A 144,179-nucleotide genomic window follows, 5' to 3' on the forward strand; every position below is an offset into this window, starting at 1 on the left:
CAACCAACAGGCAAGCTGCCAGAACATGTTGAGACCTGCCTCTCAACCGCCCATCAGAAGGTCATCGCACCCTGCTTTGCATTAAACATTTTGTTGAGTTAGTTCCTGGAAGCATTCTTATAAACATTTATAAACTGCTTTGACAAAGAGTCATCCTGACTCGAAACATTACCTCCCTTCTCTCTCCACGGATCCTGTCAAACCTACTGAGATTGTGCAGTATTTTCTGTTTTTGTTTCAGATTCCAGCATCTGCAGTAATTTGTTTTTACCCTGCTCTCGTCCCTCATTTAGAGCAGGTGAACTGCTTTTCAGTGTGAATGATTTGAAGTGTCACCATTTCTAATTTAATTTTAAATCTGTTCTTGAAATAGGAACATTGACAAGCTCTTCAGATCCATCCCATACTCCCCATGTTGATACAATTTCTCCCTGCTGTGCGTGATCGTGTACCTCTCCAGGTTGGATGTTTAGTTGAGGTTGACACAAATGACAAGTACCACTTCCCCACTGAGAATGGTGCGGATTTTTGTTTCAATCTGTGTAACTTGTTAAAGCGGTTTCCACAGCAAGTTCACTGGAACACTCTCAGCTGGCTTTGTGTCTTTTTGGTGCTTTCCAACATCTGGATTATTTAAATATATGAATTGAGTTCCGAGGAACAAAGTGGTCTTGCGTGTTTGGCCATGGATCTCTAAAGCAGAAGGGAAGGTTAATAGGGTGGTGGAAACGGCATATGGAACACTAGCCTTTATCAATCGAGGCATATGGGCAACACGGTGGTGCAGTGGTTAGCACTGCTGCCTACGGCGCTGAGTACCAGGGTTCGATCCCAGCCCCGGATCACTGTCTGTGTGGAGTTTGCACATTCTCCCATGTCTGTGTGGGTTTCCCCACCACAACTCAAAGATGTGCAGGTTAGGTGAATTGGCCGCACTAAAATTACATTTTAATTGGAAATAAAAATTGGGTACTCAAAATTTTGTTTTTTAAATCAATCGAGGCATCATAAAAACAAAGAGGTTATGTTGGAGTTGTATAAAACTTTGGTGAGGCCACAGCTGGAGTACTGCGTGCAATTCTGGTCACCACACAATAATAATTTTCATTAGTGTCAGAAGTAGGCTCACATTAACACAAAAAAAAGAACAAAGAACAAAGAAAAGTACAGCAGAGGAAAGGCCCTTCGGCCCTCCAAGCCTGTGCCGACCATGCTGCCCGTCTGAACTAAAATTTTCTACACTTCCTGGGTCCGTATCCCTCTATTCCCATCCTATTCATGTATTTGTCAAGATGCCCCTTAAATGTCACTTTCGTCCCTGCTTCCATCACCTCCTCCAGCAGCGAATTCCAGGCACCCACTACACTCTGTGTAAAAAACATGCCTTGTACATCTCCTCTAAACCTTGCCCCTCGCACCTTAAACCTATGCCCCCTAGTAATTGACTCCTCTACCCTGGGAAAAAGCCTCTGTCTATCCAATATGTCTATGCCCCTCATAATTTTGTAGATTTCTATCAGGTCGCCCCTCAACAAACCAAATTTATTCAACCGCTCCTCATAGCTAATGCCCTCCATACCAGGCAACATTCTGGTAAATCTCTTCTGCACCCGCTCTAAAGCCTCCACATCCTTCTGATAGTGTGGTGACCAGAATTGAACGATATACTCCAAGTGTGGCCAAATTAAGGTTCTATGCAGCTGCAACATGACTTGCCAATTCTTATGCTCAATGCCCCGGCCAATGAAGGCAAGCATGCCGTATGCCTTCTTGACTACCTTCTCCACCTGTGTTGCCCCTTTCAGTGACCTGTGGTCCTGTACGCCTAAATATTTCCGACTTTCAATACTCTTGAGGGTTCTACCATTCACTGTATATTCCCTACCTGCATTAGACCTTCCAAAATGCATTACTTCACACTGCAATGAAATTACTCTGAAAGTCACCTCGTCGCTACACTCCGGCGCCTGTCCCGGTACACTGAGGGAGAATTCAAAATATCCAACTCACCTAACAAGCACATCTTTTGGGACTTGTGAGAGGAAACCAGAGCACCCGGAGGAAACACACGCAGATACAGGGAGAATGCACAGACTCCACAGAGACAGTGATCAAAGCCTGGAATCGAACCAGGGTCCCTGGTGCTGTGAAGCAACCATGTCGTCCCTGTGCTACCGTGATAGGAAGGATGTGATTGTACTGGAGGGGGTGCAGAGGTGAATCACCAGGATGCAGCCTGGAATGGAACATTTAAGTTATGAAGACAGGTTGGATAGGCTTGGGTTGTTTTCGCTGGAGCAGGGAAGACTGAGGGGTGACCTGATTGAGTTGCACAAGATTATCAGGAGCAACTTCCATTGGCGGCCATGGTATGAGTGGTCACACATTTGATGGCTCCTGCTCGTGGTGGAATTTCCGGACCTTTTCCCCAGCTAACGGGTGGATTTTGTAATTGCAAAGGGATGGTAGGAGAGTGTGACCTATCGGCGGATGGATTTGTGGACCAGAAGTAGTCAAAAATAGAAGGGAACAGTCTGTGAAAGTTGGAGGGGTGCCTGCGACACAGGTGAAAATGGTGGAGGGTCAGGGATCGATCCTACCTGCTCAGTGGTCCATGGGGCAGCTGGTGGGCTTCCTGAATGCAAAGTTCACCCAGCAGAGGAAGGAGCATTTGGAGGACCTGGCAGGGTGGTGGACCCAATAAAGCCAGGGATCGACACTGCAGAGAAAGAGGTGTTCTGCCCTTACTGTTCGGCTGTGACCCATCTTTTCTATGGAATCTGCTACTTTTACTGCCTTTCTTCATCTTCCTTGCAAACTGGGAATGAAAGAAGGAACAAAGTGAGGGGTTTTGTAGATCCCAGGATGAAAGAGACCCCAGGATCACTTCATTGTGGCAGTTCACACGGGAACAAGATTTCCTGGTGAAGATGAGCAACATTCCCTGATGAGGGACAAGCATGGGTGGGATAGAATCTCCTGTTCAGAAGGCAGCCATTCGGCCCATCGGGTCTGCACTGGCCCACCCTACCTACAGTCCGTCCCTATCCCTGTAACCCAAGTAGCCCCACCTAACATTTTGGATACTGAGGGGCAATTTGGCATAGCCAATCCATCTAACTTGCACATCTTTGAAACGTGAGAGGAAAATAAACGCAGACATGGGGAGAAAGTGCAAACTCCACACAGGCAGTCACCCAAGGCCAATATTGAACCCGGGTCCCTGGCGCTGTGAGGAAGTACCTTAAAAAAGGGGTACTTGTTATGAATTGTAATTTTTGAGTCCAGAAGGTTTTAAGTACCTGATCAAAAGGTGAGGTTCTCCTCTCTCAGCTTCCAGTGAGCTGCATATGAAACAAACAATTGAATGCTCAGGATTATGTTTCCAGACTGAATGGTGATGTTTCTCCAAAGAGTCACTCAATCTGGCTTTAGTCTCAGTGCAGAGGTGATCACACTGTGAAAATAGAAAACTAAATTGCAAGAAGTATAATTAAATTGCTGTATAACCTGGAAATTGCATTTGGGGCCTTAGGATGTGGACAAGGAGGAGGCTGGTGAATCACCTCTGCACCCTTTGTAGTGCAATCACATCCTTCTTATAGTGTGGTGACCAGAACTGAATATAGTACTCCTTGTCCATAGGTGCATCACAATGTACTGGAATAATGCCAGAATTGGAAAGATAAATCACATTGAATTAAACCGGGTCTTTCTCTGGGAAAGAGTGAGAGGCCTTTCAGGTTCTGAAAGATTTTGACAGGGTAGATAAGTGGACAAAGTTTCCACTTGTGGAGAGATGGAAATAACAATCATAGAATATCTACAGTGCAGAAGGAGACCCATCGACTCTGCACTAACCCTCTGAAAGAGTATTACAACCCAGGCCCATTCCTGTAACCCCACAAAACCTTTGAACACTAAGGGGCAACTAAGCATAGCCAATCCACCTAAGCTGCACTATGCGAGAAAACCAAAGAACCCGCCAAACAGACACAGGGAGAATGTGCAAACTCTATACAGGCATAAGGTTGGAATCGAACCTGGGTCCTTGGAGTTGTGAGGCAACAGAGCCACCATACCAGCCCAATAATTCCAGTGAGATAAAATGTGCAAAGGCTTTAAATACATTGAATATTTGGAAGCATCTGAGGACTGAGAAACAGAGTTTAGTGAGCAGCGATATAGATCGTAAAATCATACAGTACAGAAGAGGCGCTTCAGCTCATCAAGCCTGCACCGACAAAGGAACTGTGCTAAGGTACAGTAATCCCACTTCCCAGCTTCGCCAATTTCCTTGAAAGTTATGACATTTCAAATGCTTTTTTAAAGATTGTGAGGCTTCCTGCCTCAACTATCTCACAGACAGTCCAGATTCCCACCACCCTCTGGTGATTTTTCTTCCTCAAATCCACACTGAACCACCTGTCTTTCACCTTAAAATTATGCCCACTTGTTATTGACCTTCAACTATAGGGAACAGCTGATTTCAATCCATCCTGGCCATGCCCCTCATAATCTTATGCACCTCAATCTGGTCACAACCTCCTGACTGTCGCGCCCTCTGCAACAGCACCAAACCTGGCCACATTCTCCCGCCCCCATACAAGCAAGATGACAATTTTTTCAACTTCCTTAAAAAATGCCTTTGGCAGAAAGATCGGCAGGCACTGAAAATAAACAAAACCTCGGCAACACATTCACCTTATTTGCCTCAACCCGACCTGCCAGCGACAGAGGAAGATCATCCCACCTTGCCAAATTAGCTTTCACCCTCCCCACCAAACTAGTTATATTATACCTCTGGAGCCTCCCCCACAAACCTGGGCCACCTGCACCCTCAGATACTTAAAGTGGAATGGTAACCCCCACCCCCTGCCACGACACTACAAAATATTCACTTTTGTCTGAACTTAGCTTATAGATGGTTCAGGAGGGATAGAGAGGGAGGTAGAAGGGGTGGAGGAGTTGCATTGCTCATCAGAGATGATATCACAGCTGTGATTAAGGAGGGTACGATGGACGATTGGAGCACTGAGGCAATATGGGTGGAGCTGAGAAATAGGAAGGGTGCAGTAACATTGTTGGGACTTAATTACAGGCCTCCCAAAAGCGAGCATGAAGTAGAGGTACAAATATGCAGACAGATTATAGAAAAATGTAGGAGCAATAGGGTGGTTGTGATGGGAGATTTTAACTTCCCCAACATTGAATGGCATTCGTGTAGTGTTGGAGGCGTAGATGGAGCAGAGTTTGTGAGGAGCATCCAGGAGAGTTTTTTAGAGCAGTATGTAAATAGTCCAACTCGGGAAGCAGCCATACTGGACCAGGTATTAAAAGAACAAAGAACAAAGAAAATTACAGCACAGGAACAGTCCCTTCGGCCCTCCCAGCCTGCGCCGATCCAGATCCTTTATCTAAACCTGTCTCCGATTTTCCAAGGTCTACTTCCCTCTGTTGCCGCCCATTCACATACCTGTCTAGATGCCTCTTAAATGATGCTATCGTGCCCGCCTCTACCACCTCCGCTGGTAAAGCGTTCCAGGGACCCACCACCCTCTGCGTAAAAAACTTTCCACGCATATCTCCCTTAAACTTTCCCCCTCTCACCTTGAAATCGGGGTATTGGGGAATGATCCCGGACAGGTGGTTGATGTTTCATAGAACATAGAACAGTACAGCACAGAACAGGCCCTTCGGCCCTCGATGTTGTGCCGAGCAATGATCACCCTACTCAAACCCACGTATCCACCCTATACCCGTAACCCAACAACCCCCCCTTTAACCTTACTTTTTAGGACACTACAGGCAATTTAGCACGGCCAATCCACCAAACCCGCACATCTTTGGACTGTGGGAAGAAACCGGAGCACCCGGAGGAAACCCACGCACACACGGGGAGGACGTGCAGACTCCGCACAGACAGTGACTCAGCCGGGAATCGAACCTGGGACCCTGGAGCTGTGAAGCATTTATGCTAACCACCATGCTATCGTGCTGCCCCACATCAGTCGGTCAACAAAATAAGACGGTGATTATTTTGGGAATAGCGATCACAATTCCGTAAGTTTTAGAATACTCATGGACAAGGACAAGAGTGGTCCGAAAGGAAAAGTACTAAATTGGGGAAAGGCAGAGTATAACAAAATTCGGCAGGAGCTAGGGAATGTGGATTGGGAGCAGCTGTTTAAGGGTAAATCCACATTTGAAATGTGGGAGTCTCTTAAGGAAAGGTTGATTCGAGTGCAGGACAGTTCCTGTGAAAATGAAAGATAGAAATGGCAAGATTAGGGAACCAAGGATGACGGGTGAAATTGTGAGACTAGCTAAGATGAAAAAGGAAGCATACATAGGATCGAGGCAACTCAAAACTGATGAAGCTTTGGAGGAATATTGGGAAAGTAGGATGAATCTCAAACGTGCAATAGAGAGGGCTAAAAGGGGTCATGAAATATCTTTGGCTAACAGGGTTAAGGAAAATCCCAAAGCCTTTTATTCGTATGTAAGGAGCAAGAGGGTAACTAGAGAAAGGATTGGCCCACTCAAAGACAAAAGAGGGAATTTATGCGTGGAGTCAGAGGAAATGGGTGAGATTCTTAATGAGTACTTTGCATTGGTATTCATAAAGGAGAGGGACAAGACGGATGTTGAGGCTAGGGATGGGTGTTTAAATACTCTAGGTCAAGTTGTCATACGGAAGGGGGAAGTTTTGGGTATTCTAAAAGACATTAAGGTGGACAAGTCCCCAGGACCGGATGGGATCTATCCCAGGTTCATGAGGGAAGCGAGGGTCGAAATAGCTCGGGCTTTAACAGATATCTTTGCAACATCCTTGAGCACGAGTGAGGTCCCGGAGGACTGGAGAATTGCTAATGTTGGCCCTTTGTTTAAGAAGGGTAGCAGGGATAATCCAGGGAATTATAGACCTTTGAGTTTGACGTCAGTGGTAGGCAAACTGTTGGAGAAGATACTGAGGGATAGGATCTATTCGCATCTGGAAGAAAATAGACTTATCAGTGATAGGCAGCACGGTTTTGTGCAGGGAAGGTCATGTCTTACAAACCTAATAGAATTCTTTGAGGAGGGCAGCACGGTGGCCTAGTGGTTAGCACAACCGCCTCACGGCGCTGAGGTCCCAGGTTCGATCCCGGCTCTGGGTCACTGTCCGTGTGGAGTTTGCACGTTCTCCCCATGTCTGCGTGGGTTTCGCCCCCACAACCCAAAAATGTGCAGAGTAGGTGGATTGGCCACGCTAAATTGCCCCTTAATTGGAAAAAATAATTGGCTAATCTAAGTTTAAAAAAAAAAAGAATTCTTTGAGGAAGTGACAAAGTTAATCGATGAGGGAAGGGCTGTAGATGTCGTATACATGGACTTTAGTAAGGCGTTTGATAAGGTTTCCCATGGCAGGTTGATGGAAAAATTGAAGCCGTATGGGGTTCAGGGTGTACTAGCTAGATGGATAAAGAACTGGCTGGGCAACAGGAGACAGAGTAGTTGTGGAAGGGAGTGTCTCAAAATGGAGAAGGGTGACTAGTGGTGTTCCACAGGGATCCGTGCTCGGATCACTGCTGTTTGTGATCTACATAAATGACCTGGAGGAAGGTATAGGTGGTCTGATTACCAAGTTTGCAGATGATACTAAGGTTGGTGGAGTTGCAGATAGTGAGGCGGACTGTCAGAGAATACAACAAAATATAGATAGATTGGAGAGTTGGGCAGAGAAATGGCAGATGGAGTTCAATCCAGGCAAATGCGAGGTGATGCATTTTGGAAGATCAAATTCAAGAGCGGAATATATGGTCAATAGAAGGGTCTTGGGAAAATTGATGTACAGAGAGATCTGGGAGTTCAGGTCCATTGTACCCTGAAGGTGGCAACGCAGGTGGTTAGAGTGGTCAAGAAGGCATACAGCATGCTTGCCTTCATCGGAAGGGGTATTGAGTACAAGAGTTGGCAAGTCATGTTACAGTTGTATAGGACTTTGGTTCGGCCACATTTGGAATATGTTCTACTCGCCACATTACCAGAAGGATGTGGATGCTTTAGAGAGGGTGCAGAGGAGGTTCACCAGGATGTTGCCTGGTATGGAGGGTGCTAGCTATGAAGAAAGGTTGAGTAGATTAGGATTGTTTTTGTTGGAAAGACGGAGGTTGAGGGGGGACCTGATTGAGGTCTACAAAATTATGAGAGGTATGGACAGGGTGGATAGCAACAAGCTTTTCCCAAGAGTGGGGGTGTCAGTTACAAGGGGTCACGATTTCAAGGTGAGAGGGGGAAAGTTTAAGGGGGATGTGCGTGGAAAGTTTTTTACGCAGAGGGTGGTGGGTGCCTGGAATGCTTTACCAGCGGAGGTGGTAGAGGCGGGCACGATAGCATAATTTAAGATGCATCTGGACAGGTTTATGAACGGGCGGGAACAGAGGGAAGTAGACCTTGGAAAATAGGAGACAGGTTTAGATAAAGGATCTGGATCGGCGCAGGCTTGGAGGGCCGAAGCACCTGTTCCTGTGCTGTAATTTTCTTTGTTCTTTGTATACTCCGAAAAGACCCAAACACCAGAAGCAGCTCCAATATCACACCCATCGACTCGCTCAGTTCTGATACATACAATAGCAAGTCGTCCGCATACAAAGAGACCCCATGCTGCAACCACCCCCCCACCCCCCCGCACTGTCCCTCTCCACACCTCTGACTAGAAATCATGACCCAATCCCAAACCGCTCCAGCACTGCCATCAACTATCCCCATTCTACCCAGTCAAACGTCTTCTCGCCGTTCAACGCCATTACCATCTCAGTTTACCCCCCTCCCCTCCACCGGTGCCATAATTATGTTCAATACCCTCCTAATATTCGAAAAGACCTGCCTACCCTTCACAAACCCCGCCTGATCTTCCCCTATGACCTTCAGGAGGCACTCCTCCAACGTACCCGCCAATACCTTTGCCAACACCTTTGCATCTACATTCAAGAGTGATATGGGCCTATGTGGTAAACCACTGTTACACCTATATTAGCTGATGTAAGTTAGGACCTGTACTACAGGCTCGCCAGTAGACCCTGCCTGCTGGCTCCGCCCAGTAGGAGGAGCGTGTCCTCCATTCAGCAGCCATTTCGCCAGCTGCTGTGGGAGGCCACACACCTTACTGCAATAAAGCCACAGTTGTATCCAACCTTAGTCTTTGTACAATTGATCGTGCATCAGCCTATACGACCCATGCCCTTATCCTTCTTGCGCAACAGGGAGATCGATGCCTGCCCCCAAAGTCGGTGGCAACACCCCCTTCCCTATCGCCTCCTCAAACATCCCCACCATCAGCAGAGCAAACGTATTTCTAAATTTCTTGTAGTACTCTATTGGAAACCCATCTGTCCCTGCCACCTTCCCCGACTGCATCCTCCCAATCGCATCCTTTATGTCCTGCTCCACTATCGCCCCCTCCAATGTGGCCCTATCCTCCTCCCCGAACCTTGGGTATTCTAGCAATTCCTGCATCTCTCGATTCTCCCCCGGTGGCTCCGACCTAGTCTTCTCATAAAACTCCTCAACCACCCTATTAATCTGGTCCGGAGTCACCACCAACTTACATGCCATATCCCGCACCTGAACAATTTCCCTTGCCGCAGCCTCCCTCTGAAGCTGGCCTGCCAACAAGCACCCTACCTTCTCTCCATATTTCTAATCCCCTCCCCTTGCCCACCTCAGTTGGCACACAGCCTTCCTTGTGGACATTCGATCGAAGCTCACTTGCAACTCCTTCCTCTTTTCCATCAGTGCTGGATCCCCATCTTCTGCATACCTTCCCGTACCAGCCTCCCGGGACAGGCGCCGGAATGTGGCGACTAGGGGCTTTTCACAGTAACTTCATCGAAGCCTACTCGTGACAATAAGCGATTTTCATTTTTCATTTCACCTCCTGTCTACCTTCAACATATCATCTATTATCCATTACCGCTCCACCCTCTCCTCCTTATCCACCTTTGCCTTAAGCGGGATTACCTTCCCCCTCATCACCACCTTCAGAGCTTCCCATATCACTGCCTGCAAAAGCCCACGTACTCCTCAATTATTTTCCCAATCTTATCACAAAACCCTCAGTCCCCCAACAGCCCCACATCTAATCTCCACCCTGGCCTCTGCATTGCCCCTTTTCCAACACCATATCCACCCAATGTGGCGCATTGCCGAATATTCTGACCCCTTGACACCGGCCAACAGTGCCTTCCCTACCACAAAAAAGTCAATCCGCGAATAGACTTTATGATCCGAAGAGAAAAATGAATACTCCCGCTCTCCCGGGTGCAAAAATCTCCAGGGGTCCACCATCAGACCCCCCTGATGGGACAAGCGAATGGGGCCATGACCTGCCCAATCTTGGCTCCTGCACCAAGTTCCAGTCTCCACCCACTATCAAATTCATGTGAATCCAAGTCAGGGATGGCGCCACACACCTTTTTCACAAACCCTACATCACCCCAGTTTGGACCATGGATGCTTACCAAAGAACAAGAACAAAGAACCAGTGCCACCAGCCTTCCCTCCAATGCCCCTGCCTCCCTGGTCCACAACCACTTTCTCCATCTGGAACTGTACTCTTTTACTAACCAAGACCCGTGCCCTTCCATCAAATCCTGAGTGAAATACTTGACTAACCCAGCCCTTCCTAAGCCTCACCTGATCCTTCACTCTCAAGTGAGTCTCCTGCAGCCTTCAAGATGCGCAAGCACCCTCGATCTCTTGACTGGGCCCCCCAACCCCCTCATATTCCACATAACTATCCTAACTAAGGGTCTCGCCCCCCCCCTTCCTATCCACTATCACCGTAACTCCGTACCCTGCCCCATGAGCCTGACCCGCCCCTATCCATTGTTAACATTGAACCCCCTCCCCCCTCCCAGAATCCCACCTGCACTTCCTCTTGAATAAGCCTCACCCAGTATCGATCCCCTTCCCCAACTTTTCACACATTCTGGGCCCGTGGAAACCTGCTTGCCAGGCTCCAATGTCCGCAGCCCCTCCCCCCACCATGCCTCCATTCACTAGTCGACTTGTCAGCTAGTGAGGGCGCTCCCGCCCAGGTCTCCCTCCTGCTCAGACCCAGGAAAAACAATCAAACACAAACATCTCAGCAAAATAAAAGCTGGCGCGATAAATAACAATAAAAAACTTAACCTCTATAAAAGCGTAAAGTAAAAAACAATATAGATCAAAATTACGTTTATACACGTTCCCAAGTCCCCTTTCACAGTCCATAACCCTTCTTCAGTCCCATTCTTCACTTCTGCCACAAGCCTTCTGCCTTCACAAACGCCTCCACCGTCTTGAAATAGAAATCTCTGGCGTTGTACGTCCCCTCAACTTCGCTGGGTACATCACTCCAAATCCCACAATGCCCTCGTCACTCGGCCAAAAGCCATTCGCCTCTGTGCCAGCTTCCCCGTTAAGTCCTGGTAAATGCAAACACCAGCACCAGCCCACTGCACCTCCCGCTTTTGCTTTGCCCAGTTCAAAACCTTCTTTTTCGTGTGGTACCTGTGGAAGCAGATAATCACTGCCTTTGGTGGCTTATTCAACCTTGGCTTCAGCCTCAGCGACCGATGGTCTCAGTCCAGTTCACGAGAGGGTTCCTCTCCCTGCCCCATCAGTTCTGCCAACATCTTGATGAAGTACTCCGTCAGCCTCGAGCCCTCCACCCGCTCAGGCAGGCCCACAATCCTCAAATTTTGCCACCTCGCGTAGTTCACCCAGTCCTCCAGCTTTGCTCACAGCCCCTTATTGGCCTCAAACACCCTCCGCAGATCAGCCCCCATCGAGATAAGCTGATTGATGTGCTGTGACATGCCTCCTCCACTCCCATCATCTTCTCGCCCTGCTCTCTCACCTCGGCTGGTGTCTGCGCCCACAGCCACCCTCACCGGGGCAATTGCCTCCTCCACCAATGTCTTCAAAGCCACCGCCATCTCCTTTCTCAACCTCCATATGTTATGTGAACTGCTTCTCCAACTCCAAGGATATCACCTCAGTCATCTTCTGTGCCGTAAACAGTGCAGGCTCACCCAGCAGCCCAGCCTCCGCCACCTTGCTAGCTCCCTGGCTGGCCCTCTCACTCAACAGCAAAACGTCACTCCCTCCCTTCTTCATGGCTGTTTTCCTGCTTTATATCTTCACAAACCCAATCATTCACAAATTGCCCCCAGGACCGGACATTAAAACTCTGAAAACAACACCTCAAGCAGGAGCCACCCAACCTGTGACTTCCCCTCTACATGCTGCCACCGGAAGCTCTTATTGCCATGTCAATGTAACCCACTTGTGACAATAATAATGAAATGAAAATCGCTTATTGTCACGAGTAGGCTTCAATGAAGTTACTGTGAAAAGCCCCTAGTCGCCACATTCTGGCGCCTGTCCGGGTAGGCTGGTACGGGAATAGCAATTACTATTAAGATTATTATATCATTGGATTTTGAACATGGAAGGAAAAAGCAACGCTCATAGTGGGGAGAAACCATACTCGTGTTCTTGCTGTGGATGAGGATTCAGCCAATTATCAGATCTGACAAAACGCAAATACTGCGACATTGAGCAGAAACCGTGGCAGTGTAGGCATTGTGAGAAAGAATTAATTACCCATCCGCATTGGAACGTCATTGGCATAGTCACACAGGGAAGAGACCTTTCACCTGATCCCAGAATGGGAAGGGATTCACTCAGTTATCCACACTTCTGACACACCAGTGAGTTCACACAGAGACATTTCAATTGTCTGGACTGTGGGAAGTGCATTCAAAGTTCTGGGGAGCTGATGTAACATCGAAGTGTTCACACTGACGCGTGACCGTTCAGGTGCTGAGGTACTGTCCCTCCTTGAAATCTGCCAACATCATCCCTTCTTCAATAAATCAAACCTTGAGCCCATTTTCCTTGTAAATCCCCCAAGCCATCTCCAACGTTATTCTTCACTCGTGCCCTGGTAACCTCCAAAGTCCATGACGATCTTTCTTGCAATTTAATACTTGAATTCTCCAACAAGATTTCTGACCCTGCTTCAATATGGAAACAGCCATTATCAAAGTCATGGATTACATCCTTTGTGAATGTGACAAAAGTAAACTCTCCTTCATTGTTCTCGGTCTCTCTACAGTCTTTGACACTGTTGGTCAAACCATCCTGCTCGAGTGCCTCTCCAGTGTTGTCCAGCTGTGTGGGATTGCACACTCCTGATTCCTGGGACGCGATTCTCAGATGTCACGCCGCATCGGGAAAGCCGTCGTGAACTCGGTCGAGTTCAACGACAGCGGGAAACAGACCCGATCGCGGTGGATTCTGGCCCCGGGAATGGCCTAGCATTGGGGCCGCGAGGAACACGGGGGGAGTGATGTCGAAAGCGCGTCGTCAGCGCGCGACGCCCGAATGATACAGCTCCGCGTCGTAAAAGGGCGCGATCCACGCACGGAAAAGAGGGAGGGAAATGTCGGAGCCACAGAGGGCTGCCCCGAGGTTCCTTGATACGGACCTGGAGACCCTCCTCGATGAGGTGGAGCAGCGCGGGGGCATCCTCTGCCAAAGACTAGGGCATCGCCACCCTTCCAGCACCGTGTGGCAGGCCTGGCGTGAGGTGGGTATGGCAGTCAGTGCTGTAGGGCAGACCCCTCGGTCCGGGGAGCATTACCGCATGAAGCTTCACGACCTCACCAGGGCTGCCAGGGTAAGTGCCACAAGGGTGCCCCCGGGTCACAACCATCCGCCCCCATGTCCCTCATCACCCCCCCCCCCCACCCCCCAGGCACGAGGGGGAGGAGGGGGGGAGAGTGAGTGGAGGGTGGTTCACAAAGTTGTCACAGACCCACATGAGCGGTGCAACCCCCTGGAGAGATGCCATGGTGTGGCTGCAACTTTCCCCCCACCCTGTGCCAACATCTGAACGCCCTGATGATACCTGCCTAATTGTGATGCTCTATCTATGCCCTCCCCCAACAGGACAAGACTGCTCACAACAGCCGGGAGCGCAACAGAACCGGACGGGGTTCACACATTATGCACCCCCTGACAGTGTTCGAGCAGAGGGCACTGGACCTTGCTGGGGGATCTGCCACCCGGGCGGTCGCGCAATGCGAGGTTGGAGGTGCAGAACCAAGTGAGACAACCCTGCATGACAACCCCCCCCCCCCCCCCCCCAGCCCATCCTCTCTCCCCTAACACTCTGCCCACTGGACCCCCCATCCTCAGTCCCCTCACACTCTGCCCACTGGACGCCTCGATCCTCTGTCCCCTCACACTCTGCCCACTGGATCATCCCAAGCCCGGCCGAGCGTGTCTAACTAACCCCGTATCATTCTGTTCCCCAGGGCCAGCTGAAGAACATCCAGGGCCGTCTGGTGCCACACACAGGCGACCATCCGCGACGACCACCGCACCCAGGGTCGCATGCCAGAGGGTGGCAGGAGGTCGGCCAGGAGTGCCATCTTCCACATCCGGGACTCTCGAGCGGGACGTACAGAGGACAGACAGTGACGACTTTCATGGCTGTGCGTTGCCAGAAGGTCGGGCCGTGAGACCGGACAGGACGGGGTCAGTGAACCCAGATGCACAGAGGACGGCGACGCAGTCAACGGATTCACCTGACGCTGAACTGTACATGGCCACGCTGGGACATGGCTGGGTCCTGGACACTCCTGAATTTCTGACGGATGAGGACCTAGAGCTTGAGGCACTGCTGTCTCCCACACCATCCACCATCCCAGAGACACTCACCTCGGTTGGGCAATTAAGTGATGAGGCTCCTGGGTCACAGTCTGGTGTGCACCACACAGCTGAGCCGGTACAGCAGGTGGAGATCGGAGCAGCCGAGGGGCTGGACGGTTGGAGGGCAGCCCAGGCCCAGCATCCAGCTGGCGGCCAGACGTTTCCCGGGTTCCTCGATTTACTCGACCCACCTGGACAGCGGATGCATTTTGATACCCAGGGACACAATGACGGGATGAGGGCCGTCTTCCAGCAGCTGCAGACGCAGTTAGAGGAGTCAAACCACGTCCAGGAGCAGGGAGTGGTGCCGCTCATGGCAGCCACCCAGGCCGACACTGCACGGGTGGCGTCCGCGGTCGAGGCAATGGGTGAAACGGTATCGGCCATGGGTCAGGTTCTGCAAGGCCTTGGGCTTCATGTGCACGCGTCATCCATGGCCCAGCAGAGGGCTGCCCTCTCATAGGCCGCAATGCGCCAGAGCGAACATGACATTGCCGGCGCGCTACGGACCCTGGCTGAGTCTCACCAGGTGATGGCCCAGTCCCAGCACGCCATGGCACAGTCCCAGCACACCATGGCACAGTCTCAGCAGGCCATGGCACAGTCCCAGCAGTCAGTCGCGGAGAGCATCGACCGCCTGACGCACGTGCTGTATGGCGTCGCGCACTCACAGGTTGAGGTCGGACAGACCCTGGCGGGAATGTCTCACTCCCTGGACTCCGTCTCAGCGAACGTTCGGACCCTGGTCGATACCGTTGCAGGCCTCCAAGACTGGCAGCGCCAGGTGTCGGTGTGACGACTGGGCACCTCCCTGCTCGCACCTCTGTCGCAAAGTGAGGCCCGGGGGCCAATGGGCTCCCCGAGGGAGGAGGTGGTTCTGGGGCCCGTCCCATTAACTCCATCACGGGACGTCCCTGAACGCTCGGCCTACCCCCATCCCATCCCTGGTGCATCGGGTGGGAAGCAGGCAGAGCAGGGTGACACCACGTCATCTGAAACACCCGCGGAGCAGGCTGGCCCATCAAGGCCGGGTCGCCCCAGGAAACGAGTGCCGAAGGGGAGACATGTCGCGGGGCGTGTTTCTCAGCAGTCCGCCTCCACTCCTGCTGTACCATCTGGGGATTCACTTAGACGTAGTGGTAGGACCCGTAAGGCAATGAAGAGGGACACAGAGTAAGTTGGCACGGGTGAAGGGCACAGTTTAGTTGTAGGGGCTAGGGCATCTGTACATAATATTGCCATTAAACTCACTGTTGCACCTAACTTGTAAGACTGTGATTTTTCCGTTGCCATGGGGATCGTGATGGTGACCAAAGTGTCGCTGGGGTTGACAAGTGGTGAAACTACGGTGCCGGGTGTGCAGTCTCTTCTTCCCCCCCCTCCCCCACAGTCGGACACCGTAGTCCTCGGCACTCCGATGCCAGCTACCCCACGTGGGCACGTGATGGAGTGTCCCTGACGAACTCAGCGACCACCGAGATGGATGGTTCAGCTATTGCCATGAGTCAGACTTTGTCTAACAATTCTGAGCTCACAGCCCGTCGCAGATCGGGCTGTCATCATTTACAACATGGCACTGATCACACCTGCTGACACAGCCATCAAAGTCGTGCCATAACATTGTGCCACAGTGGTAAGGGTGATTTCGAAGTGGAGCAGTGTACACGGAGCGGGGGTGCGGGGGGGGTGAGAGTTGTGTGCTGTCCGTCTGCACGACTGGCGATGCAGGTGGTAGTGGTAGTGTTCAGCGATGCCATCGCACGCGACGCATGAATCTTCCAGCCACCAACGTGTCGCGTGCCTGCTGTCCTCGCCGGTGCTGTCGTGCAGCCTCCTGGACATTACCAGCACCCAGGTCGTGTCTGTGTGCTGTGCCCGACGCACCACCAACCTCCTCCTCCTCAGCGTTGGCACCACTGCCAGTGGCTTCTCCCTCTGACTCCTCCACCAGGGCATCTCCCCTCTGCATTGCGATGTTGTGCAGCGCACAGCATACCACAACAATGCGAGCGACCCTGTCGGGCTGGTACTGCAGGCCCCTCTGGAGCGGTCCAGGCATCTGAATCTCATTTTTAGCAGACCAAAGCAGCGCTCCACCACACTCCTGGTTGCTGCATGGACCTCATTGTACAGGGTGTCCGCGTTGGTCTGAGGCCTCTGTATGGGCGTCATCAGCCAAGACCTCAGTGGATAACCCATGTTGCCCAGCAACCAGCCCCTCAGCCGGGGGGGGGCCGTCCCTCAAACATAGCAGGGATGAGCGACTGCACAAGAATGTACGCATCATGCACACTCCCAGGGAACCTTGCGCACACATGCATGATCCTCATGTTGGGGGTCGCATACCACCTGGATGTTCATGGAGCATGTCCCCTTCCTGTTAGTGAACACTTCCCTGTGGCCTGCAGGCGGGCGCATGGGGACGTGAACACCATCAATCACTCCCTGGACCATCGGTATCCTGGCCACGTTGGCAAATTCACGGGCTCGTGCTTCTTGATTTGCTCGGTCCTCAGGAAAGGTTATGTAGCGGTCCGCGATGGCGAACAGCGCGTCGGTCACGTCCCGGATGCACCTGTGGACCGATGCCTGCGATATCCCGGATAGGTCCCCGCTCGGAGACTGGAAGGAACCGGTAGCATAGAAGTTAAGTGCCACCGTCACCTTGATAGCAACCGGTATTGCGTGTCCTCCTCCTATGTGCGACCGTCTCCCTGCTCCTCCTGCAGGTGATGTCCGGCAGTGCCTCGAAAGAGATCCGGTCACGGAACACCCTAGGCCTCGATTGTCGCCTCTGGCGCCCTGGCTCTACCATCAATGTCTCCTCCTCCTCCTCCTCCCCATGCTGCTCGACATCAGTGCCCGCATCCTGTGCCGTCCTCAGCGTTTGAGGGTCAATGTTCCCCTCGGCATCCCCCTGAACATACGGGCCATTTCTGCCTGCGGCCTGTACAGCGACGACGGGCCACTCCGCGGCCATTCCCTCTGCTGCTGCAGCTGCCCCTGCATCCACTGTGGAATGTCACTGTGGACGCTGCTGGATATCTAACTGCAGTGCAGCTGCCCCAACCACTGAGGTGAACATCGCCGTTCGGTTCGAATACATTATGGTCACCTACAGCAGGTTGGTGGGGGGGGGGGCAGAGAAACAACATGTTAGACGGAGGTTATTCGACACCTCGGCAGCCGCCTGCCACGGGATACCAGTGTGTCCGGTGGCCTGGTCGCACCGCTGACACGTGGCCAGCCTAACCCCTGGTCACTTCCTGCGTCCAACGGTCAGTTAACAACGTCCTCCTCACCGGTGCGTCAGTGGGCTGTGCCCATCAGCCACATGGCAAACAGCGGCCGTGTCTTCGTCACCATCCTACCACGGCAGGGCGGCTGAGATGTTGCATCCGGGGGTAGACAACCCACTCTACTCACTCCCTCTCACTACTCCCTCCCCCCCAATACTCCCTCTCCCCCCCCACTACTCCCTCTCCCCCCCACTACTCCCTCTCCCCCTCCCACTACTCACTGCCTCTCCCCCCCTCCCACTACTCCCTCCCCCCCACTACACCCTCTCCCCCTCACTACTCCCTCTCCCCCCCACTACTCCCTCTCCCCCCCACTACTCCCTCTCCCCCTCCCACTACTCACTGCCTCTCCCCCCTCCCACTACTCACTCCCTCTTCCCCCTCCCACTACTCACTCCCTCTTCCCCCTCCCACTACTCACTGCCTCTCCCCCCTCCCACTACTCCCTCCCCCCCACTACTCCCTCCCCCCACTACTCCCTCTCCTCCCCACTACTCCCTCTCCCCCCACTACTCACTCCTTATCCCCCCCACTACTCCCTCTCCTCCACTACTCCCTCTCCCCCCTCCCACTACTCACTCCCTCTCCCCCCTCCACTACTCACACCCTCTACCCCCTCCCACTACTCACTCCCTCTTCCCCCTCCCACTACTCACTCCCTCCTCCCCCCCTCCCACTACTCACTCCCTCTTCCCCTCCACTACTACTCCCTCCCTCTTCCCCCTCCCACTACTAACTCCCTCTTCCCCCCTCCCACTACTCACTCCCTCTTCCCCTCCCACTACTAACTCCCTCATCCCCCTCCCACTACTACTCCCTCTTCCCCCTCCCACTACTCACTCCTCTCCCCCTCCCACTACTCACTCCCTCTCCCCCTCCCACTACTCACTCCCACTCCCCTTCCCACTACTCACTCCCTCTCCCCCTCCCACTACTCGCTCCCTCTCCCCCCCCCACTACTCACTCCCACTCCCCCCTTCCCACTACTCACTCCCTCACCCCCCCACTACTCCCTCTCCCCCTCCCGCTACTCACTCCCTCCTCCCCCCACTACTCCCTCTCCCCCTCCCACTACTCACAATCCCTCTCCCCTCACCACTACTACCTCCCTCTACTCCTCCCCCCATCCCGCTACTCACGTGTCCCTCTCCCCCTCACTACCTCCCTCTCCCCCCCACTACTAGCCTACTCCCCCTCCCATACTCCCCCTCCCGCACTACTCCCTCACCCTACTGACTCACTCGCCCACTCGCCTCCCCTCCACTACTACATCCCCTACCCCCCCACTACTCACTCCCCTCCCCCCCCTACTCACTCCCTCCCCCCTCACTACTCCTCTCCCCCCCACTACCCCTCTCCCCCCCCACTAAACTTTACGTCCTCTCCCCCCCCCCAGCTACCTTCCCTCCTCACCCCAGCTACTCACTGTCCCCTACTCACTCCTCCTCGTCCTCCCCACTACTGAACTTCCTCGCCCCCTCCCCCACTACTCGCTCCCTCTCCCCCCCTCCTACTACTCCCTCTTCTCCCCCCTCCCACTACATCCTCTTCCCCCCCACTACTCCCTCCCCCCCCCCCCCTCCCCCCCCCCCCCCTCAGTCTGCGGAGACTCCGGGACGGTCCGCTCACCTCCTCACTGCTCGTCAGCCAGCACGACTGGCTGCCGACTATTAAAAGCAGGTGTGGACGGCGACGGCGTGACCCCAGTTCACACCGTCGGGACTTCGGCCCATCCGTGCCGGAGAATAGCGGAGAATTCTGGAGAATCGCCATTTTGGGTGCCTCGGGCGATTATTCGGGTTTTGCCGCGCGGAACACGACGGAAGCGATTTGGCCGTTTGGGAGAATCGCGGGAACGTGTCGGACCGGCGTCGCGTGAAAAACTGGTGCTGCCCGCTATTCTCCCAACCAGGGTGACATCGGAGAATCGCGCCCCTGATGTCTATCTCATTGTCACCATTGTCATCATTTGCAGTAGCTGTGATTACACGAGTTACATTTTCATTGTCTGACTCACCCGGTAAGGGATCGAATGTCACTGACCCTTGATTTACAAAGTATCATTATCACTCTCTCAGTGACTGCATTTTACTAACCAAGTACTTCTTCCCACACCAGCTGAAGGGCAACTAGGGATGGACAATAAATGCTGGCCGAACCAGTGACGCCCACATTCTGTAAATTAATTTTAAAAAAGCTTCTTGATAAGATCAGAGATAGGTGAAAAAACTACAGCACCCACAATCATAATAATAATCTTTATCATTGTCACAAGTAGGCTTACATTAACACCGCAATAAGAACATAAGAACATAAGAACTAGGAGCAGGAGTAGGCCATCTGGCCGCTCGAGCCTGCTCCGCCATTCAATTAGATCATGGCTGATCTTTTGTGGACTCAGCTCCACTTTCCGGCCCGAACACCATAACCCTTAATCCCTTTATTCTTCAAAAAACTATCTATCTTTACCTTAAAAACATGTAATGAAGGAGCCTCAACTGCTTCACTGGGCAAGGAATTCCATAGATTGACAACCCTTCGGGTGAAGAAGTTCCTCCTAAACTCAGTCCTAAATCTACTTCCCCTTATTTTGAGGCTATGTCCCCTAGTTCTGCTGTCACCCGCCAGTGGAAACAACCTGCCCGCATCTATCCTATCTATTCCCTTCATAATTTTAAATGTTTCTATAAGATCCCCCCCTCATCCTTCTAAATTCCAACGAGTACAGTCCCAGTCTACTCAACTTCTCCTCATAATCCAACCCCTTCAGCTCTGGGATTAACCTAGTGAATCTCCTCTGCACACCCTCCAGCGCCAGTACATCCTTTCTCAAGTAAGGAGACCAAAACTGAACACAATACTCCAGGTGTGGCCGCACTAACACCTTATACAATTGCAACATAACCTCCCTAGTCTTAAACTCCATCCCTCTAGCAATGAAGGACAAAATTCCATTTGCCTTCTTAATCACCTGTTGCACTTGTAAACCAACCTTCTGTGACTCATGCACTAGCACACCCAAGTCTCTCTGAACAGCGGCATGCTTTAATATTTTATCGTTTAAATAATAATCCCGTTTGCTGTTATTCCTACCAAAATGGATAACCTCACATTTGTCAACATTGTATTCCATCTGCCAGACCCTAGCCCATTCACTTAACCTATCCAAATCCCTCTGCAGACTTCCAGTATCCTCTGCACTTTTCGCTTTACCACTCATCTTAGTGTCATCCGCAAACTTGGACACATTGCCCTTGGTCCCCAACTCCAAATCATCTATGTAAATTGTGAACAATTGTGGGCCCAACACGGATCCCTGAGGGACACCACTAGCTACTGATTGCCAACCAGAGAAACACCCATTTATCCCAACTCTTTGCTTTCTATTAATTAACCAATGAATATATTGTGAAAAGTCTCGAGTCGCCACATTCCGGCATATGTTCGGGTGCACAGAGGGAGAATTCAGAATGTCCAATTCACCTAATATGCATGTCTTTTGGGTTGTGGGAGGAAACAGGAACACCCAGAGGAAACCCACGCAGGCATAAGGAGAACGTGCAGACTCCGCACAGACCCAAGCGGGAATCGAACCCGGGAGCCTAGCGCTGTGAAGCAACAATGCTAACCACTGTGGCACCGTGCCCTACCAGCCAAGATCACTGTGATAAAACATGAGCTCCTGATACGGAGTTATTGAAAATGTTCACTGTCACTTACTTCTTTCCCACATTGAAGGGCCACAATCTTTTCAAGTGACAGAGATTTACTTCTTCAAATTCTGTATTGTGTATTCAATGTTCACAATGTGGTCGCTCTACACTGAGGATACTAAATCGCAATTGGGTGACTGTTTTGTGGAACATCACCGTTCACCCCGCAAATGTGACTGTCCCAATGAAGCTCAATGGAAACTCGAGAAACAGCAGCTAAGCATTGATGGGACACTTTACACGTTCCAGATTCAACATTAATTTCACCAATTTCAGATCAGAATCACCTATTTTTAAGTCATTAGGTCCTGCTGTGAGCACTTATCCCTCCTCTGCACGTCTCTTGTTTCTTCCAATTATTTGATTTACTTCTCATCAGAAGAATGCAACTGGAATTTTGTCCTTCATTGCTAGAGGGATGGTTTAACGGGCCACGAGGGATGGCCTCACGGTAGCATGGTGGTTAGCATCAATGCTTCACAGCTCCAGGGTCCCAGGTTCGATTCCCGGCTGGGTCACTGTCTGTGTGGAGTCTGCACGTCCTCCCCGTGTGTGTGTGGGTTTCCTCCGGGTGCTCCGGTTTCCTCCCACAGTCCAAAGATGTGCGGGTTAGGTGGATTGGCCATGCTAAATTGCCCGTAGTGTAAGGTTAATGGGGGGATTGTTGGGTTACGGGTATACGGGTTACGTGGGGTTAAGTAGGGTGATCATTGCTCGGCACAACATCGAGGGCCGAAGGGCCTGTTCTGAGCTGTACTGTTCTATGTTCTAAGACTAGGGAGGTTATGTTGCAATTTATAAGGTGTTAGTGAGGCCACACCTGGAGTAATGTGTTCAGTTTTGGTCTCCTTACCTGAGAAAGGACATACTGGCACTGGAGGGTCTGCAGAGATTCACTGGGTTAATTCCAGAGCTGAAGGGTGTAGCCACCTGGGGTGGCCACTGCCCAACACAAAATGGAAGATTGCAAGGAATGCAGGGAAAATGGACATGTTGGAAAGCAAGCAGCTTGCAAGGCGATTGTGTATTGGGACGACTGCAGAAACCGGTTTTGACTGTTGCAGAGACCAGACAGCACTGTGAAAGGAAACCAGTTAACATACTAATGAGGCAATACCGGGCGAGTCCCAGATACAATGGACACAAGTTAAGCACAAATCGATACATTCTATGGAAGGCCAGACCCTGTGGCGCCAGAGAAGCCCAAAACAATAGGTCCCAAGAACCGCCCCAGTGACCGAGGAACTGCCCTATGATTGGGGGGTTCAAACATATCGATTGGGAAGAGACCCAATCGATTCCAAGCAGGTAAGGGAGTCCGCCTAAAGGGGTGCGGACCCCCTGGGACCTATAAAAGAAAGGTCCCACACATGGTTCAGTCTCCTGTCTCCTGGCTCCTGTCTCCTGGGGGGGGGGGGGGGGGGGGTGATCTTATTGAAACGTATAAAATTATGCAGGGAATAGATAGGACAGATGCGGACAGGTTGTTTCCACTGGCGGGTGAAAGCCGAACTAGGGGGCATAGCCTCAAAATAAGGGGAAGTAAATTTAGGGCTGAGCTTAGGAGGAACTTCTTCACCCAAAGGGATGTGAATCTATAGAATTCCTTGCCCAGTGAAGCAGTTGAGGCTCCTTCATTAAATGTTTTTAAGATAAAGATAGATAGTTTTTTGAAGAATAAAGGGATTAAGGGTTATGGTGTTCGGGCCGGGAAAGTGGAGCTGAGTCCAAAAAAGATCAGCCATTGAATGGCGGAGCAGGCTCAAGGGGCCAGATGGCCTACTCCTGCTCCTAGTTCTTATGTTCTTATCACTCACTGTTCCCTTGCACCATCAGGCCCTCTGTCACTTAATCACTCCAGCCTTCCATCTAACACAAGACATTTTGTTCTTTCGTCCCCGACTCTGTACTTGTTTTTTAAACGACTAAATCTCTAATTCGAGTACCAGCCTCCCCGAACAGGCGCCGGAATGTGGTGACTAGGGGCTTTTCACAGTAACTTAATTGAAGCCTATTTGTGACAATAAGCGATTTTCATTTATTTTTCAATCCTTCCAGTTTGGATAAAATGTCAGCAACGTGAAGCATTCACTCCGTTTCCCTCTCAACGAAGCTGTTCCTACATTTTCTGTTAGAACGTAGAACATAGAACATTACAGCGCAGTACAGGCCCTTCGGCCCTCGATGTTGCGCCGTCCTGTGAAACCACTCTAAAGTCCCTCTACACTATTCCCTTATCGTCCATATGCCTATCCAATGACATCTGAATGCGTTTAGTGTTGGCGAGTCCACTACTGTTGCAGGCAGGGCATTCCACGCCCTTACTACTCCCTGAGTAAAGAACGCACCTCTAACATCTGTCCTATATCTATCTCCCCTCAATTTAAAGCTATGTCCCCTTATGCTAGACATCACCATCCGAGGAAAAAGGCTCTCAATGTCCACCCTATCTAATCCTCTGATCATCTTGTATGCCTCAATTAAGTCACCTTCTTCTCTCTAACGAAAACAGCCTCAAGTCTTTCAGCCTTTCCTCATAAGATCTTCCCTCCATACCAGGCAACATCCTTGTTAATCTCCTCTGTACCCTTTCCAATGCTTCCACATCCTTCCTACAATGTGGCGACGCGAACTGCACGCAATACTCCAAATGTGGCCACACCAGAGTTTTGTACAACTGCAACATGACCTCATGGCTCCGAAACTCAATTCCTCTACCAATAAAAGCTAACACACCGTACGCCTTCTTAACACCCTCTCAACCTGGGTGGCAACTTTCAGGGATCTATGAACATGGACACCGAGATCTCTCTGCTCATCCACACTACCAAGAATCTTACCATTAGCCCAGTACTCTGTATTCCTGTTCTTCCTTCCAAAATGAATCACCTCACACTTTTCTGCATTAAACTCCATTTGCCACCTGTCAGCCCAGCTTTGCAGCTTATCTATGTCCCTCTGTAACTTGTAACATCCTTCTGCACTGTCCACAACTCCACCGACTTGAGTGTCATCTGCAAATTTACTCACCCATCCTTCTATGCCCTCCTCCAGGTCATTTTTCAGGTGGAATTTGCAGCATCTGCAGCATGTTTTAAGATCACAGCAGATCAGCTTTCCCCAACTTATCGATCCCTATTTAAAGGTGTAGAAGGAGCTTTGAAAGAATGAGACAATAACTGTCCCCCTGTTCAACATGAAACTAAACTCCCTGTTAATTCCTCCTCAGTAACAATTTGAAACACAAAGTTTTTGCAGGTGGATTGAAGCGGGGACTTCCTCATGTAAAGTAAAGGTCATAATCAGTGTGCAAGAGAAATTAGTGTGAATCCCCCTCCCCAGACAGAGTGCAACTGACCATCCATCTTCAGCTCTAATTCCCAAACAGAAAATGCTGTCAATTTTCAACCGTCACAACGCCAGCTGATTGACGGCAACTCTGGACCAATAGGAAGAAGGGTCAGGACTGGAGGACCGAGCAGGAGAAGATGGTCCTCCAACCAATCAGAGTGAATGAGGGGCGGAGCCGGAGTGAAGGTGGAGCATGCGTAATGGGAATATTGGCCATGAATGGGCACTTCGTTCTCCGAATCGAAATAGGTGAGCGTAAAAAAGACGAGAGAAAAGGTGAGATGAATCCACTGGGTGGACGGAGAAATTTCGTAAACATGTTGTGTAATCTGTAAAAATCCATAACGGATTCCGTTTGCTCCGTTTACAGGGAGCGGAGCGCAGTTTTTTCCCCTCATGAAAAGTGACGCTTTGTCGTCAGCGGGCAAAGTGCGACAAAGCGCATGCGCGACCGTCATGGTTGTGTGGGGCAAAGTTCACGTTTTCAATGGAGGAATGGGAACAACTTATCCATCAAACTTCCTCACACTTTTAGAGTTACAATATCTTATTGCTGAGACAGAACGACGACGTTTGTTCAAATCAGTAACAAAAATTTGTATTTCATAGATATACAAAATCTTTCTCCTTCACGTTCAGCCTCCGAACTCTCAGCACCTCTCAGAGGGCAGAGTCTTCAGTGAACCAGTTATGTTTTTACAACAATCCAACACTTTTCATGATCCCTTTTCCTATTACTGGCCCCACAGATTTCCAGACTAATTCAGCTAAATTTCATATCCTGCTTTTGTCGGTTTTTTGTCGGTTCTCCCTCGCTCACTTATTTCTGTTTTAAATGAATTTCACAGGGGAGAAGGGGAGAATTTGCAGTTGGGAAACAAACGAGTCACCCAATTGATCATAACCTGAAGTTATTTGAATTTTGAACATGGAAGGAAAAAGTACCGTTTGCAGTGGGGAAAAAATGTACACATGTTCTGTATGTGGAAGAAGCTTCAGCCGATCATTTGGCTTGTCAAAACACAAGCGCAGTCATACTGGGGAGAAACCGTGGAAATGTGGGGACTGTGGGAAGGGATTCACATGTCCGTCTGAGCTGGAAATTCATTGGCGTAGTCATACTGGGGAGAGACCGTTCACCTGCTCTGAATGTGGGAAGGGATTCGCTCAGTCATCCCACCTGCTGAAACACCAACTAAGTCACACAAATGAGAGACCTTTTAAATGTCCAAGCTGTGGGAAGTGCTATAAAAGTTCCGGGGAACTCGTATCCCATCAACGTGTTCACACTGAGGAGAGACCATTCAGGTGCTCTCACTGCGGGACTGGCTTCAGACGAACATCTGACCTCACCAAACATCAGCGCAGTCACACTGGAGAGAGACCTTTCACCTGCTCCCAGTGTGGGAAGGAATTTACCCAGTCGTCCAGCCTACTGACACATCAGCGAGTTCACAACGGAGAGAGACCTTTTAAATGCCCAGATTGTGGGAAATGTTACAAAAGTTCTGCGAAGCTGGCTACGCATCAACGTGTTCACACTGATGAGAGGCCATTCATGTGCTCTCACTGTGGGTCTGGGTTCAGGAGATCATCTGAACTCACAGTACATCAGCGAGTTCACACTGGGGAGAGACCGTACACCTGCTCCAAGTGTGGGAAGGGATTCACTCAGTCCTCCAACTTGCTGAGACACCAGCGAGTGCACATATCACTACTGTGATAGGAATTTGCTGTTAATCAGGTCCAGGTCTGAACGATGTGAAATGAAAATGAAATGAAAATCGCTTATTGTCACGAGTAGGCTTCAATGAAGTTACTGTGAAAAGCCCCTAGTCGCCACATTCCGGCGCCTGTCCGGGGAAGCTGGTACGGGAATGTTTATTGCGATCTGTTTTTGCTGATGTTGGTAAACTCTCGCCCACATTTAGTGGATAATGTGCTGGATGGATGTAAAATAAATCAGTTTTGTTTGACGTCCAGTGTGTTGTGTGTTTTTAATGTCTTGAATAGAACTTGTTTTCTTTTCAAGGGCACTTACTTTCCCCGGTCTCGTCCATCCTCACCTCCACCAAGTATAAGGAGCTCATGGAGTTTCTTTCTCACTAAGAGTGAGATAATCTGATCAGCTGCCTCTGCTGCTTCCTCCCACTAGCCCACCAGGACAAAGTGTCTCTAAAGTTTCCCCTTGCCAAGCCTGAACCTGTATTTTTCTTTCATTTATATTGGATCAATTGTATTTATATATTTATATATTTATTGATGCTTTTAACATAATGATGCTTTCCAAGAGTTTCACAATAGATTGCATTTTAACAGATTTGAAATTACCGCAATTTCATTATTACAGCAAAAATATGTTTTTGTTGATGTAAAAAAAAACTGAAAAGAACATCTGGGGAAATACACAGTGGGTCAATAATCAGTACAAAGTGATCAGTTGAGGGCGGCACAGTGGTGCAGTGGTTAGCCAGCACCCAGATTCAACCCAGGCCCTGGGTCACTCTCTGTGTGGAGTTTGCACATTCTCCCCGTGTCTACATGGACCTCACCCCCACAACCCAAAGTTGTTCTGGGTAGGTGGATTTACCATACTAAATTGCCTCTTACTTGGAAAACAAAAATGATAAATTAGTGGTCACTGAGGTGGAACGCCATCAGGTTGAATATTTCCCAATACCAGCACTATCCCCCCCAACCTGTGAGCTGAACAGTCCTCCGAACCACTCATTTACCCAATGGCTCCCAGCCTGGACTGACATTCAAAATGAAGCCAGTGAAAGGGTCAGCTGGCCCAAGGGATGCAGGGATGGTCAATAGTTGCAAGCAATTCTGATTGATACAGTTTGGCTGTTTTGGTTAAAAAAGGAACCTTTCTATTTGTCAAAGCTCCTTGTACAGATACTAGTTGCATTTCAATTTCATCCCAGTCCTTTCCTGTGGCTCGACACAATACTCTTGTGTGGCTGCAGCAGTGGTGGAGATAGGCTGCTCAGGCTGTATGTCACGAGATGGGGTTGGTCTATCAGGAGATAGCGGCAGTGGTCAAGAGATGCGGGGGCAGCAGAGTGTTGGGAGATAGGGTCAGTGTGCCAGAGGTTGGGTGCAGTGTGCCTGGAGATGGGGAAGGTGTGTCAGGAAATGTATGTGTTGTGTCGGGAGATGGGAGTGTTGTGTCAGGAGATGGAGCCAGAGTGTCGGGAGATGGAGCCAGAGTGTCGGGGTATGGAGCCAGAGTGTCGGGGTATGGAGCCAGGGTGTCGGGGTATGGAGCCAGAGTGTCAGGGTATGGAGCCAGAGTGTCAGGGTATGGAGCCAGAGTGTCGGGAGATGGAGCCAGAGTGTCGGGAGATGGAGCCAGAGTGTCGGGAGATGGAGCCAGAGTGTCGGGAGGTGGAGCCAGAGTGTCAGGAGGTGGAGCCAGAGTGTCGGGAGGTGGAGCCAGAGTGTCGGGAGGTGGAGCCAGAGTGTCGGGAGGTGGAGCCAGAGTGTCGAGAGGTGGAGCCAGAGTGTCGGGAGGTGGAGCCAGAGTGTCGGGAGATGGAGCCAGAGTGTCGGGAGATGGAGCCAGAGTGTCGGGAGATGGAGCCAGAGTGTCGGGGGATGGAGCCAGAGTGTCGGGGGATGGAGCCAGAGTGTCAGGGGATGGAGCCAGAGTGTCGGGGGATGGAGCCAGAGTGTCGGGAGATGGAGCCAGAGTGTCGGGGTATGGAGCCAGAGTGTTGGGTGATAGGGGCATTGAGTCGGGTGATGGGGTCAGGTTGTTGGAAAATGGAGCAGGAACTCCGTGTGCATTGTTATTCCATAGCCTCAAAATAAGGGGAAGTAGATTTAGGACTGAGTTTAGGAGAAACTTCTTCACCCAAAGGGTTGTGAATCTATGGAATTCCTTGCCCAGTGAAGCAGTTGAGGCTCCTTCATTACATGTTTTTAAGGTAAAGATAGATAGTTTTTTGAAGAATAAAGGGATTAAGGGTTATGGTGTTCGGGCCGGAAAGTGGAGCTGAGTCCACAAAAGATCAGCCATGATCTAATTGAATGGCGGAGCAGGCGCGAGGGGCCAGATGGCCTACTCCTGCTCCTAGTTCTTATGTTCTTATAAGGGTTAGGAACAGAAGTAGGTCATTCGGCTCATCAGGTTTGCTGTACCATTCAGATTTAGAGAGATCATGACTGGTCGATGCAATAATCCTGAACTCCACTTTCCGTCTAATTCCCATAACCCTTGATTTCTTTTTGAAAATAAATTTAGAGTAACCAATTCTTTTTTTCAATTATGGGGCAATTTTAGCGTGGCCAATCCACCTACCCTGCACATCTTTTTGGGTTGTGGAGGTGAGGCCCATGCAGACATGGGAGGAATATGCAAACACCACACTGAGAGTGACCTGGGGCTAGTATCGAACCTGGATCCAAAATGCCATGAGACAGCAGTGCCTCCGTGCCTCCAACCCTTGGTTCCTCAACTGATTAAAAAACTGCCAATCTCACCCTTGAGCATACTTGATAATCCAGCCTCTATAGCCCTCTGCGATAAAGAATTCCATGGGTTCATTACTCTGAGAGAAGAAATTCCTCCTCATATAATAACAATCTTTATTGTGACAAGTAGGCTTACATTAACACTGCAATGAAGTTACTGTGAAAAGCCCCTAGTCGCCACAATCTGGCGTCTGTTCGGGTACACAGAGGGAGAATTCAGAATGTCCAAATATAAGAACATAAGGACAAGGAGCAGGAGTAGGCCATCTGGCCCTTCGAGCCTGCTCCGCCATTCAATGGCTGATCTTTTTTGGACTCAGCTCCACTTTCCCGGCCCTGAACACCATAACTCTTAATCCCTTTATTCTTCAAAAAACTATCTATCTTTACCTTAAAAACATGTAATGAAGGAGCCTCAACTGCTTCACTGGGCAAGGAATTCCATAGATTCACAACTCTTTGGGTGAAGACGTTCCTCCTAAACTCAGCCTCAAATAAGGGGAAGTACCTTATTTTAGGACTATGTCCCCTAGTTCTGCTTTCACCCGCCAGTGGAAACAACCTGCCCGCATCTATCCTATCTATTCCCTTCATAATTTTAAATGTTTCTATAAGATCCCCCCTCATCCTTCTAAATTCCAACGAGTACAGTCCCAGTCTACTCAACCTCTCCTCATAATCCAACCCCTTCAGCTCTGGGATTAACCTAGTGAATCTCCTCTGCACACCCTCCAGTACCAGTACGTCCTTTCTCAAGTAAGGAGACCAAAACTGAACACAATACTCCAGGTGTGGCCTCACTAACACCTTATATAATTGCAACATAACCTCCCTAGTCTTAATCTCCACCCCTCTAGCAATGAAGGACAAAATTAATCACCTGTTGCACCTGTAAACCAACCTTCTGTGACTCATGCACTAGCACACCCAAGTCTCTCTGCACAGCGGCATGCTTTAATATTTTACCGTTTAAATAATAATCCCGTTTGCTGTTATTCCTACCAAAATGGATAACCTCACATTTGTCAACATTGTATTCCACCTGTTAGACCCTAGCCCATTCACTTAACCTATCCAAATCCCTCTGCAGACTTCCATTATCCTCTGCACTTTTCGCTTTACCACTCATCTTAGTGTCATCTGCAAACTTGGACACATTGCCCTTGGTCCCCAACTCCAAATCATCTATGTAAATTGTGGGCCCAACACGGATCCCTGAGGGACACCACTAGCTACTGATTGCCAACCAGAGAAACACCCATTAATCCCCACTCTTTGCTTTCTATTAATTAACCAATCCTCTATCCATGCTACTACTTTACCCTTAATGCCATGCATCTTTATCTTATGCAGCAACATTTTGTGTGGCACCTTGTGAAAGGCTTTCTGGAAATCCAGATATACCACATCCATTGGCTCCCCATTATCTATTGCACTGGTAATGTCCTCAATAAATTCCACTAAATTAGTTAGGCACGACCTACCCTTTATGAACCCATGCTGCGTCTGCCCAATGGGACAATTTCTATCCAGATGCCTCGCAATTTCTTCATTGATGATAGATTCCAGCATCTTTCCTACTACCGAAGTTAATCTCACTGGCCTATAATTTCCTGCTTTCTGCCTGCCTCGTTTTTTAAACAGTGGTGTCACGTTTGCTAATTTCCAATCTACCGGGAGCACCCCAGAGTCTAGTGAATTTCGGTAAATTATCACTAGTGCATCTGCAATTTCCCTAGCCACTCTGAGATGCATTCCATCAGGGCCAGGAGAACATAGAACAGTGCAGCACAGAACACGCCCTTCGGCCCTCGATGTTGTGCCGAACAATGATCACCCTACTCAAACCCACGTATCCACCCTATACCCGCAACCCAACAACCCCCCCTTGACTTGTCTACCTTTAGCCCCATTAGCTTGCCCATCACTACCTCCTTAGTGATAACAATCCGTCTTTCGGGACTTGTGGGAGGAAACCAGAGCACCCAGACAAAACCCACGCAGACACGAGGAGAACGTGCAGAATATTAACATCAGTAGAAAAAAATCTCAGCTTTCGAACTGAACATGGTTCTGTTCTGGGTGTAATTAGCAGTGACGGTAACAACAAAATCAAGCATATTAAGAGGAGCAGGGGATAAATAGAGCTTATTTCCATTGTCAGGTAGTCTAGAAATAGATGATGTAGTCTAAAAGTTAGAAACAGATTCTTCAGGATTGTAATTACAGAACTTCTGGTACATTATCCTTTCTTCCTTTGTGAAAACGGAAGGAAGGTACATATTTTGTACCTCAGCCATTTCTTTGTTCCCCGTTATGAATTCTCCCATTTATGACTAAGGGGTTCGTTTTTATCTTTTTCTTTTTTCTTTACATACCTAATGAAACGTTTACAGTCAGTTTTATGTTCCCTGCAGCTTATTTTCATATTGTATTTTCCCCTTCTTAATCAATCCTTTGGTCCACCTTTGCTGTATTTTAAACTGTGCTCAATCCTCATGTCTATTGTTTTTTATAGCTAATTTGTATGCCCCTTCTTTGAATCTAATACTTTTTGAAATTTCCCCTGCAAGCCATGGTTTGGTCACGGTTCCCTCTCTACTCTTGGGCCATCTTTCTGCCACTAGGTGAGATCATCCGAAAGCAAGTTATTGTTCACAGGTAGGCTGACAATATCCAGCCCTACCTCAATACCATCCCTCTCCACTGTTACTAAATTATCAAACTGCTGGATGAGCAGAAATTTCCTCCCATTAAAAATTGGGAAGATTTTGTCTTCGGTCACCATGACAAATTCCATTCCCTAACTACTGAGTCCATCCCTCTCCCTGCCACCTGTCTGAGGTTGAATCAAACACGTCACAATCTCTGTGTCATATTTAACCCCAGGATGTATTACTTTTAAAAAACATTTAGAGTACCCAATTCTTTTTTTCCAATCTGGGGCAATTTAGCATTGCCAGTTCACCTACCCTGCACATCTTTTTGGTTGAGACCCACGCAGACACGGGGAGAATCTGCAAACTCCACATGGACAGTGACCCGTGGCTGGGTCAAACCCGGGTCCGCGGCGCTGTGAAGCATCAGTGCTAATGACTGCATCAGTGTGCTTCTCCTCACTAATACCAAATATTTCAATCTTTATAATGATGCCTGTATCCACTCCAGCTCATTTACTGTTGAAAATTGACCCCGATGAAAATCAGGTCCTGCACCATTTACCAAAACACCAAAACAGCTCCCTCAAACCCAACTATTAATTAATTGTTTTCTGATGATCATTGACCTGTTGTGCATTTCAGTGTGTTTGTTCTATTCAGCTTTTCTGTATTTATATATTGTTTTATGTCTGGAGAAACAGATTCTTGTTCTAATTCTGAAATCCGGAGGATTTGAATACTGTTAAAGTCAATCCCCATCGAGCACACAGGAGGGCTCAGGTGTTCCTAACTATTTCTGTTATCAGTAAACAAAGATTTTTACAAGATGTCTATCCCAGGAATTGTTAAACTCTGTTCCAAAGATCAGATTTTGGCTTTGAGCCTGTGCGATGGGGCCCACACACACCTGATGTCCTCATCCCGGATTTTAATCACTCCATCATTGGTGGCCATGCCTTCAGCTGACTGGAGCCTGAGCTCTGGAATTTCCTCCATAAACGTCTCCAGCTTTCTACTTCACTTTCTGCCTTTAAGACACTCCATAACTGACCTCTTTTTGGTCATCTGAACAAATATGTCCTGATGTTCCTGTGAAATCCATGGGACATTTTATCAAGTTAAAGTTCTTTCAATATTAGTTGTTTGAGTTAAGTGAGATCTGACCATTGAGCGAATCTGTATAAATGTAACTCGGATCGCTGCGCTGTGGCACAGTGGTTAGCACTGTTGCCTCACGGCCCTGGGTTACTGTCCGTGTGGAGTTTGCACATTAATAATCATAATCACTTATTGTCACAAATAGGCTTCAATGAAGTTACTGTAAAAAGCCCCTAGTCGCCACATTCTGGCGCCTGTTCGGGGAGGCCGGTACGTGAATTAAACCCGCGCTGCTGGCCTTGTTCTGCATTACAAGCCAGCTGTTCAGCCCACTGTGCTAAACCACCCCCTTTCTCCCAGTGTCTGCGTGGGTTTCCACCCGCAACCCAAAGATGTGCGGGTTAGGTGATTGGCCACCCTAAAGTTGCCCCTTAATTGGTAAAGATGAATTGGGAACTCTATTAATTTTTTTTAAAAGGTAACTCAGATAGACATAGCTTGTGTCAGAATTCAGTGAAATTTGACCCCTCACTAAATGAGAAAGTCTGCATGAATGTAACTCAGACAAACACAGCTTTTTTCATAGTTCAGAGAGATCTGATTACTTAGTGAGTGACTGTTAATGTTACCCAGATAGACACAGCTTGGCCATAGTTCCATGAGATCTGATCCCTTACTGAGTGAGTGAGTCTGGAAAATTCAACAAGATTCAGGCTTGTTGGAACAGACCTGTGGAGAAGAAAGCTCTGAACTAACCGCTGGATTTCTGTTTTCCACACTTGGACAAAGATGATTCTTTCAATCACTGATAATGACTGATAAAGTCATTGATTTGTTGTTGTGAGATGAATTATTGTGCAGATTTAAAGTGAAGGAGTGGGATTCACCCACAAACTGAGTCAAACTGGAGCAATGAGCAAAGGGGGAGCAGTGTGTGGGACAGAATTTATAGATTCCGGGGGGAATGAAAGGAGAAATTATTTTCCATAAAAAACAGAATTGTCTGTTCTGAATTTCTATCCTGTACTGACGGTGATAGATTTGTAAACTCTGTTTAAAGGGGATTAGAGGGAGAGGACTTTATGGAGTTTCTGGAGTTTCTGGGTCGCCCGCTGGCAGGAGGTCCTACCCGATGCCCTGCACTCCATTAGGTCGCTCCTCTGTACGGCCACGAACGAGACCCCTCACAATCATTTGTTTGTCTTCCCCAGGAAGTCCACCTCTGGAGTCTCGCTTCCACCCTGGAGTTTCTGGGTCGCCCGCTGGCAGGAGGTCAGTTTCTGGGAGTAATTGAGGACACAGTGCAGAGGTTCATCCCAAAGAAAAGAAAGGTTATCAGAGGGAGGATTAGGCAGCCATGGCTGACAAAGGAAGTCAGGGAATGCATCAAGGCAAAAGAGAGAGCCTATAATGTGGCAAAGAGTAGTGGAAAGTCAGAAGATTGGGAAGGCTGCAAAAACAAACAGAGGATAGCAAAGAGAGAAATAAGGAAGGAGAGGATCAAATATGAAGGTAGGCTAGCCAGTAACATTAGGAATGATAGTAAAAGTTTCTTTAAATACATTAAAAACAAACGGGAGGCAAAAGTAGACATTGGGCCGCTCCAAAATGGCGCTGGTAATCTAGTGATGGGAGACAAGGAAATAGCTGAGGAACTTAATAAGTACTTTCCGTCAGTCTTCACAGTAGAAGACATGAGTAATATCCCAACAATTCAGGAAAGTCAGGGGGCAGAGTTGAATATGGTTGCCATCACAAAGGAGAAAGTGCTAGAGAAACTAAAAGGTCTGAAAATTGATAAATCTCCGGGCCCAGATGGGCTACATCCTAGAGTTCTAAAGGAGATAGCTGAAGAAATAGTGGAGGCGTTAGTTATGATCTTTCAAAAGTCACTGGAATCAGGGAAAGTCCCAGAGGATTGGAAAATCGCTGTTGTAACCCCCCCTGTTCAAGAAGGGAACAAGAAAAAAGATGGAAAATTATAGGCCAATTAGCCTAACCTCGGTTGTTGGCAAAATTCTAGAATCCATCGTTAAGGATGAGATTTCTAAATTCTTGGAAGTGCAGGGTCGGATTAGGACAAGTCAGCATGGATTTAGTAAGGGGAGGTCGTGCCTGACAAACCTGTTAGAGTTATTTGAAGAGATAACAAATAGGTTAGACCAAGGAGAGCCAATGGATGTTATCTATCTTGACTTCCAAAAGGCCTTTGACAAGGTGCCTCACGGGAGACTGCTGAGTAAAATAAGGATCCATGGTATTCGAGGCAAGGTACTAACATGGATTGACGATTGGCTGTCAGACAGAAGGCAGAGAGTTGGGATAAAAGGTTCTTTTTCGGAACGGCAACCGATGACAAGTGGTGTCCCGCAGGGTTCAGTGTTGGGGCCACAGCTGTTCTCTTTATATATTAACGATCTTGATGACGGGACTGGGGGCATTCTGGCCAAGTTTGCCGATGATACAAAGATAGGTGGAGGGGCAGGTAGTATTGAGGAGGTGGGGAGGCTGCAGAAAGATTTAGACAGTTTAGGAGAATGGTCCAAGAAGTGGCTGATGAAATTCAACGTGGGCAAGTGCGAGGTCTTGCACTTTGGAAAAAAGAATAGAGGCATGGACTATTTTCTAAACGGTGACAAAATTCATAATGCTAAAGTGCAAAGGGACTTGGGAGTCCTAGTCCAGGATTCTCTAAAGGTAAACTTGCAGGTTGAGTCCGTAATTAAGAAAGCAAATGTAATGTTGTCATTTATCTCAAGAGGCTTGGAATATAAAAGCAGGGATGTACTTCTGAGGCTTTATAAAGCACTAGTTAGGCCCCATTTAGAATACTGTGAGCAATTTTGGGCCCCACACCTCAGGAAGGACATACTGGCACTGGAGCGGGTCCAGCGGAGATTCACACGGATGATCCCAGGAATGGTAGGCCTAACATACGATGAACGTCTGAGGATCGTGGGATTATATTCATTGGAGTTTAGGAAGTTGAGGGGAGATCTAATAGAAACTTACAAGATAATGAATGGCTTGGATAGGATGGACGTAGGGAAGTTGTTTCCATTAGCAGGGGAGACTAGGACGCGGGGGCACAGCCTTAGAATAAAAGGGAGTCACTTTAGAACAGAGATGAGGAGAAATTTCTTCAGCCAGAGAGTGGTAGGTCTGTGGAATTCATTGCCACAGAGGGCGGTGGAGGCCGGGACATTGAGTGTCTTTAAGACAGAAATTGATAAATTGATTTCTCGAGGAATTAAGGGCTATGGGGAGAGAGCGGGTAAATGGAGTTGAAATCAACCATGATTGAATGGTGGAGTGGACTCGATGGGCCGAATGGCCTTACTTCCGCTCCTATGTCTTATGGTCTTATGGACTTTACAGATGGGAAACTCAAACCAAAACTTTGAACAAGACCTTATAAAACCAATTAATTCATTTATGATGAGCCTCTGATTATTGAAGATGAAATGTTTGTCTGTGGGGAGAAATTTTAATCAGTGTGTGGTAAATCACCAGTTACACACAGCTGATGCGGAATCTCATCCCCGGGTCAACCATGATATCAAGTGTGCAAAAGGTCAGATTTCGTCAATTATCAGGGCAAGGAATGTAGTTCGTAGCAAGGGAATGAAAACAATGGCTTCAGTTTTCTCGATATTTAATTGGAGGAAATTTCTGCTCATCTCTCACTGGATATCAGACAACCAACTGAGAGCATAACAACAGTGGAGAAGTCGAGAGAGGTGGAAGTGAGGTAGACCTGGGAGCTGTCGGTTTAAATGTGATAAACGGCACTGTGGTTTGAGATGATGTTATTGTGGGGAGCCGACGTCAGGTGGCAGCCATTGAGTGAGCGGTCACATATTTGGTAGCTCCCGCTCAAAGTGGTATTTTGTATTCCTTTCCCCGTCTGAGGGATGAAGGTTTGGATGGAAAGAGGTGTAGAAGTACCTGGAGAAGGTGTAACTCCCTTGGTGTGACTGATGGGTAGATCCATGAACTAGGAGTGGGTTGAGAAGAAAGGATGCAATGGAGCAGGAAAGTCTTCGTGGTGTGTCACAGGTTAAGATGGCAGAGGGCCAAGGGCCTGTTCTGCTGCCCAGTGGTTAATGGAGAAGTTAGTGGAATTTCTGAATACGAAGTTCAGCCAGCAGAGGAACGAGGCAATGTGGTTGCACCAGTCAAAGCAGGTATTGAGAGAGAAGAGCAGAGGCTGGAGTCCCAGGGATGGATCCTCCATAAAGTGGAGGAGGCAGTAAGGGAGCATGAGGAGCAGCTGGCCTAATTGGTGGCCAAGGTGGGGGTGATGCAGGAAAGCCAGAAAAGTCTGAAGGAGAAGGTAGAGATCTGGAGAACCGCTCCAGAAGGCAAAATTTGAGGATCACGGGATGCCCAAAAGGCATCGAAGGTACGGAGGCCAGCACATGTGATGTTGGAACAGTTGATGGGGGAGGAGGCCTTTGACCAGACCCATAAGTCGACCGAGTATGCAGGGTTCTGGTGCGGAGGCCGCAAGTCGCCGAGCCGCCAAGTGCGATGGTGGTGCGGTCGCAGCGCTTTATGGATAAAGTGAAGATACTTTGGTGGGAAAGCGCACCTGGGAAGGGAACGAACTGCGGGTGTACCAGAACCTGGGTGCAGAACTGGCGAAGAGGAGGGCCGGGTTTAAGCAGGTCAAGGCTGCCCTCTTGAAGAAGGGGTGCTGTAGCCAGCTCACCTCTGGGTGACTTTGCATAAGCGTGAATATTATTTTGGTACATTTATGCAGCCCTTGAGGGGAGGTGGGTGTAGATCCGTGCCGCTTTGGGAGGCCTAAGGCGAAGGAGTTTTCATTTTATCAATGTGTTCACAAATGTTATTCCCAAATAGTTTTTTTTGTTTTGGACAAGTCGCTGATTTCTGTAGTTGCGGGGCAGAGTACTAGACGATCGTGGTGTCTGACCATGCCCCTCACTGGGTAGACCTGCGTGCTGAAAAAAAGTCCACGCATTCGCACCTAATATTCGAAGGCTACTTGGCGTAATCATGATGCCCGCTGGAGGAAATGATGCGGAGTTTATGCTGTCAATGGATGCTGAGAAGGTATTCGACTGAGTGGAATGGACGTACCTATTTGACGTATTGGAGTGATTTGGGTTCAGACAGGGATTTGTGGACTGGGCTAAACTGTTGTATATAGCCCCAAATGCAAGCATCTCTACTACCAGGGTTACTTCTGAGTACTTTACTCTGCAGCGTGGGACGAAGCAGGGGTACCACTCTCTCTTTTGCTATTCGCCCTTGCGATCGAAACTTTGGCAATGGCTCTTCGGACGTCTGGAGAGTGGACGGGTATTAAGCCGGGGGAGGGGGGAGTGGAACGTCGGCTTTTCTTGTTTGCGGATATATGTATGTTTAAATACCTTGGAGTCTAAAGATCCTGAGAATTCTGAATGAATTCAGCTCCTTCTCCAGATACAAACTTGAGTTGGCAAATAGTGAGATGTTCTTGATTGGCTCCGGAGGGCGGGAGGGGTGTTTGAGTGGGCTCCCATTTCACCTGGCTTGAAAGAGTTTTCGCTATTCGAGCATTCAGGTGGCGAGGGATTGGGCCCAGCTTCACAAACTCAATCTCACATGTTCAGTAGAGGAGATGAAAGAGGATAGATAGAACAGTACAGCACAGAACAGGCCCTTCGGCCCTCGATGTTGTGCCGAGCAATGATCACCCCACTTAAACCCACGTAACCCGTATACCCGTAACCGAACAATCCCCCCATTAACCTTACACTACGGGCAATTTAGCATGGCCAATCCACCTAACCCGCACATCTTTGGACTGTGGGAGGAAACCGGAGCACCCGGAGGAAACCCACGCACACACAGGGAGGATGTGCAGACTCCACACAGACAGTGACCCAGCCGGGAATCGAACCTGGGACCCTGGAGCTGTGAAGCATTGATGCTAACCACCATGCTACCGTGAGGCCCCCCGTGAGGAGTTTAAAAGGTGAGACAGTCTACCTCTGTCTTTGTCCGGAAGAGTTCAGACTATTAAGATGGTTATACTGCTGAGGTTCCTTTTCCCATTTCAGAACCTCCCAATCTTTCTGCCCAAATCCTTTTTCAGAAAGATTAATAAACTTGTCTTGGGCTTTGTGTGGATGAGGAGGGATTCCCGTATTAAAAGAGTTTGTCAGGAGAGGAGTAGACGATGGGGTGGCCTGGCCCTTCCCAATCTTCAGTGTTACTCCTGGACTGCGAGTATTGTTATGGTCCGAAGATGGTTGTTGGACCAGGATCGGTGTGGTGTAGAGTGGAGGAGGACTTATGGAAGGGGATTTCCTTAAGGGCATTAGTTTTGGCTCCCCTTCCTTTTTAGCCTGGTAGGTATTCATCAAAACCAGTGGTGGTTTCCACTTTGAGGGTTTGGAACCAGTGCCGATTACATTTTGGTTTGGAGGGCATGTACAGGAAGGCTCCGATTAGTGGTAACCACAGATTTATTGCAGCAAGCTTGGATGCCAGGTTTAAGGAATGGAACCACTTGGGAATCCACTGCTTTGAGCACCTGTTCTTGGGTGGGATGTTTGCGGACCTAATTGAGCTGATAGAGGCCGATCAAATGCCCAGCGATAATGAGTTTAGGTATCTCCAGATAAGGACTTTTTTGAGTAAAGAGTTGAGTGCATTCCCAATATTACCGCCCTTGGGCTACAGGATAGGTTCCTCTCGGAGGATGAGACTGGGGAGGGTAAGAGTTCCAATGTGTATGCTGTGTTGACCAGTAGGGAGGAAGTCTCAATGGTGTTGATGCGGCAGAAATGGGAGGAGTTGGGAGGTGCAGTGCAGGGCTTGATTTGGGAGGAAGCGTTGTGTAAGGTTAATGCTTTTTTAAATATTTTTTAATTCTCCTTTTTCACATTTTCTTCCAAATTTACACCCAACAATAAACAATAATCAGCAACGAATGTAATGTCAGTCCCCATATCAATAACAACGATCCCATCCTTCACCAAACCTCAGACATTGGCCCGCATGTTAACATAAACAAATGACAAAAAGGATTCAGAAATTATCCATAGTCACCATTAACACATACAGTTCTCCTCCCCCTCCCAGCTCCCAACTCCCCTAATGTTCGAAGTGATCCAATTCTCGAAAGTGCATGATGAATAACGCCCATGAATTGTAGAACCCGTCCATCCTTCCCCTCAGTTCAAATTTGACCTTTTCTAGCGTTAAGAATTCCAGCAAGTCCCCCCCATCACGCCAGGGCACAGGGTGGAGAGGTTAATCTCCACCCTAACAGGATCCGCCTTCGGTCGATCAACGAAGCGAAGGCTACAACATCTGCCTCCACGCCCGTTTCCAACCCCGGCTGGTCCGACACCCCGAATATGGCCTCCCGAGCGCCCGGGTCCAGTTTCACGTGCACCACTTTAGAGATTACACTAATCACCTCCAGTAATCCTCCAGCTTTGGACAGGACAAAAACATATGAACGTGATTTGCGGGGCCCCACTCGCAATGTTCACACACATCTTCTACTCCCTCAACGAGCCGGCTCATCCTTGCCTTTGTAAGGTGCGCTCGATACACCACCTTCAGCTTTATCAGCCCCAACCTCGCACAGAAGGTGGAGGCGTTCACCCTCCGGAGCACCTCACACCGGAACTCCTCCTCCATACCCTCTCCCAACTCTTCCTCCCACTTTGCCTTGATCCCGTCTAGTGGCGCTTTCTCCTCCTCCAAAATAGCCCCGTAAACCACCGACACTACCCCCTGCTCCAGTCCCCTTGTCGTCAGCACCTCCTCCAGCAGTGTGGAAGCCGGCTCTACTGGGAAGTTCTGTGTCTCCTTTCTGGCAAAGTCTCAAACCTGCATGTATCTAAATATTTCCCCCTGCTCCAGCCCATACTTTGCACCCAGCTCCTTCAATCCCACAAAACACCCCCCAAGAGATAAATAATTTTGTGTTCTAATTCCTTTCTCCTCCCATCTCCGAAAATTACCATCCCCCTAACCTGGCTCAAATCTACTGTTCCTCCGAATCGGCATTTCCCTTGACCCTGCCTCCAACCCGAAGTGCTGGTGAAACTGCCTCCAAATTCTCAACAAATCTATTACTACCGGACTCCCTGAGTATCTCACAGGGCTGTCGGGAGCGGCTCTGTCACTAGCGCCTTCAATCCCGACCCCCAACATAAACTCTCCTCCATTCTGACCCATTGGGAGTTAACCCCTCTGACCCAGCTCCGTACCTTCTCCACATTCTCCGCCCAGTAATAATAGATCAGGTTCATAAGACCCAAACCCCCTGTCTGCCTTCCGCTCTGTAGTAGCAGCTTTTTAATTCTGGCCACCTTCCCTCCCCATATGAACGAGGTAATCATCCCTTCAATCTCTCTAAAAAATGCCTTTGGCAGGAAAATCGGCAGGCATTGAAACATAAACAGGAATCGCGGCAGCACATTCATTTTAACCGCCTGTACCCAATCCGCCAATGACAGAGGGAGACCATCCCACCTTGCCAGAGTGCTGGGCTCAGTCTTATTCAGTTTAAGGTTGTGTACAGAGCATATATAACACCGGCTAGGCTGAGCCGTTTCTTCCGGAAGTGGCTGATCAATGTGCACGATGTGCGAACCATGTTCTGATCCTGTCCAAAATTAGTGGGGTTTGGAAGGTTGTTATGAATGTACTGTCTCAGGTGGTGGAGGTAGAGGTCACACCTTCTTCATGGGTAGCTATCTTTGGTGTCTGTGGATCCTGGTGCTCTTGTGAGAAAGGGGGCAGACGTCTTGGCTTTCGCCTCCCTACTAACTCGAAGGAGAATTTTGCTCAAGTGGCGGGCCGCAGAAACGGCAAGCACTGGGTCATGGGTACGAGACCTTCCTGAGTTTCTTCATTTGGAGAGAATCAAGTTCGCCATTAGAGGTTCGGATGAAGGGTTCTCTGTGAGGTGGAAGCTGTTCATAGACTTTCAAGAACTACTAGACCGTGGCGGGGGGATAGTAATTTTGTTGACTGTTAAGGGGTGGGGATACATTATTTTGTTTTAATAAGAACAAAAAATGTTTCCTCTTTTTTGTTGAGGGCATTGGCATCATATTTGTATATGAAATGAAATGAAATGAATATGAATATTTGGGGGCTCCTGTTGTATTGTGTTGTTTTAGGGTTATATATATATATTGTTTATATGTTATGCGGTGTTTGTTATTGTTTAATGTTATGGGCTGTTGCTGTCTTTGTATTCTGTATATGCTTTGGATATGCCTTCAATAAATTGTCTTTCAAAAAAAAATTATTCTGAAACGCCAGAGGAGGCAATGGGGTTTCTGAGAGATAATGAACTGGCAGGAGAAGAAGGACATTGAACTCTGGAGGAGTTTGTGAGGACGTTTCTTTGTTCTCGGGAAACTTTCCCCCTTGAAATATTCTGATGGTTTTGATGGCGGGGTGTTTGGAGGGCAGGTCCCTCCGTGGGGGGAATATCAAGAGTGAGAGCACCGTTTCTGGGTTTTTTTTGGGGGGGGTGAGTGAACGGAATGGGGGGAAGAATTAGGGGTTTTGAGGCCTTAGGCGGGGGCTGTCATGCTAGCTGGGTCGGCTAGTTCACGGGAGTGCAGTGGGGGGTTGTCAGGACATAGGTTTAGGGGAGGTGGTTGTTGTTTTGTTTGGAAAGCGGGGAGGGGTTGCTGACAAGGGTGTGGTTGCTATCGCACAGCTGGAAAGTGAGTGATGACGGTGAACATCCGAGGTTGGGCTGGGAGGGCCGCGTGATACGGGCTGGGGGTCGGCCCAAAAAGGGATATGGTTGATCAGCTGGAGAAGGGGGCGGGGAGCACCCCCAGCCAGATTGGTCAAGTGGAACGTGACGGGGTTGAATGGACCGATCGAGTGGTCATGTGTGTTTGCATACTTAAGGAGGCTGAAGGCGGATGTGGCCTTTTTACAAGAGACACACTTAAAGATAGGGGATCAGGCAAGGTTGGTGAAAGGATGCGTGGGGCAGGTGTTCCACTCAGGACTGGACATGAAGATAGTGGGGGGGGAGGGGGGGGGGGTCAGGTCGGGTGCGGTGTCAGTTCAAGGTGCAGAACATTGTGCCAGATCCGGGGGGGGGATTCCATGTTGGTGAGTGGGAAGCTGGAGGCGATGCCGTTGTTCATGGTAAGCTCTTGTGTCCCAACTTGGGATGATGTAGATTCAATGAGGTGGGTGCTGGGGAAAATTCTTGACCTGGACTCACACCGGTTGATCATGGGGGTGGATTTTAACACAGTTATACAGCTAAGCTTGGGCCATTTGAGCCCTCCGGTGGGGAAGGTGTTGGCAGTGGCGAAGGATCTGAAGGGGTTTATAGAGCATATGTGGGGGTGGGGGGAACCGTGGAGGTTTGAGAGGCCTTTCATATGAAGGAATTTCATATTTTTCCCATGTGCACTCTCGGATTAACGTTTTTCTGATGGACAAGGCGTTATTGGCAGGGGCAGTCGACTTGGAGTATTCGCCGATTGTAGTCACGCACTGCACTGGGTCGATTTGCAAGAGGAATGGGGGGGGGGGGGGTCAGCGCCCACAATGGAGCTTGGTTGTGGGGTTGTTGGCGGATGAGGAGGTGTGTGAGCGGGTGAGAGCCACCATCCGGGGGTATGTGGAGCTCAATGATTTGAGAGAGGTCACGGCTGCCATGCTGTGGGCAGGATTCAAGACGGTAGTCAGCGGGGAGTTTATTTCAATTCTTGCTCATAGAGAGAAGTTAGAATGGGCAGAGATGGCAAGACTGGTGGAAGAGATTGGGGTGTTTGAGGCTTTTTACCGGAGATTACATGTGTCGGAGCCCCTGACCCGGGAGGGAATGCGGCGGTTCCTAGATGGGCTGGAGTTTCCCAGGGTGGCTGAGGATTTGGTGCAGGGATTGGGGTCCCCAATCGGCTGGAGAGCATGGGGGCGATGCAGGCAGAGAAGGCCCCTGGCCCAGATGGGTTCCCGGTGGAGTTTTATAAAAAGGTTTTGGGGAGACCTGGGGCCACTACTGGTGAGGGCATACAATGAGGCGAGGGAGAAGGGGGAGAACTCCCCCCTACACTATCGCAGGCATCCATCTCTCTGATATTGATAAGGGACAAGGATCCGGAGCAGTGTGGATCGTAACATCCGATATCGCTATTGAATGTGGCGCCAAGTTGATGGAGAACCTGTTGGCTTCGCAAATTGAGGACTGCTTCCCGGTGTTGATAGGCAAGGCGCAAACTGGGTTGTGAAAGGGAGGCAGTTGTCGGCAAATATGAGTAGGCTGCTTAATGTGATTATGATGTCTCCAGAGTGGAAGAAGGTGGAGGTGGTAGTGGCGATGGAAACTGAGTTGGCTTTCAACAGGGTGGAGTGTGAATATTCGTGAGATGTGCTGAGGTGGTTCGCATTCGGACAAGTGTTTGTGGACTGGCTCCGGTTGCTGTTCAAGGCAATGCTCGCAAGTGTGCGGCCGAACTGGGTGAGTTTGGGATATTTGGGGCTACATTGCGGGATGAGGCAGGGGTGCCCGCTCTCCCCATTGCTTTTTTGCCTTTGTTATAGAGCCATTGGCAATGGCGCTTAGAGCGTATGGAGAGGCGTCGAGCACATGGTTTCTCTGTACACGGATGATCTGTTTGTTATATATTTCGGACCCATTGGGTGGCATTGTGGAAATTTTGGAGAACTTTGGCCGTTTCTCTGGGTGCAAGTTGAATATGGGAAAGAACGAGGTGTTCCCGATTGAGACTAGAGGGCAGGAGAAGAGGTTAGGGAAGTTGCTATTTAAAGTAGTCGGGGTGAAGTTTAGATACCTGGGCTTTCAGGTGAGGCGGGGTTGGGCACAGCTGCACAAGTTAAATTTGACTCGATTGGCAGAGCAGATGAAGGGAGATTTCAAGAGGTTAGATGTGCTGTTGCTGGTGGGTCGGGTGCAGACAGTTAAGATGATGGTGATGCCAAGATTCCTTTTTTTAAAAAATAATTTTTGTTCAAATTTTCACAAAATATCAATAACAAAAAAACTAAGCAAAGAATGAACAAACCCCCCCCCCCTCCCCCCCCACCCTCCATGTAAACAAAAACAAAGAAATAAATTAACGCCCGTCATTAGCAAAGAACAAATATACACGTCCCTTCAGCCCAAAACAAAGAGACCTTGGGGGCCTCGCATCCTTCCACTGAAGAAGAATCCTCCGCCGGGCTACTGGGGACGCAAAAGCCAGAATGCCGGCCTCTTTCGCCTCCTGCACTCCCGCCCCCTCTGCAATCCCAAATATTGCGAGCCCCCAGCCCGGTTTGACCCTGGACCCTACCACCCTCGACACCGTCCTCGCTACGCCCTTCCAAAATTCCCCCAGCGCAGGGCATGCCCAGAACATATGGGCATGGTTTGCTGGGCTCCCTGAGCACCTAATGCACCTGTCCTCGTTCCCAAAAAACCGGCTCATCCTTGTCCCAGTCATATGAGCCCTATGCAGCACCTTAAACTGTATGAGGCTAAGCCTTGCACAAGACGAGAAGGAGTTCACCCTTCCTAGGGCGTCCGCCCACGTCCCCCCCTCAATCTCCTCACCCAGCTCCTCCTCCCATTTACCCTTCAGCTCCTCCACCGAAGCCTCGTCTACCTCCTGCATCATAAGAACTAGGAGCAGGAGTAGGCCATCTGGCCCCTCGAGCCTGCTCCACCATTCAATTAGATCATGGCTGATCTTTTGTGGACTCAGCTCCACTTTCCGGCCCGAACACCATAACCCTTAATCCCTTTATTCTTCAAGAAACTATCTATCTTTACCTTAAAAACATGCAATGAAGGAGCCTCAACTGCTTCACTGCGCAAGGAATTCCATAGATTCACAACCCTTTGGGTGAAGAAGTTCCTCCTAAACTCAGTCCTAAATCTACTTCCCCTTATTTTGAGGCTATGTCCCCTAGTTCTGCTATCACCCGCCAGTGGAAACAACCTGCCCGCATCTATCCTATCTATTCCCTTCATAATTATAAATGTTTCTATAAGATCCCTCCTCATCCTTCTAAATTCCAACGAGTACAGTCCCAGTCTACTCAACCTCTCCTCATAATCCAACCCCTTCAGCTCTGGGATTAACCTAGTGAATCTCCTCTGCACACCCTCCAGCGCCAGTACGTCCTTTCTCAAGTAAGGAGACCAAAACTGAACACAATACTCCAGGTGTGGCCGCACTAACACCTTATACAATTGCAACATAACCTCCCTAGTCTTAAACTCCATCCCTCTAGCAATGAAGGACAAAATTCCATTTGCCTTCTTAATCACCTGTTGCACTTGTAAACCAACCTTCTGTGACTCATGCACTAGCACACCCAAGTCTCTCTGAACAGCGGCATGCTTTAATATTTTATGGTTTAAATAATAATCCCGTTTGCTGTTATTCCTACCAAAATGGATAACCTCACATTTGTCAACATCGTATTCCATCTGCCAGACCCTAGCCCATTCACTTAACCTATCCAAATCCCTCTGCAGACTTCCGGTATCCTCTGCACTTTTCGCTTTACCACTCATCTTAGTGTCATCCGCAAACTTGGACACATTACCCTTGGTCCCCAACTCCAAATCATCTATGTAAATTGTGAACAATTGTGGGCCCAACACGGATCCCTGAGGGACACCACTAGCTACTGATTGCCAACCAGAGAAACACCCATTTATCCCAACTCTTTGCTTTCTATTAATTAACCAATCCTCTATCCATGCTACTACTTTACCCTTAATGCCATGCATCTTTATCTTATGCAGCAACCTTTTGTGTGGCACCTTGTCAAAGGCTTTCTGGAAATCCAGATATACCACATCCATCGGCTCCCCGTTATCTACTGCACTGGTAATGTCCTCAAATAATTCCACTAAATTAGTTAGGCATGACCTGCCCTTTACGAACCCATGCTGCGTCTGCCCAATGGGACAATTTCTATCCAGATGCCTCGCAATTTCTTCCTTGATGATAGATTCCAGCATCTTCCCTACTACCGAAGTTAAGCTCACTGACCTATAATTTCCTGCTTTCTGCCTACCTCCTTTTTTAAACAGTGGCGTCACGTTTGCTAATTTCCAATCCACCGGGACCACCCCAGAGTCTAGTGAATTTCGGTAAATTATCACTAGTGCATCTGCAATTTCCCTAGCCATCTCTTTTTGCACTCTGGGATGCATTCCATCAGGGCCAGGAGACTTGTCTACCTTTAGCCCCATTAGCTTGCCCATCACTCCCTCCTTAGTGATAACAATCCTCTCAAGGTCCTCACCTGTCATAGCCTCATTTCTATCAGTCGCTGGCATGTTATTTGTGTCTTCCACTGTGAAGACCGACCCAAAAAACCTGTTCAGTTCCTCAGCCATTTCCTCATTTCCCATTATTAAAACTCCCTTCTCATCCTCTAAAGGACCAATATTTACCTTAGCCACTCTTTTTTGTCTTATATATTTGTAAAAACTTTTACTGTCTGTTTTTATATTCTGAGCAAGTTTACTCTCATACTCTATCTTACTCTTCTTTATAGCTCTTTTAGTAGCTTTCTGTTGCCCCCTAAAGATTTCCCAGTCCTCTAATCTCCCAGCAATCTTTGCCACTTTATATGCTTTTTCCTTCAATTTGATACTCTCCCTTATTTCCTTAGATATCCACGGTTGATTTTCTCTCTTTCTTCCGTCCTTCCTTTTTGTTGTTATAAACCTTTGCTGAGCACTGTGAAAAATCGCTTGGAAGGTTCTCCACTGTTCCTCAACTGTTCCACCATAAAGTCTTAGCTCCCAGTCTACCTTAGCTAGTTCTTCTCTCATCCCCTTGTAATCTCCTTTGTTTAAACACAAAACATTAGTATTTGATTTTACTTTCTCACCCGCCATCTGTATTTTAAATTCCACCATATTGTGATCGCTCCTTCCGAGAGGATCCCTAACTATGAGATCATGAATCAATCCTGTCTCATTACACAGGACAAGATCTAGGACCGCTTGTTCCCTCGTAGGTTCCATTACATACTGTTCCAGGAAACTATCGCGGATACATTCTATAAACTCCTCCTCAAGGTTGCCTTGACCGATCTGGTTAAACCAATCGACATGTAGATTAAAATCCCCCATGATAACTGCTGTACCATTTCTACATGCATCAGTTATTTCTTTGTTTATTGCCTGCCCCACCATATCGTTACTATTTGGGGGCCGATAGACTACTCCTATCAGTGACTTTTTCGCCTTACTATTCCTGATTTCCACCCAAATGGATTCAACCTTATCCTCCATAGCACCGATGGCATCCTTTACTATTGCCCGGATGTCATCCTTAAATAACAGAGCAACACCACCTCCCTTACCATCCACTCTGTCCTTCCGAATAGTTTGATACCCTCGGATATTTAACTCCCAGTCGTGACCATCCTTTAACCATGTTTCAGTAATGGCCACTAAATCATAGTCATTTACGATGATTTGTGCCATCAACTCATTTACTTTATTCCGAATACTACGAGCATTCAGGTAAAGTACACTTATGTTGGTTTTTTTACCTCTGTTTTGAATCTTAACATCTCCAGTTTTATTCCTTTTGTTATTACTGGGCCTATTCACTGTGCTCCCCTCAGTCACTGTGCCTTGTACTGTCGCCCTTTTAGATTTTTGACTATGTCTTCTCTGCCTTGCACTTTTCCCCTTACTTCCTTTTGCTTCTGTCCCTGTTTTACTACCTTACAACTTCCTGCATCGGTTCCCATCCCCCTGCCACATTAGTTTAAACCCTCCCCAACAGCTCTAGAAAACACCCCCCCCCCCCCCCCCCCCCCAGGACATCGGTTCCAGTCCTGCCCAGGTGCAGACCGTCCGGTTTGTACTGGTCCCACCTCCCCCAGAACCGGTCCCAATGCCCCAGGAATTTGAATCCCTCCCTCTTGCACCATCTCTCGAGCCACACATTCATCCTATCTATCCTGACATTCCTATTCTGACTAGCTCGTGGCACTGGTAGCAATCCTGAGATTACTACCTTTGAGGTCCTACTTTTTAGTTTAACTCCTAACTCCCTGAATTCCGCTTGTAGGACCTCATCCCGTTTTTTACCTAAATCGTTGGTGCCTATGTGCACCACGACAGCTGGCTGTTCAACCCCCCCCCCCCCCCCCCCCCCCCCCCCCCCCGCAGAATGTCCTGCAGCCGCTCCGAGACATCCTTGACCCTTGCACCAGGGAGGCAACATACCATCCTGGAGTCTCGATTGCGTCCACAGAACCGCCTGTCTATTCCCCTTACGATCGAGTCCCCTATCACGATAGCCCTGCCATTTTTCTTCCTGCCCTGCTGTACAGCAGAGCCAGCCACGGTGCCATGAACCTGGCTGCTGCTGCCTTCCCCTGGTGAGCCATCTCCCTCAACAGTATCCAAAGCGGTATATCTGTTTTGCAGGGAGATGGCCGCAGGGGACACCTGCACTGCCTTCCTACTCTTGCTCTTTCTTTTGGTCACCCATTTTCTATCTCCCTCAGTAACCTTCACCTGCGGTGTGACCAACTCGCTAAACGTGCTATCCACGACTTCCTCTGCATCACGGATGCTCCAAAGTGAGTCCATCCGCAGCTCCAGAGCCGTCAAGCGGTCTAACAAGAGCTGCAACTGAACACACTTCTTGCACGTGAAGGAGCCAGGGACAGTGGACGTGTCCCTGAGCTCCCACATCGCACACGAGGAGCATGACACGGGTCTGGGATCTCCTGCCATGTCTTAAACCCTTGGTAACTTAAACAACTAGAATTTCAAAATAAAAATAAATAAATTAGACAATGAAAAGAAAAAGAGAGACAACTTACCAGTCACTTACCAGGGTTAAAAAGCACCTCCTCACACTCTGCACTGAATTATCTCACTGCACCAAATTACCAAGTTTCAATCCCCACTCTGGATGAGTCTCACTCCGGATGTGTCTCCTGGAAAAGTGCTAGCTTACTGTGTGCGCTGTCTGTCTGTCTTTTATACAGACCTCAGCTAACCGATGACTCAAAAAATACCTTAACTTCAAAGAGAAGAATACAATGTGCCCCTAAACAGGCCTCAGGTGATTGACAGATAACTGCCTCTCAGCAATTAGGGTGGGGGCAGCTTCAACCAATCAGACACTAAGCTCCACGCTGCACTTTTAACGTTGGTACGTTGCCGAGATCCTCCCCTCTCCAACCCACACCCCCGAGAGCACCCTGTCCTGGACCCCCCACGGCGGCAACAGAGGGAACCTCGCCACCTGCCGCCTGACAAACGCCCTTACCTGCATGTACCTAAAGGTGTTCCCCGGGGGGAGCCCGAACTTCCCTTCCAGCTCACCCAGGCTCGCAAACTTCCCGTCAACAAACAGGTCCCTCAACCTCCTAACACCTGCCCTGTGCCAACTCAGGAACCCGCTGTCAATTCTCCCCGGGACAAACCGGTGGTTCCCCCGTATTAGGGACCCCATCAAGGCCCCCACCTCCCCCCTGTGCCGTCTCCATTGCCCCTAAATTCTGAGGGTAACCGCCACCACCGGGCTCGTGGTATACCTCGTTGGAGGGAGCGGCAGCGGCACCGTTGCCAACGCCTCCAGGCTCGTCCCACATAGGACGCCATCTCCATCCTCTTCCATGCTGTCCCTTCCCCGTCCATCACCCACTTACGCACCATCGCTGCATTGGCAATCCAATAATACCCACAGAGGTTGGGCAGCGCCAGCCCTCCCCTATCCCTGCCCCACTCCAGGAACACCCTTCTCACCCTCAGGGTCCCGTGCGCCCACACAAACCCCGTAATGTTCCTGTTAACCCGCCTGAAAAAGGCCTTCGGGATAAGGATGGGGGGCACTGGAACAGGAACTGAAATCTCGGGAGCACCGTCATCTTGACTGATTGCACCCTACCCGCCAGAGACAGTGGCAACATGTCCCATATCTTAAACTCCTCCATTTGCTCCACCAGCCTTGTGAGGTTAAGCTTATGCAAGGCCCACCAGCTCCTGGCCACCTGGACCCCCAAGTATCTGAAGCTCCTCTCCACCCTTTTTAGTGGGAGCCTACCAATCCCTCCCTCCTGGTCCCCCGGGTGTACAACGAAGAGCTCGCTCTTCCCCAAGTTGAGCTTGTACCCTGAGGAATCCCAAAATTCCCTGAGAATCCTCATCACCTCCGGCATTCCCTCCACCGGGTCCACCACATACAACAATAGGTCATCCGCATAAAGCGACACTCAGTGTTCTTCCCCATCCCGCACCAGCCCCCTCCATTTCCTCGACTCCCTCAGCGCCATGGCCAGGAGTTCAATTGTCAGCGCAAAAAGCAGGGGGGTCAAGGGACACCCCTGCCTCATCCCTCGGTATAACCGAAAATACTCCGACCTCCTCCCATTCGTGGCCACGTCGCCATCGGGACCTCATTTAACAGCCTCACCCACCTGACAAACCCTTCCCCAAACCCGAACCTTTCCAGCACCTCCCACAAGTACCTCCACTCAACCCTATCAAAGGCCTTCTCCGCGTCCAACGCCACCACTATCTCCACCTCCCCTTCTACCGCCAGCATCATTATAACATTCAAGAGCCTCCGTATGTTAGTATTCAGCTGCCTCCCCCTCACAAACCCCGTTTGATCCGCGTGGATAACCTGCGGCACACAGTCCTCTATCCTCGTGACTAAAATCTTCGCCAACAGCTTGGCATCCACATTTAAGAGTGAGATTGGCCTGTATGACCCACACTGCAGGGGATCCTTGTCCCGCTTAAGGATCAAGGAAATCAAAGCCCGAGGCCTCGTCGGAGGCAGAGCCCCCCCCCCCCCCCCCCCCCCTCACCGCCTCACCGAAGGTCCTAACCAACAGGGGGCCCGACACGTCTGCATACATCTTATTGAATTCGACCGGGAACCGATCCGGCCCCAGCGCCTTCCCCGACTGCATGCTCCCTATCCCTCTGACCAGCTCCTCCAGCTCAACCGGCGCCCCCAGTCCCTCCACCAGTCCCTCCTCCACCCTCGGGAATCTCAGCCCCTCCTCTGCTGGGGGTTCGGACCGATACAGTTCCTCATAAAAGTCCCTGAAGACCCCATTAATGTCTGCCCCCCTTCACACCACATTCCCTCCCCTATCCTTAACTCCACCAATCACCCTGGCCGCATCCCGCTTACAGAGCTGGTGCGCCAGTATCCTGCTCGCCTTGTCCCCATATTCATACACCGCTCCCTGTGCCTTCCTCCACTAAGCTTCCGCCTTTCTAGTGGTCAACAAGTCGAACTCAGCCTGGAGACTACGCCGCTCCCTCAGCAATCCCTCCTCCAGAGCCTCCGCGTATCTCCTGTCCACCCTCACCATCTCCCCCACCAGTCTCTCCCTCTCTCTCTCTGCTCTCTCCTCTCCCTGTGGGCTCAAATGGAGATCAACTCCCCCCTGACCACCGCCTTCAGTGCCTCCCAGGCCGTCCCCACTCGGACCTCCCCATTGTCATTGGCCTCCAGGTACCTCTCGGTACATCCTCGAACCCGCCCGCCCACCTCCAAGCGCCAAAGCGGGCGCTGGTCTCTCTCCTCCCCCAGCTCGAAGTCCACCCAGTGCGGGGCATGGTCAGAAATGGCTATCGCCAAATACTCAGCATCCTCCACCCTCCCAATCAGCGCCCTACCCATAACGAAAAAATCAATCCGGGAATAGGCCTTATGCACATGGGAGAAGTATGAAAATTCCCTGGCCCTCGGCCTCGCAAACCTCCATGGATCCACCCATCCCATCTGGTCCATAAATCCCCTCAACACCGTAGCCGCCGCTGGCCTCCTACCTGTCCTGGATCTGGATCGATCCAGTGCCGGATCCAGCACCATGTTGAAATCCCCCCCCCATAATCAGGTCAGCAAACCGCCCAACATGCGCCGCATGAAACCCGCATCTTCCCAATTCGGGGCGTATACATTGACCAGCACCACCCGTTCCACCTGCAGCTTACCATCACATACCTCCCGCCGCTGTCTGCCACCACATTCGACGCCTCAAACGACACCCTCTTCCCCACCAGGATCGCCACCCCCCCCCCCCCCCCCCCCCCCCCCCCCCCCCCGATATTTTGCATCCAGCCCCGAATGAAACACCTGGCCTACCCATCCCTTCCTCAATCTAACCTGATCCACCACCTTCAGGTGCGCCTCCTGAAGCATGGCCACATCCGCCTTCAGCCCCTTCAGGTGCGCAAACGTTTGACCGGCCTATTCAGCCCCCTCACATTCCTGGTTATCAGCCGAATCACTAGGCTACCTGCCCCCCTCCCCCGCCGACTAGTCATTACCCTTCCTCAGCCTGCCACGTGCCCGCGCCCCCTGCTTGGCCCGTTCCCCACGGCGGCAAACCCCCATCCCGACCCCCTCTACATACTCCAGCCCCTTCTTGGCCATTGCAGCAGCAACCCGGTACCCCCTGCCCCCTCCCCCCCAGCTAGGATCCCCCCTAGCTACGTTACTCCCTCCATTGCACTCCTGCAGACAGCTGACCCCGGCCGCTCCCACCACTCCTCCGACCCCTCCCAGCGTGGGGCTTCCCCTCCTCCCCAGTGTCCACCAGCAGGCTTTCCTCCTCCCCCTCCCGCTCGCAAGCGGGAAAAAGCCTGCCCTTCCCAGCTCTGGCCCCGCCCCATCAACCCTCAGTGTGGGAAAAAGCCCGCGCTTTCCACCTGCCCGACCCCACCTCCTCTAAAGTAGCTCCCTTTACCGGCCCGGTCCCCTTGCGGGGCCCCAACCCCCCTTCACACCATCAGCCCCCCACACTGCAGGTCTGCCCCCCTCCTCGAGCCCATCCAATAAACCCAAGCAGGAAACAGTGCCCCACCCGCCCTGAAAACAACAAAGAACCAACATTAAACAGAGAACCCCCCATCCCTCAGTTTGAGTCCAACTTCTCGGCCTGCACAAAGGCCCACGACTCCTCCGGGGACTCAAAGTAAAAGTGTCAGTCCCTGTAGGTGACCCACAAACGCGCCGGCTGCTGCACGCCGAACTTCACTCCCTTCCTGTGCAGCACCGCCTTTGTCCGATTGTACCCGGCCCTCTTCTTTTCCACCTCCGCACTTCAGTCCTGGTAGATCCGTACCACCGCATTCTCCCACCCTGCTGCTCCGCTCCTTTTTGGCCCACCTGAGCACACACTTCCGGTCAGCAAACCGGTGGAACCGCACCAGCACCCCCCGTGGCGGCTCATTCGGCTTGGGTCTTCTTGCCAATATTCTGTGGGCCCCCTCCAGCTCCAGGGGCCCCTGAAAGGACCCAGCTGCCATCAGCGAATTTAGCATGATCACCACGTAGGCCCCCATGTCTGACCCCTCCAGCCCTTCCGGAAGGCCCAGGATCCGCAGATTTTTCCGCCTCGACCGGTTCTCCATCTCCTCGAACCTCTCCTGCCATTGTTTATGGAGCGCCTCGTACGTCTCCACCTTCACCGCGAGACCTCTCGTCCTCTCTTTCAGAGGCCTTTTGTCGGATCTCTCGGATCGCCAACCCCTGGGCCATCTAGCTCTCCAGCAGCTTATCAATTGAAGCCTTCAACGGCTCTAGCAACTCCGCTTTGAGCTCCCTGAAGCAGCGCTGGAGAGTCTCCTGCTGCTCCTGCGCCCACTGCCTCCATGCCTCCTGGTCTCCGCCCGCCGCCAACTTGTGCTTCTTCCCTCGCTTCTGCTTTGGCGCTGCAACCACTTTCTTACTCGCCCCACTCCTGGTCCAGGCCATATACTACTGGGGAAATGTCGCTGATTCCTTCCCACGTCGGGAAACGTCGGAAAAGTACCGCTGGGGGCCCTAAAAAGAGCCCAAAAGTCCGTTCCTGGCGGGTGCTGCCGAACGTGCGGCTTAGCTCCGCATAGCCGCAACCGGAAGTCTGATGCCAAGATTCCTGTTTATATTTCAGTACCGCCCGATCTTTATTCTGAAGTTGTTCTTTAAAAAGGTTAACACCTGATCTCTGACTTTGTTTGGCGGGGAAGACCCCCTGGGCTTTTTTGGAGCGGGGGCGAGGAGTGGGTGGGTGGGTAAATGAAATGAACTATCACTGGACTGAACAATGCCATGATTAGGGTAGTGAGGGTGGGGTTGGCATGGGGCTGGATGGAGGGAAACAGGCTTTAAGGGCATTGTGAACAGCGCCTCTGCCCTTCTCGCCGGCTGGACACTCCATGAGCCCAGTGCTGATGTCGGTCTTCAGAGTATGGGGGCAGTGGAGGCAACATTTGGGATTGGAGAGTGCCTCGGTGTGGGCACGTCTATGATAATCATAGGTTTGCACCGGGGGAGTGCTCAATGGGAGGTTTTAGGGGAGGTGGCAGGCAGGAATTGAGCAATTTGGTGACCTGCTTGTAGGGGGCAGTTTCACGGAATTAGAGGGCCTGGAGGAAGAGTATGTGCTCCCCAGGGGGAATAGTTTCAAATACCGGCAGGTGTGGGATTTTGTGAAGAGAGGGATGCCGTCCTTTCCCGAGTTGTCAAAGGGGAGATTGTTTAAAATTTAGAGCACCCAATTACTTTTTTCCCCCGATTATTGGGCAATTTATCGTTGTCAATCCATCTACCCTGCAGATCGTTGGACTGTGGGGGTGATACCCATGCAGACATGGGGAGAATGTACAAACTCCACACGGACAGTGGCCCGGGCCGGGATCGAACCCAGGTCCTCGGTGCCGTGAGGCAGCAGTTCTAATCACTTCGCCACTGTGCTGCCCTACCAAAGGGCAAGATAGAGGACAGGAAAGTGTCTGAGGTCTACAAGGAGCTGATGGATTGGCATGGAGCCCCAGGCAGTGGGAGATATAAAGTGGAAGTGGGAGGAGGAGCTGGGTGGGGAGGTGGAAGCTGGGATGTGGGGTGAGGCTCTGGGGAGGGTGAATGCGTCCTCGTCGTGCACGAGGCTGAGCCATAAGTACTTTACAGGGTACATATGACAGTAGCACGAATGAATATGTTTTTTGAGGGGTAGAAGACAGATCTAGACAGTGTGTGTGGCTGCACGTGAATCACGTCCACATGTTTTGGGCATGTCCAAAGCTAAAGAGGTTCACAGACATAATGTTCAAGGTGTTGGGGATAAAGGTGGCCCCCAGTCCAGAGGTAGCGATATTTGGGGTGTCGGAATTCTGGGAGTCCAGGGGGTGAGAGAGGCTGACATTTTGGCCTTTGCCTCTCTGATATCCCGGAGACGGATGTTACTTGGATGGAGGGACTTGGAGGTGCCAAACGCGGGGCTGTGAGTGAGAGACTGGCAGAATCCCTGAGGCTGGAGAAAGTCAAAATCATCCTGAGGGGGTCAGTTGAAGGGTTCACTTGGCGGTGGAAGCCGCTCATTGACTTCTTCAAGGAGGATTGAGGAGTCAGCAAACAGGCAGGGGTGGGATAAGGGCATTAAAATGGGGAAGGCAGGACGGGAAGAGGGGGGGGGGGAGAGTAGGGCGCAGTAGTATCAGTTTATGCTCGGCAATTCTGCGTTGTGGCACATCCTAAATGCCTCCTTGGAGAACGCTTACCTGAAGATCAGAGGCTGAAAGCCCTTAACTGCTGAAGTCTTCGTCCACTGGAAGGGAACATGCCTGTCTGCCGATTGCCATGCGAGGAGAAACTGACAGCGATGTTCCGCACGCATGAGTACAGCCTCAACCGGGACCTTGGATTCATGCCGCATTACATTCACCCCCCACCATCTGGCCTGGGCTTGCAAAATCCTACCAACTGTCATGGGCAGCGCGGTAGCACAAATGGATAGCACTGTGGCTTCACAGTGCCAGGCTCCCAGGTTCGATTCCCCGCTGGGTCACAGTCTGTGTGGAGTCTGCAAGTTCTCCCCGTGTGAGTGGGTTTCTTCTGGGTGTTCCGGTTTCCTCCCACAGTCCAAAGATGTGCAGGTTCGGTGATTGGCCATGATAAATTGCCGGTAGTGACCAAAAAGGTTAGGAGGGGTTATTGGGTTATGGGGAGGGCCTCGATGGGCCAAATGGCCTCCTTCTTCACTGCATGTTCTATGTTAAACTGTCCTGGCTTCAGACAATTCACACCTCTTTAACCTGTGATTATCCCTCTCTCCAGTCGCACCGTCTGAACCTGTAAAGACTTAATTACCTGCAAAGACTCGCTTTCAAAGTATCATCTTGCATCTTGAATTTGTCTATATGTGTGGTTATAGTACCCACCTCTTCATTCACCTGAGGAAGGACTTACTTTCCAAAAGCTCATGATTCGAAACAAACCTGTTGGATTTTAGCCTGGTGTTGTAAGATTTCTTATTGTGCCCACCCCAGTCCAACGCCGGCATCTTCCCAATCTTGTCAAAGGCTGCAGATAGCTGGAGATGGATAGAACGGATAGGTTACCCCTGTCTCACACATACACAGGATGTCATTGATTGATTTGACAAGAGTTATTTCACCACCATGACAGGGCAGAAACCTGATTGAAGGTATTCAAACATGGAGTTCTGGGAAAGATGTACATGGATTTGGGAGGTGACAACAAGTTCAAGGAGTGTAAAAAGGAACGGGTAGTGGGAGATGGGGTAGCCGTTTGCAGAGATGGCTTTGTTTATCGCGGAAGCGGTGATGATTTGAAGGAGGGGGACAGTACTTGATGAGAGAGAACTGTTAACAATGTCAGTGAACATGGTAAAGCTGGGGGATCAGCAATTTAATGGACCTAGGGTCAATGGAGAAGGAGGTGAGTCTCGTGGACAAGATGACATGAGGGCTCAAGGGAGATGGGAGACAAACTGAAGAAAGATGTGGGTTCAGGGCTTGTGCATTGGGTTACTTCAGAGACAGCTTGTCCCGGTGAGCTAGTGGGAGGTAGGAAAGCAGCAGAGTCAACTGATCAGATAGTCTCAGTCTTAGTGACAAAGAAGCTCCATGAGCTCCTCACACTTGTTTGAGATGAGGGTGGAGGAGACGGGGAGAGGGAGAGCCCTTCAAAAGGGATTAACTTGTCTTAGAGATATTAAAAGATTTAACTCACTGTGTTCTTAACAGAAGGTGATTTATTGACTTTATTCAGAATAGTAACTATTATGGAGATTACTAACATCAGCTGAAACGAACCCCAAAGAATATGGTTCAACCCTGGATGTGGCAGGAGAAAAGGCCAATCACTATAGTTAGTTGTGAACTTCCTGATATCCCAGCAGGTTGAATGAAATCATGAATCCCTTCCCACGATCACAGTGTGAACCCACTGGTGTGCAGTGAGAAAAGATGATTGCGTGAACTCAGCCCCACAGTGAGTGCGCCTGAATGGTTTCTCAGGCGTGTGAACACGTCAATGGTTCATCAGATTCCCAAAGATTTTAAAGCACTCCCTGCAATCTGGGCATTTAAAAGGTCTCTCCCCAGTGTGAACTCGCTGGTGTACACTGAAATTAGATGATTTCTTGAACCCCGGGCAGCACGGTGGCCTAGTGGTTAGCACAACCGCCTCACGGCGCTGAGGTCCCAGGTTCGATCCCGGCTCTGGGTCACTGTCCGTGTGGAGTTTGCACATTCTCCCCGTGTTTGCGTGGGTTTCGCCCCCACAACCCAAAAACGTGCAGAGTAGGTGGATTGGCCACGCTAAATTGCCCCTTAATTGGAAAAAATAATTGGCTAATCTAAATTTAAAAAAAAAAAAAAAAATGATTTCTTGAACCCAGACCTGCACTGAGAGCACGTGAACATTCTTATATCAGTGTGAGCACGTGGATGGGACATCAGGTCCCCAAAACTTTTATAACACTTCCCGCAGTCCGGGCATTTAAAAGGTTCCTCCCCAGTGTGAACTCGTTGGTGCCTCAACAGGTTGCATAACTGAATGAATCTCTTCCCACACTTGGAGCAGATGAATGGTCTCTCCCCAGTGTGACTGTACCGATGCTTTTCCAGGACAGATGGGAATTTGAATCCCTTCCCACAGTCTCCACATTTCTATGGTTCATCCCCATTGTAATGCATTTATGTTTTGATAGGTCAGAGGATCAGCTGAATCCTCACCCACACACAAAACACCTGTTTTGGGACGGGGATGGGATCCCAGGGGTGTGACCAGATAAGTTAAATTCAGATCAGGAAAATGGAAGTAGAACATTAATTAGTGACCTGAAGATGTAGTGATAGACTTGGAATTACTGGAGAAGCAAAGCTTTAAAAGTGTCCAGCAAGGGAAAATGGCAGGTTAAACTGTTTCTTCTTCAATGCAAGGAGTATGTGTTAAGGGCACAGGTAAACACATAGCAGCAGCATGCATTGCTATAACAGAAATGTGGCTGAAGGAGGGGAAAAATTGGAGCTCAATGTCCCTGGTTATAGAGTCTTCAAACACGAGAGAGTGGGAGATAAGAAAGGAGAAGGAGTAGCACTAATGGTTAAAGAATCAATTCCAGTTGTGAAGGGATGAAGCACTAAACGTGTCAACAAACGAGGCTTTTTGTGTTGAGCTTAGAAATAAAAAAGGGGCAGTCACACTACTGGGAGTATAGGACAGACATTCAAATACTGAAAGGGAGATAGAAGATTAAATATGTAGGCATATTTCTGCGTGTAAGAACAAGAGGGCAATAATAGTAGGAACTTTAACTATCCCAATATCAACTGAAATTCAAACAATAAAAAGGACCTGAGGGAGAAAAATTCATGCAGTGTGTCCAAGAATTATTCTTCAACCAATGAGTGACAAACCCAATGAGAGGAGATGCAATTCCAGACCTAGTCATGGAAAATGAAGAAAGTGGGTGAAGTGACAGTTGGCAACATATCGGAAATAATGATCACAATTCAGTTACGTTCAGTATTACCGGGAGATGTTGATATGACCGGTGGCAACATGTAGGTGTAGGTTGCACGTTAGGTAGCTTCTGCTCGAGGCTCTGTTTTTTGAACTGTTATGTCCGGTTTCAGGGGTAGTTTTTGAATGAGCTGGTGTGGAAAGGTATAAGGAAGTGAGAGATGTTGAAGATCCACTGGAAAGAAGGGGCGAACAAAAGACTGCCGTCGAGTGAGTTGGTGAGTCCGGCAGGAAGCTAGATGCAGAGGTTGGAAAGTAGGACAAATCTCAAACGCGCAATCATAGAATTTACAGTGCAGAAGGAGGCCATTCAGCCCATCGAGTCTGCACCGGCTCCTGGAAAAAGCACCCTACCCAAGGTTAACACCTCCACCCTATCCCCATAACCCAGTAACTCCACCAAACACTAAGGGCAATTTTGGACACTAAGGGCAATTTATCGTGACCAATCCACCTAACCTGCACATCTTTGGACTGTGGGAGGAAACCGGAGCACCCGGAGGAAACACACGCACATACGGGGAGGATGTGCAGACTCCGCACAGACAGTGACCCAAGCCGGAATCGAACCTGGGACCCTGGAGCTGTGAAGCGATTGTGCTATCCACAATGCTACCGTGCTGCCCCACGGAGGGCTAAAAGGGGTCATGAAATATCTTTGGCTAACAGGGTTAAGGAAAATCCCAAAATCATTTATTCGTATATAAGGAGCAAGAGGGTAACTAGAGAAAGGATTGGCCCACTCAAAGACAAAAGAGGGAATTTATGCGTGGAGTCCGAGGAAATGAGTGAGCTTCTTAATGAGTACTTTGCATCGGTATTCACCAAGGAGAGGGACATGATGGATGTTGAGGCTAAGTCATGTCGGCATAAGGAAGGGAGAGGTTTTGGGTATTCTAAAAGGCATTAAGGTCGACAAGTCCCCAGGACCGAATGGGATCTATCCCAGGTTACTGAGGGAAGCGAGGGACGAAATAGCTGGGGCCTTAACAGATATCTTTGCAGCATCCTTGAGCACGGGTGAGATCCCGGAGGACTGGAGAATTGCTTAAACATGTCCCTTTGTTTAAGAAGGGTAGCAGGGATAATCCAGGGAATTATAGACCTGTGAGCTTGACGTCAATGGAAGGCAAACTGTTGGAGAAGATACTGAGGGATAGGATCTATTCACATTTGGAAGAAAATAGACTTATCAGTGATAGGCAGCATGGTTTTGTGCAGGCAAGGTCATGTCTTACAAACCTTAAAGAATTCTTTGATGAAGTGACAAAGTTAATTGATGAGGGAACGGCTGTAGATGTCATATATATGGACTTCAGTAAAGCATTTGATAAAGTTTCCCATGGCAGGTTGATGAAAAAAGTGAAGTCAGGGTGTACTAGCTAGATGGATAAAGAACTGGCTGGGCAACAGGAGACAGAGTAATGGTGGAAGGGAGTGTCTCAAAATGGAAAAAGGTGACTAGTGGTGTTCCACAGGGATCCGTGCTCGGACCACTGTTGTTTGTGATATACATAAATGATCTGGACGAAGGTATAAGTGGTCTGATGAGCAAGTTTGCAGATGATACTAAGATTGGTGGAGTTGCAGATAGCGAAGCGGACTGTCAGAGAATACAGCAAAATATAGATAGATTGGAGAGTTGGGCAGAGAAATGGCAGATGGAGTTCAATCCAGGCAAATGCGAGGTGATGCATTTTGGAAGATCAAATTCAAGAGCGGAATATATGGTCTATAGGAGGGTCTTGGGAAAATTGATGTGCAGAGAGATCTCGGCGTTCAGGTCCATTGTACCCTGAAGGTGGCAACGCAGGTCGATAGAGTGGTCAAGAAGGCATACAGCATGCTTGCCTTCATCGGACGGGTATTGAGTACAAGAGTCGGCAGGTCATGTTACAGTTGTATCAGACTTTGGTCAGGCCACATTGCGAATACTGCGTACAGTTCTGGTCGCCACATTACCAGAAGGATGTGTGTGTTTTCGAGAGGGTGCAGAGGAGGTTCACCAGGATTTTGCCTGGTATGGAGGGTGCTAGCTATGAAGAAAGGTTGAGTAGATTAGGATTGTTTTCATTGGAAAGACAGAGGTTGAGGGGAGACCTGATTGAGGTCTACAAAATTATGAGCTGTATGGACAGGGTGGATAGCAACAGGCTTTTTCCAAGAGTGGGGGTGTCAATTACAAGGGGTCACGATTTCAAGGTGAGAGGGGAAAAGTTTAAGGGAGATGTGCGTGGAAAGTTTTTTACGCAGAGGGTGGTGGGTGCCTGGAATGCTTTGCCAGCAGAGGTGGCAGAGGCGGGCACGATAGCATCATTTAAGATGCATCTGGACAGATATATGAACGGGTGGGGAACAGAGAGAAGTAGACCTTGGAAAATAGGCAACAGGTTTAGATAAAGGATCTGGATAGACGCAGGCTGGGAGGGCCGAAGGGCCTGTTCCTGTGCTGTAAATTTCTTTGTTCTTTGTTGGGTCGGTAGGTGGGGCTGCTCCCCTCACAGTGGAAACTCTGACCAAGTTGATGGCGGGGGAATTTGAGAGGCTGTTCGCCAAGCACATGGAGGTGCTGCGGAGGGAGACGATGGCTGCAATGAAAGAGTGGGTGGAGGAGGCGATTATCCCGGTAAACGCGGCAGTGTTGAAGACGTTGGGTTGAGATGCAGGTGCAAGGAGAGAAGCTGAAGGGGGTGGAGGAGCCTGCCGTAGCACGGTGACCAGTTCACCTCAATGGGTGAGGAGCTCAGGAGCGTGGTGGAGTCCAACAAAGGGCTCAGAGCTAGATCATAGATCATAGAATTCACAGTGCAGAAAGAGGCCATTCAGCCCATCGAGTCTGCACCAGCCTTTGGAAAGAGCACTGTACTTAAGCCCATGCCTCCAACCTATCCCCGTAGCCCAGTAACCCACCTAACCTTTTTGGACACTAAGGGCAATTTAACATGGCCAATTGTAGAAGCCAGGTATTTCTAATACACCTAATATAGGTATAAGATAGCTGTTTTAGCGTAAATATTAAGCCCAGTTTTAAATTAATGATTAAAAACACATATTCTGAAAATTAATTTCATCATTTTCTCAAACACAATTTTCTCCACCTAACCTGCACATCTTTGGACTGTGGGAGAAAACTGGAGCACCCGGAGGCACCACGCAGACACTGGGAGCATACAGACTCCACACAGACAGTAACCCAAGCTGAGAATTGAACCTGTGACCCTGGAGCTGTGAAGCATCTGTGCTACCATGCTAAGGTGGAGGACTTCGAGAACAGGTCAATACGGCAATATGTATGAATCGTGGACCTGCCGGAGGGAGTGGAGGGCCCAAGGCCAACCAAGTATTTAGCAAAGTTCCTGGCAGAAGGGGAAGAACCCTCCTAATATGAGTTGGACAGGGCACATCAGTCACTCAGGCCAAAGCTGAAAGCAAATGAGGGTGGACATAATCTGCTTCCCTAAGTTCCATGTGAAGGAGGAGGTCCCAAGTTGGGCGAAGCAGAGGTGAGAGTGTGGTGGGAAGGCATTGGTATATGAATATATTCAGGCTTGACAGCGGAACTGGCGAGAAGGCGAGTGGCCTTTGGACGGATGAAGGCGGCACTGTACAGCAACGGCGTGAAGTTTGGAGTGGTCTACCCTGCGAAGTTGAGAGTAATGCACAACTCGAGAGATTTTTATTTCAAGACGGTGGTGGTTGATCGGGAGGGGCAGGTACGTGATAGTAACGGGTACGTTAGAGGGGAGGCTGGTTACACTGGTGAATGTATGTGACTCTAAATGGGATGATGTGGGGTTTGTGAAAAGGGTAGTGGGTGCCACCCTGGATTTGGATACTCATGAGTTATGAGTAGGGAGGGGACTGGAATGTGGTGGTGGAGCTGAAGGTTGATAGGTCCCAGCCATGCTCCCTGACCGAGTTGGTGGGGAGAGGGTTGTTGGCACAAAGTCATTGACTGGGCTCATGATGGAGATGGGAGGAGTGGACCTGTGGAGGTTCCTGCATCCGAGGGAACAGGAGAGTTTGCTTTTCTCCCCAGTCTGTGCGGAGTCTGCACGTCCTCCCCGTGTGTGCGTGGGTTTCCCCCGGGTGCTCCGGTTTCCTCCCGCAGTCCAAAGATGTGTGGGTCAGGTGGATTGGCCATGCTAAATTTCCCGTAGTGTCCTAAAAAGTAAGGTTAAGGGTTGTTGGGTTACGGGTATAGGGTGGATACGTGGGTTTGAGTAGGGTGATCATTGCTCGGCACAACATCGAGGGCCGAAGGGCCTGTTCTGTACTGTTCTATGTTCTACACAAGGTGTATTTGAGGATTGACTTTTTTGTGGTGGGAAAGGCTTTGTTGAATGGGGTTAAGAGGTTGAAGTACTCAGCAATCGTGTTTTGGGATCATTCTCTGTGTTGGATGAATATATTTTGGAGAAGGGGGTAGCCCAGAGACCGGGGTGGACCATGGATGTTGGGTTGTTGTTGAACCGGAGCTTCTGTCACAAGGTTGGGAAGGCAATCAAGGAGCATGTGGGGTTTAGTTGCACGGGGGAGGTCCTGCAGTCGGTGGTTTGGGGGACTCTGAAGACGGTAGTGAGGGGGGAGGTGTTATTGTTCAACGCCAAGGTGGTGAGGGAGGAACGCCAAAGACTGATAGATGAGATTTTGGAGATAGATGGGAGGTATGCGGGGGAACCGGTCCTGGATCCCCTGGCAAAGAGGAAGGTGCTGGAGGCGAGGTTCGACCTGTTGTACATGGGGAAAGCGGTGCATCAGTTGAGTAGGGTGAGGCAGACTATTTACCAGTACGTGGAGAAGGTTATGTTGGCCGGTCAGCTCCTGAGGCAGTCCGCAGTGAGGATATGAGATAAGGCAGGGGAAGTTGGTGGTGACTCTGGAGCAGATTAATAATGTTTTTGAGGAATTTTATAAGGACCTCTACAGATCGGAGCAGCCGGAGGAAGAAAGTGGGATGAGAGAATTTCTGGATGGGCTGGAGTATCTGAGGTTGCGAGAAGCGGAGAGGGCAGGGTTGAAGGAGCCGGTGGGGGAGCAGGAGGTGAAGGTGATGATTGGGAGGATGCAGGCAGAAAAGATGGAGGGTTTCCAGTCGAATTTTATAAGACATTTAAGGAAAAGATGGAGGTGGTGGGAATGTTTGAGGATACGATGGGTAGGGGTGACAAACGAGGGGGGAGGCTTCCATCTCGTTGTTGTTAAGGAAGGAGTGTGGGTCGTATACGCCAAATGTAGAGGGTGATCTCTGCTGAATGTAGATGCCAAGATACTGGCAAAGGTGTTGGCATTAATGTTGGAAGGGTGTCACCCGAAGGTAATTGGGGAGGACCAGACGGGGTCCGTGAAGGGACAGTTGTTCTTGAATGTGAGGAGGTTGTTGAATGTGTTCCGTTCTCCGGCGGAGGGAAGGGAAATGGGGGTGGTGGTAGCCCTGGATGCAGAGAAGCCTTTTGTTCGGGTAGCGTGGAGTTATTTGATGGCGGTGCTGGAGAGATTTTGGATTGGGCCAAAGTTTTTGACGTGGGTGCAGCTGCTGTATAAGGAGCCGATGGCAAGTGTGCACATGAACAGTGCAAATTCAGGGTATTGCGCACTACACCCGGGGTACAAGGCAGCACTGAGGAGCTCGGGGTTGGGGGGGTGGTGTGGAAGGTGATAGTGAGGGGGGTGGGACTGGAATACAGGGTGTCCCTATGTCGATGATCTGTTGTATATTTCGGAACTGAGCATGTCGTTGGGGAGTATAATGGAGCTGTTCCAGAGATTCGGGACGTAGAATCACAGAATTTACAGTGCAGAAGGGGGCCATTCGGCCCATCGAGTCTGCACTGGCCCTTGAAAACAGCACCCTACCGAAGCCCACACCTGCACCCTATCCCCATAACCCCACCTAATCCAAACGTTTTTGGACACAAAGGGCAATTTAGCATAGTCAATCCACCTAACCTGCACATCTTTGGACTGTGGAGGAACATAGAACAGTACAGCACAGAACAGGCCCTTCGGCCCTCGATGTTGTGCCGAGCTTTGTCCGAAACCAAGATAAAGCTATCCCACTCCCTGTCATTGTGGTGTGCTCCATTTGCCTATCCAATAATCGATTGAAAGTTCCTAAAGTGTCCGACTCCACTATCATAACAGGCAATCCATTCCATACCCTAACCACTCTCTGAGTAAAGAACCTACCTCGGATATCCCTGTGATATCTCCCACCCTGAATCTTATAGTTATGCCCCCATGTAACAGTATCCACCCGAGGAAATAGTCTCTGAACGTCCACTCTATCCCCCTCATCATCTTATAAACCTCTATTAAGTCGCCTCTCATCCTCCTTCGCTCCAAAGAGAAAAGCCTTCGCTCCCTCAACGTTTCCTCATAAGACCTATCCTGCAAACCAGGCAGCACCCTGGTAAATCTCCTTTGCACCCTTTCCAATGCTTCCACATCCTTCCTATAGTGAGGTGACCGGAACTGCACACAGTACTCCAAATGTGGTCTCACCAGGGTCATGTATAGTTGCAGCATAACCCCACGGCTCTTAAACTGTTAATAAACGCTAACACACTATAAGCCTTCTTCACACTCTATCCACTTGAGTGGCAACCTTCAGAGATCTGTGGACATGAACCCCAAGATCTCTGTTCCTCCACATTCCTCAGAACCCTGCCGTTGACCCTGTCATCCCATTCAAATTTTTTCTACCAAAATGAATCACCTCACACTTATAAGGGTTAAACTGCTCAGCATCCTATCAGTGTCTCTTCAGGAAACTGAGCACGTGGAGGAAACCTCGGTGCATAAACTGAATTTAGGGAAAAGCGAGTATTTTATGGTCTTCCCGCCGGGAGTTGGGGGTGGGGGATTTCCATTTCACTTGGCAGCAACTCACTTTAGGTATTTGGGGGTGCAGGTGGCCTGGAACTGGGCAGGGCTTCGGAAGTTTAATTTCATTAGTTTGATTTGCTCAAGTGGGACAATCACTGTCATTGGTGGGCCGGTTGTAGGCAGTTAAAATAAATGTTTTGCTGCGATTCCTCTTTTCGTTCCAGTGTTTTCAGGTCTTTTTGCCTAAGTCCTTCTTCGGCGGGATAGGCTGATCTCCTTGTTTGTTTGTGGGGGGAATGTGGCAGGATATGGAGGGTGATACTAAAGAGGGAATGGCAGGAATGGCTAGGCCTCCCAAACTTGCTGTATTACTGTTGCGCGGCAAATGCAGAGAAAGTGCGAGGCTAAAGCAAGGAGTGGTGGCTCTGCGGGTAGAGGTGCAGGCCGGCTCTTGCAGGAATTCGGGGTTTTGGGCAGTAGCAATGGCACCGCTGCTGATGACCTCAGGAAAGTATTCGGTGAGTCCGATGGTGGTGGCTACATTGAAGCTTTTGAAGGCAGTTTGGGCAGCATTTTAATCTGGGGGCCTGGTCTGGAGGGATGCCTTTTAGGGGGAATCATGGATTCGAGCCGGGAGGATGGATGTATACGCGAGGTATTGGGGATGGGACGAGAGGGGGAATTAAGGAAATGAAGGATTTATTCCTAGGGATGCAATTTGCGAGTTTAGAAGAGCTGGGAGAGAAGTTTGGGTTGGCACGGGAGAAGGGTTTTGAATTATATAGGTGCGGGACTTTACGAGGAAGGTTTTCCCGACCTTCCCGATAGTGCCTGCCTCCTCGCTGTTGGGAGGCGGTGCTGTCAGCGAGTTGTGTGTGGGTGGGGGGGGGGGGTTGTTGGAGATGGGGGTCAGCTCAGCGATCTACAGAAGCATTCAGGAGGAAGATAAAGTGTCCCTGGAGGGGATTAAGGCGAAGTGGGAGGAAGAGCTGAGGGTGGCGCTGGAAGAGGGATTGAGGTGTGAGGTACTGCGGAGGGTAAATGCCTCAACTTCGTGTGCGAGGTTAGGGCTGATGCAGTTGAAGGTAGTGTACAGGGTGTACCTCACAAAATCAATGGATGAGCCGGCTGTTCGAGAGGGTGGAAGATGTCTGTGAGCGATGTAAGAGGGGTCCTGCGAATCATGGTTATATGTTTTGGTCCTGCCCAAAGCTGGAAAGGTTTTGGAGGACGGTGTTCAGTACAATCTCGGGGGTCTCACATGTGGATGTGGAGCACGGTTCATAGAACATCGAACAGTACAGCACAGAACAGGCCCTTCGGCCCTCGATGTTGTGCCGAGCAATGATCACCCTACTCAAACCCACGTATCCACCCTATACCCGTAACCCAACAACCCCCCCTAACCTTACTTTTTAGGACACTACGGGCAATTTAGCATGGCCAATCCACCTAACCCGCACATCTTTGGACTGTGGGAGGAAACCGGAGCATCCGGAGGAAACCCACGCACACACAGGGAGGACGTGCAGACTCCGCACAGACAGTGACCCAGCCGGGAATCGAACCTGGGACCCTGGAGCTGTGAAGCATTTATGCTGACCACCATGCTACCGTGCTGCCTCCACGGTTCCCTGGAAGCCACATTCAGGCTGTCCGACCATCCGGAGCTACAGGCGGGTGCGGGGCAGATGGCTTAGCCTTCGCCTCACTGATTGTTCACAGGTGGGTCTTGTTGGAATGGAGGTCAGCTTCTCCAACATGTGCCTCGGCATGGCGGGGCTGGGGGGGACCTGCTGGAGTTTATGACCATGGACAGGTGAAGTTTGAGCTGAGGTGGGGGGCAAAGGAGGGGTTCTACAATTGTTGGGGCTTGTTCATCATGCACGTTCGGGAATTGGTTACCTTTGACAGCTGGGAGGTTTGGGTTTCTTTTTGTTTGTTAAGGGTTGTTTTTTTGTTGTCAAAATATTGAAAATTTGTTGAATAAAAATATTTTTCAAACAAAAATTCAGTATTACCATGGAAAAAGAGAGTAAAAGTTTTGAACTGGGGAGAGACAAATTTTGCAGAAATGAGAAGGAACTTGGCTGAAGTGGACTGGCCAGCACTGCGTGAGGATAAATCAATGGAAAACCAGTAAGATGCACTGAAAAGCGTGATCCTGATGTACAAAGTAGATATGTCCCCTCCAAAAATACGAGTGGTACTGCCAAATCTAGACACTCGTGGTTGTCTGGAGTGATACAGGGGAAGATCAAGCAGAAAAAGAAAGCATACAAAAGGCACAAAAGAACTGAACACAGCAGATAGCCTAGACGAGTAAATGAACTGCAAGGAAGGAGTAAAAAAAGGAAATAAGGAAATCAAAGGGTGGCCATAAAAAAAGATAAGCAGTTAAAGTTAAAGAAACCCCAAAACATTTTAGCAATATATTAATGGTAAAAGGTTAGTTAAGGAAAAAGTGGGACCTATCAGGGATGAAGAAGGGAACCAATGTGACGAAGCAGAGGTTGTGGAAAAAGTTCTAAATTAATATTTTGTCTCCGTGTATACAACACAATGGTTGATGCAGATATAGTCCAGGTGTACTCGAAGGGTTGGAATCCTTGAAAGTTGAGAAATCACCAGGGCCAGATGGATTTTTTCTGAGCCCACCGAAGGAGATCAGGGATGAGATAGCAGATGTTCTGAGGATGATTTTCGAATCCTCACTAGATACAAGGGAGGTACTGGAGTACTGGAGAAATGCAAAAGTGGTACCATTGTTTCAAAAGGAATCGAAGGAAATGCCAATCAAGTAGCGGCCAGTCAGTCTTATGTCGGTGGTGGGCAAATTACTGGAATCTATCTTGAGAGATAGGATAAACGGTCACAAAGAAAGGCATGGATTAGTCAGGGACAGTCAGCATGGATTTGTTGAAGGAAGGTCTTGTCTCACAAATTGAATTAATTATTTGAGGAAGTAATCAGAAGGGTTGATGAAGATAGTGCAATGAATGTTAGGTACATAGATTTTAGCAAGCTGTTTGACAAGGCCCCACATGGTCGATTGGAAAAGTAATAGTCCGTGAGATTCAGGAAAATGTGGCAAACTGGATAAAAAGTTGGCCTCGGAGCAGGAAACAAAGAGTAATGGTCGATGGCTGCCCTTGCAATTGGAAAGTTGTTTCAAGTTCCTCCGGATTTTCGGCGGGAGCAGGGGCCTGTTGGTAAGGTGAGTGTAAACCTTTAAATTCACTTACTTTACAACAGGAGCGGCCTCCGGATTTTCAGCGGGAGCAGGGGCCTGTCGGGAAGGTGAGTGTAAACCTTTAAATTCACTTACCTTACAGCAGGAGTGGCCTCCGGATTTTCGGCGGGAGCAGGGGCCTGTCGGGAAGGTGAGTACCTGTATAGAGTGTAAACCTTTGGATTCACTTGCTTTTCAGCGAGAGCAGCCTCCGGATTTTCGGCGGGAGCAGGGGCCTGTCGGGAAGGTGAGTACCTGTATAGAGTGTAAACTTTTAAATTCACTTACTTTCTAGCAGGAGCGACTCCGGATTTTCGGCGGGAGCAGGGGCCTGTCGGGAAGGTGAGTGCAAACCTTTAAATTCACTTACTTTACAGAAGGAGCTGCCTCCTGATTTTCCGAGGGAGCAGGGGCCTGTCGGGAAAGTGAGTACCTGTATAGAGTGTAAACCTTTGAATTCACTTGCTTTTCAGCGAGAGCAGCCTCTGGATTTTCCGCGGGAGCAGGGGCCTGTCGGGAAAGTGAGGACCTGTATATAAGTTGGGCGGTTGCTAAACCCGAGACACTACATTTGTAGTGTCCCCCACCCTTCCACCTTCTCTAACATAAGGGGTTGAGGGAATATCAGGTAAGCTCTTCCTTTCTTTTTCTTGTTTTTTATCTAGAGGGGATGGCAGGGAAGGCAGTACAATGCTCCTTCTGCAAAATGTTTGAGGTGAGGGACGCCGTCAGTGTCCCTGCTGATTTCATCTGTGGGAAGTGCACCCAACTTTCAGCTCCTCAGAAACCGTGTTAGGGAACTGGAGCTGGATGAACTTCAGATCATTCGGGAGGCAGAGGTGGTCATAGATGGAAGCTTCAGGGAGGTAGTTACGCCAAAGAATAAAGATAGATGGGTGATGGTGAGAGGGGCTGGGGGGGAAGCAGTCAATACAGGGATTCCCTGTGGTCATTCCCCTTAGTAACTGGTATACCGCTTTGGATACTGTTGGGGGGGGGGGGGGGGGGGGGGGGGGGGACTTACCGGGGTTAGCCATGGGGTACAGGTCTGGCACAGAGTCTGTCCCTGTTGCTCAGAAGGGAAGGGGGGAGAGGAGAAGAACATTAGTCATTGCAGACTCCATAGATAGGGGGATAGATAGGAGATTCTGTGGGAACGAGAGAGACTCGCGATTGTTGTGTTGCCTCCCAGGTGCCAGGGTCCGCGATGTCTCGGATCGTGTTTTCGGGATCCTTAAGGGAGAGGGGGAGCAGCCCCAAGTCGTGGTCCACATAGGTACCAACGACATAGTTAGGAAAAGGGATAGGGATGTAAGGCAGGAATTCAGGGAGCTAGGGTGGAAACTTAGATCCAGGACAAACAGAGTTATTATCTCTGGGTTGTTACCCGTGCCACGTACTAGCGGGTCGAGGAATAGGGAGAGAGAGCAGTTGAACACGTGGCTGCAGGGATGGTGCAGGAGGGAGGGTTCCAGATTCCTGGATAATTGGGGTTCATTCTAGGGTAGGTGGGACCTCTACAAACGGGATGGTCTACACCTGGACCAGAGGGGTACTAATATCCTGGGTGGAGGGGGGGGGGGAGTTTGCTAATGCTCTTCGGGAGGGTTTAAACTAGTTCAGCAGGGGATTGGGAACCTGAATTGTCGCACCAGTACACAAGAGGTTGAGAGTAGTGAGGTCACGAGCAAGGTTTCAAAGTTGCAGGAGTGTACCGGCAGGAACAAAGGTGGTTTAAAGTGCGTCTACTTCAATGCCAGGAGCATCCGGAATAAGGTGGGTGAGCTTGCGGCATGGGTTGGTACCTGGGACTTTGATGTTGTAGCCATTTCAGAGACATGGAAAGAGCAAGGAGAGGAATGGTTGTTGCAGGTGCCGGGGTTTAGATATATCAGTAAGCTCAGGGAAGGTAGCAAGAGAGGGGGAGGGGTGGCATAGTTAGTCAAGGACAGTATTACGGTGGCTGAAAGGATGTTTGATGAGGACTCGACTACTGAGTTTAGAAACAGGAAAGGAAAGGTCACCCTGTTAGGGGTTTTCTATAGGCCTCCGAAAAGTTCCAGAGATGTTGAGGAAAGGATTGCAAAGATGATTCTGGATAGGAGCGAAAGTAACAGGGTAGTTGTTATGGGGGACTTTAACTTTCCAAATATTGACTGGAAACACTATAGTTCGAGTACTTTAGATGGGTCCGTTTTTGTCCAATGTGTGTAGGAGGGTTTCCTGATACAGTATGTAGATAGGCCAACGAGAGGCGAGGCCGTATTGGATTTGGTACTGGGTAATGAACCAGGACAGGTGTTAGATTTGGAGGTAGGTGAGCACTTTGGTGATAGTGACCACAATTCGATTACGTTTACTTCAGTGATGGAAAGGGATAGGTATATACCGCAAGGCAAGAGTCATATCTGGGGGGAAGGCAATTATAATGCGGTGAGGCAAGACTTAGGATGCATCGGCTGGAGAGGAAAACTGCAGGGGATGGGCACAATGGAAATATGGAGCATATGCAAGGAACAGCTGCTGCGTGTCCTTCATAAGTATGTGCCTGTCAGGCAGGGAGGAAGTGGTCGAGCGAGGGAACCATGGTTTACTAAAGCAGTTGAAACACTTGTCAAGAGGAAGAAGGAGGCTTATGTAATGATGAGACTTGATGGTTCAGTTAGGGCGCTTGAGAGTTACAAGTTAGCTAGGAAGGATCTAAAGTGAAAGCTAAGAAGAGCCAGGAGGGGACATGAGAAGTTTTTGGCAGGTAGGATCAAGGATAACCCTAAATCTTTCTATAGATATGTGAGGAATAAAAGAATGACTAGGGTAAGAGTAGGGCCAGTCAAGGACAGTAGTGGGAAGTTGTGCGTGGAGTCCGTGGAGGTAGGAGAGGTGCTAAATGAGTATTTTTCGTCAGTATTCACACAGGAAAAAGACAATGTTGTCGAGGAGAATACTGAGATACAGGCTACTAGACTAGAAGGGCTTGAGGTACATAAGGAGGAGGTGTTAGCGATTCTGGAAAGTGTGAAAATACATAAGTCCCCTGGGCCAGATGGGATTTATCCTAGGAATGTCTGGGAAGCTAGGGAGGAGATTGCTGAGCCTTTGGCTTTGATCTTTAAGTCATCTTTGCCTTCAGGAATAGTGCCAGAAGACTGGAGGATAGCAAATGTCCCCTTGTTCAAGAAGGGGAGCAGAGACAGCCCCGGTACCTATAGACCAGTGTGCCTTCCTTCTGTTGTGGGCAAAGTCTTGGAAAGGTTTATAAGAGATAGGATGTATAATCATCTGGGAAGGAATAATTTGATTAGAGATAGTCAACATGGTTTTGTGAAGGGTAGGTCGTGCCTCACAAACCTTATTGAGTTCTTTGAGAAGGTGACCAAACAGGTGGATGAGGGTAAAGCAGTTGATGTGGTGTATAAATGAAAATGAATGAAATGAAAATCGCTTATTGTCACGAGTAGGCTTCAATGAAGTTACTGTAAAAAGCCCCTAGTCACCACATTCCGGCGCCTGTCCGGGGAGGCTGATACGGGAATATGGATTTCAGTAAAGCGTTTGATAAGGTTCCCCACGGTAGACTATTGCAGAAAATACAGAGGCATGGGATTCATGGTGATTTAGCAGTTTGGATCAGAAATTGGCTAGCTGGAAGAAGACAAAGGGTGGTGGTTGATGGGAAATGTTCAGACTGGTGTCCAGTTACTAGTGGTGTACTACAAGGATCTGTTTTGGGGCCACTGCTTTTTGTCATTTTTATAAATGACCTGGAGATGGGCATAGAACAATGGGTGAGTAAATTTGCAGATGACACTAAAGTCGGTGGTGTTGTGGACAGTGCAGAAGGATGTTACAAGTTACAGAGGGACATAGATAAGCTGCAGAGCTGGGCTGACAGTGGCAAATGGAGTTTAATGCAGAAAAGTGTGAGGTGATTCATTTTGGAAGGAATAACAGGAAGACAGAGTACTGGGCTAATGGTAAGATTCTTGGTAGTGTGGATGAGCAGAGAGATCTCGGTGTCCATGTACATAGATCCCTGAAAGTTGCCACCCAGGTTGAGAGGGTTGTTAAGATGGCGTACGGTGTGTTGGCCTTTATTGGTAGAGGAATTGGGTTTCGGAGCCATGAGGTCATGTTGCAGTTGTACATAACTCTGGTGCGGCTGCATTTGGAGTATTACGTGCAGTTCTGGTCGCCGCGTTATAGGAATGATGTGGAAGCATTGGGAAGGGTGCAGAGGAGATTTACAGGTATGTTGGCTGGTATGGAGGGAAGATCTTATGAGGAAAGGCTGAGGGACTTGAGGCTGTTTTCAGTAGAGAGAAGAGGGTTAAGAGGTGACTTAATTGAGACATACAAGACGATCAGAGGATTAGATAAGGTGGACAGTGAGAGCCTTTTTCCTCGGATGGCGATGTCTAGCACAAGGGGACATAGCTTTAAATTGAGGGGATATAGATATAGGACAGATGTCAGAGGTAGGTTCTTTACTCGGGCATATGGACGATAAGGGAATAGTGTAGATGGGTTTTAGAGGGGTTTCACAGGTCGGAACAACATTGACGGCCGAAGGGCCTGTACTGCGCTGTAATGTTCTATGTTCTATGTCAGTGGTGTTCTACAGGGCTTGGTGTTGAGACCCTTACTGCTGCGATATGTTAATGATTTGGACATGAACTTGGGGGACATGATTGGGAAATTTGCAGACGACACAAAGATTGGCTAAGTGCTGGACAGTCTCGAGGATAACTGTAATCTCCAAAATGATATAGATGTTTTGGGGGGCGGATGATAAAGTGGCAGGAGGAGTTTAACACATACAAATATGAGGTCATGCATTTAGATATCATAGATATCATAAAATTTGCAGTGCAGAAGGAGGCCATTCGGCCCATCGAGTCTGCACCGGCTCTTGGAAAGAGCACCCTACCCAAGGTCAACACCTCCACCCTCTCTCCATAACCCAGTCACCCCACCCAACACTAAGGGCAATTTTGGACACTAAGGGCAATTTATCATGGCCAATCCACAAGGCTACCGTGCTACCTATTTAGGGAGGTCAAACAGTCGTTGGGAGTACACAATAAATGGGAATATACTAAGAGGGGTATATAAAGTACACAGTGTTGTATCTGTCCAATTCAGATACTTTCGACCAGTTTACATACTCAAAGGTTTCACCTAGGTTTCTTTTAATAGCAAGGGGAATAAAGGACAAACACAAGTATAATTTCAAGAATCTTTGTTAAACACACAATTAACCCAGAAATTAACCCTAAATATATAATATTAGAAACACCCAAGATTTGGTTATACGACCCACGAAGATGGCTTGATTGAACTGTGGGTTCGATTCTCGAGTCCCTCTGGTCCTTGTCACGAATGTGAGTCTCACTGGCAGCTTCTTCCTTCCTCCTCAGATGTGGTATATCTGGATTTCCAGAAAGCCTTTGACAAGGTGCCACACAAAAGGTTGCTCCATAAGATAAAGATGCATGGCATTAAGGGTAAAGTCGTAGCATGGATAGAGGATTGGTTAATTAATAGAAAGCAAAGAGTGGGGATTAATGGGTGTTTCTCTGGTCCATTGTACCCTGAAGGTGGCAACGCAGGTTGATAGAGTGGTCAAGAAGGCATACAGCATGCTTGCCTTCATCGGACGGGGTATTGAGTACAAGAGTTGGCAGGTCATGTTACAGTTGTATAGGACTTTGGTTCGGCCACATTTGGAATACTGCGTGCAGTTCTGGTCGCCACATTACCAGAAGGATGTGGATGCTTTGCAGAGGGTGTAGAGGAGGTTCACCAGGATGTTGCCTGGTATGGAGGGTGCTAGCTATAAAGAAAGGTTGAGTAGATTAGGATTGTTTTCGTTGGAAAGACGGAGGTTGAGGGGGGACCTGATTGAGGTCTACAAAATTATGAGAGGTATGGACAGGGTGGATAGCAACAAGCTTTTCCCAAGAGTGGGGGTGTCAGTTACAAGGGGTCACGATTTCAAGGTGAGAGGGAGAAAGTTTAAGGGAGATGTGCGTGGAAAGTTTTTTAAGCAGAGGGTGGTGGGTTCCTGGAAGGCTTTACCAGCAGAGGTGGTAGAGGCGGGCACGATAGCATCATTTAAGAGGCATCTGGACAGGTATATGAACGGGCGGGAACAGAGGGAAGTAGACCTTGGAAAATAGGAGATAGGTTTAGATAAAGGATCTGGATCGGCGCAGGCTGGGAGGGCCTGTTCCTGTGCTGTAATTTTCTTTGTTCTTGTTCTTTGTTCACATTGAGTGGACGTGATTAAATATTTATTGTTTAATAAAACAGACTTGCAGCCATTTGTCCACCCTATACGGGGTAAGACACACTGTGGTTTCGGAACAGAATTGGCGACTCTGGTGAGATATTGACTCAAAGTAACTTTGTTGCTCCAATATTGAATCCCGCAAACCTGTAGTTTTAGCCTGAACCCGAATTAAGACGGCAAATACCCCACGTGAGGGATTCTCAAGTACGTCGGAGGGAGTGGAAGGCCTCTTTTGAAGAATTATTTAAAAGTCAGAACCCACAGGTGTGTACTCTCTATTGGACAAATCACTGATTTTGGGAGTGAGCACTAACTGCATGCGCAACTAATGGGGAGGATAGGGTAAACTCTGCCAGTTTACATCTAAACCCAGAGGGATTAGGACCAGAATGGAGCCCACGAGCTGTACCCACAGTCCAATCGACTCCCGACCCTTTGGATCCAAAATGTACGTTGTTCAGAAATAGAGAAGTGTTCCATATGCGAGCAGAAGATTTGAGAATATATGAAGAGAAAAGGGTGGCCCCAATGGGTAGAATTTTGCACAAACACAGAGGCAGGTCCCGGAGCAATACGACAAACCTATTGGGAGTATCTGACAAAAGTGCAGGGAAAGTGAGCAGCCAAATATGAAAAGGCGATAGCAGTAGTCAGCTGCTTGCCACAACTAATATCAATCGAGTGGGTCCTAAAGACCGTTTGCGAGGAATTGGAAAAAGTTAAGCAGCTCCAGGTGAAGGAGGAAGAGATTAAAAAGGTAAATGAAAAGAAAGAGGAAGACATTAAAAAGCTGGAGGATGAAAAGGGGAAAGAAATAAAGAAGCTAAAAGAGGAAAGGCAGGAAGAGATTAGGAAATTAAAGGCAGGACAGGAGGAGGAGCAGAAAAAAAATCGAAGGAACAACAGGAGAAATTAGAACAGATGAAAACTGTTAAAGACCGAGAAATAAATAACCTGAAGTGAAAGAACCAGACTAACCTGGTAGATTTAGGTAGCTTCCAGACACAATGTGAGAAAGCCTTCCAAAACACAAAACAAACTGTTTTGGTAAGAGATGAGGTTGAGCACAAGGTGACAAGCTTAAAAGCCAAGTGTACCAATCGGCAGGCAGCATTAAAAGCGCTCCATCAGGCTCGTGAGGAGCAAGCAAGAACTGATCATTCTTAAGTGCCAGCGAGAAATTATCAGATTAAAATCATTACTCTCTGTTCAAGACGGTTTTTTGTCCATCTTCAGGACAGTTGAGGCAGAGGCAGAAGAGAGGGCAGATTGGGCAGAGTTACAGGCGAACGCCAAAATGTATGTGATGAGAACCGAGAATTGGGACCGCCACCACCTTCCCCACTAGAAGCCGTCCCCACCGTGCCACTAAGCTCCCCACAGCAAGCCTAAAAAGTAAGGTTAAGAGGGGGTTGTTGGGTTACGGGTATAGGGTGGATACGTGGGTTTGAGTAGGGTGATCATTGCTCGGCACAACATCGAGGGCCGAAGGGCCTGTTCTGTGCTGTATTGTTCTATGTTCTAAGCCATACCCATTGCACCCCCAGTACCGATGCACCCGGTCACCACCGAACAACGGGTAAGGAATACCCAGGCCCGGCCATTACCTATACAACCCCGCTTACAGTGGCCCAACTGAGCGATACCTGCAACAAAATCGCAACCTTTAAGCCATCTGCTGAGGGGCATAACTTCTTCGAAGACCTCAGGCAACAGACGATAATGCGCGGACTGAACGAAGAGGAGGAAGTTAAGCTTGTAGTTATGTGTTTCAGCCAGTCAGTCAGATTAGCCCTGCCACCTCTCCAAAACGTTGCAGAAGGACGCTTAGATGAAATGAAGCAGGCAATCTTAACAACTGGAGGTAGATGGCCTAATAAATGTAGGCAGAGGAAAGAGGAAGACACAACCGCCTTTGCTGGTCAATTACAAGGAGGTATATGGAGAATTAGGCGGTATATGGAGGATTAGAATGCTCCAGATTAGACGAAGCAGACCAAATAGGCCAGAACTTTAGTCTCCCATGCCACAGAGCAAGGCAAGAGAGCCTGCGTAGATTTTGACCCCTATACATAATGGGGCATGGGTCTCCCCACGCTTATCTAGAGTTTAGGAGCAGTCAGTCCTGGACTGGCCAACAAGCCCTGATAGAGAAGTCACAAGGCATCCGATGAGGGCTATCCAGGGTCCTGTATGGAGGAATGAGGGTAGAGGGGAACCCCAATACCCAGGAGACCCAGCTCCACCATGCACACCCCGGGGAAGAGATAGAGGAATATGGTTTAAGTGCGGGCAGACAGGACATTTCGCCCGAGATGGTAGGAGACCCCCACCTCCAGAAACATGGCCCCCGAGACAACCCGGACCACGGCCCCACTAGCTAGATCAGCCCCCGGGTATGAACAAGAACACCACCCACGGCAACTAGAAGGACCTCGCCGCCCCATGCACACTGTGAACATCTATGCATAAACTTGCACTTGACACCCTAGACTGACGGTGTTTGGCCTCCCCAACCTGGGACTGCAACCCAGGTGGGATATTGTAGGGAGACCCCTAGTGGATGGCATGGTACAAGGCCACCTTGTTGAAATCCTTTGGGACACCGGAGGTTCGCAACCTACCCTCAGCACATCCAAGTTGCACGCACAAATCCCGTGGCCGACCACAAAGACAATTAAACTGAGTGACTTTACAGGACACATGGAGGAGAGACACATCACAGCTCCAATACAGGTTCACGTAGCGAACATAGTCTGTGACCACCCGGTCGTATTAGTTGACTTCCCCCACACACTGAACACATTCTGGGTGTGGACTTCATGAATAAATGCAACCTTTCTCTTGACCTAGTAAATCGCTGCATCTGGCAGGTGGCAACGATTAGCAGAGCCCCATCAAATAGGGCAGCTTGGTAGCACAAGTGATTAGCACTGTGGCTTCACAGCACCAGGGTCCAAGTTCGATTCCTTGCTGGGTCACTGTCTGTGCGGAGTCTGCATGTTCTCCCCGTGTCTGCATGGGTTTCCTCCGGATGCTCCAGTTTCCTTCCACAGTCCAAAGACGTGCCGGTCAGGTGGATTGGCCATGATAAATTGCCCTTAGTGACCAAAAAAAGGTTAGATGGGGTTATTGGGTTAAAAGAATAGTGTGGAAGTGAGGGCTTAAGTACAGACTCGATGGGTCGAGTGGCCCCCTTCTGCATTGTATGTTCTATGTTCTAGGGTCCTGACATTGTCATGACATTGTCATGACATGTCAATTGTATTTGCACAATAAGAGAATACTGGTCTGATCCCTTAGTGATTAGCAGTGATCCAATAATCATGGAAGTCCTTCAAAGGAACAAAGGGGTGTTCGCCAGACAGAAACATGATTGTGGACAAATACCACGGGAGGTACTAATTGAGGGGCCAGACCCGAAACTCCAAAAACAATACGGCTTTCCCAGACAGGCGGACACACAGATGGCTAAGACATAGACATAAAACATACAGTGCAGAAGGAGGCCATTCGGCCCATCGTGTCTGCACCAACCCACTTAAGCCCTCACTTCCACCCTATCCACCTGGACTTGCCTATCACAGGGCTTCCATAACTCCACTTCCATTTTCCACAGATAGCTAGCTACCGGATTAGCAAATTCTTCCCGGCCAGATTGACTGGTCCAGTATGTTGATGACTTATTGCTGCAGACCAACACAGAGAGGAGCATATCGCTTTTTTAGACGAATTGCTAGCACTGCTCCACTCAATAGGATGTAAGCTCAACCCGAAAAGGCACAACTGATGAAGTCATAGATATCAAAGCTATCATTAGAGATATCATAGAATTTACAGTGCAGAAGAAGGCCATTCGGCCCATCGAGTCTGCACTGGCTCTTGGAAAGAGCACCATACTTAACCCCATACCTCCACCCTATCCCCGTAACCCTGCAACCCAATCTAACCTAAGGGCAATTCAGCATGGCCAATCCACCTAACCTGCACATCTTTGGACCGTGGGAAGAAACCGGAGCACCCGGAGGAAACCCACGCAGACACGGGGAGAACGTGCAGACTCAGCACAGAAAGTGACGCAAGCAGGAATCGAACTTGGGACCCTGGCGCTGTGAAGCCATAGTGCGAACCACTATGCTACCATGCTGCCTCCCCACTATGCTACCTTGCTGCCCTCAAAGATCCGAGACTTGGATAAGATATTCACTCATGGGAAGAGGGAGATTGAGCAAAAGAGAATAGACACCATACTACAGTTATCGAAATGTGAGTGCCCTCCGATCCTTCCTCGGTCTGGTAGGATACTGTGGAAATCACATAGATGGATTTGCCACGAAAGCTGCCCCACTATCTGACCTTTTAAAGAAAGACTGCGCTTGGAACCAGACCCCACAGCACACAGCTACAGTAACTGATTAAAACGCACCCTCTCCACAGCACCTGCCGTACTAGTTCCCGACCCAGAATTACCATATGCCTCAGAAGTTGCAGCCACTGACCATACACTTTCCCGAGGAGTGACACAATAGATTAGGCCCCGTAGCATACCCCTCACGAGTATTGGACCCAGTAGAACAAGGGCTTCTCCAGGTGCGAACGGTATCTACTTGTGGTATTTTGGGCTGTGCAGTACTTTGCATACATCACCGGACTAAATGCTATTACTACCCCACTGAACACACCCCAACCCAACTTTTGCTGGACGGCTCGGTAAGCCAGGTGCACACTGCACGCTGGAGACTGTTACAGCAGGGTACGAACATCACAGTAAAAAGAATGAAAATGCCCACATTTTTAGCCGACAACCTACATTACGGGGAAGTCCCACCTGAGTGCCAGGTTACAGCTGCCAAAGACCCCACAGGTCCGTTTATTCCCAAGCAACAAGAGCCATAGACAGGGACCAAACATACACCCACCCAGCAAACAGACACTGCCCTAAGGATTTATGTGAATGGCTCAACCGCAATAGAGGACTTAAATAGCTTGACTGGCTGTGGAATCTATATGGAGGACACACAGGGACGCCCACTGGTGGAACTCAACCTCAAATTACCCAGTCACTTGGGTGCCCAAGCAGCCATACTGGCAGCAGTACTCAGCCAGATTCATTTCCCACCCCCGCCAACATACATTCTGACATTATATATGTTTGTAATAGCCTGGCTGAATTCCTTCCCCTTTGGCAAGCCTGAGGTTTTGCCTCTGCAGACAGAAAGCCCCTACCATCAGCACCTTTAATGAAATGCATCCTGCAGACATCCAATGACCACACATATGGCATCATAAAAGTTAAAAACCAGTACAGAACCTCCCCACCTAGCAACTGCAAGGCAGATGCCCTGGCCAAAGCTGGCGCCCTTACCGGACACCTTTGGCAGCCACCAATAGAAGAACAAATAAATGCCGTCACTGTGTCCCAGACCAATGTAGCCAACCTAACCCAACGCACTGACGATGCACTCAAATAAATTTTGGACAAAATCTACCCAGCTCCATATGACAAATGGAAGGACAAACTTAAACTCCATTAATTTTAAAAGACGGTACTTATGTGGTCCCCACCCAAGACAGAAATCAGCTCTTCTACCAGTTCCATGACGGACAGGGACATCAGAGAATAGACATCACGACAGAATATCTCAAAGAATTATGCTATTGATCAGAATTACATGACGATGTCCCACACTACCTGGAGAACTGCCTCATCTGTGCCCAAAATAACCCTGACAGATATGGCAGGACGGGACAGCTGAGACATACATGACCTGTAGAAATCCCCTGGACAAATCTCCAGCTGGATTACATTGGCCCACTCCCACCTTGTAGGAATGGCTTTAGGTATGTCCTGGTGATAATAGACACCTTCACCAAATGGGTTGAGGCATTCCCTACTCATTCTGATGCAGCGAGGGCCACCGCCAAAATACTAGCCCAGCTGATCTTCACATGGTGGAGTATTCCACGCAACATAGAGTCGGACCAAGGGACACACTTTACCGGGCGTGTGATGCAAAACGTCATGGCTGATGTTTGGCATCAAACATCATTTGCACATCGCCTGCCAACCACAATCCAGTGGAATTGTAGAGCGAATTAATAGGACACTAAAAGCCATTATTCAGTAAACCATCCAACAAAATTAACACCGCCTGGGATACAATGCTTCTTTTTGCCCTTGTGATAATCCGCAATACAGTTTTCAGCTCTACTGGATTCACCCCACATACTAATGACAGGCCGACCTATAAAGGGTGTAGAAAATTTGGCGGGGCTCGATCTTGCCGACCCGCTCTCACAGCCCCCACCCATGAGAAGGCTGTCCATCAAATCACTGACAATATTAAAGCGACCCAGGTAGCTGCATCTGTCCAATTCGGCACAAGGAAAAAGCAGAGTAAATCCTACTTTGATAAACAGAGATACCCGGTTGGACAGCAAGTAATGATTTCCCTATACAACCCCAGCCCTTTCCTGTCCCCAATGTTTGCAGGCCGATAAAATACACTATTGTCGATAAAATAAGTCAGTCTGTCTACAAAATCTCGTATGCCAATGAGAAGACTGGTTGGTTTCCCATCAACCAGCTCAAAGCATATAGAGCACAAAACAACCACTTCCACCACCTTGCGGTAGCGATGGGAGAAGATGACACCCCTATCACCACCCTGCCATAGCCGGACTCTATATCACTAACCCGCCACAAGCAAAAGCCCCTTCAATGTCAAAAGTGCCCCTATATACATGAACCGACCAGGAGAGGCCGAGCGACTTGTGCACTCTGAAAAATTGGCGTGGCCTCCAAGATATCCTTGTCTCACCCATCAGGATTAGTCCGACAAACCCCGGACACCACAGCCACGGCCTGACAAAACGACACCGGATCACCTCAACAGTCACTCCCAACGGGGCATCCCCTTCCTGGACAAGGGATCGTACCCGGCGACTTGTTAGGATAGTAAATGAGGATGCAAACCTTGCAGCTACCGCTACGAACCCCACTGTGTGGTGTAATGAACAGACATATGTTTGGAAACCCGATGACAAAACAAGGAATGGGCCCAGTGAGGCACGTGATTCTGCGCATGAGTTTCTTTTGGGTGTGTCACAAAATTTTATGCAGAGTGCTAAAATTTGAGGTGTCCAGATGATGAGATTCAGCCTACTTACGAACAAATGCAAGGTACAAGAATTTCTGATGGAACTCGCCCCTTACAGCCGCCACAATCTGTGGTCCACATGTAAATACTAATATCAGAGAGGCAGCACGCTAAATTTTAATGTCACAAAGGCAGTGTGCTAAATGTTAAACTCTTAGAGGTGGTTTGCTAAATTTTACTCTTCATACCCGTTCTATCTTCTACCCACATTTAACTTCTTCACCATGCCTACTCCTTCCTCCTCCTATTTCACTTTCTTCAAGGACTGGGTGAAGTCTCAGCTTAGATGCTTCCCTATGGTGCAGTAAAATAGAATGAATAATTCCTTCTTCATAACTCTCCTCGCCTCCTTCCTGATTCTATTTTCCTTTCCTTGATGACTGAGTGAAGCCCGCTTCCCTGTTGTTAGTCCAGTAAAAATAGAATGAGTAATTCCTTTCTCATAGTACTCCTCTTCTCGTCTCTCCAAGATATGTGAAAACATACCTTTCTTTTCACAATGTTCCTCGCAAATCTATATTACGCACAGTGTCAATGTCAGTTCTGACGTTCCTCACCTTCCTGTTCTACCAAATCTCCAAAAAGCAATTCAACACGTCACTTCACAGCTCCTGTTTTCCATGTCACCCACCTATCTGGAAGGGCTTCTTATCCACCCACATTACACCACGCCATAATCTTACCACACCACAGTTTGGTGTGGGATGAAAAATGTATCCCTATACTTTGCCACTAGACACATGCCAGGGCTACGCCACTCGTGTTTCTTTCCCTTTCTCTTTCTTCCTTTCTTCTTTGATCACCAACAACAGACACCATACGCTATTTACATCCCTGGCCCATAGTTATTGCTGCTAAAAAATAAAACAAGCTGCCCTGATGTTTTGGCCTGTTAAATTCGAATTGCTCCCAGGATAAAACAAATATATATATTTAAAACAGACCGCCCTAATTTGCTGGTTAGTTAAAAATAAGGTTGTGTTCCGACCTCTCCAAGCCTCAAAGAACAATACAGCCCAGGAACAGGCCCTTCTGCCCTCCAAGCCTGTGCCGATCACATGTCCTATCTAGACCAACAGCCTGTATCCTTCTATACCCCGTCTGTTCATGTGCCTATCAGATAAGTATTAAAGGACGTTAATATATCTGCCTCAACCACCTTACTTGGCAGTGCATTCCAGGCCATGACCACCCTCTGTGTAAAAAACATCCCCTTCACATCTCCATTGAATGTTTCCCACCTAACCTTGAACTTGTGCCCCCTGGTAATTGTCTTTTCTGCCCTGGGAAAAAGCCTCCAACTGTTCACCCTATCTATACTCCTCAGCCTCCGTCTCTCTGGGGAGAATCCCAGTTTATTAAATCTCTCCTCATAGCTAATACCCTCCATACTAGGCAACATCCTGGTAAACCTTTTCTGTACTCTCCCAAAAGCCTCCACGCCCTTTTGGTAGTGCGGTGACCAGAATTAGACACAATATTCCAAATGGGGGCTAACCAACCTTCTATATAATCGTAACATACTTTTTGAGCTTTTATACTCGATGCCCCGTGCTGTGAAGGCAAGCATGCCATCTGCTTTCTTTACTAGCATTTCCACCTGTGCTGCTACTTTTAAGGATCTGTGGACCTGCATGCCCAGATCTCTCTGTGTCTCTATGCTGCTGATGGTTCTGTCATTTATTTTATAGCTCCCACCTGAATTGGATCTACCAAAATGCATCACCTCCCATTTGTCCGGGTTAAATTCCATCTGCCATTTCTCTGCCCAATTTTGCAACCTATCTATATGCTGTTGTCTTTTCTACATCACTATCCACAACTCCTGCAATCTTGGTATCATCCGCAAACTTGCTAATTAGACCCGCTACATTTTCTTCCAAGTGATATGTACAAACACCATTGTTTTTTTTTTAATGGGAGGTCATGCATAATTTAAAGACAGCATAAATCAAATATTAAACAAAGATAACAATGGAAATTATGCTTAATCTCCTCAGGATACCAAAGGACAACAACAAAAATGCAACTTGGAATCCACCTTATCATGTTCATCATCGGGATCAACACTAAGGACATCCCAAACAATATGAATTTTGTATACCCAGGATATCTCTGATTTGCTCCACCTGACGTGGGGGAATGTTAGGATGGTGCACTATGGATTCACCCCTATAAAGGTATAATGTTTGTGTGCAACAATCAAAGGCTTATTTACAAAAAGCCAAATGGCAGCGCAGCTGAATGCTATCTGAGTGTCACCATAGCAGGGGATTGGTGGGGATTTTCAAACAGTGGGTGTTCCAAAATTGGATGTCTTGCTAATAGCCCTGAAAAAAATTGAAACTTGAGAAAAGGTGCCCTGGGACACTCGTAGAATGAAATTTTGTCCTATTTCAGATCAGTACAGGACTAAAGCCAACTCCAAAAACACTCCATTCCATTTGTCCTGAAGCTACCCCCAAAACGGATGAGTACTAAAGTTAACAGGGAAAATCTTGTATGACAACATCCACCACGAATTGGTACCTGTGGTGGTGGATATAGCTGGGACCCAGCTGCCAGAGTGGTGGTCTCCCCATCTCAAGAGACTGTACCTCCATTTGACTCACAGACGGTTCAGATAAAAGGTAGGAATGGACAAGAGGCAGGAAAGAGTCAGGAGACGATTAATAAATGACACAGCCACAGAAAATCAATTCCCTTGATTTGGCCAATCTAGACAACAGACTTAGACTCCTGACCTGACAGGTTAAAGGGGCACTAAATTATATTAATGAGGACAGTCAGCAAGGTGCTGAAGGGAAACTGACGGGGAATGTAGCCAGCAACCACATGGACACTGTATTAGAGGGACATCAACCAACTTATCAGGGAGAAATTGGAAGACAATGACCAGAAACAGAAACAGACTCCATGTGGTCCATATGGACAGTTGATGATACAGCAGCTAAGGGAAAGTGTAGAGCAAGTACACAGGGGACAGGTTCCAGCTTGGATTAGTGACAAGCAGATGGAACATTTATTCACGGGGAACAAACAGCCAAAATTATCTGGCTGCCAGATGCGTCAGTTGACCAATTTATGGTTCAATGATGACTGCAGATGGACTCCAGGGAAAGCTCTGGGGATGATATTAGGGTTCCTATAATCACAGACGACCGGACTGGACTGAAGGTTTTTGAAGTAGACAATACAGGGACCATTCATGAGGACATTTGGATAGGGCACGACGGCACTCTACCGTATACAGTGGAGAAGGAAGGGAGGCTCATTGGCACTACTTTGGACAGATGTCAGCAAACTGCCGAAGTAGTTGCATGCCCGTACTCCGTCTACTTGAATGAGCATGTACTATGTGTCTTCAGGACAAACACTAGTTTAAACAGCATAGTAGAGACTCGCAGTCTGGACACAGACATCACTGGGGTAGCCCACAGTGGAGCAGGGGAATACTGCCTGACCACCTCCCTGAAACAGTATCAGTATGGCTCAACACATTGTGACATTACAAACATTCTGCATCAAACCTGACATACCGGCCAGATTGGACCTCATTCAGCTGATAGACATTCATAAGAGGGAAAGGGTGAATGTAAATGCCATTGATGAGCTCCACCAGAACCTGGGGGAATATTATGAGGAATATGACACAGATCTGAAACCTCGACCAGAGGAATTAATCCAGGTTCGGATAAAATTGACGACTGCACACAAAACAGTGACTAAAATAATCAACAGACCGAAGAAGTAAAAAGGCAAATCAATGAAGTTAAAGCCACCACTTGGTGGGATGATCTTTGGAGCTGGGGCTCGAACATACAAATACACCCATTTGTTTGCCTCATATCACATCTGGCTGTAATCCTGATCTTGTTCACTTTAATATATCTCATCATCCTCACAGTCCAATTCCACCGATGGAAAGCAAAGATTAAGTGCTTGCATAATCTGATTATGGATAATTATTATGTGTGTTCCTCAGACCCATGAATGTAATATATTTGGTACAAAGAAAAGTACAGCACAGGAACAGGCCCTTTGGCCCTCCAAACCTGCGCTGACCATGTTGCCCGTCTAAACTAAAATCTTCTACATTTCTGGGGTCCTTATCCCTCTATCCCCATCCTATTCATGTATTTGTCAAGATGCCCTTTAAACGTCACTATCATCCCTGCTTCCACCACCTCCTCCGGCAGCAGGTTCCAGGCACCCAATACCCTCTGTGTAAAAAAACTTGCCTCGTACATCGCCTCTAAACCTTCCCTTCGCAACTTAAACCTATGACCCCTCGTAATTGACCCCTCCACCCTGGGAAGACATCTCTGACTATCCACTCTGTCTATGACCCTCAATTTTGTAGACCTCTATGAAGTCGCCCCTCAACCTCCATCGTTCCAGTGAGGCCAGACCAAGTTTATGCAGCCTCTCCTCATAGCTAATGCCCTCCATACCAGGCAACATCCTGGTAAATTTCATCAGCACCCTGTCCAAGCCTCCACATCCTTCTGGTAGTGTGGTGACCAGAATTGAACACTGTACTCCAAGTGTGGCCTTACAAATGTTCTATACAGATGCTGCATGACTTGCCAATTATTATACTCAATGCCCCAGCCAATGATGACAAGCATGCCTTATGCCTTCTTGACTACCTTCTCCAACTGAGTTGCCCCTTTCAGTGACCTGTGGACATGTGCACCTAGATCTCGCTGACTGTCAATACTCTTGAGGGTTCTACCATTCACTATATTTCCTACCTCTATTAGACCTTCCAAAATTAATTCCCTCACATTTGTCCGTATTAAACTCCATGTGCCATCTGTCCGCCTAAGTCTCCAAATGTCTAAATCCTGCTGTATCCTCTGACAGTCCTCATCGCTATCCGCAATTCCATCCACCTTTGTGTCAACCACAAACTTACTAATCAGACCAGTTACATTTTCCTCCACATCATTTATATATACTACGAACAGCAAAGGTCCCAGCACTGAACCCTGCGGAAAACCGCTAGTCACAACCCTCCAATCAGAAAAGCACCCTTCCATTGCTATTCTCTGCCTTCTGAGACCGAGCCAGTTCTGCATCCATCTTGCCAGCTCACCCTTGCTCCCGTATGACTTCACCTTTTGTACCAGTCTGCCATGAGGGACCTTGTCAAAGGCATTACTGAAGTCCATATAGACAACATTCACTGCCCTACTTGCGTCAATCATCTTTGTGACCTCGTCGAAAAACTCTATCAGGTTAGTGAGACACGACCTCCCCTTCACAAAGCGGTGCTGCCTCTCACTAATATGTCCACTTGCTTCCAAATGGGAGTAGATCCTGTCTCGAAGAATTCTCTCCAGTAATTTGCAGTGGTTGAACCTTTTCATTTATGTATATGTAATTTATCATTTCTGTGTGCGTAATTTTTAAATGTTACTATTAGTACAATTGTAAATATGTTTTGCATTTATTGTGTAAACACTAGGCAGGTATTGGTCCTGGGTCTGCGATCCACCACGCTTCACGTTCAGGAACAAGAGGAGGGATATGTGGCCACTTAAGATGGCATTCTGCAAGGGATGCTGGGAAATGTGGCCAAGTTTGAGGACAAGCAGGCTGCAGCTCAAATAAACACTAAAGCTGCAGCCCAGACTTTTGCAATACACAGAAAACAGGCCTTTCCGGGATAATAGGACGAATAGACACAACGGCGCCTTACTTCCTTATTTGGTCGGTAAGGGCACACCCCACCATCAATGTGGCGGACTTTGATTGGACTTTGTCGATCAGGGTGACTAAACGCCGATTGATTGGTGACCCACCTGGGACCGCCCAAAATGGTGCAAATTCTACAGGGATAAAAGATGCTGCGCAACCCTACGATTGTAAAGCAGTGACCAAGCAATGGTGACCTTCACCGGCCAACGAGGAAGACCATCACCCAAACAACAGAAGGAAGACCAGGAACAGACCAGACCAAAGACAGAACACTGAGGACTGCAAGACTTAGGATAACAGATAAAAGGCAATATCTGTCCGGTACATGTCAGTCACTCTGAAGGTAAGTCGAGGTCTTGTATGAACTTGCTATGTAGTATAATTCATGTTGTGTGCGCTATTGTGTAACCTTAACATTGAGTGCACGTAAATAAATATTGATTGTTTAATGAAATGGACTTGCAGTCATTAATCCACCATATTCACATTATGGTTGAGCAACAAAATTGTATGAAACACTGGTGAGGACACCACTGGAGTATTGTGTGCAATCCTGGTCACCACATGACAGGAAGGATGTAATTGCTCTGAAGAGAGCGTGGAAGAGGTTTACAAGAATGTTGCCACGACTAGAAAAGTGTAGCTACGAGGACAGATTCGATCGGTTGGGGTTATTTTCCTTGGAACAAAGAAGGCTAAGGGGGTCACTTAATTGAGATGTACAAAATTATGAGGAAAGATATAGAGTGGACAAATTAAAATTGTTTCCCGTGGTGGAGAACTCCAGAACTAGTGGACATACATTCAAGAGAAGTTGCTGAATGTGCAGGGGGAGATGAGGAAGAACTTTTTTAATCATACAGTGGTGGGAGTCTGGAAGTCACTGCCCAAGTTGGCGGTGGAGGCAGAGACAGTAAACTATCTAAAAAAGTACCTGATTTGCACCTTAAGTGCTGTGAGCTACAGGGATATGCACCGGATGCAGGAAGATAAGATTCAAAAAGTCACTTGAGTCTCTTTGGGCTGGAATGGAAAAGATTGGCTGAGTGGCCTCCTTCTGTGCTGTAAACTTTTCTATGTTCAAAATCAAATGATATTCAGGTTACGATAAATTGTGCGACTCTGTCAGACCTGCTGTGATGTTTGGTATCAGTTTCCTGACTGTAAATCTTCCCCTTCTAATATACTGTGAAACTGACTGAAAAAGAAAACAAGGAGTGAGAGAGAACCCATAAAAACACAAAGTCAGGTTGTGAAATTGAGCAGAATGAATCTAGCAATTTGTGGGATTGGCACGAGGAAAAAGTGACCCTGAAAGCAGCTGGATTGTTGCAAAAATCCAACAGGGTCACTAATGTCCTTCGGGGGAGTCAACTTGCCACACACTGGACCTACACAAGACTCAGGATCTGCAGGATGAGAGAGCATGAGGTAGAGGGAAAAGAAAGACAATGTGTGTGTCAGGGGCAAAGTAGATGCAACATATCGATCCACAATTCCACCAGAACTTTCAAGATGCTCAACCTCCACACATAGAAGGACCAGGATCACAGGTGAGCACAGAACATAGAACAGTACAGCACCGTACAGGCCCTTTGGCCATGATGTTCTCACGGTAGCATGGTGGTTAGCATCAATGCTTCACAGCTCCAGGGTCCCAGGTTTGATTCCCGGCTGGGTCACTGTCTGTGTGGAGTCTACACGTCCTCCCCGTGTGTGCGTGGGTTTCCTCCGGGTGCTCCGGTTTCCTCCCACAGTCCAAAGATGTGCGGGTTAGGTGGATTGGCCATGCTAAATTGCCCATAGTGTAAGGTTAATGGGGGGATTGTTGGGTTACGGGTATACGGGTTACGTGGGTTTAAGTAGGGTGATCATTGCTCGGCACAACATCGAGGGCCGAAGGGCCTGTTCTGTGCTGTACTGTTCTATGTTCTATGTTGCGCCGACCATTTATCCAAATCTAAGATCAACCTAAACTACTCCCTTCAATTTACTGCTGTCAATGTGCCTGTCCAAGAGTCGCTTAAATGTCCCGAATGACTCTGACTCTGCCACCTCCGCTGGCAGTGCATTCCATGCACCCACCACTCTCTGTATAAAGAACCTACCTCTGACCTTCCTCCAATCATCTTAAAATTATGTCCCCTCGTGACAGCCATTTTTGCCGTGGGGAAATGTCTTTGGCTATCCATTCTATCCATGCCTCTCATCACCTTGTACACCTCTATCATGTCACGAGGTGACCAGAACTTGACACAATATTCCAAGTGTGGTCTAACCAGGGTTTTATAAAGCTGCAGAAAAGCCTTGTGGCTCTTAAACTCAATCCACCTGTTAATGAAAGCCAACACACCATACGTCTTCTTAACAACCCTATCAACCTGGGTGGCAACTTTGAGGGATTTATGTACGTGGACCCCAAGATCCCTCTGTTCCTCCACACTTCCAAGAAACCTGCCTTTAATGCTGTATTCAACATTCAAATTCGACCTTCCAAAACAAATCACTTCTCATTTATCTAGGTTGAACTCCATCTGCCACTTCTCAGCCCAATTCTGCATCCTGTCAATGTCCTGTTGGAAGCTGCAACAACACTCGGCACTATCTGGAACTTTGTGTCACTGGCAAACTTTGTGTCACTGGCAAACTTACTAACCCAACCTTCCACTTCCTCATCCAAGTCATTTATAAAAACCACAAAGAGAAGAGGTCCCAGAACAGATCCCTGCGGGACACCACTGGTCACCAATCTCCAGTCGGAATACTTTCCATTCAGTACCACTCGCTGTCTTCTTTCGGCCAGTCAATTCTGTATCCAAGCAGCCAAATTTCCTTGTATCCCATGCCCCCTAACTTTCTGAATGAGCCTACCATGGGAACCTTATCAAATGCATTACTGAAAACCATATACACTACGTCCACTGCCCGACCTTCATCAATGTGTCTCATCACATCCTCAAAGAATTCAATGAGGCTTGTGAGGCATGACCTACCCCTCACAAAGACATGTTGACTACATTTGCTCAAATTCTGTTTTTCTAAATAATCATGAATCCTATCTCTCAGAATCCTTTCCAATATTTTGCTCACCACAGACGTAAGACTGACTGGTCTGTAATTCCCAGGGATATCCCTATTCCCTTTCTTGAACATTCATATAACATTCGCCTCCCTCTAATCATCCGGTACTACTGCAGTAGAGAGTGAGGATTCAAAGATAATCGCCATCGGTGCAGCAATCTCCTCCCTCGCTTCCCGTAGCAACCTTGGGTATATCCCGTGAGGCCGTGGGAACTTATCTGTCCTGATGCTTTTCAAAATTTCCAGCACATCCTCTTTTTTAATATCAACCTGTTTGAGCCTATTAACCTGGTTCACACTGTTCTCACTGGCAAAAAAGGTCCCTCTCTCTCGTGAACACTGAAGCAAAATATTCATTTACGGCCTCCCCTACCTCCTCAGACTCTAGGCACAAATTCCCTCCACTATCCCTGATCGGCCCTGCTCTCACTCTGATCATCCTCTTATTTCTCACATATGTGTAGAATGCCTTGGGGTTTTCCCTAATCATTCCATCCAGGGCTTTTCATGCCCCCTTCCAGCTCTCCTCAGTCCATTTTTGAGTTCCTTCCTGGCTACCTTGTAACCCTCTAGAGCCGTGTCAGATCCTTCCTTCCTCAACCTTACGTAGGCTTCCTTCTTCCTCTTGACTAGAAGATCCACTTCTCTTACCATTCCTTCCTTGTCTCAGTGAAACAAAACTATTCAGCACTCGCAGTAAGTGCTCCTTAAACACCCCCACATTACTGTTGTGCATTTCCCCGCGAAGAACTGTCCCCAATTTGTGCTCCTCAGCTCCTGTCTAATAGCAGTATAATTTCCCCTCCCCCAATTAAATACCTTCCCATAATGTCTGGTCCTATCCCTCTCCATGACTATGGTAAAGGTCGAGGAATTGTGGTCACTGTCACCGAAATGCTCTCCAACCGAGACATCTGAAACCTAGCCTGGTTCATTGCCAAGCACTAAATCATGGCCTCCCCCTAGTTGGCGTATCTACATATTGAGTCAGGAATCCTTCCTCTGTACACCTGACAAAATCTGTTCCATCCAAACCATTTGCACTCAGGAGGTTACAGTCAATATTAGGGAAGTTGAAGTCACCCATGACAACAACTCTGTGACTTCTACACCTTTCCAAGATCTGCCGCCCAATCTATTCCTCCATCCCTCTGCTGATATAGGGGGGTCTATGGATTACTCCCAATAAAGTGACTGTTCCTTTCTTGTTTCTGACTTCCACTCAGTAGACAAACCCTCTTTGGCCACCTCCTTTTCTGCAGCTGTGATATACTCCCTAATTAACAGTGCACCCCCTACCCCCCTCCTTTTACCTCCCTCGCTATTATTCGTAAAACATCTAAACCTCGGAACATCTAACAACCATTCCTGCCCCTGTGAAATCCATGTCTCTGTAATGGCCACAACATCATAGTTCCAAGTACTGATCCATGCTCTAAGTTCATCTCCCTTATTCCTGACACTCCTTGCATTGAAACAGACACACTTTAACCCATTCACTGAGTGCAACTTTGCCCTATTAACTGTCTATCCTTCCTCATAGACTCGCTTCATACTATTTCTGCCAGTTCAACATTTACCCTATCCTCTAATGCATAGCTCTCACAGAAGGCAAAGGTTAGCAGGTTAGGTGTTTTTTTGAATGGAAGGTTGTGAATAGTGGTGTTCCACAGCAATCTGTGTTTGTGCTTCTGAGGTTTGTACTATACATAAACGATTTGGAGGAAACTTTAGCTGGTCTGATGATTAAGTTCATTGATGACACCGAAGGTTTGTGGAGTGGCAGATAGTGTTGAGGATTGTCAGAAGGTATAGCAGGACATAGATAAGGTGGAGACTTGGGCAGAGAAATGGCAAATGGAGTTTAATCAGCACAAATGTGAGGTAATGCATTTCGGGAGATGTAACATGGGGAAATATATCGTAAATGGCAAAACTCTTAGTAATATAGAAAGTCAGAGAGATCTGGGCGTGCATGTCCACAGATCTTTGAAAGGGGCAACACAAGTGGACAAGGTAGTCAAGAAAGCATTCGGAACGCTTGCCTTCATTGGACGAAGCATCGCGTATAAAAACTGGCAAGTCATGCTACAGTTGTATAGACCCTTGGTACAAAGAACAAAGAAAATTACAGCACAGGAACAGGCCCTTCGGCCCTCCCAGCCTGCGCCGATCCAGATCCTTTATCTAAAACTGTCTCCTATTTTCCAAGGTCTACTTCCCTCTGTTGCCGCCCATTCATATACCTGTCTAGATGCCTCTTAAATGATGCTATCGTGCCCGCCTCTACCACCTCCGCTGGTAAAGCATTCCAGGCACCCACCACCCTCTGCTTAAAAAACTTTCCACGCACATCTCCCTTAAACTTTCCCCCTCTCATCTTGAAATCATGACCCCTTATAACTGACACCCCCACTCTTGGAAAAAGCTTGTTGCTATCCACCCTGTCCATACCTCTCATAATTTTGTATACCTCAATCAGGTCTGTAGCCATCTAAGATGGACACTGGGCTACAAAATGGAGAACTGCTAAGACTGCAGGGAAAAACAGTCATAGTGAGGACACACAGCTTGCAAAAGACTGTTTTGCATTTTGCACGTACAGAAACCAGTTTCAAGCCAGGTGCAGAGTTTCAGCCAAAGGTGCAAATGGGAAACAGATCTGCATAGTAATGAGGTGATCCAGAACCAGACCCCGGACAATAGAAACATTTAAGTATCGATGGATACTTTTCCATTGACGCCCAGACAGAATGGCGCCAAAGCAACCAAACACAAAGAGCCGTAGGGACCGCCCCACCCATCGAGGAACGACCCTAGGATTGGGGAGTTCGAAAGATATTGATTGGGAAAGACCCAATCGATGAGGGAGCCGCCCCAAGGGGGCCTGAACCTCCTGGGACCTATAAGAGTAGGTCCCGCACATGGTTCGGTCTGTTTTGCTCCGGCCCAGATCTGCTGTTGCTCCCTGATCTGTTTGCTCCAACTGTTGCTTCCAGACTCCGGCCCAGATCGGTTGCATCGCATCCTGACTCCAGTTTCATCACCGGCCGTTGAGCATCAGCCATCGAACTATAAGTGCCAACACAACGATCGCTACGTGATCCAGACCTTGCTAGCCCTTGACAACTTTGCCAATCAGAAAGTTACAGACCAAGAACGGGACGAAGGCCTTGCTCCCTGACCTTGCCTGTTCCTGTCTAGATAAGTATTTAGTTGTTTAGTATTAGAAGTAAGTTAGTCTCTTTAGCGTATGCATGTGTATTTATTATATTTGTTATAATAAACACCAATCGTTTGGACTTACTAATCGGTGTATGGATTTATTACTTTGAACCTGACCTTGATATGCTTGTGACGGTGTCTCAATACGGCACCTGGCGACTCCGAGCATAATTACACATACAGAGCCATAGTAGTGTTAAGCACACGGCCTTTAAACGGAGGCGTGTTAATCACACTCCAGTAAAACGAGCAACAGGTCCCCTCGCAACCTCTGTCTTTCCAACGAAAACAATCCTAATCTACTCAACCTTTCTTCATAGCTAGCACCCTCCATACCAGGCAACATCCTGGTGAACGTCCTCTGCACCCTCTTCAAAGCATCCACATCCTTCTGGTAATGTGGCGACCAGAGCTGCATGCAGTATTCCAAATGTGGCTTAACCAAAGTCCTATACAACTGTAACATGACCTGCCTACTCTTGTACTCAATACCCCGTCCGATGAAGGCAAGCATGCTGGATGCCTTCTTGACCACTCTATCAACCTGCGTTGCCACCTTCAGGGTACAATGGACCTGAACTCCCAGATCTCTCTGTACATCAATTTTCCCCAGACGCACTTGGAATATTGCACACAATTCTGGTTGCTACAATACCACAAGGATGTGGAGGCTTTGGAGAGGGTGCAGTGGAGATTTACTAGGGTGTTGCCTGGTCTGGAGGGTGTTAGCTATGTGGAGAAGCTGAATAGACTCAGATTGTTCCTGTGCTGTATTGTTCTTTGTTCTTTGTTCTAGTTGTTGACTAGTTAAATGTTTATTATTAAATAAATGTGTGGGTTAGATAATTATGAGAAATATATCAAAAACTACGAACAATAATAAATTATTCAAGAGCTACTACAAATATGCTTATCCACTATGACGACTATCTGTAGACTCCTCGGGGTAACAGTCATGTGGTTGTTCTCTACTGCCATTTGCTCGTTGGAGGTCGTATGCATTACTCTTTACATGATTGCTTATGCATATCACCGCATTTCCTACTTTTAAATATTGGATAAAATGAAGCCATTGTCTTCAGATCCCGCGACAAATGCCATTCCCTGACAATTCCCTGACTCCATTCCTCAACGAGACCACTGTTTAAGATTGAGACAGATTATTCACAAAAATACTTCACCCCAACGACCAATCTCAGCTCATCTGCTGCTGAAACTCTCACCATTCCATCATTACCTCTGGACTTAACCCTCCTAATGCACTTCAGGCCGGCCTCCCACATTCAACCTCCCTGTAATCTCGAGATCTTCCAAAACTATGCTGCCTGTGTGTTTAAGAGTACCAAGTCATATTCACCCATCACCCTCTGTGCTCACTAACAGCTGCTCTCCACTGCTATTACTCCCACCTTGCATGCTCCACTCCATGTCCCTGATTCACTCCGAGAGGACCAACTGCACCCTCTTGGTCCTCCAACCCGCCCTTTCTTTCTGGTGGTCCGGAGCTGCCGTCAATCAGCCGGGCATTGTGACGCTCTCAAAACGGTGAGAGCAGCCACAGATTCAGCCTGATTTGCTGATTAGTGGCAACATTTTCTGTTTGGGAATTAGAGCTTGGGACATCAATTCCACACCCTCCACATCCTGTTTGGATTGTTTTCTAGAGGTTGGGCTTGATGCCAGGTTCTGCTGCTCCCTATTCCAGTGTGTGTTTTCCTGCCTTTACAGCTCACCCTCCTGCCTGACTGTGTGGAGGAGAGGAAGAAAGGAGGAAGGGACTGAAGGAACGAGATAAGGCAGTTCTGCCTCTCCTTGTTTTTCCTCTGCTGCTTGCTTGCCTGTCTGTGGGAGGAACAGTGTTGTCTTCAGCCTCACTAATGCATGCCTGGCTCCGTGCCTGCCGCCTGGCGGAGCAGGAAGCACAGCAAAGGAGGGGAAAGGAGGACAGGAGGAGGGTGCTATCTCCATTTCATCTGCTGCGCGTCTGGCTGCTTGTCTACCAGAGGAGAGAAGGAAGCAAGGGGGATAGTGAAAATGAAGGACATGCAGCCCTGGTTTTCATCTACCGTGTGCTTGACCCTGCCTGCTGGCTCTTGTTGGTCACTTCCCGGGATGAAGATAATTTCCTCGCGCCTCCCACCCAACAGCTGCACAGGAGGTTTCTTTCTCCATCCAGCACCTCCTTGGGGACACCAGATAGTCATGGTTCCGCATCTTCCTCCCCGCCCCTCCGTCTGTAGTGCCTAGTCTCTCTCTCTTTTTTCCCTTCCTCGCTTACCTTTCCTGGAGGGGAGTATGTTTGCCAACTCACCCACACCCTCCCTATTTGTGGATACGGCCCTGACCGCATGGGGGTGGGCATAGCGATTGCCCAGATGGCAGCACAATCTACACCGGTAACGGGTCCCTCAAAGGCCCCCTACAGTAGCAGCCTCCAAGCCGTCCACCACTCCCGCGGCCCCGTCACTCTTCCATCTGCTCACCGGGCAGCTAGCGTTCAAATTATATTCCCACCCTACGATATCCATTGAGGCGCCAGCCCGGCGGTCATTGTGGCCGCTCTCAGATGTATGGGAAGGTCATGACATTTCTTTGCGGCGGGTGGGTGGTCCACCTCATCATCAAAAAGGGGCTCACGGTGGGCGGCATCCACGTGGTGGTGGACTCGCTGGAGGCCACCGCCAAGAGGCTCATTCTATCAAACGCCCTGCCTTACTTGCCCCTGGGCTCCTCCATTCCCCACCTCCATCTGCTGGGGCTCACGCCCAGCCGAAAGAACAGCCCGATAAAGCATATTTACTCCTTCCGGTGCCAGGTTTTTATCTGTCCGGCCTGGGAAGAGGTTTTAGTGGGGTGTTTCGAGGTATCCTTCCATATTTTCTCATCCGTGGATGGCGTGCATTGCCATGCTTGCAAGGGGGTGGGTCACATTTGGCAAAACTGCCCCGCCACAACCACCAAGACGTCTGCAGCAGCCAATGATGCCCACTCTCCCTTCACTGATCCTACATCTGCCCCACCATCAGCGGAGGCTGTAACGGTGCCTACTTACCCTCGCTGTCGGCTTGGAGGAGAGGGCGGGCATCTGCGCAGCCGGAAGATGCTTAAAATGGCACAGCTGAAGCTGGGACAGGAGTCTCGCTGGGTTACCCTCTGCCCTGTCAGCCTTCAGGACCCTATGCCCTTGGCCACCTGCTCGGTTGCTGCCATTTCACTCCGCCCCACCGTCACACAGCAACATCCCGAGTCATTGTTGGGTGCCGGGCGCAGCGATGCTTCTGCGCGGTCCCCAAAGGGTGGCAGTGGTGAAGCATGTGACCCTGGGCTGGAGGGCACCTTGTCCTGTACCTAACCAGCGGGGACACTGTGAGGGTGTCTCAAGGGTTGGACATCTCCCCAAGCGCATGCTTTCCCTCTAAAACGTGAACCCTGAGGATCTGTTCCGCCCAGTGCAATTTAGCACCCCGGAATCTTTCATTTTTTCAACGCCGCCGGGGGGCAGTGGCAGCTCCATGATCTTTGGGTCATTGATAGGTGATGGCATGGAGGCTCCCCCAGCTGCCCTCCCTCCCAACCAAAGATGGCGCGTGCCTCAGCCACAATCCTGGAACAGTTTCCAGGCTTGTTTCTGGAACTTTCCACTGTCCTGGCATCAGGGGCAGAGCACAGCTCTGCACCACCGCCTGCCTCTGGCCCGGAATCTGTCAACGATCCTGAGGGTGGGTTCGAGGCAGGCTCAGGGCCAGTCGGTGGATCCATGCTGTCCACCACACTCACTCTGGCGGGAGACTCAGGCCAAGACAGCGGCTGCCCGGATGAGGACGGTTGCCTGTTGACAGGCATGGAGGAGGATTTTGAGGCTCTCTTCGGCAAGGTGGAGTGTTGCTCTTGCCCAGCACTGAGTCATCCCTCATCCCCTCAGGGGAACTCTGGTGTTTCTTGGCACCTAAACTTAGTACAGCTAGTCCTGGACTGGTGGGCGGACTTAACGTTGCTCCTGAGCTCTACCCTTGCCGATGCAACTGAGGATCGGGACTCGGAACAGGATGAGCTGCATTAATTTGTTGACATCCTCGTTGGGCTCCGGAGAGGGTGGAGGGACTAGTGCTCCTCTGCTCCCTCCGAGTACTGATATTGTGAAGGTGATGGGAGCACGTTATCACTGACATTTAGGTGACCAGAGCCAGCATGGTAGCATTGTGGATAGCGCAATTGCTTCACAGCTCCAGGGGAGGGAGGGGGAGGAGGGGAGGGGGGGGAGGGGAGGGAGGGGGAGGGGGGAGGGGGGCAGGGGAGGGAGGGGGGAGGGGGAGGGGAGGGGGAGGGGGGGAGGGGAGGGAGGGGGAGGGGGAGGGGAGGGGGAGGGGGGATAGGGGGGGAGGGGAGGAGGGGAGGGAGGGGGAGGGGGAGGGGAGGGGGAGGGGGGATAGGGGGGAGGGGAGGAGGGGGGAGGGGGGGAGGGTGGGGGGAGGGGGGAGTGGAGGGAGGGGATGGAGGGGGGAGGGTGATGGGAGGGGAGGGGGGAGGGAGGGGGGAGGGAGGGGGGAGGGGAGGGAGGAGGGGAGGGGGGAGTGGATTGAGGGGAGGGAGGGGGGAGGGGGAGGGGAGGGGGGAGGGGGGGAGGGTGGGAGAGGGAGAGAGGGAGAGGGAGAGAGGGGTGAGGGGGGAAGGGGGGAGGGAGGGGAGGGGAGGGGGAGGGAGGGGGGGAGGGGAGAGGGGGGAGGGGGGAGGGGGGAGAGGGGGGGAGGAAGGGGGGGGTGGCAGCAGGTGGTGCCTACATGAGTCACCTTACATCACATATCGGTGAGGTGGTTGTTGGCCCCACATTTTCAGCCCACACATTTTCAACCCAACAGCTTTAGGGCCAAGTAACCAGTGGCAGGCAGATTGCTGCATCTGTTGATCCACAAGGCGGGCTTGGTGCTTCACTTTGTGAATGTCTGCACTCCCCAAGCTGACCAACAGCAAGCGGCTTTCTTTGGATTAGTGTCCACTCTTCTTGGCATCATCGCTGGAGGTGAGTGCATCGCCCTCGAGTGGGGTGAGTGGATTACAATTGCACCTTTGGGGGCCCAGGACTGTCTTGGTGTGCAGCATGAAATGCCATCGGTGAGCAAAGGACCTGGTTGAGTGTATTGACTTGCTGGACGTCTGGTGAATTTTCTATTCTGACTGCAACGTGTTTATATTTCTGCAACCTGGAGTCAGAGTGTCAAAAATCGACCACTTTTGCATTTCGAGGGTGTTCCATCGGCTTCTCTGGAGCCGGTGCCATGCTCAGACCACCGCCTGGTGTGGGCGAGGTTCGCCTCGTCACGCATTCAGGCATGGTTCATGTACTAGCATTTTTACAACCTGCTGTTGGGGAATGAGCAGTCCCTGGAGTCGTTTCAACGCTTCTGGGCTGGCTACAGAAGGAAGCAGAGAGGCGTCTTCCATGAGGTAATGGTGAGAAATGAGCAAGACTCCCATGCCTTTTGTCAGGGGCACATGAAGGGTTGACAGTGATGTGGAAATCCAGGGTAGAGGAATTGACCAAGGAAGAGCTCTACCTGGATGAGGACTTGGCCCTACGGCTGGTGAACAGAGAGAAGAAGGGCGCGCTGAGGGGCATGCAACTTGTCGGGTCATGTGGCATGCGTGTGTGGTCATGCATCCAGATCCTTACAGAAATGGACTGCAGCTTCCTACTCTCTTTGGAAAAAAGGCATGGGACCAATCGGCTGCTTACACTGCTGGCCGATGGCGGGTTCCTCGTCTCGGATCTGGAGGGGACAGGGCCCTTATCAGGGACTTTTATACCACCCTCTTCTCTCCGGATCTATTCAGCGAGGATACCCCTTCAGTTTTGTGGCAGGAGAGGGTGCTGTGAGGCTTGATATTCATATAAGCCTGGAGGCGCTGACCAGCGCCCTCGGCAGCCCTTCCAGGGGCAAAACACAGGGTTACAGGGGCTGACCATGGAGTTTTCAAGCGTTTTGGGACACCATGGGGAGCGACTATGTGGTGGTCCTGCGGGAAAGTATGTGCGACCACCGAGATGCCCCTTTCGTAACTCAGGGTCATTGTTATCCTAGTGCCAACAGTGGTTGCTTCACAGCGCCAGGATTCCAGGTTCGATTCCCGGTCTGGGTCACTGTCTGTACGGAGTCTGCACGTTCTCCCCATCTCTGCGTCGATTTCCTCTGGGTGCTCCGGTTTCCTCCCACGAGTCCCAAAAGACGTGCTGTTGGGTAACTTAGATATTCTGAATTATCCCTCTGTGTACCCGAACAGGCGATGGAATATGGTGACTATGTAACTTTTCACAGTAACTTCATTGCAGGGTTAATGTAAGCCTACTTGTGACAATAAAGATTATTATTATTAAGAAGGGGGCTCTCCGCCACTTGAAAAACTGGCGACCGTTGTCCCTCCTCAGCACAAAGTACAAAATCTTTGCCAAGACCATATCTGTGTTGAGCGATATGATCCAGCCTGACCAGTCGACACAGTCCCGGGCCAGACCATTCATTGTAATATTCATTTGGTCCGGGATTTAATCCACCGATCGCAGAGGTCTGATCTGTCAAGTGCCTTCCTGTCTCCCAACCAGGGGATGGCATTCAACAACGTATGTCACAAATATTTATTCGGAATTCTGCGAGCATTTGGGCTCGGGCGCACTTGGTCGTCTGGATCCGACTTTTGTGCACTGCTGCAGAGTCCCATTAAAGTCGACGGGTCCCTGACGCCACCCCTTCGCTTTGGGCAAGGAGTGCATCAGGGCTGCCCCTGTCGGGCCAGCTTTATTCACTTTGCAGGAGCCTTTCCTGCACCTCATGCAGAGGATGTTGTCTGGACTGATTCTGCACGGGCCAGGCATAAGGGTGGTGCTTTTAGCTTACGTCAATGTGTACTCCTGGTTTCACTGAGCTGCGGAGGATGCAAGAGTGGCAGGATGTGCACTCTCTCGTGTCCTCTGCCAAGATCAACTGGGCCAAGTGTTCTGGACTCCAGGTCGGTCTGTAGTAGGTAGGCTCCCCAGAAGGAGCTCAGGCCCTTCAGCTGGAGCAGCCCCAACACCTTCTACTTGGGAGTCCATTTTTGCCCAGCTGAGGAATCTTGGCCAGTGAACTGGCAGGAGCTGGAGGCCAAGGTCGCCTGGGATACTGGACAGTACTGCTCCAAGTGCTGTCCGACAGGAGTCAAATTTTCATCATAAACCAGCTGATTGCCTCCATGTTGCAGTATCGTCTGGTCACTCCCCCTGACTTTGTCACAAAGGTCCAGAGAATGCTTATCCAGTTCTCTGGGGCAAGGGCCTGCACTGGGTCACTGTGGAGGTTCTAAGTCTTCCGCTTAGGGAGGGCGGTCAGATGCTGGTGTGCCTCTGCACCCAGGTGGTGACCTTCTGCCTTCGGACTCTGAAGCAATACCTCTACGCCTTCCACGATGGTGTGCCCTGGTGACGTATTTCTGCCGCCAGGTGCACAGACTAAATTAAGACATGCAGCTCCTGTTGGTCGACCTGAGGGGTCTTCGTAACTCCTTGCACGTAATAATAAGAACAAAGAACAAAGAGGATTACAGCAGAGGAACAGGCCCTTCGGCCCTCCCAGCCTGCGCCGATCCAGATCCTTCATCTAAACCTGTCTCCTATTTTCCAAGGTCTACTTCCCGCCCGTTCATATACCTGTCTAGATGCTTCTTAAATTATGCTATCGTGCCCGGCTGTACCACCCCCGCTGGTAAAGCGTTCCAGCACCCACCACCCTCTGCGAAAAAAACTTTCCACGCACATCTCCCTTAAACTTTCCCCCTCTCACCTTGAAATCATGACCCCTTGTAACTGACACCCCCACTCTTGGGAAAAGCTTGTTGTTATCCACTCTGTACATATCTCTCATAATTTTGTAGACCTCAATCAGGTCCCCCATCAACCTCCGTCTTTCCAACGAAAACAGTCCTAATCTACTCAACCTTTCTTCATAGCTAGCACCCTCCATACCAGGCAATATCCTGGTGAACCTCCTCTGTACCCTCTCCAAGGCATCCACATTCTTCTGGTAATGTGGCAACCAGAACTGCATGCAGTATTCCACATGTGGGCGAACCAAAGTCCTATACAACTGTAACATGACCTGCCAACTCTTGTACTCAATACCCCGTCCGATGAAGGCAAGCATGCTGTATGCCTTCTTGACCACTCTATCAACCTGCGTTGCCACCTTCAGGGTACAATGGACCTGAAATCCCAGATCTCTCTGCACATCAATTTTCCCCAAGACCCTTCCATTGACCATATAGTCCGCTCTTGAATTTGATCTTCCAAAATGCATCACCTCGCATTTGCCTGGATTGAACTCCATCTGCCATTTCTCTGCCCAACTCTCCAATCTATCTATATTTTGTTGTATTCTCTGACAGTCCTCCTCGCTATCTGCAACTCCACCAATCTTAGTATCATCTGCATACTTGCTAATCAGACCACCTATACCTTCCTCCAGGTCATTTATGTAGATCACAAACATCAGTGGTCCGAGCACGGATCCCTGTGGAACAGTCACCCTTCTCCATTTTGAGACACTCCCCTCCACCACTACTCTCTGTCTCCTGTTGCACAGCCAGTTCTTTATCCATCTAGCTAGTACACCCTGAACCCCATACGACTTCACTTTTTCCATCAACCTGCCATGGGAAACCTTATCAAACGCCTTACTAAAGTCCATGTATACATCTACAGCCCTGCCCTCATCAATTAACTTTGTCACTTCCTCAAAGAATTCTATTAGGTTTGTAAGACATGACCTTCCCTGCACAAAACCATGCTGCCTATCACTGATAAGTCTATTTTGATCCAGATGTGAATAGAACCTATCCTTCCAACAGTTTGCCTACCAGTGACGTCAAGCTCACAGGTCTATAATTCCCTGGATTATCCCTGCTACCCTTCTTAAACAAAGGGACAACATTAGCAATTCTCCAGTCCTCCGGGACCTCCCCGTGCTCAAGGATGCTGCAAAGATATCTGTTAAGGCCCCAGCTATTTCGACCCTCGCTTCCCTCAGCATCCTGGGATAGATCCCATCCGGTCCTGGGGACTTGTCCACCTTAATGTCTTTCAGAATACCCAAAACTTCCCCCTTCCGTATGACAACTTGACCGAGAGTATTTAAAGATCCATCCCTAGCCTCAACATCCTCTCCTTTGTGAATACCGATGTAAAGAACTCATTAAGAATCTCACCCATTTCCTTTGAGTCCATGCATAAATTCCTTCTTTTGTCTTTAAGTGGGCCAATCCTTTCTCTACTGTTCGGGTACACTGAGGGAGAATTCAGAATATCTAATTCCCCTAACAAGCATGTCTTTCAGGACATGTGGGAGGAAACCAAAGTAGCCGGAGGAGATAAACGCAGACACGGGGAGAACGTGCAGACTCCGCACAGGCAGTGACCTTAACTGGGAATCGAACGGAGGTCCTTGGAGCTGTGTCGCAACAGTGCTAACCAGTGTGCTACTGGGCCGCCCATAAGACGGGCGCTGCTCGTCTTTTACCAAGGCCTTCTGAAAGTCTGGAGCATGGTCGGCTGTTAGATCTCCCGGTTGGATGGAAGTCCAGGACATTCCCTATTGTATAATTTAAATCTTTCAATACCGAATAAAAATTTCACCATCTGCCATGAAACCGAAGTCTCCAGATTACGAGAGCCGGTGGCAAATAGAACCACTTCGCTGCCTCCCCAGTCACTGACAGATAGAGCTCCACGATAACGGTTTGTCTACATCCGCGATAAAGTTCCTGATGCCTTCACTGATCTCCCTGAGAGATGGAGCTCCAGGATATCGACTTCTACACAATCCCTCATACAGTTTCTGATGCAGTCTCTAAGAGATCGAGCTACTGCCATTCTCTCTTGCACGAACATCGATGCAGTCCCTCTCTCCCTGAAGCTCCAGAACTTTCTGGCCTGTGCACTCCCATGATACGGTCCTTGATCCGCCTGATAGATGGAGCTCCTGCACATTATCTCGCACAATACACCCGATGGAGTACCCACATATTTAACATTCTTTGATTTTATATGCTTCTCCAGGTGTAGCATCGTTGGAGGTCCCGGTTTTCTGTACTAATTTGGGTACGATTTCCGAAAGTTTTCGAAAATTTTAATATGTTTCACCTCTTATTTAAACATTATAAAGTTCTCACAGTGGTTTCAAATATTTAAACGCAATTAATATTTGGTTCAAACACTTTCCCGTAGTTTCCCAGTTGTCACGATTTTTCATTTTTTCCATTCGCTCGACAAGAAAATCCTTTCTTTAACGTCATAAACGTAACAGCAGAGGTCGCAATTTAACGGTGGCACAACAGGCCACAGAACCATTTACTGTTAACCCTGAGCCGAACAAAACTCTAATTTCTGAACCATGTTTGTCCCCAAAAGGACTGAAGTTACAAGTACTTCAGTATATTCGGCAACCTTGTCGTCGTTTCCATTGTTATAGTACAATTTCATAAAGAAAGATTTCGCGCTTACACTGTACACATTTTAGGCTGAAAGGAATGCACTGTGGGCCTCAAAGAACTTCTAAGGAACACTTTAAATTAAGAATGTAATTAAGAACTTAACGAAGAGACATCAAGTAAGCCAGAAAGTCATAGCATGTCTCGACCATTTAAGTCACAAGGGAATTTGGTAAAATTGGAAGGTAGGGGCAGCAGGGTAGCATGGTGGTTAGCATAAATGCTTCACAGCTCCAGGGTCACAGGTTCGATTCCTGGCTGAGTCACTGTCTGTGTGGAGTCTGCACGTCCTCCCCCTGTGTGCGTGGGTTTCCTCCGGGTGCTCCGGTTTCCTCCCACAGTCCAAAGATGTGTGGGTTAGGTGGATTGGCCATGCTAAATTGCCCGTAGAGTCCTAATAAAAGTGAGGTGTTGGGGGGGGTTTGGTGGGTTTGAATAGGGTGATCTTGGCTCGGCACAACATTGAGGGCCGAAGGCCCTGTTCTGTGCTGTACTGTTCTATGTTCTATGTATTTTAATGCAAGGAATCTGACAAACAAGGCAGATGAATTGTGGGCACAAATTAAAACATGAGGGTATGGTGTCATTGCTGTCACTGAGACATGATGGAGAGAGGGATTGGCAGCTCAATTTTCCAGGGTGCAGGATTTTAGTGCGACCTAGGGAAGGAGGTAAAAGAGGAGGAGGTATTGCAATTTTGATCAGGGAATCAATTTCAGCAGTATGGAGGGACAATATCTAAGAAAGCTCTTCAACTGAAGTTACGGGAGTAGAACAAATAAGCCAACAGGAGCAATCACGTTGCTGGGAGTGTTCTGCTGGCCCCCATAACAGTCTGAGAGAAATAGAACAGCAGATGTCTTGGCAAATTTCCATCAAATGCAAAAGTAATAAGGTAGTGATAGTGGGGGATTTGAACTTCCCCAATATTACCTGGTGTAGCCACAGTGTGAAAGGGTTAGAGGGAGCTGAATTCTTAAAATGTCTCGAGGAGAACTTTGTGAGCCAGCATGTCGAAGGACCTACAAGAGAGGGCACGATCCTGGACTAAATTTTCTGTAACAAAGCTGGGCAGGTGGTTGATGCATCAGATTGGGGAGTTTTTTTGCTGACAAGGATCAAAAATCCGTTAAATTCAAGATTGTTAGGGAAAAGGGCAAGGATGGGCCTGAGATCAAACTGGGGGAAGGCCGTCTTTAATAATATCATATATGATATGGACTCAGAGCAGACACATTTAGGTAAATCTGTGACAGAACAGTGGGACACAATCAAGAAGGAAAGAGGGAAAGTACAGGACAACATGTGCCAATCAAGAAAAAGGGTGGACCAGCAAATCCAGTGAACCCTGAATATTGGGGGATAAACAGCTTTCGGTCAGGAGAAAAAGGAAAGATTATGGCAAGGGCTCAAAACAACAGAAGAGCTAGAGGTGTATAGAATGTGCAAGAGGGAAAGTAAAAATGAAATTAGGAGGGAAAAAAGGAGACATAGAAGGATACTGGCAGCTAAAATAAAGGACATTCCTAAGTTGTTTTACAAGTATATTAAGGGTAGATGGATAATTAGGGAAAGAGTAGGGTCCATTAAGGGCCACAATGGTAATTTGTCTGTGGAGTTGGAGGATGCAGGAAGGGTTCTAAGTGAATATGTGGTGTCAGTGTTCACTCATGTGGGCAGAGAAATCATGAGTTCCAGAGTGGCCTCGCTGGCATAAAGGTAAACAAATATCCGGGGCCAGATTAAAGCCGTTGAATGAGGAAAGGGAGGAAATAGCAAGGGCATTGGCAATGATCTTCGATTCCTCCTTTCTTGTGACAGGATAGGACAAAGAACAATTCAGCATGGGAACAAGCCCTTTAGCCCTCCAAGCCTGTGCCGATCATATGTCCTATCTAGACCTGGTATCCTTCTATACCATCTGTTCATGTGCCTATCCAGATAAGTCTTAAAGGTCGCTAATGTATCTGCCTCGACCACCTCATTTGGCAGTGCATTCCAGGCCACCACCACCCTCTATGTAAAAAATGTCCCCCGCACATCTTAATTGAATCTTTCCCCCCTCACCTTGAACTTGTGCCCCCTGGTATTTGTCATTTCCGCCCTGGGAAAAAGCCTCCAACTGTTCACCCTATCTATACCCTTAATAATTTTATAAACTTCTATGAAGTCGCCCCTCAGCCTCCGTCTCTCTGGGGAGAACAATGCCAGTTTATTCAATCTCCCCTCATGGCCAATACCCTCCATACCATGCAACATCCTGGTAAACCTTTTCTGTACTCTCTCCAAAGCCTCCATGTCCTTCTGTGTTCTGCGGTGACCAGAATTGGGCACATTATTTCAAATGAAAGAGAAAATGCTAGAAAATCTCAGCAGGTCTGGCAGCATCTGCAGAGAGAGAGAAGAGCTCACGTTTCGAGTCCGATGACTCTTTGTCAAAGCTCGATTTCAAATGTGCCCTAACCAATGTTCTATTTAATTGTAACATGATTTTGGAGCTTTTAATCTCAGTGCCCCGTCCTATGAAGGCAAGCATGCCATATGCTTTCTCTACCACCATTTCTACCTGTCTGCCACTTTAAAGAATCTGTGGGCGTGCACGTCCAGATCTCTCTGCGCTGCTGATGATTCTGCATTTTATAGCTCCCACCTGAATTGGATGTACCAAAATGCATCACCTCGCATTTGACCGGGTTAAATTCCATCTGCCGTTTTTCTGCCCAATTTTGCAGCCTATGATAGATAGAGAAATACAGCACAGAACAGGCCCTTCGGCCCACGATGTTGCGCCGAACTTTTGTCCTAGGTTAATCATAGAATTTTGGACAATTTTTCATGGCCAATCCACCCAACCTGCACATCTTTGGACTGTGGGAGGAAACCGGAGTACCGGAGGAAACCCACGCAGTCACGGGGAGGATGTGCAGACTCCACACAGACAGTGACCCAAGTCGAAATCGAACTTGGGACCCTGGAGCTGTGAAGCAATTGTGCTATCCACAATGCTACCGTGCTGCCCGTAAGAAGTTAACCTACACTCCATTATTCTACCCTAATCCATGTACCTATCCAATAGCCGCTTGAAGGTCCCTAACGTTTCCAACTCAACTACTTCCACAGGCAGTGCATTCCATGCCCCCACTACTCTCTGGGTGAAGAACCTACCTCTGACATCCACTCTATATCTTCCACCATTTATCTTCAATTTATGTCCCCTTGTAATGGTGTGTTCCACCCGGGGGGAAAGTCTCTGACTGTCTACTCTATCTATTCCCCTGATCATCTTATAAATCTCTATCAAGTCGCCCCTCATCCTTCTCTGTTCTAATGAGAACAGGCCTAGCACCCTCAACCTTTCCTCGTATGACCTACTCTCCATTCCAGGCAACATCCTGGTAAATCTCCTTTGCACCTTTTCCAAAGCTTCCACATCCTTCCTAAAATGAGGCGACCAGAACTACACACAGTACTCCAAATGTGGCCTGACCAAGGTTTTGTACAGCTGCATCATCACCTCATGGCTCTTAAATTCAATCCCTCTGCTAATGAACGCTAGCACACCATAAGCCTTCTTCACAGCTCTATCCACTTGAATGGCAACTTTCAAAGATCTATGAACATAGACCCCAAGATCTCTCTGCTCCTCCACATTGCCAAGAACCCTACCATTAACCCTGTATTCCGCATTCATATTTGTCCTTCCAAAATGGACAACCTCAAACTTGTCAGGGTTAAACTCCATCTGCCACTTCTCAGCCCAGCTCTGCATTCCATCTATGTCTCTTTGAAGCCGACAACAGCCCTCCTCACTATCCACAACTCCACCAATCTTCGTATCATCTGCAAATTTACTGACCCACCCTTCAACTCCCTCATCCAAGTCGTTAATGAAAATCACAAACAGCAGAGGACCCAGAACTGATCCCTGCGGCACGCCACTGGTAACTGGGCTCCAGGCTGAATATTTGCCATCCACCACCACTCTCTGTCTTCTATCGATTAGCCAGTTTGTTATCCAACTGGCCAAATTTCCCACTATCCCATGCCTCCTTACTTTCTGCACAAGCCTACAATGGGGAACCTTATCAAATGCCTTACTAAAATCCATGTACACTACATCCACTGCTTTACCTTCATCCACATGCTTGGTCACCTCCTCAAAGAAGTCAATAAGACTTGTAAGGCAAGACCTACCCCTCACAAATCCGTGCTGACTATCCCTAATCAAGCAGTGCCTTTCCAGATGCTCAGAAATCCTGTCCCTCAGTACCCTTTCCATTACTTTGCCTACCACCGAAGTAAGACTAACTGGCCTGTAATTCCCAGGGTTATCCCTATTCCCTATTTTGAACAGGGGCACGACATTCGCCACTCTCCAATCCTCTTGTACCACCCCTGTTGACAGTGAGGACGAAAAGATCATTCCCAACGGCTCTGCAATTTCATTTCTTGCTTCCCAAATAATCTTTGGCTATATCCCGTCAGGCCCGGGGGACTTGTCTATCCTCAAGTTTTTCAAAACGCGCAATACATCTTCCTTCCTGACAAGTATCTCCTCGAGCTTATCAGTCTGCTTCACGCTGTCTTCTCCAACAATATGGCCCCTCTCGTTTGTAAATACTGAAGAAAAATACTTGTTCAAGACCTCTCCTATCTCTTCAGACTCAATACACAATCTCCCGCTACTGTCCTTGATCGGACCTACCCTCGCTCTAGTCATTCTCATATTTCTCACATATGTGTAAAAGGCCTTGGGGTTTTCCTTGATCCTACCTGCCAAAGATTTTTCATGCCCTCTCTTAGCTCTCCTAATCCCTTTCTTCAGTTCCCTCCTGGCTATCTTGTATCCCTCCAGCGCCCTGTCTGAACCTTGTTTCTTCAGCCTTACATAAGTCTCCTTCTTCCTCTTAACAAGACATTCAACCTCTCTTGTCAACCATGGTTCCCTCACTCGACCATCTCTTCCCTGCCTGACAGGGACATACATATCAAAGGCACGCAGTACCTGTTCCTTGAACAAGTTCTACATTTCACTTGTGTCCTTCCCTGACAGCCTATGTTCCCAACTTCTGCACTTCAATTCTTGTCTGACAGCATTGTATTTACCCTTCCCCCAGTTATAAACCTTGCCCTGTTGCATGCACCTATCCCTCTCCATAACTAAAGTGAAAGTCACGTTCTGTATCCTGTTGTGTTCTCTGACACTCGTCATCACTATTCGCAATTCCAACAATCTTAGTATCATCCGCAAACTTGCTAATCAGACCTTCTACGCTTTCTTCCAAGTCATTTATACATATAACAAAGAGCAGAGGTCACAGAACTAATCCCTGCGGAACACCACTGGTTGCAGACTTCCATTCAGAAAAACACCCTTCCTCTGCTGCCCATTGTCTTCTCTGGCCAAGCCAGTTTTGGATCCATCCAGCTAGTTCACCCCTGACCCCATGTGCTCTAATCTTTTGCATCAGCCTGCCATGAGGGAGCTTATCAAATATCTCACTAAAGTCCATGCAGACAACATCCACAGCCCTTCCCTTGTCAATTATTTTTTCTTCTCCTCAAAAAATTCAATCAAATTAGTGTGACATGACCTCCCTCGTACAAAACCATGCTCTCTGTCGCTAATAAGACCATTCCCTTCCAAATGTGCATAAATCCTATCTCTGAGATTTTTTTTCCAACAATTTCACTATCACTGACGTCAAACTCACAGGCCTATAATTGCCCGGATTATCCCTGCAACCCTTCTTAAATAGCAGTGCAACATTGGCTATCCTCCAATCCTCTGGGATCTCACCAGTGGCCAATGAGGACACAAATATTTCTGTAAGAAGTCTTACAACACCAGGTTAAAGTCCAACAGGTTTGTTTCAAACACGAGCTTTCGGAGCACGGCTCCTTCTTCAGGTGAATGGAAAGGCTTGTTCCAGAAATGTTTATATAGACACAGTCAGAGATGTCTATATAAACATTTCTGGAACAAGCCTTTCCATTCACCTGAAGAAGGAGCCGTGCTCCGAAAGCTCGTGTTTGAAACAAACCTGTTGGACTTTAACCTGGTGTTGTAAGACTTCTTACTGTGCTCACCCCAGTCCAACGCCGGCATCTCCACATCACAAATATTTCTGTCAGAGGCCCAGCGATATCATCTCTTGTTTCCCTCAGTAATCTGGGATAGATGCCACTGGCCCTGGGGATTTGTCAACCTTAATGCTTTTTAACATACCTAATACTTCCTCCCTCATAATAACGACATGTTCTAAAGTGTTTACCATAAGACATAGGAGTGGAAGTAAGGCCATTCGGCCCATCGAGTCCACTCCGCCATTCAATCATGGCTGATGGGCATTTCAACTCCACCTCCCAGCATTCTCCCCAATAAGACCATAAGACTTTACACATCCATCCGAGACACCACCAATCAACGAGTCCCTCTTCTTTGTGAATACCGATGAAAAATATTCATTAAGGACCTCAGCTAATTCCCCTAGTTCTACACATAATTTCCCTCCTTTGTCCTCGAGTGAACCAACTCTATCTATAGCTCTTGTTCCTAATGTGCGAATAAAATGCCTTGGGATTCTCCTTAATCCAGTTTGCCAAGGAAATTTTGTGACCCTTTTTGCCCTCCTAACTCCCTGCTTCAGCTCTTTTCTACTTTCCTTGAATTCCTCAAGTGCTTTATCTGTTTTTAGTTGCAAGAGAACTGGAGGATGGAAAATATGGTGCCATTGTTAGGTGGATTGGCCACGCTAAATTCTCCTCAGTGTCGGAAAAAAGGTTAGGGGGGCTTACTGGGTTATAGGGCTGGGGTGGAGGTGTGGGCTTAAGCGGGGTGCTCCTTGCAAGGGCAAGTGCAGACTCAATGAGGCAAATGGCCTCCTTCTGCACTGGAAATTCGATGAAATTCAAAGGGAGGAAGGGATAAACCAGGAAATCACAGGTCGTCAGTCTGACCTCAGTCGTGGGAAAATATTCGGAGCAGTTCAGAGATGGCGGAGCAGGCTTGAAGGGCCAAAGGGAGCCCTCCTGCTCCTATCTTCTATGTATCTTTGAATGATGGCTGACATTAAAACAACTCACTGGAAGAGGAGTCTCCAGAGATATCCCCGATCCCCGTCCAAGTTCACTGTTCATCCCTGTTTAGCTCACTGGGCTAATCGCTGGCTTTTAAAGCAGACCAAGCAGGCCAGCAACACGTCACATACCAGCCTCCCCGGACAGGCGCCGGAATGTGGCGACTAGGGGCTTTTCACATTAACTTCATTGAAGCCTACTCGTGACAATAAGCGATTTTCATTTCATTTCATTTTCATTAAATGATGGGGGTGCTCAGGACATTAAGACAAAAAGTCAAGGCACTCGACCTCCAACAGAGACCTCCAGCATTATGGATGCCAATCTTCAGCCAACTTGATTCACTCCACGTGATATAAAAAAAAGTCAGCACACTGCATTCTACAAAGGTTGTTGCGCCCTGCCAATAATCCGGTAATAGCACTGAATACTTTTGCTCGAGAACTGGCTGCGCCCGGAGTGAAGGTCTTCCAGTTCCATTCCATAAACATCAACTATCCGGAAACGTGGAAACTTGACCATATATGTCAGACGTAACTGCCTCGGTTTAAATGCAGAGAAGGAAATTGACCAGCAGAAGTTCAAGCATTAGATTCAAATAATCCCATCCATTAATCGCTCTGCCTCAGATCCACAATGAATAAGATGTAAACAAGAGCAATATCCGGAACAGCATGATGATCATTCGATCATCATTTACACCATTGACAGCTTCTGCTTCTTAGCCGTCCCGCCTTCCAAACATTGGGGTGCATTTTCCTCAGGCTTTGTTCCTGGAGTTAATATTTTTCTGCTTATTGCTCTCATTTTGAAATGACATTCGCTTCAATACCCAACACAAATTGAATTGTAAATCTGACGAACAAACAATGTGAAACAAGTCACTCTGTAGCACAAATCCCATTGTATCATTTTCAGGCTCAAAACTGTTAACTTTTCAATCCATTGAAGGAATTTTGCAGTGAAAATCTTTAGAAAGTTGGTGTGAGTTTTTCTTGTGACTCCCTCATTCGGGTATTGTGTAAATGCTGCTTCAAGATTCAGAGAGCGTGATATAATCTAGCTGCGTTTTCCTGGTCATATGCTCGGTGTGATGGGCGGGTTGAGCCCGGTTGGAATATCTTTTGCCCCAGGGTTGGGCAGTAACCCGCTGATTGAAGCTGCAGCCGCCGTTTTCCACTGGCAATGGATGATTGGAGAGTGCTGTTCCGGATATTGCTCTTGTTTACGTCTTATTCATTGTGGATCTGAGGCAGAGCGATTAATGGATGGGATTATTTGAATCTAATACCTTGCTGGATTTCTAATAGGTTAGGTGTAAACACATGATGGAGCTAATTATTTTCTGATTGTATTTTAAATAAACATTCAAAAGATTCAATTTTGGAGGCGCGTATTTAATTCGGTCGTACAACAGTTGTGGACGTTTGGACGTTATTTTGTAACTGTCGAATTAACCGTTGAAAACAAAGAACTCCATGAATTAGCATGACTCTGAATGAATTTTCTACCTGACCGATGTCAGACGCACAACTTTTTTCTTTAACTTCATTTATCACCCTTTGATTATCCAGGGAACTCTACCTAGCTTTTTCCATGAGAAGGAATATATCTCCGCTTTCCCAATAGAACCTCTTCTTTGAATTTCGTCCATTGTTCAACTAATTATTTTCTGGCCACCTTTTGACGCCAATTTATTTAGACCTGATTATTTCCACATTGAACCTGGCGTCGCTCCAATTATTCAATTTGCCTCCGATTGTTCTCTTCATATTTCCAGAGCAAGTCGAAATTTATGACTCAAAATGGTCATAACTGTCCTCTGAATGGTCTCCTACTGACACTTGAATCTTGCCACACAGTCGTGTGTGTAGCGGCAGTACAGTAGAGTACTGAGCACACATCCTTGAGGGATACAAATTTTCAGAATACAAATTCCCAGATCGATAAGCAATCACAAATAAAATGTCTATCAGAGAGGAAATGGACAGGGGAGGAACACTGAAAATTAAACTAAACAAAATAAAGCAACAGCGATTGAAAGTAGGAAACTCAAGGTTAGGAAGGAAGGAATTCAAAACACGGCCAAGGAAGAATTTAGGGGACATTTGACCTAAAGCTTTAGGAGAAGGGAAAAGTAGCATTGTCGGTAAACGGCCTCGATCTGTGTGGCAAAGCAATTCAAACGCTCATCATATGTACACTTGAAGTGAAGATGAAAATCTGTGGCGATATTCAGAAGCTGCTTTGTAGAAGGTAATGATGAAGGGGGCAGCGGTGATTTTGCATTCGAGTATGTTTCCGAAATATTGGCCAGTATTCCCTGGGATCAATGCGATCCCAATGTACTCCTTGTTGTCCAGCCAGATCCGCTGTTGAATGATTAAATCAGTTGGTATCCATTGACATTACTGGAGAGTTCCTGAACTGTATGGAGCCTTAAATGTGGGCCGTACCAAAGAGAACAGTTCGTTTCCAGAGCTATACGGAACCTGGATTGAGGGCCATAATTAGACGAACGGTTAGGATGGGGGGAAAAAACTTGATGAAAAGGGAAATAAAGGATGGCCATAAGAAAGTGCCATAAGCGGCAAGGAGCTGTAGAAATATTGCAGTACGAAGAGTCAAAGCCTAGAAAGTTTGAAATTTGAAATCCGGAGCCGGTGCTCCCACGGTCCCCCATGCCGATGATACATTCTTGGTTAAACTTAATCCCATCACACTGGATAACTTCAGCAGGTCCGCCAAATTCTGTGCATTGAACTAAAGCTAACATTACAGGTCGGGTGATCCATTTACAAATTCATTTCATCCATCTGCTCATTCCCCCTCTGCTTTCACAGACTGCCACGTGGAAAATTGCTCACGCTCAGCCGTTCCTTCCTACCCTTGCAATTCTTACTTTGAATCGCTGCTGTCTTTATTTTGTTTGGTTTAATGTTCAATGTTCCTCCCCTGTCCATTTCCTGTCTGATAGAGCGATATATTTTGTTACCTGTTACAGCGAAGAAGAAAACTATCTGCCAGCTATGGGAAGGGCTGCTTGTGCTTATCATATCAACAGGCAAAAGTCAACATCGATACGTTCATCGAGGAATTTTAAGAAGCGGCTTAATATCGTGTCTCCTCGACAATACCACTTTTCGGTTTGGCCTCTGTCTGAATCATGTTGAAGGTAGATTTGGAAAGGATGTTTCATCTTGGTGGTGAGTCCAGGACTAGAGATTACTTTTTCAAATTAGGGGTCGCCCTTTTAGGTCAGAGATGAGGATTTATTATTTCTCTCAGAGGGCTGCGGAACTTTGGAAAGTACTGCCTCAAAGAGCGGTTTCATAGAATAGAATTTACAGTGCAGAAGGAGGCCATTCGGCCCATCGAGTCTGTACCGGCTCTTGGAAAGAGCACCCGACCCAAGCCCATACCTCCATCCTATCCCCATAACCCAATAACCTCACCTAACACTAAGGGCAATTTGGACCCTATGGGCAATTTGGACACTAAGGGCAATTTATCATGGCCAATCCACCTAACCTGCACATCTTTGGATTGTGGGAGAAAACCGGAGCACCCGGAGGAAACCCACGCACACACGGGGAGAACGTGCAGACTCCACACAGACAGTGACCCAAGCCGGGAATCGAACCTGGGACCCTGGAGCTGTGAAGCATTTGTGCTATCCACAATGCTACTGTGCTGCCCTGGGGTCAGGGAATATATTTGACACATTGGAAGATGAACCGTCATTAGACAAGGGGATTAAATGCCTACAGGGGTGCGGCCAAGGGTGGTAAATGATATGAAATTCTAAGCACACACACATGAACCATGACCTTATTGAATGGCAGGGCAGGCTTGAAGGGCTGAAGCCCCACTTCTGCCCTATTTTGTATGTTCCTATACCGATTTATAAAAAGCAGCATTGCCCACAGGCATACTTCATTTTAATTAGAGTCAAATCAGATTCAATAGCTGCTTCGCATCAAGTACTAACAAATGGATTTTAACCTGAGATGGATTATGTTGCGAGGAGAACAAGATGACAGTTAAAGATTATTGTTTCTTTGTAAAAAAATAAGCATCGTTTAGTGCAGGGGTTCTCAACCTTTTTTAACCCATGGACTCCTTTTCCTCTTAATTTTTTTTTGTGGACCCCCATAGCCATTCCACAGAAAAAAAGCTTCTTATATGCGTGGTAAACTAATCCTAAAGTCCATCTACTTTACCTTACTATGAGGGTTGGAAACGGATTAGCGGTATTTTCGTACGTTGCCAAACTTATTCTAACATGAAAAGTAATGAAAAAAACTTTTTACTGACTAAATTGAATTAAATTACTCTAAAAATAACCAATTCATATCAAATATACACAGTTTCTAGTGATTACTGTGTTAAATCATTCATTAAACTTGTCAAGGAGAAACATGGCATAAGCGTCAGGTCAACCGTGGGTATTTAATAAGCTGCTTCTGTCATTAAAGGTCCTCCGGGCTGTTCCTAGGGGACAATAGCCCGGGCAATCTTCAACAACAACTGTCATTAAAGCACAATAAACCCATTTGTCATCAACCGGTATGGATTTTTTTTTCTCAGAATACAGTACCACAAAAATAAACACAGCAAATGCACCTTTTTGGTTCTGAGCCCCTTCAGCCCTCAACGTAAATTAGATAGATTATAATCTCTCTTTGACCTTTGTCAGTGCGAGAGAGAGAGAGAGAGAGAAAGGTGAATATTCATCATGAAAACAAACATTTTTTTCCTCTACTTGATACTCAGTAATAACAATTGTTCTGAAGTAGAATTGCTCTATGGACCACTAAAATATCACCGTGGACCTCCAATTCGGTATTTTTTTGTGTGGACCCCCAGTAATGTTACATGGACACCCAGGGTCCATGTGGACCCCGGTTGAGAACCACTGGTTTAGTGGGTACTTTTAAGCTATTTTCTTTGTTATGCTAATTGTGCGTGAAATCACTCTCCGAGCGAAGCATCCTTTCATTGCAGTCTTACAAATTAAATAAAATATTGTTGTTTCCGACCGGTAATTTAGCAATTGTTGGGGTCTGGTCTGGAGTCGTAATACACTGCTCTTCCAGTGAATTGTTATGACAAAGACACGCAAAAAGCACAACCATGATCCTTGATGGAATAGATTTCTCATCCGTGATCTGACTGAGTTTGACTCAAAGGTCACCACAACCTCCTCATCATTGAATGCAGGAAGTATGTCTACAGAATGTACACCGTGGTTACTTCGACAGCACCTCCCTGCACCGTGACCTTTACAGTGAAAAGGAATAGAGCTGCAATTCCATGAGATCCATCTTTTATGACCCACCATTCTGACTTAGAGACATCGTGCCTCCAATCATCAATGTTCACTCAGATTTAATAATAATAATCTTTATTGTCACAAGTCGATTTACATTAACACTGCAATAAAATTACTGCGAAAAGCCCCAAGTCGCTGTATTCCGACGCCTGTCCAGGTACACGGAGGGAGAATTCAGAATGTTCAAATTACCTAACAACGTGTCTTTTGGGACATGTGGGAGGACGAAACACACTCATACACGGGGAGAACGTGCAGGCTCCGCACAGACAGTGACCTAGTGCTAATCACTGTGCTACAATGCCGTGCCTCGCATTGCTGGAATTCCTGAACACAAGTGAGTGAAGAATCAACAGAATGGATTCAGCAGCTCAGCAAAAACATACACCACCAGCTTCACAGCCAAACGCTGGATGGACAATAAATGGAAATTCATTTCAATAACCCATTTTAAAAATACAAATTTAGAACATAAACTCAGTGGGCGAGGAATCGTCAGTCATTATTGAACTAGGGTAAAGACAGTAAGAAGTCTTACAACACCAGGTTAAAGTCCAACAAAACCTAGCTTTCGGAACACAGCTCCTTCATGAGGTGAAATTCACCTGAGGACGGAGCTGTGCTCTGCAAGCTAGCGATTCAAATCAAACCTATGCATTGTAGCACAGTGATCAGCACTGGGTCACTGTCTGTGCGGAGTCTGCACGTTCTCCCCGTGTATGAGTGGGTTTCCTCCTTTAACCTGGTGTTGTAAGACTTCTTACTGTGCTCACCCCAGTCCAACGCCGGCATCTCTACATTAGGGTAAAGTCAGGGAGGGAAATTAAGACTGTGGGCAGAAACAGGAATGAAATAAACCTCTGGGCTGGAGAACAGCATCTGGGTTTAGCGAATGGGAATTACTGTCTCCAGGAAATGAATGGAGTTAGAGACCATCGAGTGGAAGCGAGTTTGTGAGGAGTGCATAGAATTTGTAATCAAAGCAAAAAAACATTTTGACTTCAATTCAATTTTTAACAATATTAGCATTAATTTGAATTAATTGCTGACACCAGATTCTTCACAACTAACGCCCTGCACAATAGACAAACGGTTTTAATTAAATCTTTGTGACTATAATACAAATATGATTTAACAAAGTGGCCCAGACTTTCAACAGTGATGATAGCAGCAGCAAATATAAAATTGTGCAGCAGGGTTTGAATAACTGTGAACAGTTTTGGAGCCGTGTTATTCTTCAGCCTGTGAGAACTGGTTTAGCTCACTCAGCTAAATCGCTGGCTTTTGAAAGCAGGCCAGCAGCACGGTTCGATTCCTGTACCAGCCTCCCCGGACAGGCGCCGGAATGTGACGACTAGGGGCTTTTCACAGTAACTTCATTGAAGCCTACTCGTGACAATAAAGCGATTTTCATTTTCATTTTTCAACTGAAAAGGTGAAAAACTTATAAAGCGATTATGAAAGGAAAATTACAGATATATTTCACAGTTTATAATCTTCCATTGGCAATCTTTTTAAAAAAGAAATTTAGAGTAACCAATTCATTTTTTTTTTCCAATTAAGGGGCAATTTAGTGTGGCCAATCCACCTACGCTGCATATCTTTGGGTTACGGGGGTGAGATCCTCGCAGACACAGGGAGAATATGCAAACTACACACAGATAGTGACCTGGGACCGTGATCGCACCTGGGTACGCGGTGCCTTGAGGCAGTGGTAATAACCACTGCGCCACACTGCCACCCTGGCAATCTTTTTCAATTATTTCCACTGAAAGGAGTTCGACAGTTAATGTGGATTACAGGGAAGTCCAAAACTGCCACTGAACCTAAAGGAATTAATCAGTCAATGTACCACCCATTTGTCCATTTCACCAACTTGCCTCTGCGCTTTTGAAGCTATGCCCTGTCGCCTTCACATTTTACAATGTTTGCAAGTTTAGTATAAGCTCTGCAACCTTTTTATAACGAATGCATTGATTGAATTGATAATGCGATGGTGCCTTATTGTGGCGTTCTGACATACAAACAAAGGAACAAAGCGAATTCAGAGAAGTCACCTTCCACTCGACCCCTCTTACCTGCTCATCCATTCAATAAGAACCTGACTCATCTGATTGTAACCTCAACCCCACATTCCTGCTTGCCTCGGACAACCTTTCACCTTCCAACTCCACCTGGTGTTTTAAGACTTCTTACTGTGCTCACCCCAGTCCAACGACGGCATCTCTACATTCGGGTAAAGACAGGGAGGGAAATTAAGGCTGTGGGCAGAAACAGGAATTAAGTAAACCTCTGGGCTAGAGAACAGCATCTGAGAAATAGTTCCAAATACTCCTTTCGGTGGAAATAATTGAAGAAGATTGCCAGGGTGGCAGTGTGGCGCAGTAATTAGCACCGCTGTCTCACGGCGCCACGGACGCGGGCTCGATCCCGGCACTGGGTCACTATCTGTGTGTAGTTTGCACATTCTCCCCGTGTCTGCAAGGGTCTCATCCCCACAAACCAAAGATGTGCAGGGTAAGTGGATTGGCCACGCTATATTGACCGAGTGAGCGGGCCTTCATAAATGACCTCAGACCCGGCAATTGAACCGCCGCTGCTGGCGCTGCTCACAAACCAGCTGTTGAGCCCACTGCGCTAAATCGGCCCACCACAATGAATCAAGTTCCTTTGCATCAAAATGAGTTTACGGTTACATCGAGATTTGGACCCACTTTGCACATGGACCGTTATCACACTGAGTGAATAAGAACCAAGAATTAAAATGCAGTCGCATTTTCCTGAGATAATGTGCATTATTGAGTGCGGCCAGAACTGGACAGCAGTAATTTGGCGGTACACGTATATTTTGCATGTTAAAAAACAATTAAAAACTGGATAATTGTATAACATATGCGTATTTCACCATAACTGTGTCAGATCTTGTCAAAAAACATTTTCGTCCATCAAATATAAACAACAGCAAGGCAGCAGCTGCACTAATCAGTTTGTTACAATAATGTAATTGCTGTTTTCTTTAAAAAGAACCATCTAATTGGTTCCCTGGAACCTAACATCATGTATAAATCTAGCCCTGCTTTTAGAGAATTGCAGAACGTGCTCTGATCCTCTGTCAGAAATGCATGGAATGCCAACAGGGCTGTTGTTTGCCATTTACTATCCCGTCATTGCAGCTATCGGTGTTCCAGGTAAAGTGTTGTAATAAGTTAGCAGCAGCTTAGCTGAATTAATTTTCACAAATTATGCCAGTCGAGGTTCTTCACGATACCAATACCGTTTGTTCAATTTAATTGTGCCATAATCCCCCACCATCCTTTACCTGCATGCTACAGTATAATGTTCCCACTTAAAACGATAAGTCTGCTTTCAGTTACCGACATAACTTTGTGATATTAATGCTATAATTTCATCCCTTTAATAGCGTCATTCCAGCCCGTTAACAACGTTTTTCATAGCATCTGTATAATGTCTTGCCTTTAACGTTATGCAACCTTCCAGTGACATGTACGATTTATTCACTTTAATTATATAGCTTCTCCGATTCACTGCTTACGTCCCCGGATCTAAACGTATTTCTGGCTCACTATTGACACTGTTACTGCGAGTGGGTTATCACGATGTCCTGCATTCCCATTTTGTTCCTTACAATGCTATTGCGGTTGACTTACCAAAAGGCTAGGGTAATGTAAATCTATTGTGACATTAACATTTTCCCTGTCATGGAACCAACACACACAGTTAGTGAGTTATCAGAGTATAATTGCCGTTCTCTTACGTTATTGTCACCGTTACTGTGGGTAAATGATCATACAGTAATCACTGTGTATCCGCAGATTTATTTGGCTGCTGAGGTTGGCAGGGACGGAATAATACCCACCATAGATTCTTTGATTGCAGTGAATCCGTCTTTGAATGATCCTCAACTGAACTTAATGATTATACCTATTTATGGAACATTACTGGGCACCGAAGTGATTGCAGATCTCATAGCATTTTCGCAGCTGCTCTTTAACGTAATATTGTCACGTGCATTGGAGGCGGTGCAGAGGAGATTCACTTGCTTGATTCCGGATTTGATAGCATTATGAGGAAAGACTGAGTAAGTAGACTGGGACTATGTTCATTGGAATTCACATGAATGAGGGGGCATCTTATACAAACATATAAAATTATGAAGGGAGTAGATAAGATAGAAGCAGGGACGTTGTTTCCACTGGCGGGTGAAACGGGATACATAGCCTCAAAATAAAGGGGAACAGTGTTGAGTAGGAACTTCTTCACGCGAAGAGTTGAACATCTGTGGGATTCCCTGCCCAGTGAAGCAGTTGAGGCTACTTCGCTGAATGTTTTTCAGGCAAAGATAGATAGATTTTTGAAAAGTAAAGGAATTAAAGGTTATGGTGAGCGAGCGGCTAAGTGGAGATTAGTCCACGAGAAGATCAGCCATGATCTTATTGAATGACGGAGAATGTTCAAGCGGCCAAATGATGTACTCCTGCTCCTAGTTCTTGTTTATTCCTTATCACAGTTATGTCTCATTAGTTAATTAGGGCAGTACGGCAGCATTGTGGATAGCACAATCGCTTCACAGCTCCAGGGCCCCAGGTTCGATTCCCGGCTTGGGTCACTGTCTGTGTGGAGTCTGCACGTTTTCCCCGTGTGTGTGTGTGGGTTTCCTCCGGGTGCTCCGGTTTCCTCCCACAGTCCAAAGATGTGCAGGTTAGGTGGATTGGCCATGATAAATTGCCCTTAGTGTCCAAAATTGCCCTTAGTGTTGGGTGGGGTTACTGGGTTATGGGGATTGGGTGGAGGTGTTGACCTTTGGTAGGGTGCTCTTTCCAAGAGCCGGTGCAGACTCGATGGACCGAATGGCCTCCTTCTGCACTGTAAATTCTATGAAATTCCACAAAGTATGCAATTTCCCTGTCTCATTTTTAATCAGGATATGGAACCAGTTGTCCTGCCACGCAAGGGATCATTTATTGGTTCGGGGCACGTCTCAAATGTGTATATTTCACATAGACTACTGCAAAAATAATTATAAAACCTAATAACTCGGTGTCTTTAAACATTCAACGAGGTAGCCTCAGCTGCTTCACTAGGCAGGGAATTCCACAGATTCACAATCCTTTGGGTGAAGACATTTCTCTTCAACTCAGTCCTAAATCTTCTCCCCCTTATTGTGAGGCAAAGCACCTTATTTCTAGTTTCAACCGCCAGTGAACACAACCTTCCTGCGTCTATATTATCTATTATTATGCTTATGAAAATGAAAATGAAAATCGCTTATTGTCACGAGTAGGCTTCAATGAAGTTACTGTGAAAAGCCCCTAGTCGCCACATTCCAGCGCCTGTCCGGGGAGGCTGGTACGGGAATCGAACCGTGCTGCTGGCCTGCTTGGTATGCTTTAAAAGCCAGCGATTTAGCTGTTGTGATGTGAACTACTAACTTTCATATTCTCTTATCTCCGAACCTCATTTATAATTCTCTCTCTCTATTTCTATCTCACTCTCTATTGCAGCAAATCTGGCAGTAATTATTGTTCTTTGTCGAAGAAACTGTGGCCTCTCCAGATGTATCACTATTTACCTGGTGTCCATTGCGGTGACAGATCTCCTGGTTATTGTCACGGCTGTAATATTAAACCGGATTGTTGGAATCTATTTTCCAATGAGTTTCCTGTCCATTACGCCAGTATGCAGTTTCCGCGCATTCTTAAATTATGCAGCTATTGACAGCTCTGCCTGGCTAACAGTCGTTTTCACCTTTGATCGATTTGTGGCAATTTGTTGTCAGAAGATGAAGATAAAATATTGTACTGAAAAGACGGCGGCATGGGTCATTGGAATCATCTGCACGCTGACCTGCGTAAAAAATATCTTCCTGTATTTTTTATTTGAACCGAGGTATGAGTTAAACAACGTACCTTGGTTCTGCAACCTAAAATCAATATTTTACACGTCACTTGCATGGATCGCTTTTGACTGGATTCGGTCGATTGTGACACCTTGCCTCCCATTCTTTCTGATACTACTACTGAATGCAATTACTGTCAGACATATTCTCGCAGCCAACATAACCCGCAGGAGACTTCAGGCCCATGTCAATGGAGCGAATCAGCCTGACCCAGAGATGGAGAAACGGAGGAAGTCCATTGTTTTACTCTTCGCCATCTCGGGCAGCTTCATCATGTTATACTTATTGTTTTTTATAACGATTCTGTATGTCCGAATTGTAAATGTTCCCTATGCCTCTATTTCTGATTTTAGTGATCCCATATTCATTATCCAGCAATTCGGATTCATGTTTCAGTTTTTGAGCTCCTGCATCAACCCGTTTATTTACGCTGGGACACAGAGTAAAATCAGAGCCGAGTTAAAGAGTGGGATGACATATCCATTTATTCTAATTATTAAGTTGTTTAAACGTTGAAAAAGAGAAAGAGGACGGTTATGCAGCAAAACATGTGACTAAACAGCTGGTGCAGGAGGGTGGGTTTCAAATATCTGGATCATTGGCATCTCTTCCGGAGCTGGTGGGACCTGGAAAAGAAGGACTCCTTGCAGTTAAACTGGAGGGGCATAAATATTCAGGTCACAAGGTTTGCAAGTGTTACACAGGTGGGTTTAAACTAGTGTGGCAGGGGGGAGGGGAAGGGGGGACCGGAGCAATGAGTCAGCAGGTGAAATGACTGAGGGGGGACGAGAGAATGGGGTCAGTAAGAGTCAGAGGAAGAAAGAGTAAGCAGGGAGATGTTGCTGAACCCCGCGGCGCGCTGGTCTAATGTGTATTTGTTTCATTGCGAGAAGTATAACATGTAAGGCAGATGAATTTAGATCTTGTGTTAGGACTTAACTAGGTTCTTAATCTAGGACAAAAGTTCGGCACAATATTGTGGACCGAAAGGCCTGTTCTGTGCTGTATTTTCTATGTTCTATATATTCTATATTTAACTGAGATCAGTTTGCCATTACAGGGACTTGGTTCAGGGAGGGACAGGGTTGGCAGTGCAACGTTCTAGAATTTCGATGTTTCACCTGGGATAGAGGGGGATGTAAAAGCGGTGGGGAAGTTGAACTACTGATTAAGAGGAATATCATAACTGTACTGCGGAGGACACGTCACAGGGCTCATGAAGCAAGGCAATATGGTTAGAGCTCGGGAATAGGAAGGGTGCAGTCACAATGTTAGCGGTTTACTACAGGCCTCCCAACAGCCTGTTGGAGATGGATGAGCAAATATGTAGGCAAATTTTGTCAATGTGTTTAAATATTTGCAACAGGGTTGTTGTGGTGGATGATTTTAACTTCCCTTGTTTTGACGGGTTCTCACTCAATTCCAGGGGTTTGGATGGGGCAGAGTTCGTGAGGAGCATCCAGGAGGGATTTTTGAAACAATATGTGGATAGTCCAACTAGGGAAGGGGCTGTACTGGACCTGGTATTGGGGATTGAGCCCAGCCAGCTGGCCCAGATATAATGAAAGGAACATTTCAGGAATCGTGACCATAATTCAGTAAATTTTAAGGTACTGTTGGACAAAGATAAGAGTCGTCTTCGGGTGAAGGTGCTAAATTGGGGGAAAGCTAATTATAACTGAAGAATCTAGATTATGGCCGGATGTTTGAGGGGAAAACAACATCTGGCACGTGGGGGGCTTTTAATTGTCTGTTGATAGGAATTCAAGACCGACATGTTCCTGGGAGGAAGCAGGATAAGTATGGCAAATTGCAGAAACCTTGGGTAAAGAGGGATATTGTGAGCACAGTCCAAATGAAAAGGAAGCATTTGTAAAGGCTCGAAGGCTGAGAACAGACGAAGCTCTGGAAGAAGGCATTTAAGTAAGAATTTAAGTAAAGAGGGCTAAGAGGGGTCACAAAACATTATTGGCAAACACGATTACGGTAACTCCTTTGGCTTTTTATACATCTATAGCGATCATGAGGTTAGCCATGGAAAGAGGTGGCCCACTCAAGGATAGTGGAAGGAATTTTTGAGTGGAGCCAGATGAAACGGACTAAATGAGGGCTCTGCATCATCAATCACTAAAAAGAAGAATTTGTTGGATTGTGAATCTCTGGTCCTCTGGCCTCTTTTAGATCTCTCACCTCTCATCTTAAACCTATTCCCTCTTGTTCTAGACTCCTCCCTTTGGGAAATGATGTTGACTATATACCTTATCTATGCCCCTCATTATTTTGTAGACCTCTATAAGATAACACCTAAGCCTCCTACATTCCGGGGGTAAAAGTCCTGGCCGATCCAACCTCCCCTAATAGCTCAGACCATCAAGTCCTGGTGTCATCCCCGTAAATCTCTTATGCACTATTTATAGTTTAACAATAAACTTCCTATAATAGGATGACCAGAATGTAACACGGTATTCCATTTGGGCTCTTACTAATGTCTTATACAACTTTAACAACTCCTGTATTCAATATTCTGACCAATGAAACCTAGCATGCTGAATGCCTTCTTCACCACACTGTCTACCTGCGACTCTACCTTCAAGAAGCTAGGAACTTGTACCCCCAAATCTCTTTGATCTGTAACTCTACCGAACCTACTAACCCATTAACTGAGTATGTCCTGCCCTGATTTTATCTACCAAAATACATCACCTCACATTTATTCAAATTAAGCTCCATCTGCCATTCATCGGCCCACATGCCTAATTGGTCAAGATCCTGTTGCAATCATATATAACCTTCTTCACTATCCACTATGCCACTAATCCTGGCGTTATCTGCAAACTTGCTAACCATGCCTCCTACATTCTTATCCAAATCATTAATATATATAACAAATAAGTGAACGCAACACCGATCCCTGAGGCACACCACTGGTCACAGGCCTCCAGTTTGAAAACGGTCCTCCATAAACACCCTTTGGTTTTGGAATCACCTTGCAATTCTTGATTTCCACCCAAATCGATTCAACCTTATCCTCCATTGAACCGATGCCATCCCTTACTATTGCCCGGATGTCATCCTTAAATAACAGAGCTGCACCACCTTCTTTGCCATCCACTCTGTCCTTCCGAATGGTTTGATATCCTCGGACATTTAACTCCCAGCCTTGACCATCTTGTAACCATGTTTCAGTAATGGCCACTAAATCATAGTCATTCACGATGATTTGCGCCATCAACTCATTTACCTTATTCTGAATACTACAAACATTCAGGTAAAGTACACGTATATTGGCTTTTTACCTCTGATTTCAATCTTCACACCTTAATCAGTAACCTCCCCTAAATTATTCTTCCTCTTAACGTTTCTCCTTATTTTCCTTGTCGTTGAACCGAACCATATGTTCGTGCAACAACCTGCCACGTCTCTTTTGATTTATGTTTTTACTTCCCGTTTTATTCCTTTTAGCATTACTGGGCCTATTCACTGAGCTCCGCTCACTCACTGTACCTTGTACAGTGGCCCTTTTTGATTTTTGACTATGGCTTCTCTGCCTCACACTTTCCCCTTATTGCCTTTTGTTTCTGCCCTTCCGACTTCCTGCATCGATTCGCATCCCCCTGCCACATTAGTTTAAACATTCCCCAACCCCTCTCGCAAATAGTTCCATCATCAGTTCCTCATCATCAGGACATCAGTTCCAGTCCTGCCCATGTGAAACGCCTCTAGTTTATACAGGTCCCCCCCAGAACCGGTCCCAATGACCCAGGAATCTGAAACCCTCCCCCTGACACCATCCCTTCAGCAATGTATTCATCCTATATATCCTGTCATTTCTACTCTGACTAGCACGTGGCACCGGTAGTAATCCTGAGATCACTATCTTCGAGGTCCGATTTGTTAACTTCCTTTCTAGCTCCCTGTATTCTGCTTTCAGGACCTCATCCCTTTTTTTCACCTATGTCGTTTGTACCGATGTGTACTACGGCCAGTGGATGTTCACCCTCACCCTCCAGAATGTCCTGTACCCGGTCCGAGATATCCTTGACCCTATCACCAGGGAGGCAACATACCATCCTGGAGTCTCGTTTGCGGCCACAGAAACACTTGTCTATTCCCCTTACATCTCAATCCCCTATAACTATTGCACTGTCACACTAATCACCCCTCCGCTCTGCAGCAGAACCAACCGTGGTGCCACAAATTTGGCTGTTGCTGTTTTCCCCTGAGAGGCATTCCCCTCAACAGTATTCAAAATGGTATATCTGTTCTGCAGGGGAATGGTCGCAAGAGATTCCTGCATTACCTGCCTCGCTCTCTTGCTCTGTCTGGTGGTCACCCATTCCCTTCCTGCCTACACAGCCTGAGTCTGCGGTGTGACCACCTCTCGATCCATGCTATCCTCTCCGACCCACGGATGCTCCACAGTGTCTCCAGCCGCCGCTCCAGCTCTGAAACTCGAGCTTCCAGGAACTGTAACTGGAGAAACTTCCTGCACACATGATGACGCTGGGGACTGGAACTATCCCCAGCCTGCCACATGGAGCAAGAGGAGCAGACCTTTTTTTGTTTCTGGAATCCACCTCTTCCTTCAACTGAGCAAGGAGCTATCCTCCGAAAGCTAGTGATTCGAAACAAACTTGTTGGACTTTAACCTGGTGTTGTAAGGCTTTTTCCAGTGCTCACCCCAGTCCAACGCTGGCATCTCCACATCAAGAAAAGAATGGTCGATATATGGAAATTGGCTGTCTATTCTGAAATGGAGAGGATTATTTCCAGTGATCTGCAAAAAGGTAAAGTAGCGGAGGGCATCCGGAGAGCAAAGAATAGAGATTAAAGAAACTTAAATTAAAGATTGGCACAATAAATATAATCATTCTGACCGTGCTGAATTAGCGATTGCTTTAAGGTTTTAGTTTTTAACAACAGAACCCAGACGTTATGGCACCCGATAGTTTGTAGGAATTAATTTCGGTTATTTGGCTGGGGGTCAGTGGATTTGCCAGGGACAGTATTCTTCCGGGCAAAAAATAGCGATTGGGTCCTGCCGCATCTGGTTTTCAGAGAACCCATAAGGAGGCTTGCGGACTCCAAAATGAGAAGCTGTGCTGTTCTCTCTCTCTCTCTCTCTGCTTCTCTTGAATGTTGGCTACTTGTTGTTGCTGGGAATTGACAAAGGGGCCAATGGGTCCTCAAGGTGGAAACAATTCTCTCCGTCTCTGCTGTGCCACCTACTGTCTGTAGGCCCTAATGAGTCTGCAGTGAAAACCATTCGAACTGGAGGGAAACATACCGTCCAGCTGCAGGGCTAGACTGAAGGAAGAATTTAAATGGAAGACGCCCATCTGAAACAGAGATTTTTATCCTTTTAATATTATTTGCTTACACCCATATTTTCCCTCTTTATTTCTTTCACTAATGTGTGTATTGAGGGTGGAGCGAGTTAAAGTGTGTGTGTGGTAGGGGGGGGGGGTGTTAGAAATTACAAGGTAGTCTAGCAGTTTTACTTTTTCCGTATTTAACTCAGTCACTGTACAACGTAAAAGTTATATATACTTCAATTCCTGCGGCTTTGTTTATTCTTCCAATGTTTCCTATTTATTTTGTGGACTAAATATTATGTCAGTGAGCTCTCCCAGCCCATTGAAACAGTAATCGTACCTCAGCTGCCCCTGTGATAACCGCATGAATTAAAGCCTGCTGCACTGAACTGTACATGTTGAGTGCAAACACATTAAACTGAAATGTAGTGTGACGCTAAATATCAAATTATTGAACTGATTCTCTGGTTATCTCCGCCACAACTATAAGGGGTATGAAGGGAGGTGGTGGTGGTGTTGGTGGAGTTGGTGGAGTTTTTGGGGTTGGTTGTGGGTGCGCTGGGTTTCCCGAGACAATTTCGCAATGAATCGAACTTTGTAGAAGCGCGACTGCCGGCAGTGAAATACACCATGCTGAAATTGAATTTTCAGGTGTTACCACACAGCCATAAGCAGGAACTGGCTATGGTTGACGCTGGCGAAAATGGTACTGAAGATCCCTCCCTACATTGAATTTAACCTTCCTGAACTTGACTTCTCCCAGTTTGTGTAATCTTGCAAGAATAAAGCTGAGCAAATTGAACGTCACTGCATCGGCCTGATCTATGGAACTTGGCGAGATTATATCAAAAGTAAAGCCTGCCCGCAGTGAATGCAAAATCACTGAACTTAAAATGTCCAAACAGATGGAAATGCTAAGCTGGATCTGACGAACGTCACCTTGACCTAGCTACTTTGAATCCCATCAAAATGCAGTGGAAGAGATGATAAAGAACTGGGCCTGTTCACGGTAAAGGTGGTGTAAAGGGTAGCAAATTTTAAACAGAGATGAGTTGTGAATCTGTGAAATTCGCTACCCCAAAGTGTGATGGAAGCTGGGAGAGTGAGTAAATTAAAAGGGAGTCAGACAGAGTTTTAATTCGTAGTGGGTTGAAGGGTTGTGGAAAATGGGCAGGACGGGGGAGTTGAGGCCATGATGAGAACAGCCATAAGCGTATTAAACGGTGGGACAGGCTCGAGAGGCCAAATAGCCTACTCATGATCCTAGATGGTCTAATAAATATCTATTGTGACTGAATTAACATAAGAACATAAGAACTAGGAGCAGGAGTAGGCCAACTGGCCCCTCGAGCCTGCTACACCATTCAATTAGATCATGGCTGATCTTTTGTGGACTCAGCTCCATTTTCCCGCCGGAACACCATAACCCTTAATCCCTTTATTCTTCAAAAAACTATCTATCTTTACCTTGAAAACATTTAATGAAGGAGACTCAACTGCTTCAATGGGCAAGGAATTCCATAGATTCACAACCCTTTGGGTGAAGAAGTTCCTCCTAAACTCAGTCCTAAATCTACTTCCCCTTATTTTGAGGCTATGCCCCCTAGTTCTGCTTTCACCAGCCAGTGGAAACAACCTGCCCGCATCTATCCAATCTATTCCCTTCATAATTTTATATGTTTCTATAAGATCCCCCCCCCCCCCCCCCCGTATCCTTCTAAATTCCAACGAGTACAGTCCCAGTCTACTCAACCTCTCCTCGTAATTCAACCCCTTCAGCTCTGGGATTAACCTAGTGAATCTCCTCTGCACACCCTCCAGTGCCAGGATGTCCTTTCTCAAGTAAGGAGACCAAAACTGAACTCAATACTCCAGGTGTGGCCTCACTAGCACCTTATACAATCGCAGCATAACCTCCCTAGTCTTAAACTCCATCCCTCTAGCAATGAAGGACAAAATTCCATTTGCCTCCTTAATCACCTGTTGCATCTGTAAACCAACTTTCTGTGACTCATGCACTAGCATACCCACGTCTCTGCACAGCAGCATGCTTTGATATTTTATCATTTAAATAATAATCCCGTTTGCTGTTATTCCTACCAAAATTGATAACCGCGCATTTGTCAACATTGTATTCCATCTGCCAGAGCCTCGCCCATCCACTTAACCTATCCAAATCCCTCTGAAGACTTCCAGTATCCTCTGCACTTTTCGCTTTACCACTTATCTTAGTGTCATCTGCAAACTTGGACACATTGCCCTTGGTCCCCAACTCCAAATCATCTATGTAAATTGTGAACAATTGTGGGCCCAGCACTGATCCCTGAGGGACACCACTAGCTACTGATTGCCAACCAGAGAAACACCCATTAATTCCCACTCTTAGCTTTCTATTAATTAATCAATCCTCTATCCATGCTACTACTTTACCCTTAATGCCATGCATCTTTATCTTATGCAACAACCTTTTGTGTGGCACCATTATCTACTGCACTGGTAATGTCCTCAAAAATTTCCACTAAATTAGTTAGGCATGACCTGCCCTTTATGAACCCATGCTGTGTCTGCCCAATGGGACAATTGCTATCCAGATGCCTCGCTATTTCTTCCTTGATGATAGATTCCAGTATCTTCCCTACTACTGAAGTTAAGCTCACTGGCCTATAATTACCCGCTCTCTGCCTACCTCCTTTGTTAAACAGTGGTGTCACGTTTGCTAATTTCCAATCCACCGGGACCACCCCAGAGTCTAGTGAATTTTGGTAAATTTTCACTAGTGCATTTGCAATTTCCCTAGCCATCTCTTTTAGCACTGTTAACCATCCAGTTCTTGGTGGATAGCCCTGTTGATAACAGCACGTCAAGGACAAATCTGGTTTTCTTGACTAATAAGGAAGTTTCTTGATTACTGTGGAGCTCCGGGGTTATGGGGGAAGGCAGCAGAATGTAGGTGAGGAACATATCTGCCATGATCGAATGGCGGAGCAGACTTGATGGACCAAATGGCCTTATTCTGTTCCTATATCTTGGGCATGATTCTCCGATGTCACGCCGGTTGGGACAATAGCGGGCCACAACAGTTTTCCACGCGACGCCGGTCCGATGCACTCCCCGTAATTCTCCCAAATGGCCAAATCTGTTCCGTCGTGTTCCGCACGCCAAAACCCGGAGATTTGCCCGATGCACCAAAAATGGTGATTCTCCGGAACCCCGCTATTCTCCGGCCCGAATGGGCCGACGTCCCGACGGCGTGACCCCAGTTCACGCCGTCGCCATCCACACCTGCTTTCTAAAGTCGTCAGCCAGTCGTGCTGGCTGACGCGAGCAGTGAGGAGATGAGTGGGCCATCCCGGAATCTCCGCAGAATGGGGAAGGCATCGCCGAGAACGCAGCGGCCGGCGGGGTGAGGGAGCGAGTAATGGGAGGGAGGGGGAGAGGGAGTAGTGCAGGGGGGAGAGAGGGAGTAGTGGAGGGGGGGAGAGAGTGAGTAGTGGAGGGGGGAGAGGGTGTCGTAGAGGGGGGGAAGAGCGAGCAGTGGAGGGGGGAGAGAGGAAGTAGTGGGGGAGGAGTGAGGGAGTATTGGAGGGGGAGAGAGTGAGTAGTGGAGGGGGAGAGAGGGAGTAGTGGGGAGGAGAGAGGGAGTAGTGGAGGGGGAGAGAGCGAGTAGTGGAGGGCTAGAGTGGGCGTAGTGGAGGGGGGTGAGAGGGAGTAGTGGAGGGGGAGAGGGAGTAGTGGGGGAGAGAGGGAGTAGTGGGTGGGGGGAGACTGAGGGAGTAGTGGGAGAGGGAGGGAGGGAGTAGTGGAGGGGGAGAGAGGGAGTAGTGGAGGGGGAGAGAGGTTGTAGTGGGGGGTGAGCGAGTAGTGGAGGGGGAGCGAGGGAGTAATGGAGGGGTGAGAGAGGGAGTAGTGGAGGGGGAGAGGTAGTAGTGGGGGGAGAGAGAGAGTAGTGGGAGGGGGAGACTGAGGGAGTAGTGGGAGGGGGAGAGAGGGAGTAGTGGAGGGGGGAAAGCGAGTAGTGGAGGGGGAGAGAGGTAGTGGAGGGGGGAGCGCGAGTAGTGGATGGGGGAGAGAGGGAGTAGTGGAGGGTGGAGAGAGGGAGTAGTGGAGGGGGGAGAGAAGGGGTAGTGGAGGGGGGAGATGGGGTAGTGGAGGGGGGAGGGGAGAGAGGGTGTGGTGGACGGGAGAGAGGGAGTAGTGGGGGGAGGGGGAGAGGGAGTCATGGAACCGGTCGTCCACCCCCGGATGCAACATCTCAGCCGCCCTGCCGTGGCAGGACGGTGATGAGGACACGGCCCCTGTTTGCCGTGTGGCTGATGGGCACAAGCCACTGACGCACCGGTGAGGCGGACGTTGTTAACTGCCCATTAGACGCAGAAAGTGACCTGGGGTTAGGCTGGCCGCGTGTCAGCAGTGCGACCAGGCCACCGGGACACACAGGTATCCCGTGGCAGGCGGCTGCCGAGGTGTCGAATAACCTCTGTCTAACATGTCGTTTCTCTGCCCCCCACCACCCTTCTGTAGGTGACCATAATGTATTCGAACCGGACGACGATGTTCAGCACAGTGGTTGGGGCCGCTGCACTGCTGTTGGACATCCAGCAGCGTCCACAGCGACATCCCACACTGGATGCAGGGGCAGCTGCAGCAGCAGAGGGAATGGCCGTGGAGTGGCCCATGGTCGCCGTACAGGCCGCAGGCATTCATGGCCGGTATGTCCAGGGGGATGCCAAGGGGAACATTGACCCTCCAAACGCTGAGGACGGCACAGGATGCGGGCACTGATGTCGAGCAGCGTGGGGGGGGGGGGGGGGGTGGAGGAGGAGACACTGATCGTGGAGCCAGGGCGCCAGAAGAGACAATCGATGCCCGGATCTCTTTCGAGACACTGCCGGACATCACCTGCAGGAGGAGACTCCGGTTCAGCAGGGAGACGGTCACACATATCTGCCACCTCATGGTGCACCTCGCCCCACGTAGAACGGGAGGAGGACACACGATACCGGTTGCCATCAAGGTGCCGGTGGCACTTACCTTCTATGCTACCGGTTCCTTCCAGTCTCTGAGTGGAGATCTATCCGGGATATCACAGGCATTGGTCCACAGGTGCATCCGGGACATGAACGACGCGCTGTTCGCCATCGCGGACCACTGCATAACCTTTCCCGAGGACCGATCAAATCAAGAAGCATGAGCCCGTGGATTTGCCAACATGGCCGGGATACCGATGTTCCAGGGAGTGATTGATGGTGTTCACGTCCCCATGCGCCCGCCTGCAGGCCACAGGGAAGTGTTCACTAACAGGAAGGGGACATGCTCCATGAACATCCAGGTGGTATGCGATCCCCACATGAGGATAATGCACGTGTGCGCAAGGTTCCCTGGGAGTGTGCATGATGTGTACATTCTTGTGCAGTCACTCATCCCTGCTATGTTTGACGGACGCCCCCCCCCCCCCCCGGCTGAGCGGCTGGTTTCTGTGCAACAGGGGTTATCCACTGAGGTGTTGGCTCATGACGCCCATACAGATGCCTCAGACCAATGCGGAGACCCTTTACAATGAGGCCCATGCAGCAACCAGGGGTGTGGTGGAGCGCTGCTCTTGTCTGCTGAAAATGAGATTCAGGTGCGTGGACCGCCCCGGAGGGGCCCTGCAGTACCAGCCCGACAGGGTCGCTCGCATTGTTGTGGTATGCTGTGCGCTGCACAACATCGCAATGCAGAGGGGAGATGCCCTGATGGAGGAGTCGGAGGGAGAAGCCACTCGCAGTGGTGCCAACACGGAGAAGGCGGAGGAGGAGGAGGTGGAGGAGGTGGAGGAGGAGGAGGAGCTGGAGGAGGTTACTGGTGCGTCGGGCGCAGCATATAGACACAACCTGGGTGCTGGTAATATCCAGGAGGCTGCACGACGGCACCAGCGAGGACAGCGGGCACACGATGCGTTGGTGGCTGCAACATTCACACATCGCATGCGACGGCATCGCTTAACACTACCACTACCACCTGCAACGCCAGTCATGCAGACGGACAGCACACAACTCCCACCACCATCACCCCCATCCGCACCCCGCTCTGCGTACACAACTCCATTTCGAGATCACCCTTACCACTGCGGCACAACGGTACGCACGACATCGATGGCTGTGTCAGCGGGTGTGATCAGTGCCATGTTGAATGATGACAGTCCGATCTGCAATGAGCTGTGAGCTCAGAATTGTTATACAAAGTCTGACTCATGGCAATAGCTGAACCATCCATCTCGGTGGTTGCTGAGTTCGTCAGGGACACTCCATCATGTGCCCGCGTGGGGTAGCTGGCATCGGAGTGCAGAGGACTATGGTGTCCGACTGTGGGAGGGGGGGAAGGGACTGCACACCCGGCACCGAAGTTTCACCACTCGTCAACCCCAGCGACACTCGGTCACCATCACGATCCCCGTGGCAACGGAAAAAGCACACAGTCTTACAAGTTAGGTGCAACAGAGAGTTTAATGGTGAATATTATGTACAGATGCCCTAGCCCCTACAACTAAACTGTGCCCTTCACCCATGCCAACTTACGATGTGTCCCTCTTCATTGCCCTACCACTACATCTAAGTGAATCCCCAGATGGTACAGCAGGAGTAGAGGCGGACTGCTGAGAATCTCGCCTCGCGACATGTCTCCCCGTCGGCTCTCGCTTCCTGGGGTGACCCGGCCTTGATGGGCCAGGCTGCTCTGCGGGCATTTTGCATGATGTGGTGCCACCCTGCTCTGCCCTCTGCCCACCCGATGCACCAGGGATGGGATGGGGGAGAGGCCGAGCGATGAGGGACATCCCGTGATGGAGGTAATGGGACGGTCGCCGGAACCTCCTCCCCCGGGCCTCACTGTGGGACGGAGGTGCGAGCGGGGAGGTGCCCCGTCACCCCACCGACACCTGACGCTGCCAGTCCTGGAGGTCTGCAACGGTATCGACCAGGGTCCGAACGTTCGCAGAGGCAGAGTCCAGGGAGTGAGACATTCCTGCCAGGGACTGTGCGACCTCAACCTGTGAGTGCGCGACGCCATCCAGCACGTGCGTCAGGTGGTCGATGCTCTCCGCGACTGACGGCTGGGACTGTGCCGTGGTCTGCTGGGCCATGGCCTGGTGAGACTTGGCCAGGGCCCGTAGTGCGCCGGCAATGTCATGTTGGCTCTGGCGCATTGCTGCCTGTGAGAGGGCAGCCCTCTCCTGGGCCATGGATAACGCATGCACATCATGCCCAACACCTTGCCTAACCTGATGCATGGCCGATACCATTTCACCCATTGCCTCGACCGCGGACGCAACCCGTGCGGTGTCGGCCTGGGTGGCTGCCATGAGCAGCACCACTCCCTGCTCCTGGATGGGGTTTGACTCCTCTAACTGCATCTGCAGCTGCTGGAAGACGGCCCTCATCCCGTCATTGTGTCCCTGGGTTTCAAAATGCATCCGCTGTCCAGGTGGGTCGAGTAAATCCAGGAACCCGGGAAACGTCTGGGCGCCAGCTGAATGCTGGGCCTGGGTTCCCTCCGACCGTCCAGCCCCTCGGCTGCTCCGACCTCCACCTGCTGTACCAGCGCAGCTGTGTGGTGCACACAAGACCGTGACCCAGGAGCCTCATCACTTAATTGCCCAACCGAGGTGAGTGTCTTTGGGATGGTGAATGGTGTGGGAGACAGAAGTGCCGCAAGCTCGAGGTCCTCATCCGTCAGAAAATCAGGAGTGTCCTTGTCCATGTACACACGGACCATGTACGGTTCAGCGTCAGGTGAGTACGTTGACTGCATCGCCGTCCTCTGTGCATCTGGCTCCACTGACCCCGTCCTGTCCTGTCTCACGGCCCAAACTTCGGGCAATGCACAGCCATGAAAGTCGTCACTGTCGGTCCTCTTGCTCGAGAGTCCCAGATTTGGAGGATGGCACTCCTGACCGACCTCCTGCCACCCTCTGGCGTGCGACCCTAGGTGCGGTGGTCGTCATGGTTGGTCACCTGTGTGTGGCACCAGACGTCCCTGGACGTTTGTAAACTGGGCCTAGGGAACAGAATGATACCAGGTTAGTTAGACGCGCTCAGCCGGGCGTAGGATGGTCCAGTGGGTAGAGTGTGAGGGGACAGAGGATGGGGGGTCCAGTGGGCAGAGTGTGAGGGGACAGAGGATGGGGGGTCCAGTGGGTAAAGTGTGAGGGGACAGAGGATGGGCTTGGGAGGGGGGGTTGCCATGCAGGGTTGTCTCACTTCGTTCTGCACCTCCAACCTCGCATTGCGCGACCTCCCAAGTGGCAGATCCCCCAGCGAGGGCCAGTGCCCTCTGCTCAAACACTGTCAGGGGGTGAACCCCCACCGGTTCTGTTGCGCTCCCGGCTGTTGTGAGCAGTCTTGTCCTGTTTGGGGGGGGGGGAGGCATAGATAGAGCATCACAAATAGGCAGGTATCATCAGGGCGTTCAGATATTGGCACAGGTTGGGTGGAAAGTTGCAGCCACACCATGCCATCTGTCCAGGGGTTTGCAGCGCTCATGTGGGTCTGTGACAACGTTGTTAACCACCCTCCACTAACTCTCGCCCCCCCCCCACTCCTCCTCGTGCCCACGGGGGTGGGGGGGGAGTGATGAGGGACATGGGGAGGGGGGGGTGGTTGTGACCCAGGGGCACCCTCGTGGCACTTACCCTGGCAGGCCTGGTGAGGTCGTGGAGTTTCTTGCGGCACTGCTCCCCAGACTGAGGGTCTGCCCCACAGCACTGACTGCCGTGCCCACCTCATGGCAGGCCCATCGCACGATGCTGAAAGGGTGGAGATGCCCTTGTGTTGGGCAGAGGATGCCCCTGCGCTGCTCCACTTCATCGAGGAGGGTCTCTAGGTCCGTATCACGGTACCTCGGGGTGGCCCTCCGTGGCTCTGACATTTCCCTCCCTCCTTTGTTTTCGTGGATCGTGCCCTTTTACGATGCGGAGCGGCGTCATTCGGGCACTTTCGTCGTCACCCCCTCCCCCCCCCCCCCCGGTGTTCCCCGCGGCCCCGATGCTAGACTATTACCAGGGCAAGAATCGATCGCGATCGGGCCGTTTCGCGTCATTGCTGAACTCGACTGAGTTCACAACAGCTTTCCCGATGCGGCGCGGCATCGGAGAATTGCGCCCCTTCTGTTCTTATGGATGGAAATTCTCAGGTAGATCAAATGTACTGCGTCAGTGATCACAGGGACAGAATAAATATCACCAAGTGACATTGACATTGATTGTAAAGAAGTGATTCGAGAGGTTGGTCGTGAGGCAAATCAACTCCATACTACCAGAATGCCTAGAACCACTGCAATTGCACACCATCACAACTGGTCCACAGCAGTCGCCATCCCCCTGGCCCTACACTCATCCCTGGAGGATCTCGTCAACAAGGACTCCGACATCACACTCCATTACAGCTTCAACTTCAATATGATAATCTCAGCCAAGCTCATATCACAGCTCCAAAACCTAGGACTTGGCACCTCTCTCTGCAACTGGATCCTGGATTTTGTCTCCGGCTCCATCAACCGTAGTGGGTTGGATCTCGAACAACTTAACTTTTCAAGTGTCATCGGTAAGATTAAAATGGATTTAAAGAGTTGTAATAATCTCCCCCTGACTCCAGCGGGCAAATCCAAACTGTCAAGATAAATGCACAGCCAAGGTTTTTATTCTTATTTACAATGTATCCAAATTTTCTTACCCAAAGCATGTTTTATTATAGTGAACAAATTAATAGCGGCGTTTATCTGGGCAGGAAAAGTCCCTGAGTCCACAATGCTCTGCTTCCGAGCGACAGAGGATCAGGAGGCCCTCGCAAATCCACTGTTTTATTATTGGGCAGTCAACATACAGAAAAGCCTCGCATGGTTCAGTGTTCCGAAGTCAAACTGGAGTAGATTTGAGGCACGGTCTTGCGCTGCAGCATCCTGTACACGCCGTAATTACTGTGCCACTGTCCTTTTCTCGGTCTTTCCTCGAACCATGCGGTGATTTCCACCCTCAGGATTTGGAAAAAGTTCCGGCAGGGCTTCAGCCTTTTTTCACTCTCCTCACTTGTCCCGATAGGTGATACCCACCTTCAGGTCCTAGGACACTGCAGATTTATTTCTCGATGGAGACTTTGTCAGCCTTGAAAGACTCAAAGTCATATGCAATCTGACTGGTCCCAACATTTTTCGTTTCTTTCAAATTCGGGGTTTCTGATGTAAGTTATTTTCTCCTTGCCCCTGCCCCCCCCCCCCCCCCCCCCCCGCGCTCCCCCTAATGGAAAAGGCCTTGTCACCGCAGCGGAATGGGTCAATTTCAAATCAGTGCAGCTTCATTCTATCTTCAGGTCCAGCCCCTTTGGATAGTGTATACGAGAAATAGATGGGGAAGCTAGGCTCTGTGCTTACTGGAGGCTTGGAGAGAAACCTCTGTTGGGTAAATTCCACTTTATCCTGTGCCAGACTGAGTTTGGATCAGTTCAAAGTACTACATAGAACGTAGTGGACAAATGAATGGATTATTTTGAGATGCGGAGACTAAGTGTGACCAATGTTCACTTACACGGGTTAACCACACACTTGTGTTTTGGTCTTTTCCAAGGTTTGCTACAACTAGGTTTCCTATTACGGCACAATATCCAAGATTTTGCAGATCCCTGGAACCTTGCCCGCTGGCTGCAATATTTGGGGTTTCGGCTTCCTCGTCATTCGACTCGGCAGGAAGGGCAGATGTTTTTGCCTTTGCTTCCTTAATAGCGAATAGCTGAATATTACTCTATTGGAGATCTTCCTCGCCACCCAAAGCATCCGTATGGGTGAAATATATGATATCGGTCTTGTTTCTGGAAAAGGTCAAGTATACTATCAGAGGTTCAGTGGGGATGTTCTACCAGAGATGGCGGCCATTCACTTCTTTCTTTAAAGATCTGAGCACCTTTGACGGTTAGGGGTGTTGTGTTAGTCAGGTTAGCTTCGTAATAGCGGTTCCTTGTTACATTATCGGCGTTAGTTACCTTATTCTTATTATTTTTGTTTATGTATTATGTGCATACCTTTGTCAAATGTATATGACTGATTATATTTGATAATTCATTCAAATGTTGAATTTTTAAAAACGCATTTTCAAGGCATCCACAGCACTAATTTGTTCTGACATTGAATGGACCGTGAATGGACAGTCTGAATTCTCCCTCTGTACCCGAACGGACGCCGGAATATGGCAACTCGGGGTTTTTCACAGTAACTTCATTGCGGTGTTAATGTAAACCTACTTTTGACAATAAAGATTATTAAATTATTATAATTTTGTAAACTCCATTTGCAAGGAATAGAATAGAATAGAATATACACCCTATACCAGCAAACCTGGGTAGTTTGCTGCAAAGAATGGTTTGTTTTAGGTTGCGCGGTTGTTTGAAGGCAAGGAGTGGGGGTGTGGGGTGATCTTGGCAAGATTTTCATCTTAATCGATGATGTGTTGAAGGCTGCAAAGAAGATGTTGTAGTTTCTCCACTCCGGGAAAGTACTGGACGACGAAGGGTACTCTGTCGGTTGTGTCCCGTGTTTGTCTTCTGAGGAGGTTGGTGCGGTGTTTTGCTGTGGCGTGTTGGAACTGTTGATCGATGAGTCGAGCACCATATCCCATTCGTACGAGGGCATCTTTCAGCGCCTGTAGATGTCTGTTACGCTCCTCCTCATCTGAGCAGACCCTATATATATGGAAGGCTTGTCCATAGGGGATGGGCTTCTTTAATATGTTTAGGGTTGAAGCTGGAGAAGTGGGGCATCGTGAGGTTATCCGTGGGCTTGCGGTAAAGCGAAGTGCTGAGGTGACCATCCTTGATGGAGATGAGTGTGTCCAAGAATGCATCTGATTTTGGAAAGTAGTCCATAAGACCATAAGACCATAAGACATAGGAGTGGAAGTAAGGCCATTCGGCCCATCGAGTCCACTCCGCCATTCAATCATGGCTGATGGGCATTTCAACTCCACCTACCAGCATTCTCCCCGTAGCCCTTAATTCCTCGCTACATCAAGAATTTATCTATCTCTGCCTTGAAGCCATTTAGCGTCCCGGCCTCCACTGCACTCCGCGGCAATGAATTCCACAGGCCCACCACTCTCTGGCTGAAGAAATGTCTCCGCATTTCTGTTCTGAATTTACCCCCTCTAATTCTAAGGCTGTGCGCACGGGTCCTCGTCTCCTCGCCTAACGGAAACAGTTTCTTTGCGTCCACCCTTTCTAAGCCATGTATTATCTTGTAAGTTTCTATTAGATCTCCCCTTAACCTTCTAAACTCCAATGAATACAATCCGAGGATCCTCAGCCATTCCTCATATGTTAGACCCGCCATTCCAGGGTTCATCCGTGTGAATCTCCGCTGGACACGCTCCAGTGCCAGTATGTCCTTCCTGAGATGTGGGGCCCAAAACTGGACACAGTACTCCAAATGGGGCCTAACCAGAGCCTTATAAAGGCTCAGTAGCACATCGCTGCTTTTATATTCCAACCCTCTTGAGATAAATGACAACATTGCATTCGCTTTCTTAATCACGGATTCAACCTGCATGTTTACCTTTAGGGAATCCTCGACTAGCACTCCCAGATCCCTTTGTACTTTGGCATTATGAATTTTCTCACCGTTTAGAAAGTAGTCTATGCTTGTATTCTTTTTTCCAAAGTGCAAGACCTCACATTTTCTCACGTTGAATTGCATCAGCCATTTCCTGCACCACTCTCCTAAACTGTCTAGATCCTTCTGCAGCCTCCCCACTTCCTCAGCACTACCTGCCTGACCACCTAACTTCGTATCATCGGCAAACTTCGCTAGAATGCCCCCAGTCCCTTCATCCAGATCATTAATATATATGGTGAACAGCTGCGGCCCGAACACTGAACCCTGTGGGACACCGCTGGTCACCGGCTGCCATTCCGAAAAAGAACCTTTTATCCCAACTCTCTGCCTTCTGTCAGACAGCCAATCCTCAACCCATGCCAGTAGCTCACCTCGAACACCATGGGCCCTCACCTTACTCAGCAGCCTCCTGTGTGGCACCTTATCAAAGGCCTTTTGGAAATCCAGATAGACAACATCCACTGGGTTTCCCTGGTCTAACCTACTTGTCACCTCCTCAAAGAATTCTAACAGGTTCGTCAGGCACGACCTCCCCTTACTAAATCCATGTTGACTTGTTCTAATCTGACCCTGCTCTTCCAAGAATTTAGAAATCTCATCCTTAACGATCGATTCTAGAATTTTACCAACAACCGAGGTTAGGCTAATTGGCCTATATTTTTCCATCTTTTGTCTTGATCCTTTCTTGAACAAGGGGGTCACGTCCTCCCCGTGTGTGCGTGGGTTTCCTCCGGGTGCTCCGGTTTCCTCCCACAGTCCAAAGATGTGCGGGTTAGGTGGATTGGCCATGCTAAATTGCCCGTAGTGTCCTAAAACGTAAGGTCAAGGGGGGGGTTGTTGGGTTACGGGTATGGGGTGGATACGTGGGTTTGAGTAGGGTTATCATGGCTCGGCACAACATCGAGGGCCGAAGGGCCTGTTCTGTGCTGTACTGTTCTATGTTCTATGTTCTAACAGCGATCTTCCAATCGTCCGGGACTTTCCCTGACTCCAGTGATTTTTGAAAGATCTCAACCAACGCTTCCGCTATTTCTTCAGCCACCTCCCTCAGAACTCTAGGATGTAGCCCATCGGGGCCAGGAGATTTGTCAATTTTAAGACCTTTTAGCTTTTTTAGCACCATCTCTTTTGTAATGGCAACCATACTCAACTCAGCCCCCTGACACTTTATAATTTTTGGGATATTACTCATGTCTTCCACTGTGAAGACAGACGCAAAGTACTTATTAAGTTCTCCAGCCATTTCCTCGTCTCCCATCACTAGCCTTCCAGAATCAGTTTGAATTGGCCCAATGTCTACTTTGGCCTGTCGTTTGTTTCTTATGTATTGAAAGAAACTTTTACTATCATTTCTTTTATTACTGGCTAGCCTGCCTTCATATTTGATCCTCTCCTTCTTTATTTGTCTCTTTGTTAACCTCTGTTTGTTTTTGTAGCCTTCCCAATCTTCTGATTTCCCAGTGCTTTTGGCCACTTTATAGGATCTCTCTTTTTCTTTGATATATTTCCTGACCTCCTTTGTCAGCCATGGCTGTCTAATCCCTCCCCGGATAATCTTTCTTTTCTTGGGGATGAACCTCTGTACAGTGTCCTCAATTATGCATACAAACTCCTGCCATTTTTGCTCTTCTGTCTTCCCCACTAGGGTCTGCTTCCAGTCGATTTTTGCCAGTTCCTCTCTCATGCCCTCGTAATTACCTTTATTTAACTGTAACACCATTAC

The 144,179-nt window shown here is 48.5% G+C and overlaps 2 protein-coding genes across 5 annotated transcripts; both read left to right on the forward strand.

Annotated features, from left to right (window-relative positions):
* The first annotated feature begins 25,295 nt into the window (after positions 1-25,295).
* Positions 25,296-89,818, forward strand: LOC119951973 (gastrula zinc finger protein XlCGF17.1-like). Of its 4 annotated transcripts, XR_005457730.1 has the most exons (4): positions 25,302-25,387; positions 34,563-34,623; positions 85,659-85,838; positions 89,132-89,818. XR_005457730.1 is itself a non-coding variant. In XM_038775409.1 (2 exons), exon 2 carries the CDS (start codon positions 26,040-26,042, stop codon positions 26,832-26,834), a length of 795 nt encoding a protein of 264 aa, XP_038631337.1. In that variant the 5' UTR covers positions 25,296-25,387; positions 25,960-26,039; the 3' UTR covers positions 26,835-27,087. The 4 variants fall into 4 exon arrangements, 2 of the variants coding, with proteins under 2 accessions (XP_038631337.1, XP_038631338.1); XR_005457729.1 differs by lacking the exon at positions 34,563-34,623; XM_038775409.1 differs by lacking the exons at positions 34,563-34,623; positions 85,659-85,838; positions 89,132-89,818 and adding an exon at positions 25,960-27,087 and having other exon boundaries at positions 25,296-25,387.
* A 31,894-nt stretch (positions 89,819-121,712) lies between these two features.
* Positions 121,713-125,027, forward strand: LOC119951495 (probable G-protein coupled receptor 139). The gene is made up of 2 exons (XM_038774704.1): positions 121,713-121,782; positions 124,117-125,027. The coding sequence occupies exons 1-2, from the start codon at positions 121,713-121,715 to the stop codon at positions 125,025-125,027; spliced, it is 981 nt and encodes a 326-aa protein (XP_038630632.1).
* The last annotated feature ends 19,152 nt before the right edge of the window (positions 125,028-144,179 follow it).

This window comes from Scyliorhinus canicula, chromosome 17 (genome assembly GCF_902713615.1).
Source record: "Scyliorhinus canicula chromosome 17, sScyCan1.1, whole genome shotgun sequence".
Taxonomy (NCBI): domain Eukaryota; kingdom Metazoa; phylum Chordata; class Chondrichthyes; order Carcharhiniformes; family Scyliorhinidae; genus Scyliorhinus; species Scyliorhinus canicula.

Coding starts and splice junctions, on each gene's coding strand:
- LOC119951973 (XM_038775409.1), top strand. CDS start 26,040: ATGGAAGGAAAAAGTACCGTTTGCAGTGGGGAAAAAATGTACACATGT.
- LOC119951495 (XM_038774704.1), top strand. CDS start 121,713: ATGCATGGAATGCCAACAGGGCTGTTGTTTGCCATTTACTATCCCGTC. Junction 121,783..124,116: donor TGCAGCTATCGGTGTTCCAG/GTAAAGTGTTGT, acceptor TCTCTATTGCAG/CAAATCTGGCAGTAATTATT.